General features: G+C 40.2%; 4 protein-coding genes across 9 annotated transcripts; 2 read left to right on the plus strand and 2 right to left on the minus strand.

Moving 5' to 3' along the window:
- Positions 1-25,914: 25,914 nt before the first annotated feature.
- Positions 25,915-42,944, plus strand: LOC138634707 (receptor-type tyrosine-protein phosphatase eta-like). Its single transcript, XM_069721794.1, has 33 exons — positions 25,915-25,923; positions 26,146-26,400; positions 26,807-27,067; positions 27,330-27,590; positions 27,898-28,170; positions 28,250-28,432; positions 28,595-28,846; positions 29,386-29,631; positions 30,049-30,321; positions 30,472-30,738; positions 30,875-31,138; positions 31,971-32,234; positions 32,327-32,578; positions 32,990-33,250; positions 33,459-33,719; positions 33,808-34,062; positions 34,617-34,895; positions 35,000-35,266; positions 35,692-35,952; positions 36,184-36,333; positions 36,529-36,730; positions 37,260-37,375; positions 37,495-37,582; positions 37,679-37,723; positions 37,810-37,818; positions 37,916-38,003; positions 38,527-38,617; positions 39,177-39,253; positions 39,468-39,602; positions 40,245-40,361; positions 40,793-40,953; positions 41,091-41,226; positions 41,315-42,944. Exons 2-33 carry the CDS (start codon positions 26,154-26,156, stop codon positions 41,468-41,470), a joined length of 6,198 nt encoding a protein of 2,065 aa, XP_069577895.1. The 5' UTR covers positions 25,915-25,923; positions 26,146-26,153; the 3' UTR covers positions 41,471-42,944.
- Positions 42,945-44,774: 1,830 nt separating this feature from the next.
- On the plus strand, positions 44,775-89,111 carry osbpl5 (oxysterol binding protein-like 5). Of its 3 annotated transcripts, XM_069721752.1 has the most exons (23): positions 44,775-44,971; positions 57,103-57,164; positions 70,509-70,664; positions 70,915-70,988; positions 72,185-72,265; positions 72,531-72,632; positions 72,961-73,164; positions 73,890-73,974; positions 74,096-74,258; positions 80,124-80,337; positions 80,504-80,688; positions 80,816-80,897; positions 82,007-82,105; positions 82,303-82,399; positions 82,664-82,762; positions 84,107-84,204; positions 84,313-84,402; positions 84,860-84,996; positions 85,298-85,477; positions 85,623-85,752; positions 85,988-86,102; positions 86,231-86,333; positions 87,271-89,111. In XM_069721752.1, the coding sequence occupies exons 3-23, from the start codon at positions 70,529-70,531 to the stop codon at positions 87,404-87,406; spliced, it is 2,610 nt and encodes an 869-aa protein (XP_069577853.1). In that variant the 5' UTR covers positions 44,775-44,971; positions 57,103-57,164; positions 70,509-70,528; the 3' UTR covers positions 87,407-89,111. The 3 variants fall into 3 exon arrangements, with proteins under 3 accessions (XP_069577853.1, XP_069577854.1, XP_069577855.1); XM_069721753.1 differs by lacking the exons at positions 44,775-44,971; positions 57,103-57,164 and adding an exon at positions 70,254-70,358; XM_069721754.1 differs by lacking the exons at positions 44,775-44,971; positions 57,103-57,164; positions 70,915-70,988 and having other exon boundaries at positions 70,536-70,664.
- A 20,188-nt stretch (positions 89,112-109,299) lies between these two features.
- phlda2 (pleckstrin homology-like domain, family A, member 2) lies at positions 109,300-111,228 on the minus strand. Its single transcript, XM_069721773.1, has 2 exons — positions 110,658-111,228; positions 109,300-110,505 (listed from the first exon to the last, which is right to left on the minus strand). The coding sequence occupies exon 1, from the start codon at positions 111,110-111,112 to the stop codon at positions 110,696-110,698; it is 417 nt and encodes a 138-aa protein (XP_069577874.1). The 5' UTR covers positions 111,113-111,228; the 3' UTR covers positions 109,300-110,505; positions 110,658-110,695.
- Positions 111,229-124,535: 13,307 nt separating this feature from the next.
- Positions 124,536-136,790, minus strand: nap1l4a (nucleosome assembly protein 1-like 4a). 4 transcript variants are annotated; one of them, XM_069721740.1, is made up of 14 exons: positions 136,726-136,790; positions 135,775-135,812; positions 135,096-135,168; positions 134,051-134,195; positions 133,385-133,471; positions 132,745-132,879; positions 132,590-132,661; positions 132,353-132,492; positions 131,940-132,085; positions 128,011-128,030; positions 127,779-127,898; positions 127,611-127,646; positions 127,399-127,452; positions 124,536-126,240 (listed from the first exon to the last, which is right to left on the minus strand). In XM_069721740.1, the coding sequence occupies exons 2-14, from the start codon at positions 135,788-135,790 to the stop codon at positions 126,202-126,204; spliced, it is 1,083 nt and encodes a 360-aa protein (XP_069577841.1). In that variant the 5' UTR covers positions 135,791-135,812; positions 136,726-136,790; the 3' UTR covers positions 124,536-126,201. The 4 variants fall into 4 exon arrangements, with proteins under 4 accessions (XP_069577841.1, XP_069577842.1, XP_069577843.1 ...); XM_069721741.1 differs by lacking the exon at positions 136,726-136,790 and adding an exon at positions 136,586-136,713; XM_069721742.1 differs by lacking the exon at positions 136,726-136,790 and adding an exon at positions 126,628-126,662 and having other exon boundaries at positions 135,775-136,573.
- Between the last annotated feature and the right edge of the window lie 7,389 nt (positions 136,791-144,179).

Genomic DNA, 144,179 nt, shown 5'->3' on the forward strand with positions numbered 1-144,179 from the left:
GCCACAGTCAGTTTTGTTTCCTGTAGACACTCAGTCATCTGTGGCCAAACACTATTTAACAAAATGTTTAAGCAAAATATGGTAAAATACTGTATAGCTACTATTACTCAAATCAAGCATCAAAGTTAAAGGAAAAATTGTAACTGGTACAATAGTGACACTAAGCAGTAAGTTACACAAATACCTCTGTATTTGCAAGCTTCAAAAAACAAATCAGGAGCGAAGTACAAAGAACCTTTGTTGATTATATTCAACACAGATCAGTTTACAGGTCTGGTCGTGGGAAGTACTACCAAGCCTGTGAAACAATAGTACAATCCAGTTGCACAGGAGGAGATCTCTGACACTGTAATCCCCAATGACTGTGAAGTTTGTGCCTGAAGGCAACACATTTGAACTGCAAAGCATGTGTTTAAAAATGGAGTTTGAAAACTTTTGACTTTTAGAGGGCAAGGGGGGTCTAAAAAACAGATACTCGTGGTTGTAGTGTGAAAAACTTAGTATTTTTGGTGCTTGATCAATATAGGACTAAAAGTCAAAACTATCCTAGCAGTTTTGAGTCCTATTTGAAATCTGTCTGATATGTATCCTCCAACTTCCACATTTAGTATTGTAGCTATTGTAGCAAGATGTCCTCCACTTTATGACAGCAATAATGATAAATAACAGTTCTGGTAATTAATTTCTGGTTAAAAATCAAAGTGTTCATGTAGATTCACAGTATTGACACATCTGCTTAAAAAATAACAGATTTTTCTACTGTATGTATGCCTTCAGAGTTATTCAGTAATTCTGGCCATTTGTTAGTGGTCGATTCCTGATTTTCTCCTCTATCATTTCTAAACCACTTCAGATTTTCTGTTAAAATGGTACCATTAGAAGGTAAATAACATTATTCTCGGGACTGAACCAGGAATAATTATTTTTTTGAGGCTCTTCCTTCTGTTCATGAGCTAAAATTACAGTAAGTTGTCAGTAACACCTCTTACCAGTTCCTGTGCCATTATGTAAAAGCCTTTGACACTTCGTTGTTGCCTGACCATAGATGTGAACATGACTGAGGCGATATAACATACCAACAGCATTATGCCGATGGTCATCATTTAGACTCTCTGAATCTGAGATGTGAAGGTAAGAAAGTACTGTATTGTATCATTTACAGCAAAATTATAAAAAAAAACAATGGCAGGTTGAAAAGAGAGGATTAATACAGGATCTAATTTCATCTTTGTTTATGTGATGTTCTATTGGAAATGACAACTACAGTATATGTTGACGTGTTAATGAAGGAGTGTGAACTTGTATGTTCTTGCTGGGTCAGTTTTGTACATAGGACATAAAATTTGCTATTTGTTTGTGACAGAGAAAGAAGAGTCTATCAGACACTAATATGAAAGGTAGAAAATACTGAGAAATCAAATGTCTATAATAGAGTTTTTAATGGAGTGTGGAGACATAATGTCTTTCCAGTGAATCTCCGCCCTCGCTGCAGGGCTCTGTCACAACAACCCTCGCCACAACCTCACCGCTCGGAGCCTCTTTTCAACATCGTAAGAGTTCAGATAGGACAGTTTCAAACGCTAGATTAGCAGTCCTTGTTTACTGCAGTGTTCAAATCTAAACAACAAGCTTTGACAGTGGAGATGTAACCCACATGTTCATGGGTGATAGCAGCAATTATGATCATTTACACAGCATAAACAAACAAATGAGACTCACGCAGATGGAGAGACAGAGAGCAGAGTTACATGCTTTGAATACACCAGTGTTCAGTCAAACAGAGGGTCTGTGACGCCTGCTTCTTTAATGTTTAAAGCATCTGTAGTTCTGTAGAATTAAGAATTTGAGGAAGTTTGTTAAGTTAGTTTAGATCGAGAAGGAGATAGAGCGAGAGGGAGTAAGACTATAGCGGTGAAAGCAAAGAAATAGGCCGACAGATATATCAGGAATGAGGTCACAGATGGGGCAGCACTGATGACTAATAGTAATGTTTACTAAAAGCAGCAAAACTGCCAATCAAGAAACTAGTTAAATTTGGTCAGATGGCAGGGAAATGTCATGGATATATTTCAGTTTCAGTGGCAATTCATACACAATGTGTCACTTACTACATGCAACAGAATTTAAGCATTTACAGTAAAATGCAGGGCTCGCAACATCCCGTTGCCTGGAGCAAATATGAATACCTTCCCGGAGTTATTTTTGGGGCCAAATTTGCACCAAAAATTGAAAAAGACCTCAGCTCCAGCTGTATCATCGAAGCCTGTCTCTGTATCCCAGCTAGTCATTAGCTGTTAGCCAGATTACATCATGCTGGTAGCTGTGTGAACATTCTCTTAACCTTCTAATGAAGTTGGCCGGCTTTAAAAAAAAAAAAAGGGCACAAAGAGAACCGAAACAGAATCAAACGATGTCAAAGCTTCAAAAGTCAAATTGCTCCCAATCAGAACTAAATGCAGGTAGAGTGAAGAGGCTCTATTAACATCAGCAAAACACATACTGGTGTCAAAGTCCGTGAACAACCTTACATATTATGAATAACAGTGTTGTTTGTCATCCCTAAAATGTGTAGAGCTTGCTGAATTTATTTAGCAATTAATTAATGAGATCATCCAACCTAACTGTCTCTTCTGAAGTCCAGACTTTGAGAAAATGGCCATTGATGAGCTGAATGCCATTATTCCCTGTATCTGTTTCAAATTAAAAGCCCTCGTTCCATACACTGTCTAGCCATATTATAGATTTTACGAGTATTGTTCCTCTAATAATTGAAATGGCTGTCCCATTGTTTAAATCAATTTATGCTGTGAACAATAGCAGTATCTTCTAGGATAGTTTATTCACTGTAGAAATTCAGAATGTAACAATTTGCTGATAATTTTAACATGTAGCTGTATGCTGCATCTGAATGACTCCAAAAATCTTTGTTCAAATAGTAGGCTACCAAAAACCTGTTGAATTATGTTAAAAAAAAACTTTTAAGTAATGTACTTAAGACTCGATTTCAGTCCCAGTTATGGGATATAATGCAACATTATTCAACACATTTTAAAAGGGTTCTACACAAAGCATTAGTCTTGGACATAGTAAATTCATTGGGTGTTTCTGTGGGTATATCCCATGAAACCAAAGAAAAACATCATCTAAGTTGGCAGGAAATTGTGTGGACAAACTTCAAACACTGGATCTGTTTGTTTTAAATTCTGGCAAGTTTTAGGGCACAAGACAGCGGTCATCCATATCAGAGAATTATCTTTTTTAGATAGCTGAGGAAAAGGTGAGGTTCACTTGGAGTGGAACAGTTTGATAGCATCCTTCTGGTTATTTCCAAACTGTGAGTGAAATAGTTGAGAGATTTGTATGTGTCCTCTTAAAACTCAGACAACCAGGAATCACTTCTATATATTAGATACACATTGTTCTGATTGTTTCTGATAAACACCTCCAGTCAGGTTTTATGGCTGACAGCCAAATATAACCATTTTGGCCTAATTAGGAAATTCCTCCATTGTCTTCATTATTTGGCCTGGAACTTGAAATGCTTTGGTTTCTTTCCTGCTTATAACTTCTTTCAAGTAGAGCAAACACTCAAAGGATCACCTTTTCAAACTGAACCTTGAACTTCATCCGAATCGCTTTGTGTCCGCTTGTGCGGTTCTTTGAAGCTCTTTCCAGCTACTCTGATAGTCAAATATACAGTCGAGCACCATATAGACACCATCTAATTCAAACAGGCTTGCTTTTGTTTTGTTTTCTTCCTGTTTCTTATTTGATTATTTATAATGCAGAATCTATCATTGCACAACGCCAACACGGACATAAACAGGTAATACGTCTGTTCGGACAAATGTAAACACCACCGACTCTTCCATGGAACGACTCTAATGTGAAGTAACCTGAAAACACAACTGATGTGAAAACTGAACCTTATCTCTTTGAAGAAATGTAATGATGCCTGATTTTTGTTATGTACTTATTCTATTACTGTAATTGGAGAGCAGTTTGTTGGTTCATGTGTTTATGTGTTCTACTATTCCTTCACTTCCCTCTAAACTTGCCCTGAGATGTTTCAAAGGGCCAACCTTTGCAGATATTTTTATTTGATGTTTTTAAAATTGATTTTAATGTTACATAAATACTCGGCTGTTTTACTTTTTACTTTTGTATCCTTTATTTTGCAAACCAGAAGTATTGTCTACTTTTTTCCTCATACCAATGGCCACGGTTACACAGCACATCTAACCTTTATTTGAATGTTTGCATCATGTCTAAAAAGAGACACAAAGCACTTTTGTCCCGCAGGACATTGACACAGTAGTGAATCTCTGGAGAATTCAGGACTTAAAATGTGCGTATGGCAAATAATTACTATGAAAATAATATATAAATATAACATTGTTTTAAGGGGAGGGGAACACCAGCAAAAGTGTCATGGGTCAGGGGAGATTCAAGGACAAAGGCTACAGCTCACAAAGAGCCTTTTGTTCTCTTTTGTTATTATTTGATGGTGCAGAGTTAGGCATGTTAAATATAGGAAAAAAAATTAACAACATTAATTTGCATTGGGTTTGCATTATAGGAGTAAATTGCACCTGTGTTGTGACTGTTGTACTTCTCATTGTGGGCTTATCAGCGAATGAATGACAAGTGTGCCAAACATTTCCAGCATTTCCAAATAAACAGCAGCTGTAAAACTTTATAGCTGTTTTACCTTACTGAAAGGTAAAAGGATGACGCAGCATTTACATTTATGTTTTTGCTTGCTAAGCGTTAAATGAGGGGAAGCGAGGCTGGTTTTCAGTGTTTGTGCTAAACTAAACTAATCATTAATTGTGGAATTTGTTAACTGTGACTGAATGAAAACTTCAACAATGATTTACACTGCAATGTCCAATACTATTATGCAATATTATGCACTCTAAAATTATATTTTGCATTCATCTGTTCTCCTGGTTAAATAAAGTTTTTAATAAGGTGAAAATATAATTGATTACCATAATGAGGTGACAAAAGAAAACAAGACAGAGAAAAATAATAGAGTGGCGAGGCATTTTAATGATAATAAAATGCGTCCCAGATGGGTGAAGTTCCTGTTGGGGATGAATGTTTTTGTCAAACACTTCCACACAAACTAATTCTACCATTCTAATAAATTACATATTTCGCTTGCAGCTGAGACAAAATAAGGAAGGCAGTGGTGCTTCCATGTTTCCATTACAAATGCACACGCCTCTGTAGCAGACACGCATTTTTGAGTGTAATCTTGAAAACCTTCTAGAACAGTGTGTGTTATCGACCAGGTTGGGTTGACTATTAAGTTTGTGGTCTGCACTATTTGACTTGATAATTGTAATCAGCAAAGAAAATAGGAAAAGATGCTGTGACACACATTGCTTACAGAATTATGAAGCATACTGAAGTGGTGGTGGTGATGCTGAGTAGCACTGTATGTCCACCACCCTGTAGCTTCACTTCACTCAGACCGGGATGTTTGGGTCAACAGCATAATGGATGTGTATGTGTTTATAAGTCCATGCAGATAACATAGCATTCCTTCTGTCCCTGTGTCTGAACATTATCAGGACCATCTCACACATAAACATACTTGACTCTGCATCACCCGACAGAGGATAGTGAGGAGATGGCAAGAAGCCAACATGACAGACAAAATACTTGAACTGTAAAGAGAGCCCTGCGGAAGAAAAAACAGCAAGCAGCAACAATCCCCAGGGGATTACATAACATTTCCTTGGGAATGGTGGGTCATAGTGACCTGTTTATATCTTTGCTATCTCCATTAGCCATCATCAGCTGGACACTTTTAACAGTCATTATGAAACTGTCTGTCACAAAGTGACGACAGCTTTGGCGTCCTGTGCACTATTTAAAGGTCAGAAAATAACCTACTCAACACAGCACATCTGTAGCAACACCTGTATGAAGAGTTTTTGTTGTTGTTTTGTTTGCATAACAGAGCAAATCAAAGCCATATAAGCTGTCCTGCTACTTTGAGGTTCTGGCAGTAATAATAATTTTCAGATTTTGTCCAACTTAAAGTAATATTGCACCCCAAACCCTGTATTTTGAGTATCAAATGCTCACCCTTTATGAGAAATTGTATAACGTGTTGCTTACATGTAGCATGGCTGAAGTCAGCTCGAGTCTATGATCAAGTTCACTTTAAATTTAAAAAAAAATTAAAAAGCAAAACAAAGTACAGCTAATCTCCTGTTCTTTTACATCTTTGAAACAAGCACAAGGCAGTTCACGTTTTAACTGTTAAGCAAGACCACCTTGTTCATATGAACACAGAGCAGTGTTGATCAGCTAGCATCAGCTATCCTGGCACTAAATCTCTGTGGTAGTGGATTAGCTCTCATGCCACTCATATATACAGAAAGAAAACACTGGACTCAAAGCAACTAGTTTTACCAACAGAATTCACTTCACAGGAACAGTTAAGGCCTGAAGGTTGTAGAGTAGTAGACTGGGGCAGGGGGAAAGGTGAAATAATGGAGTTTGGTGCACCTAACAGCCCTTTCCGATGACTGTAGGCTGTGTCCGACGTTTAAACGATCTAAAACTGAAAATCCAACATTCGCTTGCCAAGCAGCTAGGCTATTTTTTTGTTATTATTATTATTCATTGCATAACTACAGTATTTCCATCACTTTTTTTGTGTGTGCTTTTATCTAAATGGCTTTGGTGTCTGATGAATACGTGGGCCTCGTGTCATATCTAACATCTCTCAGAAACTATCCTTAAATGCTTTAATGGACGTTGTCAAACAAATTCAAATGAATGCAGTGCAATTATCAAAAGCACTTAAACAATATGATTAATGAATTGATGCGAATGATTTAAAAAAAAAATATATATATATAGCTATTCTACACCCAAACACACTAAACATGAAACTACAAATCAAAACACAGTTCATGTTTGAATAAACATGCTTGACACAAATTGTTGAAAAATGATTTGCAGTTTTACAATTACCTTAACACATATCATTTAATGAGAAATGCCATTTAAATGTTTCTAAGAAAGTTCATCTAAACAGTTTATTATCAAGTAGCTCTGCTCAAACTTTTGACTGGTAGAATAAAGTCCGTAACAGTCGTCTGTGTTGCACGTAACTTGTCCAGGTGATGTGGGCCAATATCTCATACTTTATACCAATGTTCCCTTCTGAAATAGATTAGATAGATAGAGCGATTTTATGCGAGGATATTCAGACTTTTCTTGAATCTAGCTTCTTCACGTTTGTCATTGTCAGTAATGACAAGCCTAACTTCAACACTGCTGATTGATTCTGTATGGAACGATAAAATCATCACCATTTTCACATACGATTTGAGTGCTGACTGGCTTAACTCAGCTGGCTGTGTTCATATCTCTAGGCAGCCCTGACATAGGGAGGTTTCTGTCACCCCAGAGGAGCAAAGAGACAGGAAACTAGTGTAAAGCAGTTCTTCTTAGTGCCCAAATTCAAACTTCTCCTTCGCTATTTGTTTCATGTTTATTTATAGAAAGTGCATCATCACACAGAGTTACTTTTACTAATCGTCCCTTTCAGCTACATTTCTATCATTTACAGTTCACCTACATGTTTTTACCATGTTAATCACCTCCTTGTTGTAGCACCTCAGGCATTGCAGGGATGGACTGGCAACACACCCAAGTATTAAATACACGTTTAAACTTAGCTGAAGGGTGTGTGTGTGTGTGTTGGTGTGAGCACATTTTCTACACTGACTCATAAAGTGAAACGAACAAACCAAAAGTTAATAAACAATGATATTGTGATGACTTAAGATTGTGAAAGCTATCAGGGCAAACAGGAATTAAGTATGAGAGTATTTTGTGCTGCAGTTACATATGAACTCCCTAAATGCACTAAAGTTTATTTTCAAACAATAACACAAAAATATTACTGCAGTTTGTTCTTTTTTTTTTTTATCCAATGGTGTGACAATGTGGATACCTGCTAGTTTTACAAGCAGCCATGTACAAGAGCAGACGTTTGCATATTATTTCCTATGAAGCTCTCTGTAACAAAGCTGATAAAACACGCTGTGAATAAACTTTACATAACGAGTGGTCCTTCTCACGTGCATCCAACATTTTTTTTTATTCCTCATTCTGTATTAAACAGAGAGGAAGTACAGAAATGTAGCAACAATTACAGTGATGGTTCTCTTTAGTCTTTTATCAGTCAATCGGCACTACTCTTCTGCGGTGGCATTTCAGTGGAAGTTCAGTTTTATTTTTACATTATATTCCTGCTGTTTATATTTTTTGTGGTTACTGTACTGGCAGAGTGAACATCTCAAAGGGCCTCAAATTTGATCTGTCCTCTTTCTTTGTATACTGCTAATTCATTAAACTCTCATCAGCCTACTCTTATTTTGATATAGATTTATTTTAGAATACATAAATCCACTGACACTGACCACTTTTTCATTTATTGCACCTTTTTAAACACTTTTTAGACACTTTTAAAATTCTAAAGATATAAACAATGTGGGCATGTTTTTTGAATACTGTGATCAGTTATTCATTGCATATACAATATACTCATTTAAAAATCAGTTAAATCACTTTACTTCTGTAATTGCTCCACAGCAAAAGTTACGCTGCATGCACCTGTCACATATTCGGTGTTTAACTAAAAAGGAGCCTCTGAGGTTTAAAAAGGTATCGGTCAGTGTTTTGGTTTTTACTGACCATCAGCAGCTAGATAACCATTAGTGACTGCATGAAGTACATCCATTCGTCCCTCTGACTGAAGTCCCCTCTAATGCTAAAGAGCCATCACTCTGCATGTGTAGCATTGGTAACAGAGAAACCACACCAGTAATTTATGGGAAGTTTCCAATAAACATTTTCTTTGACAGTTGGGCTTACTGTGGTGTTAGTCAGTCCTTGAAGTGGAAAAAAAAACAAGTGCCACTTCTCGAATATTCAGATGTTGGTGTGTGTAATTGGCCCGCTATCAGCAAATCAAGAATTACATTCTGAATTTCACAGTGAATAGATACTAGGATATTGCTGCAGTTCACAAGATAAATGTATTTAATCAAGGGGACAACCATTTCAGTTATTAGAGTAACAATGCTTGGTCAAAACCAAGGCTGTTTCAAATTGTGTACTTACACTCGCTATTATGAGTATCCCTGAGTTCATGCTGTCAAGTATGGAAACCTGCAATCCCGTGTGACCACCCGGATGGTGTCACAATGGTAAAAGGAAAATGAGAGTGGAACGCTGGACACGTTTCATCTTCAACTATCTCCGTCATGGCTACAAAGGGAGGACCAACGGTCTATTTTCTAACTTAGGGCCAAGGAAGCTGAAGCTGTTGGAGCCTCACCATACAAATACAAGTACAAGTACCATGTCCGCACAAAAGTGTTGAAACACTGGTGGACTTTAAATTTGAAAGGATGGCTTTTAATTTTAACAAAGGTCTATATAATTAATATCATTTGGCAACCAATGGTGAGTCACTCAGTCACGTGCCATTCTGCCAACAAATAGGGACTTTTCTCAGAAGAAGTTTGGAGCTGACAAGAAATGTTCCTTAAGTGGGTTGTATTGTCTGATTAAATGTTTGATAACAGCTTTTATACGCAAGAACCAACATTTTTTTTGGAAAGACAAACGCATAATGAGTAACATGTTGCATACTTGCAGCGATGGCACCAGTACTGTCCGGGGACTGAAGCTGCAGGTGTTTCTGCTCATGGTGGAGTTACATCAACAGGTTTTTCGCCGCTGGTAGTGTTGCTAACATGAGCTTGCTGCTACTGATCTGCCTTCACTACAGGTTCGGTAGGATTAAACTTCCGTGTTTTCTTTGAGCCCTTTTGCAGCCAGGTCAACACGACTGGAAGGTAAAATGTAACATTGCTCAGGCGAGCAGTAGCTGTCGACAGAGAAAAACATGCGGAACGGAAACAGATGAGTGCGCTAAATCGTGTCACCTGGGTCATACCGTTTATTTTCAGCCATTATTATAACATGATAGGGAAAGGGCAAACAACAACAACAACAACAACAAAAAGATACCGGTAAATAATTGTGGGCTGCGCACCAGTGACTACAGGCCTACTTCGAGGAAAAGGACCCCACGGATACATGCCTTCAGTCTGCATGGCCAAGTTATGAAAATAAAGTGAAATGACTCAAAGGATGGCAGCTCCTTCCTCCGACCCTGCAGACAGGGCTGCTGTGTGAAGCCGTGACTCATCGGTGGTGATACAGAAGTCGGGAGAATTGAAGTGATGTTGAGAGAGGAGCGGCAGACTTCACTAAACTTCCCCGAGTGACGCGCCTGGCCGCTGCTCCTCCCCGTTCACAGAGAGGAAAGAAAAAAGTTTCCCCTCCTCACTTTTAATCCTCCTGATGTAGCGGCGACTTGACTTGGCGCGTTAGGAGTGAGAAGTACAAGTCAAGGGGTTGTCTTTTCAAGGGAGAAAGAAGTCCGGACATGAAAGCAGTTATCGGGTAGAAAAGGCACTTGAATCTACTCTCCAAGCGTGCGGCATCATGACGCCGTTGCTGCGCTTCAGTGTCTCTCTGTGGATTCTTCTGGTCTTCAGTGCTCTCCTCAAGGTGAGAAAAATAAAAAACTGAAATACATTTTGCGCAAAATTAAACTGGGACGTTTTTTTTTTTTGTTGGTTTCCTTACACAAGACCACATGATGCTTTGTATCAATGATAAAAGTCCGTTTTTCTCCCGGTGGGACTGCACCTGTTGCGCAGGTAGCTTCTCTGCAGTTAGGAGTTGGTACAGCAGAACTCGCACTGATGAGAAAAGTTCACCCAACAAATATCTGCAATCAGAAAACAATTTCATCTGTCCACAAAGACAGCAGTGCTGCAAGATGAACAATGGTCCTTTGAGAGTTTTAATTGGATTGAAATTGATGTCAGCAGGTTATGTATGTCGGTATATACGTCGACCTTCAGCTGGAGACATTAAACAACAGTGAGCTGTTTGTTAGAAGGCACGAAGTGAATATGTTAGGTCCAATGATGTTTGACATGTTTATGGTAATAAATACGCGATTCATTCCTTTGTAATAATTAAGGCAAGTAAGAATGAGACTCTTTATATGTTAAATATCTGTCGTTGAATTATTTATTCAGGACTCCACAAGTGACCTGACCTGTAATGTGAAATGTGTGAAAAGGGCATTCTTCTGGATAGTAACTGGCATCCAGCAGGCACAATCCCACCTGTCCTTGCCCCACTGGTCTATCTGGTGGTAGAGGGAGAGAGAAAAAGGGCGAGAGGGGTTGAGAATGGCATGTGAGGATGTGTGTGGCCAACACAAAGGGGTCAGGAATGGAATGAGGTGCAGCTCAGTGTCCCTGTCACTCCTGCAGACACAAGTCCTCACATCAGGGACCGTTTGTAAAGTGCAACTAACTAGTCTTTCGTGTTGTGTAATGTAATGCATCAGGCTCTCTATCAGCTTCTGTTAAAATCGTCTTGCAAGTTGCAACTTTACAGAAAGGTTTTACTAAAACTTTAAACTTTAGTCCTTAATAATATAAAGAGATGTTCCTTCTGCAAATATCTTTTCTGGCTTTGCAAAACAGACTGCAAATTTAACTCAAGGGACTAATACCTCCATGCATTTAACTTATTTTAGTACAAGGAAATGTGAAGTCTTAACGTGGAACTGACTCCGCACTAATCAGAATTATATATTGACAAAGAGACTGTTTTTAAATGTGTATATGTCACCTTGTTGCACTATTTGAGATCAATCCTTTTTGTTGATAGTCTAGATAGACTTACGACTGGCATGGAAACTGCTCAGACTAGAAATAAAGAACACAACACTTTCATTTGCAGGTCAAATTCAGGCAACCTGACAGACAGAAGTGGCCTGATGGTTTTGTACCAAAAAGCCTCTAAATGAGGATGTGTGGGTGGTTGTATGCAAAAAGTGTGAAGTTAACACCACAGACAACAGCTCCTGTGACTTCTCCTAATGACAGTGACCTACGACTTTTTGAAACAATAACCACACTGTTTATTTACCACTCCTTAATCAGAACTTCAATGTAGCATCTGACCAGAAAACCCTGCTCATCATTAACTTGTTTTGTTTGCATTTAGTTATGAGGACATTTCTTGAGGTCATGAAAATCAGCTTGATCATTTATAAACAGTTTCTAACCAGGTACCACATTTTTTCCAACTAAATCCTGTTATTATCATTATATCATCTTAATTGCCCTAAAACTTAACTTGAAACTTCCTGTTTGCCATGGACACATTTTGTCGAGAAAAGCAGATTTGAGGCTCAGAGTTGACTTTAGATAAACTCCAAGTACAAAACCCGGCAAAATTTCAAATAGTCTCATATTGCTCCCACGATTGCGTAGAAGAATATTGATTGCGAGATAATGTTTTTTTTTCTTTCAATTGGCCCCTTTTTGTGTGGTCCTGCATAGGTTTGGTCTGTTATGGGTAAAATGAAACTCCACATACTATACTTTTAGATTATAAATCATCCCAATTGAAAGATTTAAATAGCTCTTCTTTATTTAGCATGAAAGACCACTTTTGACTTTGTATAATTTTTGTCTGACATAAATGATCATTATGACATACAATCAAAAGTTCCATCTTAGTCAAGTTTGCTGTTCTTTTCGTTTTTGAATGCAGGCCTTCATTGTCTACAAATATTCTGTCGCCGAATGGCACAATAACTGTATTGTTTTTAAAAGTGAAGTAAAAGTGCGATTGCGTGTTCATTTAGCCAACACCTATGAAGTGTACACCTGAACACAGGCCACATGGTACACATGCAACTGTAATCCAAAAACCAAGAGAAGCACAAATGTACAGACTTGAGTAAGGCTATAACAGTGTGCTTCAGTATTAAAGAGGATTTCTATTATGGTTTTAAATGTTTTTAGACATTTCAGTGATTGATTTTCAAATGTGTTGTGGTAAGGAAGAGAATATAATGTTGTTTCACTTGACATGTTAGGTTTTTGAGCCTCAAGTCGTAATTTGAAACAATTTCTCCTGAAGTTAAGAGAAAGGACTGTCAGGACTTTCTTGTTCGAAACATGCTGCACCTAAAATATCTGGCCTTGTTTTCAACTTTCTGACTTTTGAAATCAGCCCTCCAGTTCGGTGGGGCCTGTCTGTTTCAGGAAGTACATTTATATATCTTTTGTTAATTGTTAACATGCAGGTTTTTTGGTTGTGGGCCAGAGTTTGTGTCTTTTCGTTGTCTGATGTTATCGATGTTGAGGATGAGCAACACAAAAAAAAAAACAAGGTTCAGAGGGACAGATTGTTCCCTCTCCTAGTTAAAAAAAATGTCCCCTCGGGGATGAATAAAGTAAATACCTACCTACCTACCTATTGCCTTCTTCACTGCTGTTTTCTAGCGGTGTCATTGCAATTAGCTCAATCTTTAATCTTTTACCTCAGGGTTTGTAGCACATTGACAGGAAGTTTGATGTGGGACACTAGTGTCCAGTCCTTACTCGTCCCTCTTAGGTCATGAAAAAAAGGCAGAGGATAAAATCACAACTTAACACCAGACCAGTTTAGTCACAAAGATGTCTTTCTTCAAACATATTAGGCTGCATACTTTATGGATTATTCTCTATGGACTTCAGGATGCATCAGATGCTAACTGTAGTTAATACGTGATTTACATTTTTTTAATTTGGAAACTTAACCTAGCTAAAAGCACAAGGGGAGAAAAGTAGAAAAGGGGAAACATAATGCTTCCCTGAAGGGAAATGTTTTTGCATACTGATACTTTCCATTCATATAACTTTCGTATTTCCACCTAATTATTCTCTCAACTATGCGTCAGCCAGTCTAAAGCTAATATTTTGGATGTTTTGTTTTATTTAGTAAGCATCTTGGTTCGAATTTCAGTCCCTATTTAATAAATGCATTGACCTGATAACATATATTAGTAGTCTCGGCCCATGATGATTCTATGACAGGCTAACTGAACTGTATCAAGAAAAAAATACAGTTTCAAAGTCTACTTGATTATCTTGGGGAAAAAATATCAAAAATAATAAAGAACAGTTTGATGTTCTTTCTATGCTGCTTAACCCTTCAATAGAATATGACGTGTATGATTTTTGGGAATGAATTGAAAATATTGCTGATGATATAGTGAAACCATTTATGATTATAATGCATTGAATTTTATATTACAAAATGTTATATATATCAGGCATTACTATATACTTGTCCTTGTCCATAAATTAGTTGTATAAGATATCATCATTTGTTGTACAGAGTTAGCATTATTTCTATCATTCACTTTAAAAAAAAAAAAAAAAAGTATTATTAAGACAACATCATGAGCTAGTTTGGTTGCTTTAGTTGTTCTTTCTCCTCTATGACTCTACACAGCCAATCTATTATAGTTTTAAGATAGACACTTGTGTAACATCAGTGAACAAACAATTATTTATATTATATTCAATCAATCTCGTTTTTTTCCCTGCTTAATCTGTCAAGATTTGTTTCTCTGACAATCTGATGTCCTTAAATTTTGCGCTATAAGTGTTACTTATTACATTTACTAATTTGAAAACTGGTGCGATAACATTTTATGACATTATCCTTTTTAATTTGGTCATAAATCTGTCCTTTCTCTGACCCACACTTTTTGTCTACAATTACAAAGCTCCTCCGAATGAAATAATCCATTCAGTATTTAAAATGGTGTAGCTGAAATGTTTTTCTTGTATTCATTCAGCTGGTCATTTATCCGGGGATCTGTCATTACACAGGGAATTAGTAGAACATGGGATTCAAAACAGGCCTAAAAAATTAGAGAGTGATTTATTAAACGCAGTCCAGAGAAAGTGCGTGCCAAGTCACAGCTTGACTGTCACCCCCTGATGACCCAGGAAAAGTACAATACTTTGCATGAGTTTTATCATGGTACGGAGCCTTTCTCTGGTCCCATCCACTGCATTTGTTTCTCTCTCTTTCTCTGCCTCCTTGTAGAAATGAAATAATAGTGACATGGCTATCAGTGGGAAACATCTTGGAACAAGGAAATGTGATGTTTTCTAACAGTTAAAAGAACTGGCCCGTCTCTGGATATGGACACTGTGTGAAGAACAGTCTTTTTGGCGAGCTGCATCTCTAAAACTTTGCATGGGTATAAAAATAGATGACGCGTGGTGACGTCCAGTGATTTGATGACGTCTGATAAGTTTCTCTCTCTAAATCTATTCTTGCTTATCCAAATTTGAAAGCACAAGCCTTCTTGTGTCCTGCGTCCCATTATTGGTCTACAGTCCAAAAGTCACAAATCAAGTCCTCCTTTGTGGAATGCTGCTCCCTCCACCCACTCTCAACCCTCTTCAACTGCATCAAGACAGTTCAGTTTCAAATGAACGTCCCCAAACATGCTGCCTTGGAGCAGGGCTGCGACTGGAAGCTCAGCATGTACAAGATGAATTACAAAGAGTCACAGTTCCCCAGTCCATGTAAATGAGACGCAGGCTCCTCTCTCGGCCTGAAAGGCCGTATTGTCAGCAGATAGTTATCATTTTATCAGTGGCCTCTGAGCAAGTTATGGCCAGGCAAGGCTGTAGTGGGGATGAAAAATTATTATTTTTCTCTCGTGTCATTTGGGCTCTCGTCACTCAATCAGGATGTCTTTTCAGATTAAATGCTAGAATGCTTCAAAATTATTATTATTATTATTTTTTTAATATCATTTTTTCAAAATTACCTTTAAAGCGGGCAGTTAGTGCCAGTTTTTATTAGGGTTGTTCTCCAGCACCAGCGACAACCAGGTGATGTAAAGTCTGATTGTTATAAACTCGCATGACTAAACTGGAATTATACAGCGCATAAACTAAATTGGGTTTGTTTGCGCTTCTTTGTTTTACTATTTTGTTGACATCAGTGTTTTAATGTGGTTGTTCTTTGTGTTTGTAAAGTATATTGGGAGCATCGTCAGCGGTGTTTTTGCAATCGAAATTGAATTGAATTGAATTAAATGTCCTTTTTTCTGTAGCATGGCTCTGGGGATGGCCGTTGGTTAGCCTACCACTTTGGGCCTTTTTTCCAGATTAAAATATTTTAACTCAACGGTTGGATGGATTGGCATGAAATGTTCTGCAGACAGTTACTATATGGTGTCTCGAGGATGCATCCTGCTAGCCAATAGGGGGTGCTAGTGCAATACCCTCCCAGGCAGAGAGTGTGATTTATGTTTTTTTAATAAGCCATTCATTTGTATTTCATTTGAAACAGGTAACATTATTTAGATGGGATTATTTTATCGTCTCAAAGATAATCAAATAGCAGTAGTGTTGTGATGCTGATTGTTACTGATAGTGGCAAACACGGGCTCAGGACGTCGGCTACATTTTGAATTTTGGAGGAGAAACTATGAGTAAAAGAGCTTGACTTAGACCAAGCTGACATCATAATAGGACTGCAAGCCAGCGTAAAACTCAAACACGTGATAGATGTCTAGCAGAAAGGGTAGCTGGATACATTCATGCAAATTTCAAATTTTGCTTCCTGTCCTTACATTTTAAAGCAGCCGAGACAGATAAAACATGGACTGTTAGGACATGAAACATTTAAAATTCACATTTTAGCTTCAACAGATCACAAAGTACTGTAGAGCTACATTATTCTACCAGAAAAACTGGATATTCTTGAAACAGTACATTAACTTTTGATATATGTCTTTAGATGATATGTGTGCAGATAACGGTTTAATTGTTGATAAAAAATTTCCAACAAAACCTGAGGTCAAGCGAGATTTATTGAAAACATTTAACTGGTGTATATTTATTGATGTACCAGTATAATTTGTTAATTGTATTGTGGCTGCAGGAATTGATTACATTTGTTCCATTGTTGCTATCAAAATATTTATCAGATTATTAAAGTGCCCTTGACAGGTGGACTGCATTCGTTTGCATTTGTTTTTTACCTTGCGTTCCAGTTACCACTTGATGCATCCTGATGGCTTGGTTACCTTTGGTGAGCTCATAGTGGCTCTTCAACTTAGTCTTGTTTATGACATGGTCTTCTGTGCACTTTCAACTGATCAAAGATTGACGATGGTGCTATTTGCAAATACCAGCAATCACCCCATTTTACAAGGCATCTCGAGCCTTAAAAGGAAATGTCGTCGAATTGACAGCTATCCTTCCGTTGGGATTACTGGGAATGAGAATTTCGCATCTCCATGGTTGTTGGTTCAAATTGAATTATGTAATGCCTCTGTTAGAAAGGCAAAGATGGTGCACTGTAGCTGTGAAGAGAGTCAAAGTGAGGGTCAGACAGGGTAGGAGCTTCTATTGGTGCACATATTTTTTTTAAAGTCTTGATTTAGAGGAAAGACAGTCATACTCATAGTTCTTTTTATCATCTATAGAAAGTGTTAAATTCTGCAGAAAGAAGCCGGTTACTAAGAATACAAAACTAGCAGTATGCTTTAAATGTTCGATCACACATTACACCCCACTTTCACACTTTTCAAACATCACACTGATCACACCTCTATGCTCAGTGTAATGGCCTAGCCCTCTGTGTCCAGAACCCATGGCTGGGTGTATGTATGCATTCATTCACAGTTTCCTCTTGTCACAGGCCACCAGCATTAGGAGGAAGCTCTAATGGTAATGTGCATTGTACTCTGATGGGAATCTGCAGCCAGCAGGTCAGCAGTCTGCAGAGCTGCCTCAGTGCTCAGACAGTAAATACACCGTCACTCATTTCCATAGCTTCTGATGTGGTCCCTGATAGCAGCAGCAGCAGGACTGTGGTGTGGGAAGCTGATACCTGCAGACATACACAGCTACAGCGATCATGTGCAGGGAGTTTTTAGAGGCGGCAGATATTTTTAGACACTGCTTTTGGCATTGTTTAAGATTCATGTTTCTATCAAAAGAAGGATGCTTGTACTAAACTTCTCCAGTTGACTTATGTACCATTTGTTTTATTACATTCCAAAGCAATATAATATAATGAATACAAATGTATAAAAACTTACACCTCATTGTAATGTGTAAAAATAATAGAATCAACAGTATAATAGATGTGGTCCAAATAATGGGAAACCTCCATCAAACAAAATGAAAAACAAACCAGATTTGAATTTTTGGTCTTTTTTTTTTTTTTTTAAAGAAAAAGAGCTTTCTCTGGAATTTAAGGATGCTTGTAAAAAAGTATCTTAATTTTCCATTTAACAGAGTCAATATTTCGGCTGTCACTGTAGATGATTATGAGTTAATCTTAAGTGTCCAGATTTTCCCATAAAGTTTGTGCTAATGTAAATTAATCTGTTTTGTTTTCAGAAGTCTGTGATTACATTTGTGTGAAGATGTTTTCATCATTTGCGTACGAATTCTTGAGTTACAGCCACAAAGTTTTGAGATCACAGTGACCTTTGAGCTTTGATTTGACTCTTAAATTCCAATCAGTTCATTCTTGAGTCCAAGTGAACATTTGTGCCAAATTCAAAGAAATTCCAAAGAGGTGTTCATGAGATATCACATTCACGATTCACGCCCGGTTGTTTAATTTATTTATAATACTGTGTTGTCAAGACGTGTGTTGATCAGAAAAGGTAAATGACGAAGCAAACTTCTCTCTTCAGTCATTTTGGTAAACTGACCCTTTCGAGGTCAACTGCTTCTCATATTCCTTTGTGGTCTCAATTGCTCCAAGCAGAATAGCAAAAGAGAGGTAAAAAAATAATATGTTGCCTGCTGGTGGAAAACAAAGAGTCAAAACTACAGATTGATGTGAGACAATTACATATTTCCCATGACAAAGGAAGGAGCATGTCAGTCTGTCAAGTTATGTTTTGGCAGAGTGTTGCTCTATTAGTCAGTGTTGTGTGGCTCTTGTCTTCCTTCGTTTGACCTTAATGAGGTGGAGGTATGAAGCACAGCATAATGCTCAACTTAAATGTCCTTAATGTCGTCCAAATGTGTTATCGGGGGTCTTTGGGTGGATTCAGGAAGTGCCAGGAAGTTAATGTTAGAACAGAAACAATGAGAAGGTCGCTCATGAGAAACTAATGAGGCAATGCACTTTAAATAGAGAACAAGCTGCAGGTTCATTACCATCAGTGGAAGTGAGCTATTGGTGTAAAGGAGGATTTAAATCATATTATTTGGAAATTAATCACATCTCAATTTGTTCTGATGTGTTAACAGCTGCTGACTCACAAATTTAAATGCGTTGACTTATTGAATTACATTGCAAGTATCGAGTATTTACGGTGGTCATCCATATTGTTTGTCACACATGGGTAAGGAAAACACCGCCTGTGCTCCACGCACCCAGGACACCTGTTTCAGCTAACAGTGTGTTCACCCAGATGTTGTTTTAGTCACATTATTCATCCACACGACCACAATTTATTTAGGGCTAGGCACCAAAACTACTTGGTTAGGTTTAGTAAACGATTATGGTTTGGATTAAAATAAATAATTTTATGTAATTAAAGTTACATAAAGTTACGTATGTGATGTAAATTTAACCCTAACCGGTATTTAAATGTAAAACAAGATTGATGTATTAAACGAGCTAATTATTTCAAATGAACATGAAAGCTAAAGAAAACAAAAGAACATGTTTTGTGCCCCAAACATTTATCTAAATGTTTTTGGGAGAATTTTGTACAAAGTCAGTGCCCATGATTATAATTTAGTGTTACAGTTTAGTTACAGCTTTCAAACTTAAACATTATTTTTCCTAAGCTTTACTGTTATTTCCGTTGACGTAGTCTCTGTAGTTGTAGCTCTTTTCTAAGCATGACAAACAAAACCCACTAACGGTCGGTTCAGTAACTTGCCCAAGGCTGTCAAATATCAGTAGTGCTAATCAATACTCACTGATATACTGGTACTTGATCAACGCCCATCTAAGACATCAAAAGCTTCTCTCGTGCCATTATCTACATCAGCAAAATCAAGTTGAGGACAGAAGACGTCAACACACAAATGCAAGTTGCAATAGGAGAAAAAAAAATGAGAAACAAAAAATAAAACGAGGTGTCATTGACTTAATGGTATGAAGTAACAAAATAAACTGGAATAAAGCTGACAAAAGAGTGGAGAAGAAAAATCCAGATATTATTACCAATATTTTTTTTCCTCACAAACCACATCTTATTTTGTGTTGTTCCTCATTAACACACACTCGTACACACACACACACACACACACACACACACACACACACACACACACACACACACACACACACACACACACACACACACACACACACACACACACACACACATACATACACACATGCATTTTGGTTTGTGTCAGATAACATGATTTTGCAGAATTTACGGCTGGAGAGGAATCCACTTTCTCTGGTCAGCAAGTCAACAAGGGCACCAGCAAGACCTCAGTCATATTATTTTATTACGTTGCGTAATTCAAGGAGCAAAAACAAAGAATCGTGGGTTTTTTTTCCGGAAAGCTTTTGTTCCAGGTTATCAGATTATGAGGAGCAAATGTTAAATGGCTGATCCGTGAGCAAACAGCCTTTAAGGTGATTTTTTTTGGATTGTTTTTGGGTCCGAGTGTTCTTGTGCAGGAAGGAACTAGGGTGTTATCAGGAGTCCGACTGTTAGGAATCAGAAGGAATCAGAGGGTGGCAGGCTGCCTTTAGGGGTGATGTAATGTTTACATAGTGGTCAGTACAGCCATTTCCTCCTCCTCCCGCAGACAGGCCAGTCAAAGGGCACAGCTAGTATACAGGGCAATGGGGTCATTGGATGAGTCCCAGCAAAGTATGTTTCCCAATGAGCATTAGACATCGCTCCTCATGTGAAAGTCTAGGCAGTTACCAAGAACTGTCTATCCTTAAACTTGAGTTGTCTGCACTGGAAAAATCATTTTCAGCAGCGCATTTGTCCAACATTTATCAGATGGAAAGAACAAAAGATAATGACTTTAATGAACCGGCCGTTGATTGAAGTGATCCTATTAGGTCCTTTAAAGGCTTGAGATGGGTGGAGCTGAGTCACAGTGTAAACATAAGATAATGAAGCTCGATTTTTAGGATTTAGGATTTCGAGGCTAGAATTTCCCAAAAGGGACTTTGAGCTTCTGCTCTCTGAGTCAGTGCCAAGGCGCAATGGCTGGAGACATTGTTTTGTTTATTTAGACAGGAGAAAAGAAAGTGATTCTTCGGAAGAGCGCCAAGGGAAATAAAACTTTTGGTAGTCATAGTTTAGACAAGTCACATCCCCAGAGGTCAGTTTAACATGAATCTTTGTATGGAAACGTGAGATTGTCACAGTGTTGAGATGCAGATTTTATACACCGGTATGTGACCTTTACCGTATTCTTGAAAAGGTGGAAGTGGTCCAGTTTGTCACATTCAGTTCAGACACAGACAGCAGGGAGTTTCACATGTGTTTGTTAAATTTATTTACTGTAACACTAAATTTTAAACTTATTTCAACACACAAACTAGTTTTTAAATAGAAATCACTATGTTTAATACACTTACCACAAGGTCCTATTAGTAACTGTTTTGGTGGTTATCATGTTCACCAGCTGATGTGGTTTCCCTTTGTTATGAAATAGTAAATGTTCAGATTTCTTTTTTTTGAGAGATTTAAGAATTTCTGCTCCACATTTGCTTAAAAGCTGACATTCATAGGTAAAAGCGGTGTTGCGCAGTTAATTGCTTACCAATTAAAATAAAACGCCTGGATTGAAACATGAACTCACAATGTTTTAAAGTCAGATGGAGTCAATAACCTCAACTGCTTGTCAACACCATGACTATAAACTTAATCAGCCAATAACAATACAGATTTTAATTGAATTGAATTAAACAGACCATGTTAAAGTTAAACACAATTTATGTCAAGCCTCTTTTTGTAAAAATCGGAAAATGTATAAATTTGGGGACGCCCAGTGTTGGTATTAAAAAATAACCCCCAACATACTCTAAACCTAAACTGCATGAAAACATTTTGGTGATTTTAAGGTGTGGAAAGACACTGATATAAACTATCATGGCCTTCTATGGCATCTCAGCAGGTAGCATTGCAGGAAATGCAAAAGTGTAACAAATATAATACGGTATTATTTCCCACAGTAACAGTAAAATTTGGGCAAACTGTGCTTTTGAAAGAAACCACAGAATATAATAATATGATCTAAAATCTGTCAAATCCTTTAGGGAATCCATAGAGGATATTGAATGTATATATAATACATTCACTATAACACATGCACCATCATGTTTCTATAGTAGCCCAGAAACAACAAACCAAACTCTGGCTCTAGAGTTTGACGCTCAGAAGAGGAGACTGTTGGGAGGGGTGTCCAGCTGGTTGCAATCTACGATCCCACTAAATCCTACACACTGCTCCTCCAAACCTGAAGTGCCGACCTTTTGTCTCCATCTTCTGCCAATGAGAGTAATTACAAAAACAATGTTGACATGTGCTTACATCATAGGCTCCGCCGTATCTTACATTGTCGCTGCTGTTGCCACTGTAAAATGGTGGATAAATTGTCTTTAGTGCGACAGCTCCGCGCAGTAAGTCGTTTTACAATCATGATTTAATCCATTTGGTCTAATAACATTTGGAAAGTCATGAAGGACCACACAATACAATTATTTGATCAACATTTAAATTAACATAGGGCTAAACTGGAAGCTAGCTGGCTCAGCTGATGGAAGCCTCTGGTGTTCATGCTCTATATGCTTTCATCTGGCCTGCGCGGGAATGGCTCACCAGACATCAGATTTAAAAACTGTATACTCTGAAATGCAGACAGATTTTCCTGTCAGTGGTGAGCATAATCAGCATTGTGGGAACTCGTTTGGCAAGGGTTTGAATCTAATGGACATTCATTTATATGTAGAGGTCCTACAGTATAGGTTAAAGTATAGCGTGAGTGTAGTGCCACTGTCAAACTGTTTATTCAAACCCAACCCCAGACAGTAAGGATCATTACCGAAATGCTTTTTCTTGAAAACTCTCAATCTGGTGGGAAAGTAAAGTGTATCACTAAATGACTAACAGTCAGATTCAGACGCTGCTTCACTGGGCGTTAGTTCTGTTAGACACCCTACACCAACAGCACAAGAACAGTCACGCACATGTACAGCACTTCCTCATACTCGTTGTTCCTCCTGTTAAAGTGAAAAAAATACACCCACAGTGACAGGAGTTTTTCCAAATACCTGACAATTTTATGTAACAGTTAGTTTGTTAATCTTTGAGTCCTGGGTTTAAGAGAAAATTACAACCACTTTCAACATTAACATACTGACTTCTGTAAAACTTAAACTCCTCAGGCACCGCTGTGTGAAACCTTGGTTCTTCAGAAATAAGAATAATGTCCCAGAGGATAGGCAGGAAAAGCAGGTTCACTGTTGTGAATAGAAAAGGGAAAGCTAAAGGGAGGACACTGATCTGCATCTACGGGTGGGTACAAGGGGCAACATTTAGTGACTAATTTTCTTTCTTGGTTTCCTGGTCTGACAGCGTTTGAGTTGAAATCTGTTCTTTACTGTTGAATATGACATTTCTTACTCAAATCTGTTTCATTAGCATCAGTATAATTCAGTATTGCCAAAGCATGCACAACATGCGATACAATGCAAAAGATGGTTTACATTATACTATAATTAAGGACAAAAAAATGATAGAACAAAATATAAATAGACACTGAACTACCAATTTACGAGGCAGACAGAGATAAAAGTTTTTATAATAAATCCTACCATCATGATGCGAGTGGAAACTAATAGGTTGATTAATAAAAAAATAAATTAAAAAAAGATGCATAAATTGTAATTATTGAGCGCGTTAATTACGCAAAAATCTAGAATATTCTCTGGTTCAAGCTTCCAGAAATGTTTCTAATATTTACATTTAAGTACAAAACAATGCAATTCAATAGCATCTAGGCTTCCAAAATGATCAATGTTTTAATCAACATGTGAACAACAACTGAACATCATAGTTTTGATGTAAAGAAAGCTGTAAAATGTGTTCTGTCATTGTTAGACGTTAATGCTTTGCCCTGTCTGCGATCTTTTGTGGGGGAGAGAAAGATGCAGGTTTCAGCTATGATGCCATGTGTTTAATGTTTAGCTGAGCGAAAATCATTGTGAATGTTGGCTAATAATTAATGTCTAATCAGACCTGTGTGTTTGGTCCTGATACCAGGATACAGATGTTAGCCACAATAGACATACTGTACGTGATACGATGGTTCGTTGTGATCAGCATTGGTTTTGTCATTTTGCAGTTTGAGAAATGAGATATCAGATTTAATCACCAGCAGTTTCCCACTTTAACCATTACACATGCAGAAGGATTACAGATGGCAAGGTATTAACAAGGTCTACTTCCTTGTTTGTACCAACAGGCACACAAACATGATCTCATCCGTTACAGTGCCGCTTCATCCCACATAGCTGGATATCAATATTTGTGCTTATACAAAGCCTTCCCTTGGTACTAGTGGCATGTTTGACTTTTTTTTTTTATAAAGGAAATATATTAAACGTTGCAATGCATGAGTGCTCGAAATCTTTGCTGTCTTTGTCTAATCAAAGACAAACTAATCGAGCCCAAGAATGTGAGCAAGCATTTGATACAAACTTTTCACCCTTTATAAATAGTTCTGTTCATATATAACGGATCGCACAAGAAACTTTTATGTTTTTCCATTAAAACATCTGCAATTTCACATTATTTTTGACCATTATTATTATCCTAGCTGTGTAAAATGTGAAAAAGCCAGAACAGATAAATGATAAACAACACCCCAAACCCTCCAAGATAAATCTTGCTCAGAAGTTCAATGGGGAACTGCAACATACAACCATGAGATCAGGGAAAAATCATTTAGTTAGCTTTGATGCTCTCCACAATGATTTTACATGTATTCAGCTGAAGTGATGCCCAAACACGCTTTGGTTACGTCTTGTCGAAAAACGGTGAACAGAAAATCCAAGTAATTTTGTTGTGAGGGAGTCTGAATTCTTTTTAAAAACCTAGCCGTCTTCCTCACGTTTCACAACAGTTTCAGCTGCGATTCTTTCAAATGAGAATATGTAAAAGTTTTTTTTAGCCACCGTAAAGACAGGACGAGTTAACTCAAACTTTAGGATTCATCCTCCTTTAAAATGCATCGTATTTTGTTGAACTGAAAAGACTGTGGACCTCTGTGTGACTGTGTTACAAAAGGAAAGTCAGGAAACATCGTCTCAACAGTATTTCAAATGAGTAATTTAAATTCAACAGCGTTTTTCAGTCATTGCTGAATTCAGCGGTGTCCTGTGACATCGAACAGGTGGTTTGATGTCGAGCTGATGCTTTGAATTTGTTCAAAACTCAATGCTGACCTCTGCCGGTGCAAAATGATTTACTTTGCTTTTCTCTGTCTTTGTCTCTGCAGGATGCCCAAGCAGTATGTGACAGTAAGTATATGTTTACTGCTTCTTGTGCTACATGTCTGTTCGTCTCTATATAATTGAAGAAATAAAAGTCCTAACACTGAGCCATTTATGTTGGTATTTGTAAATTTGATCTTAAATGTAGGATTACGTCAATGCTGTCAACATGTCAGATCTGTAAAATGATTTTTAAAAGAAGTTCTTTCATTCTTAAATCTATTTGTGCTAATTTCCTACGGTTGGTCTTGTTTTTCTTGTTCGTCTTCCTGTTCTTTTAATTTTTAGACAATTGCACAACAGAAATATTAACAAATACAACAACTGTCAGTTTGGCATCTGATCCAAACTGCACCTTATCCACTGCGGGTATCTTTGGAAATGGTTCAATAACTAATCTGACTCCTGGAGCTGTCTATCAAATCTTCTTCAGTTGCTTCAACTGCTGCAAAGACGTCACAACGAGTAAGTGTGTTCACTTTGCTGAATCCCTTTTATTTACCAAGTATACAATAATGACTGACGTACTGACTACAGCGTTTCTACAGACAGTCAGCAAACAAAGTGCTCTCTGAATGAATAAACCACAGATACAGTTTTAAATACACAGATGAATATCTTGCGTTATGATGAGTAATGCGAATACAAAATGTTAATTGTTTTCCCAATGACCTCTCTCTAATTTAGAGCCTGAAATGGTCACCGACCTCAGGGTCATTAATTTCACAACATCCTCGGTGTATCTGAACTGGACCAAACCAAAGGGAAACAGCTCCTCCTATAAAGTACAGCGGACAGATGGAGATGTGGCGAATGATGTCAAGCCTGAAGAATATACGATTACAGGCCTAACTCCTGGTGTCCACTATCAAGTAAATGTTACTGCGGTGGCAGATGATAATTATACTGAAGGAGCAACTGCTACTGTGTCACAGTACACAAGTAAGTAAACATTTAAATTTTGTTTACATTGTAAGACGATCGACATGTGATGTGTGGTTTTCCTATGTAGAGTTATTCCTGAACATTACGATGTATAACCTAATTTTTCCTTTGTGTCCACCTCCCACAGAGCCTGAAGTAGTCAGTGTTTTGTGTTTTACTAGTTCATTTTTTAAATTTCATAGTTTATTTTATGTTGACACTAACTGAGGGTGAAATAATTACATCCAAAAAAATAATTGGCTGACTGTTTTTTTCCGGCTCATCCAAGTTAGGTGTTCCTGTTTTTACTGCCATGTCATCTCTCGTTCCACATTGTCCGGTCCTTCTCTCTTTTTCTTTTTGTTGGTGGGTCTCTATTTCTTCTTTTCTTATTCGCCCTCGTGTATTTGTCTTCCACTCACAGAGCCTGGAGTAGTCCGAAATCTCACTGTCACTGATTTCTCAACATCCTCTGTGTCTCTGACATGGATTGAACCTGTTGGAAACAGCTCTTTCTATACAGTGCAGTGGTCTGATGGAAATGTGAATCAGAATCGCAGTGTGAATAACACACACGTAACCATCTCTCAGCTGACTGCTGGATCTCAGTACAATTTTAGTGTCATTGCGGTGGCTGGAGAGAAGGAAACTTTCGGAGAGGCAGCAGCAGTTTCACTGTATACAAGTAAGATGTGCAGCTGTTCAGTCTCTGCATAAAGCTATATAAGGCGTCTTTCTATTACTGTCTGTGTTAACTGTCCCAAGTTAACTTAAAGAACTTTGTTGGTGTTGTAACCTTCTTACATTGTTCTACTCCTTCATTTCATTGTACATAACTTCCATTTATTGTCATCTTTTTACCTTTGCATCCACCTCTGGTACCCACAACCATATTGATCATTTGTCACTGTCCTCCAATCTGACCCATTGGTGTGTTTCTCTCATAGAGCCTGAAGTAGTCAGGAATCTGTCTGTCACTGATGTCACGACATCATCCATATGTCTTAAGTGGATTGACCCAGAGCGAACCAGCTCTTTCTATAGAGTGCAGTGGACAGATGGAACAACAAACTTGACTGACACTGTCACTGAAACTACACTGAATGTCACTAAGCTGACTCCTGGAGTGCGCTATCATTTTACAGTCATAGCAGTGGCCGGAGATAACTTTACAGAAAGTGAAAAGGCAGAGATTTATCGCTATACGAGTAAGATGATCAATATGATTATTACTGAGCAGGAAGATTATAACCTGTTTTTTGTTTTACTAGTTCATTTTATTTTAATTTCATAGTTTATTTTATGTTGACACTAACTGAGGGTGAAATAATTACATCCAAAAAAAGAATTGGCTGATTGTTTTTTTCCGGCTCATCCAAGTTAGGTGTTCCTGTTTTTACTGCCATGTCATCTCTCGTTCCACATTGTCCGGTCCTTCTCTCTTTTTCTTTTTGTTGGTGGGTCTCTATTTCTTCTTTTCTTATTCGCCCTCGTGTATTTGTCTTCCACTCACAGAGCCTGGAGTAGTCCGAAATCTCACTGTCACTGATTTCTCAACATCCTCTGTGTCTCTGACATGGATTGAACCTGTTGGAAACAGCTCTTTCTATACAGTGCAGTGGTCTGATGGAAATGTGAATCAGAATCGCAGTGTGAATAACACACACGTAACCATCTCTCAGCTGACTGCTGGATCTCAGTACAATTTTAGTGTCATTGCGGTGGCTGGAGAGAAGGAAACTTTCGGAGAGGCAGCAGCAGTTTCACTGTATACAAGTAAGATGTGCAGCTGTTCAGTCTCTGCATAAAGCTATATACAGCATCTTTCTATTACTGTCTGTGTTAACTGTCCCAAGTTAACTTAAAGAACTTTGTTGGTGTTGTAACCTTCTTACATTGTCCTACTCCTGCATTTCATTGTACATAACTTCCATTTATTGTCATCTTTTTACCTTTGCATCCACCTCTGGTACCCACAACCCACAAACCACTGCTGTTGCTGGTGACAATAAAACAGAGGGAACACCTTTCAACTTCACCTCAGTCACAAGTAAGCCCCACTTTTTTATTCACATCTCCTAATTAAAATCCACAACTGTGATGAAAGACACTAAACACTTTCCATTCACACATAGTGCTAGAAAATGTTACAAAGCTCACAACAAGACATTGATTGTGTTCTTGTCATCTCGTGTTTTTCCTGCATTTACAGAGCCTTCTCCGGTCAGGAATCTCACTCTCACTTCAGTCGAAACATGTGCTGTGTCTCTCAACTGGACTGAACCACAAGGCTATGCTGACTTCTACATAATTCAGTGGAACACAGGAAAGCTCTTTAATAGAACTGAAACCTCCTTTACCATCCAAGATTTGATCCCTGGTTCCCAGTACACCATTATAGTGACTGCTGTTGCTGTAGAGCCGTCGAATAAGGGGGAGGGAAGCTCAATAACCACCTTCACAAGTAGGTCCATACTTTGAGAATATTCCTTTTAAAGGTGTTTTTGGGATTTAATTTTATTCATTTAATTTAGGCAAGATTTAGTTTTTCAGCAAACAAGAAGTTACTGAGTTTTTCTGGTCACCTGACTGAGCTCAATCTGTCAAGTTAGTGATGTTTATAATACTTTACTTTATGCACCCGTGTATTGCAGTTCAGACTGTGTTCTTTCAACTGGGGAACTTCATAGTTCCCAGGCATTCACTGCAGCCATGTACATGATGTTGATGTAAAACTTCAAATTAAAGCTGAATTTGCACTAATTATCATTTGTTTTAAATTAAATTTACTGAAGCACATATAAAAATAAGTACAAATGTCCCAATACTTAGAGTCTGGACTGTGTAAGCCGTCTAAAAACATGTAACAGTGTAATTACCTTGCAACATAACTAAGATTTTTGTTTTTGTTTACTTACACATTTACAGCAATTGTTTAAGCTTTATTTTGAATGCTATTTCAAATCATGAATAAAATCCATCAATTACCTCTTTATTGTTTAGAGCCTGAAAAGCCCGGGAACATCACGGCTACACCACAAACCAACGCTTTGACCGTCAATTGGACTTTGCCTAAAGGAAGTGTCGATTATTATTTGGTGACCATCTCAAATCCAAATCTGACTTTGAAAGTCAATACCACAACAGCCAATTTTGATGATTTAAATCCTGGGAGAATCTTTGTCATCACAGTGACAGCTGTGGCTGGAAATTTCCGCAACACGTCCGACGAGTCTTTATTTGCCACTGGTATGTTCAACATCCAAGTCTGTTTTCATGAATTTTCATGATTCTTTCTTTTTTCATGAACTCCATACACAGACATGAATAACGCCACTAAACTGAAATGAATTAACATATTTACAAAGTCAGATTGTGTGAGTCAGTCAACCACTATCAGTTTCTCAAAAGTCTGATTTGCCATCCTTTGTATACTTCAAGAGCAAGGAGAACAATTTCATGTGTCAATTGTTTCACTATATCAGATTCATAAATATAGTATACAATATATATTAACATGTGTGTGTGTGTGTGTGTGTGTGTGTGTGTGTGTGTGTGTGTGTGTGTGTGTGTGTGTGTGTGTGTGTGTGTGTGTGTGTGTGTGTGTGTGTGTGTGTGTGTGTGTGTGTGTTTGTCTGTCTATCTGTCTGTGTGTGTCATTCCCAGTTCCCATGCCTCCCCCTTCCATCATCATCGGTCATAGGGACAACTCTTCACTCCAGCTGATGTGGACAACTCCCACCATGATGGAGAGTGCTCCAAACATCAACTACCACATCACCTACCAGACCAAGGAGGGTGCAAAAGAGAGCGTAGTTTCCACAGGCAATAACACAACACTAGATGAGCTCTTGTCAGGAACCTGCTACAACATAACTATAAAAACTGTCGGACCCCTAAATTTAAGCAGCATTGTTGTCCATAATTCTACTTTCACATGTAAGTACAACAGAGAGAAACCATCTATTTTTAATTCATGGCTATCACCTGAGAATAACATTTATTAAGAGTGTGCTATATGGGATGGAAATCTCCTTTTATTTCGATACTTTTTAACAATTGTTTCCTGGTTGTTTGTTTTTCTTTTAGATCCAAACCCGGTGATGATGGTTGAAGCTAGCCCTAAATCCACCACATCTATAACAGTGACATGGTCAGACCCATTGGGAGTCCAACCGTATTACAAATACATAGTTGAAATCGTCAACGCCACAGGAGCGTCTTCATTTCAAACAGTCAGCAACAACGTGACTGATGTAACTAATCTGGAGCCAGGATCGAGGTACGATATCAATGTCACAACACAGGCTGCACCAGGAAGTGAATCCAACGCGGAACAGACATTCGCTTATACAAGTAAGAACAAGGTCAAAATGCTGAAGCAGTAATGGGCCTATACTCAAAACAATCAAGGATATCACAAATTTGAAATACCATTTATTTTCTATTTTCATTTTTGGTTTTACATAACCCTCTGCTGTATTTGCTACAGTGCCCAACGCTGTGACAAATCTCACAGTGGAGTTTATGAACACAACAGCCATCCAGCTGACGTGGTTCAAACAAAATGATCATAAGCCTTCTTACTCGTACCTGGTGACGGCGCTCAAGGACGGAAAAATGGTGTGCAATGGTTCAACAAAGACTGAGACTTACACCTTCTACAATCTGGACCCTGGAACGCTGTACATGTTTAACGTTGTCACAGATGTCCAAGGGGTGAAGTCCATAGCGGAGAACATATCGAATTACACAAGTACGTGTGAAAAGTGTCTGAATTGTGTTTCTAAAGAGAAATATTAAATCAATAGTGCCTTCCAAAGGACTGCCAATACTCAGTCATGCTTTGTGATTACTTTAAAGTGTTGCTTCTGCGATTTAGTATTGCAGTTTAATAAAGTTGGGGTAATTGTAGAAGACAGAAAAAAAGGTTGAAATCTAAGTGCCAGACATTACAAGTCCTGTATGGGTAAATTTTAAAAGATGCTGAAGCCTACAATTTCCATAATAAGGTTTTCCTGCCTGTTAAAAGCCCACACATTGCAAACTCTGCACATCCTCAGTTTGAAACACAGGCTTTGTATTGAAAAGCCTCAAGCCTAAAGTGATAAATAACCGCGATAATATCATTATGGTTATTTTTCTTTCTGTAGAAAGCTCCCTCCAGAGATACAGAAGGCATCGTTCAACTGTTTTCACAAAGTGATACTCAGTATCACTCCCTGTGATGAGTAAACTGAATAACTTAGTGTACGAAATCGCTGGAGTGAACCCTTAAAAATAACAACACTATTTAGGTGTGAAGTTGTTGCACAACAAAAAATACAAATTAAGAAAATATATTTCATTATTTTTCCTTGATGTTACATGAACCCACAAAGCTAAACCTGTAAACCTTTTTCCGGTCAGAATACATTTAAAAAAATAAATTATAATTAGAAGAAAATACTGTGTCACAGTTATTTGATGACTTTTCAATCCTGTATATTTGTTCAAGTTCAGATAATGAGTGTTCATTAGCTCATGCAGAGCCAACTAAAGATTTTCTAAATGTATATCACATTGAATTTAAATCGTTTTATTTCCAGAGCCGGGGGTACCTTGTCACATCACAGTCACAGGAACCACAACGAACCTGTCAGTGAGCTGGATGCCGGCGCCTGGGCAGGTGTCCTCCTATTCTGTCCTGGTGTATAGAGAGATGCAGTTGGTGGACAACATCACAGATCTAAGCAACGTGACTGTAAACGCACTGTTTCAGAGCTTGAAACCAGCAGTTCATTACTGTGTGATGGTGACCAGCAAAAGTGGACCTTTTGAGAGTAACAGTTCATGGGTTTGCAACGCAACTTGTGAGTTACATTGATATTTGAACTTATACTTTAGGAATGCCTGTGGTGTTTTAATTGATGACTAATAAAACAGTATTGCTTCTTCTGGTCAGTTCCCAACCCTCCTGGTCCCATCACAGTGGTGTCTCAGACTGTTCACTCCATCAACTTTACCTGGTCCCTTCCAGAGGACATGGACCCTAATCAGTACAACTTTACTGTGAACAGCACGGAGAGCTTACTTCCGGCTATAAACTGGATCCTGCTGGACAATCTGCAGTCTGGAAGCCCCTACAATATCTCTGTTGTAACTGTCGGTGTGTTGGGCTATAAGAGCACAGAAGTGACAGCAGAAAACTACACCAGTGAGTAGACACATAATGTACATCTGATCACTAGCTATATCTCATATTTTTCTGAAATCTTTTTTTTAATTTTTTTTTATTTCAGTCTGTTTTCTTTTGGGTTTATTTATTCCACTATTTAGAAATACAGTGTTTGACTTGTATTATTTGTTTACAACTATACTTTAAATTTTTTCATTTAAAATATTATTATTGTTGTGATGTAGTAACAGAGTCAGGTTCTAAAGACATATTTTTTTTTTTTTTTTTTTTTTTAATCTTTGCTGCGTAGTTACATCCATATGCTTATTTGTAAAAGTGGCTCACCCTTTATGGTAAACCACAGAGACTGTTTATACTGTTTTCCCCAGGTGTGATAACATGTAAAAACACTCACCTCTTCTGCTTATCTCCTCTGTCTCATTTTCTCAGGACCGTTTGCTGTAACCAACCTGAGACAGACAGAAATCACCACAAATGCAGTCACCTTAGTGTGGGAACAACCGGAGAGCAAACTGACCTACTCTTATGAAGTGCTGGTCACCAACAACTCATTTCCTAATTTATTTCAAGAAAATATGACTACGATAACAATCACTGAACTTGTCTCTGGAAGCAACTTCAGCTTCACTGTCACTACACGGGCAGCAGATGGCACTCGGGCAGGTCCTGTGACAGTGTCCTATTTCACACGTATGTACACTTTATCCTGTTTCTCTACACCTGTAAATTTACAATATTAACCCCAAACTGACAAAGCAAAAAAAATTTAAAAGCAATTGAAAATAAACTGAACTAGTTTCTCGTTATTCCACACAGTTTCTGCTGTCTCTGTGACATCTGTACTGAGTGAAGTGCTGCTCTTGATGTTGTAAAGTTACACTTTCTGCTGTGTTTCTAGGGCCGAATGGTGTTGAAGGGTTGGAGGCTGAAACCTTAAACACAACAGCTATACTCCTGCGTTGGATGAAACCACTTGAGTACAGGAATGAATACACATATTGGGTTAAGACGACAGGGTGCGCTTCCCAAAACAAAACCCTGACAGGAGAAATGGCAGAGATTTTAGAGCTCACCGCTGGGACCGACTGCACCTTCTGTGTTTCTGTCATTGGCGCCGATGGCATCAAAGGGAAAGAGAACTGCATCTCTCAGTACACCAGTAAGACTCTTCCTTAAAACTTCTGTTTTTCTTTCTCAAATTGTCAGTGCTAACTTTTGTTAATCCTTCCTCCTCTGCATTTTAACAGAACCAGAGAAAGTTCAACCAAGTATCTCCAGTCAAGGCTCCAATAGTTCAGTCCTGGTGTCATGGACCAAACCTCCTGGAAATGTGGAGTGGTATAAGGTTCATCTCCAACCCAATCATAGGGAAGTGAAGCTGAACTCCACCAGTACCTTCTTCCTGTGCGAGGGCCTGTCAGCAGGAAGGCTTTACAGTGCTGTGGTAATAACATGTAGTGGACCCTTCAATGCATCATCTGAAACCATTACTAATGCAACATGTGAGTATTATAAAATTGTTAGATTTTGAAGTTTTCAGGTGTGTCATATTAAGTATAATTTACATCATGTTGAGGTTGCTGTGGAAAGGTTTTTTGACACTATTGAACTTTACTCGACTTGAAAGTTATAAAAGTGAAAAATGATTTGCTTTTATTCTTTTATGATAAGTTTACATGCATTCATCATTACCAGAAAATGACTGCTTCTCATTTTACAATGGCTAAAACACATAAGTTAGCTGTGTTTGAATTGCCTTAGACATTCTGTGACTATAAGAAAAATTTTTAAATGTCATCAGTTGAAGACAGAACTACACGACTGCCGACAAACTGTGATGTACAAAAATCAATCGAACAAGCAGGAAAACATGGATAATGTGGCTTCATGGTTATTTCAATTCTTAAATCTCAGATGTTTTATTATTTAAAAGCTCAATTCTTTATCATTCAGTATGGCTCTTTTAAGCATGCATATTTTATTTAGAATTTAAAGGACCTTTTGAATAATGACTCTCAGTTTGTTGATGGTAACGGGCTGCAACCCTTCTTTCCAGTCCCAAACCCTCCCGGGTTGATTGAGATCGTGACGAAGACAACCAGTTCCATTGAATTTAAATGGATGGAGCCTCCTCTGATGACCGGAGCATCATTCTCCTACCTTCTGACAAAAATTCTGTCCTTTGGAGGCGAAAACATCCAGACCAACACTGCCAACAACACCAATTATACATTTTCCTCCCTGCTTCCTGGGACTTCCTTCAACATCTCCGTGGCAACCCTGGGGCTTATGGGTTTTGAGAGTGGGAGGGTTTACAAATACATTGTCACCACAAGTAAGGGTTTTATGTTTGTACCCAGTCATTGTGCAACCACTTCAATTTCACTTTTACTGTCTGTATTAACAGTTATGTCTTTCAAATGTCTTTCAACCAATCAGGACCTCTGAACGTGTCGTCTATCACAACCGATCCAAAAGAAATGAACATTATGGTCATTTGGAACAAGCCTGACGAGTACAAGGAAAGCTATTCCTACATCTTGACCTGGCAGCGCTCAGATAACCCCGTCAGTAACAGTACCATCCTGAAAAACACGATGCATAATATCGGTGACCTGGATCCCGGTAGCAGCTATAACATTAGTGTGACCATAGAGACCTTTGATGGAACACAGAGTGCTCCAAGATGGACTTCCGACTGCACAAGTATTGATTCATTTCATATACATTTATATTCATCAAACATTTTCACTTGAGTTTTTCTTTTATCTATGCTTAAAAAAAGTGAGAAGCAACCTTAATGTAGAATTTTTTTTTTAAAGTTTAACTTTCTGATTTCCAGACGTTATCTCAAGATGTATTCAATCTTTGTTAATTTTCGTCAATATTTTTTTTTTTTATTAATCGTGAATTAAATCCTCCATACTTTACTAGTTAGGTAATTAGTGTATGTTGCTGTCATTCGGGCACAATTCTCCAAGTAAAGGAAAAGATAGTTGATTGAACAATAGTTTTGGTCAATATTCCCAAATTTCAGAAAAAAATATATACTTTAATATATATGACTGTGTTATTCATGGCTTCAGGGATGTTCATTTTGTTCTGACAGTCACTTCTCTCTGATGCTGCAGATGCGAGCCCTGTGAAAGACTTATCATGTGACGGTCCAAACAAAACAAACGCAGAAATCATCCTGTCCTGGACCAAACCAAGGGGCCAAAACTCTGGCTTCCAGGTCATTGTAAACGAGATTATCCACTCAAGCAACACCTGTTGCAGTCATACAGTTTCCAACCTTCGTCACCACACTAAGTACAATCTGACTGTGAAGACTAAAAGCTGCGGATATCACAGCACTCCTCTGTCTGTAAACTGCTTGACGGGCATCACGTGTAAGACATTATGCTTTTCTGACTTTATTATGACATAAATGTTCAAATTTATTCCTCAAACATATTTCAGTAAAAGGCGGATTTAAATTTATTCACTTGTTTGTAGTTTTTTCTTGACTGATCTGTAGTTGGCAATATGCCCCATTACAAGCAGAACTATGATACAGAAGCTTCTGTGTTTTCTTCACTCGTTTCTCATCAAATCCTTTCTCTTTCCCTTTTTGTTCAAAGCCCCACCCATTCCAGACAACCAAAACACACTATCGAGTGTGGTTCAAACGAAATACAACTCGTTCTCCCTCCAGGTTGACTCCAGCCTGCAAAACAACTCTAATGGGCCAATCACACATGTTGGGGTGCTGGTGGCGAATAGCGTCCACGGTGGGTTTCTCCTTCAAGGAGTGTTGTAATTAGGTTATGCTATGATAATCCATCTGTTCTGAATTAACCGTTTGTCAATGAGCTCAGTTACTTGTGGTTTTATTTTACTGTATTTGTTTTATATGAATAAATCATTAGACTCCTGACAAGAGCCTTCCTGTAACAAGCCAACAACTGATTTTGATGTCCTTCCAGGTGAAACTAAGAATTTGAGTCAGTACTTGGGGAACACTTATGATGAGTGGAAAGCAGGGAATACTCCAGTGTACCTGGCAATGGTCACAGACAACATCGTCCAGCCGCAGCGGAGTCAGGACCATTTAATCATATACATAGGAAATGGATCCGAATGGAATGGCTACACGAACGGTGCTCTGGAACCCAAAGGAAAATACCAGTAAGAACACACAATAATAATACACAATAATACAAAATTAGGGTGTGTTGCACAATTTGTAAAAATATTTCTATAAATTTGTAATTGTTATTACACTTTCAGCTGTGGCGTGTGTTTAATAATAATTTTACTTTGATAATTTTTTTCTACAACAGTAGATACAGGAACAGCCTTTTTTCAAATTGTTGATACATTAGAATGACACTGTCATTTGTACTTTGACCATTATAGCAATTATTTTCAGCATTAGTTAACCAGGTACTGAGAATTTGAACAAAATAACCCACAATCTAGGGTTTTAAAGAGAGTTTAGGTGCTGTGGTAGGTGGTGGGAAGTTCTTTTACCAAAAACTATGGATTTTCACATACTTTTTGATTATAATTATTACAATATTTATTTAAGAATGCACTCTCTTTTTTTTTCTTTTTTTTTTTACAGAGATTATAAATAAAGTCTGTTGTTACTGTAAGATGTATTAGTATGTAAACAAGAATGTAAAAAATCTTAACTGCTTGTTTAATTCTGCAGATATGCCATTGCGATATTCACCAGCCTGAAGCTAAAACAAGGCCGAGTTGACTTTCCAATGTCACTCGTCTCAATAACCAACTTCTATTTCGTCGTTGAACTCCCACAAAACACAAGTACGTTTTCAGATCCAAAGGGTTTTGTTGTTGATGCTATGAAGTGCTCCTCCAATGTGAGCAAATACTAATTGTCATCTTTCTTTGTCTTTCTTCAATAATCTTTGTAAACATTTTAGATGTCATTGGTATTGCTATCGGAGTGACATTTGGCATTTTTTCCATTCTCGCCATCATCCTCATTGGGTTTATTATCTACTGGAAAAGGTTTGTTATTGTCGTCATTAATTAAAAAAATAATATTAAATCAGAATGTGCAGAAGGAACTAATTGTAAATTCACTGTTTATTTACTGTTCTGTAGGTTATCCAATAAGGAATCACCAGACATCCAGATTCATTCCATGAGGTGAGGTTTTCATTCTTCACCATGTTATGTTTAAATTAAATGGACAACAATTGTTTCTGTAACTTTTCTTCTCTTTATTTTTGCAGAGCCAAAGTGTAAGTATAAATTCTTTTAAATGTTTATGCATGATCAGATGTTTCAAATGTTAAAAATGTGTTTTTATGAAAAAACTCCTCACTTTTGTCTGAGCAGTAGTGTCGCTGTGAGGGTGGAGGAGTATGAGGCTTACTACAAAAAGCAGAAAGCAGATTCCAACTGCGGCTTTGCAGAAGAATTTGAGGTGAAATATCAACTTAATATTCAAGGGCTCCTGATTTCTACATTCATTCATTTATATAATATATAATATAGTTCTTAGTAAAAAAAAAATTAACTATTGATATTATTACATAATAATGACAATATAATGTGTAGATGTGACAACTACATCACATGGAGGGTGCAATCGTGTTTCTATTTTTATTATGGAGAAAATGTTTTTTTTTTTTTCTATTGAAGCAACACAGACTTAAACTTTTATAGGGCTTGTAAGAATTGCAACAAAATGATAAAAAACTATTTTTTTAAGCTCATACAGTATCCTTCGGATATGTCAGACATTAAACAGTGTAATGTTTAGAAATGAAACAATACTGGAACCAAGATAAATTGTGGAATTCCAGAAAATGAAAAATTAATATGAAATGACCATGAATGTTACATATGACTGCAAATAGAAAATCACTGGTCATCCTGAAGTTTCATCCTGCACGCAACCATTCAATCATCCATAAAGTTTTTTTTCCTTCTTTTGTTATTTAAAGGACCTGAAGCTTGTTGGCACGGCTCAGTCAAAAATACATGCACTGAATATGGAGAACAAGCCGAAGAACCGCTACAACAACGTACTTCCCTGTGAGTCACCTTGACAAATCCAACTCTGCTGATTTCAACAATAACACCCGTCACTCTTTTAAACTGTATCATTACTGTCACACAGTATTATTGGGATGCATGATGTTGTTTTTGCCGATATTTTCCAACGCTTTTTAACAATTTCCAATACTGATATATAAATATATATATTTATCTGTTTCAGACACTTTAAATAAAAACTCTATGCGACAAACATATCGTCTTTCAAACTCATCAGAGACACAAGCAGGAACATGCTGAGCATTTAGGCGTGATTAAAGCATTATTTTATTGGTCTATGTTTGCCTATGCCAATATTTCATTTGAAATCCATTATTAATACCTCTGATTTACTAATAGTATCATGCATTTCTAGTAACTACTACCATTTTTCCATTTTCGCTTGGGCATTAAATCAAAAGTATCATACATCTTTCAGAGAAAAAGACGATGTCTAAAAATCCACTGCAACAAGTCGGTTATTGTGAATTATTTCTCATTTGTAGAGAAGTACCATTGCAGTCATAACATTTCATCTACCCTCTTGTTCGCCTTCTAGATGACTCTTCTAGGGTGAAACTCTCTATTACCCATGGAAGTCCATATGATGACTACATCAATGCTAACTACATGCCGGTGCGTACTGACACTCTTTGAAGCAGCTCTCTGCCTCAGTCATTGCTTCAGTATCAGTAAACATCCTGCTAAACAACATAACTGCTCATTCCTTTGCTTAATGGCATGCGATTTGAACTCTTCTGCCTTCATCCTCATTAAACATTGGAGACTCTCCTATAAAACTGAACTGGATGGCGGTTTTCTGTGTCTGGACTGATGTTTTATTTGGCAGGGTTACATCTCCAGGAAGGAGTTTATTGCAGCTCAGGGTCCTTTGCCCACCACAGTCGACGAGTTCTGGAGGATGATCTGGGAGAAGAATGTGCAGACTCTGGTCATGCTGACACGCTGTAATGAGCAGGGACGAGTGAGTACAAAAACTAAGGCCATGACTACCAGCAACATGCATGCTGGCACACAAACACACACTGGAGTGTAAGCTAGAAAATGATATTAAACATATGATAATTGTCCCCATTTCAAACAATATACTGTATTCTTAAACATTTTATGGGCTGCAACACAAAAGCAAAATATTGCACAGCCAGATTTTACCATCTGATTTTTACAAAATTATTCCAATATGAATCTTTCAAGTAAAAACTAAACAAACAGTACCTATTCCTGGTTGACATTACAATATTTTACATATATACCCATATAAAATTATTCCCATTAGATGATCTATATTTAAGATAAGTGTCTGGTCCGAAGGCACCTAACTCTCCTAAGTGTGTGGCCCACCCTTAAATGTATTTATACACTGTCATTTGTGTTCGTGTTAATGTATTTATTAAACTCCTGCTGCACTCAATGATTATTTGATGCTCACTTGAAGGAACTGTGGTCTCACTGTTTTCTAAATAGATCGCATAATTCAAAATTAGGAAGTGTTCCAAAAGTATTGAGCATTTTCACAATTTGTTATTTAAGTGTGTACTGTATACTTTAAATTCTAGTGTTTCTTAATGTAATGTTGCCTAAACAAAGATCATTGCTACCTTTCCAGGTAAAATGTGAGCAGTACTGGGGTTCTGGTACCAAGCACTTTGACGAAATCACTGTGACAACAACCTCTGAAATACCACTTGAAGACTGGACCATCAGGGACTTTGGCATTAAAAATGTAAGTGTCAAGATGTTACATTAAAAAGAGAGGCTGATTTAGGACGGTAAAACACTGTGTGATTAAAGGTTGTCACCCATCACTGCTTATTTTATACAATCAGTTTCAAATATGTGTCCTGCAGCCAGAACACGCTGTTCAGCACTTAACCAAAAATCAAATGAATGTGCAGTAATAAAACAGCGCTACAAATACTTTGCACTTTACTTGTGGACTGATAAGCTCAGAGTGACAAGTCTAATCTAATATATCAGGCAGTCTGATGATATAGTACTTTGAATTAAAATATAAATCCTTGCAACCAATAATTGAGTATATTAAAGAGCTGTGCTCCAGTTACCTTTTGAACTAAGAACTGTAATCGGTCTTGTCTTGAGTGTTCATGCAAGTGCTCACTCCTAATTTGAGTTTGTGCGCTGTTTGTCCTTCAGGTGAAAACAGCAGAGACCCGCTCAGTCCGTCACTTCCACTTCACAGCCTGGCCGGATCACAGGGTACCAGAAACCACAGAGCTCCTCATCAGCTTCAGACACCTGGTCAGAGAGCACATGAACCAGTACTCCAGACACTCCCCTACTGTGGTCCACTGCAGGTCTGACAGAGCACACTTAAATACACAGTTCTGTACTCAGTTCAATATGACTGTTTCAGAAATTACAGAGGTAATGCATCTGATATCGTCTCCCACTTCTCCCTCTCTTGTCTCTTGTCTGTGTTGTCTACACTCAGTGCTGGTGTGGGGCGCACGGGTACCTTCATCGCCATCGACCGTCTGATCTTCCAGATTGAGAGGGAAAATATTGTGGACGTGTACGGCATCGTTCACGATCTGCGCATGCACCGGACCCTCATGGTGCAGACCGAGGTAGGAAGCAGTCACCTTCACTGCGGTTGTTGTGAAATGATGAGCGTGCTGCAGCTCACTGAACGTTTTGTATTTCATATGGCTACAGGACCAGTACGTGTTCTTAAACCAGTGTGCCTTGGACATCATTCGGTCGAGAACAGGGACCAACGTGGATCTGATCTACCAAAACGCCGCTGCACTCTCTATTTATGAGAACGTGGAACCAAAAAAAGGTCCCAAAGGCAGATTCCACAATGCATAGACACAGGAAGTCAACCCGTTCTTCCATCGCTCTCTTTACTTTTAGCAAGAAACTGAGCAGACATTTGTAAAGGGAAGGATTTTAACAGATTGGGCTGTATTTATTTTTAAAACTGGTCACGCTATTGCCAAGAATCCCCAAGCTTTCTGGTCCTTCATCCACTATTTTGTGGTATTTATTTGTTTAAAATGCTGAATGCTTGATAACAGACCGAACTGTATATGGAGATTTTACAGTGAACATAATCACTGACCAAAAATATGTGGATTATATGTAAATTTCTGTCTTGGATTCTTTCTTATAATGGCCTATTATTTTTCTTTGCTCAGTTGTTTTATCATTTCTGCTTACTTTGTACTGCATATGACTTACTGATGATTACATGTTTTGCTCAGGTAGTATGTTGGATGCTGTATAGATATCTTTACAGACACTTTTAATGAAAATGTTTTTAATGTAAAGTAATTAATTGAACCTTTGGAATTGTCTTGTACAAAATATGCAGGTCTAAATACAATGTGCCTTGTAATAACCTTTAATACCAGTAGGTGGCACTCTTGTAAACTTAAGAAATAAATAGGGACTACTGTATTGTTTTGTTACTGGAACCTTAAAATTCTTAAACCAATATGAACTGTGCAATGTATTTTAATGAAGGAATTTTGTTGTTTGTTGCCGAGTCTTTTGTATTTGTATGCACTGGTTGCATTTGTCCTCTCTACTGTCCACTTTTCTAAACTATAGACATGTTTTTGTATATTTCTTTTTGATATGTTTTGGAGAATGCTTTGGATTGGATTTGGATTATTTTGATATTCACCCTACGTTTGATTGTTATATTTTTTTTCTCTTCTCTGAAAGAGATTTAAACAGTAGCTCAGGAACTTGATGAAAGCTGAACATTTTACTGGCAGGTATGTTATTATAAAATCCATTTGGCACCAGTGTGTACTTTGAAGATTTTAGAGGCCACATGCATTTTGTTTTGTTTATGTCCCTCTTTTCTACATTGTGCATTTCTCAAAGGAACTGTAATGTCATGTTACATATTTGATCCATCTGTGGATAGATCTTCTGATGGTAAAATCACCAGAGAAGCACAAGTTTTATTTTCAGCTTTGAAAGAGCAGAATTTTCCATGAGGCAGGTACTTTGTTTTTAAGTTAATGATGAATGTGGTTAGCTTGTAGATATTTTTAAGCCCATGTTTTATATTTGTATTACTTAACACAATTGTAAGCACTTGTGTTTTTTATTGAAAAAAGGAATAGTGAATAATCATAAAGTTTTAGAATGTTTTTTAAATGCTTTATAAGATGCTTGCTGGTACAATGTGAATATATAAAAGACGCAAGAATTTAAAACTTGTATAGCTTTCAATCTTTCGAATGAAATGGGATTAAAGATGTTGCTTCATTGTGGCATCAATCTCCAACGGCGTCAATATGATTAAAGCTTTAAACTCTCACTGCAATGTTGTCTGTGCACAATCTTGAGTTTTTAATCATGTTACAAAGATAGTCCGAATATTAAAGTTTTTGTGTTGTGCAACATTTTACAAACTGATAACGGTAAAAAAAAAAAAAAAAAAACATAACTTGCACAAAACACATGACAGATACACCAGACACTGCACTGCTGGTAAATTCATTATGTAAATGTTTTTTTTAAATTGTTTGAGTCAAAGGGAAAGATTAAAAGGACCAAAGCAATGCAATGCTGAATGCTACAGAGGAAGATTGAGCTGGTATTTCAATGCATTATTTAACTTTGGGGTTGCAAGTAGCTATAGTAAGTGCACCCTCAAAGGATGAATAAATAATGCCATTTCTGTTTTTTGCTTCGTATGGAAAAAGCTTTTTTTTTTACACAGACACTTCAAATATTTTTCAGCTCACATCAGACCTACAATTGGGGGATTTTGTACAATACACAGGTGTTTTTAGGGACAGTCATTTTCCCCCGGTATTTGCACTCCTGGTACGGTGGTAATATAAGGTTTTGCCAGCATGTCGGCTTCAATATAAGTGAAATTTCTCAAGCCTTGTACGGTACGTCCCCCTTCTTCTCTTTCTCCGTCTCTCCCCTCCACTCCTCCACGTCATTCTTGTTTATGTCTCACATCCACAAGTTGGATTTAAAAATAGATTTGGCATTTGAATGCCTCTTTCTAGTTTACAATGCTGTGAGTTGCAATAAAAAAGTATACAAAGAGCTATAGCCATTATGACAACAATTCAACCTGCAAATACAAAATTAAAACAGGACAAAAACATAACAGGATGATCCAAATTCAATGATGAGCTCAGTGCGTACGTGCCATTAAATCCACGATAATGGATTACAGTTTTCGCTTTAAAAAAAAAAAAAAATTATCTGAAAAATATACACATACACACATGAAGATTTGAGCCACACAACTATTAGGAGATGTTGCCTAAACTTTCTTTAAATTAAAACCTGACTTCTGACTGAGTGTATTTGATATTAAAATGCTTATGTAATTTTGCAACTCTCACGTGGCTGAGCATCACTTTTTTAGATCAGTAAAGCTATAATGAACATTCAGTTTGCAGAAAGAAAGGTGGCCTATATATTATTTGTACATCATACGTTGTATGTGTATTATGAAGTCGTGACAGTTAATATCCAAAAGGTCAAAGGTAAACTTCACTGTGATATCAAAATGTTCTGCAAAACTGTCCATTATTTTACGCCATAACTCAGGAGCAGGGGGGAAGATTATGAACACATTTCACATTTAAAACTGAAGGTTTGATTGTGACTACTTAACTTTTGGTTCTGATACTGAATTCGTGGCTCTAATCTTGGGTGTCAACCTTGGGTGGAGCTCTTCTGTGCTGTTGAGTTGAAAATGTGTGATACATCCACCTTTTAGAATCTGTAGCTTCTTACAGCCATACCTTTCAAAGTCTTCACTGCATACACTAAAGACACGGATGTAGACTGCGATTTGAAGGGTTGACGGTGGCAAACATCCACGAGATGGTATTTTCAGATGCAGTTTGAGGGTCTTAAATTTGTCACGTGCTGTTAATAATTTATGAAATACATTTTTTTTTTCAATTCAACTGAAGAATAGGGATTTAAATACGTAATATGTGAAAGTGAAAACGTGCAGTATTGTTTTTTCTCTTGGAGCGCTACACAGCTCGGTCGATCTCCACGGCTAAGACGTTACAGCAGGTGTAGTACGCTGCCGCGACCACAGGTGTCGCCAGAGCTCCCTCTGTCTGTGTGTGCGCGTGTATATGTGTGTGTGTGTGTGTGCGCTCGTCGAACCGCAGCAGGAGGATCCAGTCTCCCCACTCCGCACTCTCCATGTTGAAACGGAGCAACTTCTCCTCCAGCCGTCCGCCTCAGCCCGCCTGCTGCTGTCCCCTCGACCCAGCTGTCTCACCCAGACCCGTGCTATGACGCTGGACCGGGGGAGGAAGCTGTGAAACAACTGTATGAGCGCTGCCCTTGGTCGACAAAAGAGTGAGTATAACTGCTCTCTTACCACACTATACGCCAACACAAGCGAGAAGAATAACCTGCTATTTTTAGCAAGCGTTACTTGTAATTACTCAACTAACATATATATTTATATATATATTATTATTTTTTTTTATGTGCTAACTTATGCTAACTAGCGGGGCTCCAGTAGCAGGAGGTTTTTTTTTTCTTTTTCACGGGATCTACACGGTATATATATATATATATATATATTTTTTTGAGGTATCCTAGCGTCGCTATATTTGGATGAATCTCGGCCGGTGGTGGCAGAAACGTTATCCGAGTGTGTTTGGTCTGGCTGGGCAGCGGCTAACGTGACTTAGCTTGCCACCTGAAGTAAAAGCCCCCATCTCCACGTTAGCGGACCGGACCGTGCCGTGCCCCCCCCCCCCCCCCCCATGCGGCTGCTGCGGCGGCGGCGGCTTTGCTGTCAGTCGTTTGCATAGCAACCGGGAGCCTCGCTCGATGCCCCCCCGGTGGGGTGTGTGTGTGGGTGGGGGGTGCCCGTGACGAGCAAGGGCAAGTAACCTCTGTTTGATTATCCCGTATCCGCTAAATTGGACCGATCTAAAAAAAAAAAAAAATTTAAATTTGTTTTTTTATTATTATTATTATTATTTTTAAAAGCGATAACGTTTCCCTGCACCGTTTCAGCATGTGGCAGAGCAAGAGATCTTGGTAATAATAACCGAATGAATTGTACTTCCGAAACAACCTCCGTAGATCCGAGGAAACGTAAAAGGCATATATGCACGGTGTTGCGTTTAGTTCAATGCCCTGGCAGGCATTTAAATGTCAAATGAATGCGGTGCCAGGGTCAAGAAATCCTCAGCATGGTTCAGCTCTTCTGCTGCTAGTGCAATGCCAAACCTGTAACCTTTGTCATGTGTTCACCAGCAGCACATTGGGATTGCCAGCAGGCTTCCCTGCAGAGACCTCTTTTTTTTTTTTTACAGAGCAAGCACCGGTGGAGTTTTTTTTGTTTGTTTTTGTTTTTGTTTTTGTTTGTTTTCTTTAATTATACAACCTGTTTATGTCCTTGCAATGACACAACTTGACTGCTTTCGGTTAAAAATGAAATACGGGGCTTGTGATAGTACAAAATCTAATATCACAGTATTTATGACCAAATACCCCGATATCCATATTGGAACGATATTGCAAGGATGCAGGCTGGTGTTTCCGCAAAATATTAACATTTACATCACTGTTGTGTACTGCAGTCTTTCAAACCAGGGAAAGACAGCATTTATGCCAAGGTTTCCCCTCCCATTATAATAGGTGCACCATCCACGTGGTTTGTTTTTTCAGAGCACCTATAGCTTCACTATAAACCTTGCTTTACCAATGTTGGGAAAACCCTGCTAATGTCATATCACCTTTTTCTGATCTTCAAAATCTAAGATGATATTATATTACTGTATGATGTAATATTGATACATTCCTCAGCCCTACTTCTGATTGAAACTAGATCACTATATTTTTCAATATTTAGGGGTGGGAATTACCAGAGGCCCCATGATATTTAAGTAACAATAGGATATTATTGTGATTTTCAACATTTTACATAATGCTGCTACAACATATATCCTGATATATGACCTCTTTTCACCTGCAAATTATGTCGTCAAGCAAATATGTTGTCATGTGGGATTATCAAACAGGCACGACTTACTAGCATGGTCATAAAAACCTCTAAGAAATTTTGCACACATCTGTCATAGTGATATCTTACGTGCATGTATATCAATTCATTACTGCCCAACAATATTGATACTCTGCTGTATCCCCCCCCACACACACCTCAACTGTCATAGTCAATATTGGCATATTTTAGATATATTGGAAGCACTTTACATCAGCCAATAAATCTGAAGAACCGCCAAAATATAGTAGGTTTGAAGTCATGTGGAAGGAGAGTCTTCATTACATAGTTTGTATATTAGAAGGTTATTTTTATACAGCAAAATGTCTAAGTATCTTAAGTCACAACTAAAAAACAAATTAAACCTGATCAGTCTGTTTGCATTCATTGAAAACAAAAGGTGAACAATGTTATCATCAGTTGTTTTTTTTTCAAAACTCCTAATCGGTGTCTGAGTGTGGCTCGGGGGTATACTGTAGAGACTATTCAGTGGCACTTCGCCTCATCCATCTCTATTTCCAGTCTGGACGAAGATAGAAAAGTTTGTCATCTTTAATTGTCTGGTATTATGTACAGTTGGGCTTCGCTTGAGACGAGAATAACACTGAAGTGCACTTTAGTTAATGCTTAAAAGCGTTACCGGAATGTGTCACTCAAAACGGCGGAGAAGAAAATCCCGAGAGAAGGCAGGCGCAGGAGGAAATGATTACCAGAGAGCCAGAAGTGAAATGTTAGGTGATGTCTGGGAAATTGCAGCGGAGCGAGAAATGACAGTTAGTTCCTTGCCCCCCCTACTTTCTCTGTTTGTCAAAGATCTGCAAATTCTGTATTTGCTTTGTCGCCTGAATCTTTCGCCGATCTGTCTGCATCTTTTAGAGCGGGTTACATTGAACGATAGAGGTCTGATATGCAGCATTAGGATTCTCTGTCAGGCTCGCGTTGGACAAAAATTGATCTGACTGCAAATGGTGTCAATAGCAGAGATAGTGACCTAGCAAGAATTTGAAGGTCATTAATATTGCATGGTGATTGGAAGTGGGTCATGGAATCATTGACGACAGACAACGCTCCTATGTGCTTATCTGATTTTGTTGCTTTAAATAGTATCTTTCTAATGCCCCTCATCAGACTGAATTAATTAATTAATTATTGCTCTATAGCTAAGTAAAAAAAACACTTATTCCATTTTTGCTTTAATAATGATGTGAGGTTTTCTGTCCTAATCTGCTAACATACAAAGTCCTGCCATGTGACAGTCTACCTTGCCCTAATCAGATGGGGATATTTAATGGTGTTGGGCCCTAAGCCTATCAACTAGAACTGTGGCTTTGCTGTGCTGTGAATGACAAACAGAGAGAGTGGTAGTGAATGGAGGGAAGAGGAAAAAAGGGTGGTGAGAACGTGAAGAGCTGTTTGAGTCACTTTCTGTGGGTGGATAGTGATGGTGAGGTTTTTTTGGGGGGCGTTTTTTTTTTTTTAATCGCTGCTTTTTCTAGCAGGAAGACACAGCAACAGATGTCCCAACTTCCATACTGTGCTGTGACGGATACTCAGAAACTGCAGAAGCCACCCAGGGGTATCCTGGTGGTTGGATATGCTGGCTGCGGACCTTTGTTGCATGTCATCCCTCCTCTCTAATCACTAATATACATTACAAATGCAGGCAAAGAGGCCCCAAACTGGAACAATGAGGTCATTCTTTTTTTTTTTTTTTTTTTTTTTTTTTTAAATGACATTTTTGGCTGCTCCTGGTTGCCTTTAAAGGGTGAAGATTGTTTCCCAGTAATTTTCCAAAAGATACCCGTTAGTTTGAATCTGACCGCTCTTCACAATGGAAGCACCCTCCTCCACGGATGATAAGTGGCTCAGCTTCGTTCCATTTCCCCTGAGATGTAAATGCTTTCCCCGACATCTAGTGGGGGAATCTAGGCTAATACTGCTCCACATTGAATCCGTCTCTCTGCCCCCAGAGAGCAAATGCACTTTTAGCAGCCTCTATTGTGCCAAGCTTCCCTTCCCCTTCTGTGTCCTGCACAATTTATTTTTCCAAAGTTACTTTACAGCTCAAAACTTGGTCTTTATGTCCAAAAATGGATCCTTTGTCATAAAATATCACCTTTTTTTTTCCCCCAAGAGAAAACTCTTCCATGTGAACACAGTACAACAGCAGTGACATTTTGAAGGGTGTTTTATGACCTAATGATTAAACTGGAAGGATAGAGCTGCATGAGCCCAAGCATGAAGTAAGAATGTTAAAGCTATTAACCAATCTATATTGTTTGTCTAGCTATCATACTATAAAAGCCACATTCCTTTCATTGTTACACCTGCCTATGAAATGCAAATTCCCCTCTGGTCCAATTTCATCTACTGTTCTTTATATTAACACTGGGATTATAACACCATGTAATGTCTGTAAACAGCAGTCTTCTGTGTCCGTACCTCATTAACCTGGGGAAGCAGCTTTCCCTTTTCTCATTACCGAAGTGAGACAGAGACAAACATTTGGTTCTTTAAGACTTCTGAAACTATATTTATGTCTGAGTCGAGACATTTTACAATATAACTGGAAACTGGATTTCTCTCTTGTGAGAGTGCTGGTAATTTTACAAGCATTGTGTGTCTTATAATCTCTTCTGTTTTCTTATTGTTTCCTTTACCAAAAACCCAAAGGACAGACGGCCCTTTCAACCAGCGTACTGTAAACTTAACGGCCTTTCATCAGTCTTCTGCCATGTGGTTGTCTCCTGTTTGTTCACCCGTTCAACTTGTGACAACCTGTGCTAACCTATTTATTGCAAAACATAGTTTAGGATTTGACTGCAGTTGAAAATGAAGCCATATAAATTGTCTTTCTCCCTGATACTTCCTTATTTTTCACAGACTTACCGGTTACAACAATTTTGTGTTTCTTTTCTTTAAACTCCAAAAATATGTACCTCACAGTTCCTTTTTCTTTGTCTCTTTCTTACCATATATCTCTCTCTCACACACACACACACACACACACACACACACACACACACACACACACACACACACACACACACACACACACACACACACACACACACACACTAACACTAACTTAGGGTGTGCAGCGGACCTCCTGACCCCTGGCCTTTGACTTTATTCCTGTGTTGCTGCTGTCTGTATTTATAGAGCAGGTTTAACACCATACAGCCACCGCTCTGCTTTTTACAAGCTGCCGTGAGAACTCTCACGGCAGCCAGCGCCTCTGCAATCAATATCCACCCCTCGCACATCTTTAGCTTACCGAATGGGGTTCCTGCTTGTGTAAATGCTGCCAGCTTAGCTGTCGGTTTTCCTGTGTGGAAATTATAGGTACAGTTGTAAAGCTGAGGACAAGTTTTATTGAAGATTTGAGTCTCTGTGATGCAGTAATGTTTTGTGTACGTGGAATAAATAAAGCACTGTGCGTAATTGTGTTAATAAACAGCCATGTGATTTTACTCAGAGGTATTCAAACTGAGGGTTGAAGCTTCCTGCCTTTGTAATGAAGGGGTGTGCCATATAGAATCGTTCACAATGATAATGGTATAATTATTAAGAAGAATTAAAAGAATTTATATCGTGATAGTGGCAATGTTCTGACTTGTTGACGTAATGACATCATACTGTTATGCAGTGTAAAAGACAATTAATGTTAGTTTTTACTGAATATTTGAATGCAAACGGTTACATTTATGCTGACATTTAAAACTGTTTGTTGCAGTTATATGTTCTTAAAATTGATAATAAGAAATTTTTCAATATTTCAAAGACATTTCTATTGCAGAAATACCCTTTAATACTGTGATATTATTTTAGACCCATATCGCCAATCCATTTTTATAATGTCTGTGTTTGGTTTTTTTCAACTCCATCGCAGTGATAAACACTTTTGCTAATTATCTACGGTCAAGTATGAGGCAATAGCATTCCACATTGTCACAGTCTACGATTTAAAGCTGTTTCTGAGTGGCAGGACTTGGACGGAGATTTTGTCCAGTCCCTGAAAATGATTGGCACTGTGCACACCCCATGTCAAATGCCGATAATCTGCAGTTTAAAGGGATTAACCGCAGCATTTGTGTTAAATTTACAGCCAGGCTGTTTTAGGTTTGTGACATACTTTGAAAACAGTGTTTTATTATAAGAGGTCTTGCTGAATGGCTCTATTACGTCATCAGTCCATTAAAACCCTCTTTGGGGGGTTCATCATGATGCTGTGCGCAGACTGCGTCAGATTGGCTCAGATTTTTGGCATGTGGCTGCTGATGTTTTCCTGCCATGGCATTTCATTGGCTATAGAGACAAAAAATCAGTTGATACCGGGTAATGTAATGTTACAGCTTTGTTGCTTTCGGAAAGGAATGGTGTCAGGAATGTATTTATGAGACCGTAGTATCTGTTTTCGTAATGAAGTAGTCCGTGGGGGCGGGTTTCCATGACCTAGGACCATCATACAGTCTTAAAGGGATCATCCACCCAAAATCACATCTTTGGACTCAGGCTATCACAATCATGAAATGTTTTATTGACGATTTATTGCTATAAAAAATAAATAAATTAGTGATTTAATTGTTTTTTTCCTGTTCATTTCATGTCAATATCATAGTATAGACCTTATCATAGTATAACAATGTACCTTATGAAGAAGATATTTTTTATTGGCGTTGAACATTGGGACATATAAAAGCCTTTTAGGCTTTGTAAACCAAAACTGCACATGTTCAGATACGACACAAATATGAACTTCAATATATGAAGTTTATTACTGAAATTTAAGGATTCACTGACAACGACAGGTACCATTAGTCAATTAATAAACATTGTGCTATGGTGGCGCTAATTCTCCACCTATAGCAGAAGAGGGGGGCTCAATGGGATGAAGTAATTAAAGACCATCACTCAAACTTCAAATGGTAGAAAACAACCTGGAAATAGTTTCATCCAGCTGTTTTTATACGGATGAATGGAAACGATGCATGATGATTGCAATCATCTTGAATAATTGCGAGCAGGGGATGATGTAATAGCTGTGACGGGCCTACTTTGGTCTATTGTACACTCATCATTTGTAAATGGAAGGTGGCTGTGACTTTTACCAGATAGTGGCCATGGACAGTATGAATTTTGTGGTGACAGTGGTTTCCAACAGTGACCGGGTGTCACGTGGGACAAGATATTTATTCAGAGTTCTAAAATCAGCGCTGCAGCATTCATTACTGCAGTCTTTCCCCTCCAGTGTTTGCGCCTCTCTGCTTCTAGCATTCCCCCCTGCTTCCACTCTTTTGAACTTAGGTAAACACGTCTTGGTCTGATCTTTTTACTGAAGGCAAAGAGATGAAATTGATATCGATCTTCGTGTTTACCGCCCAGCATGGCAGCAAACAAGTGTATTTTCTTTCTAAAATGACAAAGAATTCCTTTAGTGCCAGATTATATGGTGTTTTTTGCACTGAGTAGATTTTGCTGCTGGTTTTGACATTGAAGCCTCATTTAGTGATTGATCAGTGTCCTCTTCCAATCGTGCCAATAATTTCCAGAGCAGCGCTGGTACCATAGCCAGCACAGTTATCTGTTGTTTATTTTCTGCTTCATTAACCATTGTGTAAACTGGGGACATGACAAGTGATGGTGCCCCTCGTTCTCCATGTTTGACATTTACTTTCAAGCAGACATTCAAATGTTAAGAAGGTGCAAAGAAATATCAATATGTTAAACATATTAACTGTGGCTAACTTGCAGTGTACATAACACACATATTTCTGTGTTTACCATTGGGAAATTGCTAGGCAGTGGGAAGCACAGTGAAAAAAGGAAACTCTGTTTACAGTGTACAAATCGAGATATTGAAGTGGACTGGTGGGCAATCTGATTGGGCGCATAGATTTTATCATGTCCTGGGTTGATTGACACCGCAAGGCTTTGCTAAACAGAGGTCTAAGTCAGCGGGGGGAATTTTATTTAATCAAACTGATGTTTACATTTTACTTTACTGTCTTCTAGGGGAGAGAGAAAGGTGGGAAAGCATGAGAGAGCAAGAGAAAGGAGCTAACTGACACTAAAATTGATGTGGTACTTGTGTAAGGATTAATAAAACCATGCAATACGTATGTCTCCTGTATAAAAGAGGTATTCAGACACCCTGTCCTCCCTCTTCTGCTTTGCAATTGTGTTTCATGTCTGTAACAATAAAGAACAACCTGGTGTTCCCAGCCCCATTTAAAACCCTGGCCTCCCACAGAGTCAGTTCTATTATGAAGATAAATTGCCATTCACAGGTTATTATTTTGGTAGTTATAATGCAGAATGATGGGCTCTATGAGGAGTACAACACAAAGTCTTTAAAATGTAATAATTGGGCTTTGTCAGAGCAATACTTGCCAGTGTGACACGGTTACAGACACATTATACATTTATTAGACGTGTTTGAAGAGGAGTTTCACTGCTGGAAAGTCACTTGAAATGGAAAGTTTGAAGTTTTGTCAGTCCCTACCACTCTACAATCCTATGACAACCAGAATGCTTTGCAATCTGTTCCTTCCAAAGCTGCTGCCCAGGCTGCTGATATCGGATAGGTTTGACCCTGGCTTCTCTGGAGGTGAGCCCACCAAAAACAGGGAAGTAGAGTCTGGCAGATGAAGAGGGAGAACTCGGCGTAGGCAGCATGTAGGGAAGTGAGATATACTTCCGATTTTGTAATGATTAAGAGCTTATAAAAGTTGCAAAAGTTGCCCTTTACGCAGGACAAACACATCTACCGAAGCTCCTTTACAGCTGAGTTTTCTTCTTTGCGCTACAGTATTTTTTTCTTCCACAGTGAAATTTACAAATTGGACCAAATAAACATTGTTTTTCATAATTTGTTTATTGATTACAAGAGCATAATCACTCCCCAGATGCATATTGAGATGATGGCCATTTTGCTGGATAGAACAAGTTGCTTACCAGTTTTATTGTGCCAACCTAATAGCACAAACAAAAGGCCCCAGGGTGGGAGGGCATGTGATGAGCAATAATTAGTCTGTAAGCCATTTGAGTGCTCTTACTGTTAAGTGCCCCTAAACCTGGTGCCATTCTTGTGAAGTCTAATCTGCTGCCATTACGAGCAGTGAGTGCTCACGTTGTGTCCCCGTGTCTCAGCGGTCTGATTTTTCTGTTGTGAGGCTGGAAGTTTATGGTCTGTTTGTCTGGGTTATCTAGTCTTTACTGGACAAACAGTTCCTGTGTACAGAAAGGAAATATTTAAACACCACCCTTCATTATCCAGTTGGATTAGAGTCTCAGATACAGGAGCAAATCAAGGACTCGGTCTAGCGATCAATTCATTTAAAAGACTTTCTCCCTAAACAGACAGACTTTATATTTGGCTGTTGACTTCTGTCGACCTTTGCAGCAGAGCCACGTGTGACCTGCTGCAGCTTCAAAGTACATTAGGCTAAGTGGTCATGCATGGGTGGAGACGACGGTGGATAAAGGTGGCTGCTAAAAAGATGCCCTTTAGAAGGCGAATATTCGAAGAAAAGTCTTAATAGTGCAGAGCGAATTTCGAATAGGAGTTTTGCTTGATATTCCCATCCCTAATCTACACTATGAGTATCGGGGTCGTGTACTCCTACTGGTCGAAAAGTTGAGTGTGAAATGCTGGGCACTTCAACGGTCACCATCTTGGCGACATAACGGAAAGAGAGGAACTGCTGAAATCGGCCGCCGAAGAAGCTGCAGCTGTTGCAGTGAAGACGGCACCATACAAATGCAAGTTGTACACGTTGTTGTCCCCTAAAAGTCATCAGTACGTTTACTGTGTGTGAAACAGGGGATGCGAAAACATGTTTTAGTAAAATAAATAAACAAACCTGTAGATATTTTCACGGGTGATGAATTCAAATATTACCATCGTCATTTCTGGTTAATACGCAACACCGCCCAATCGACATTTCCGCACTACTTAAGTAAGTGCACTAACTTGTTGTGCACTATCAGAACAAGTATCCAAAATGAGACACAGAGAGAGTCTTCTGCTGGGAGAGGAATAATCAACAACCAGTTAACAGACCTGGAGTCTATATGGTGCATTAATGCAAGGTTATCTTTTTTTGCTTTCGCAAACTACTTGAAAGCAAAAGACCTGTTAAAGTTTGTGACAAGACGGACAGGTAAACATAGACACAATTAAGATTTCGATTCTCGGAGGAGGTGAAGAATCTATATCTGTAAAACCACAGTCTGAATAGTTGTGTGCAGAATTTCAAACACTGTAGATATAGATGTGAATACACGTGTACCAGTCTCTAGCCACTACTATATTCTGAGTTAGAGTACCTACTTCCAGCCCCAGGTTGTTATTCACACCCTTCCTATTGTTTCATTAAATTGAGCCAGAGACACAACTATAAATCGGTGGGCAGGATCTGGCCGGGACCCCTCCTGTGAGTCAGTCTTGGCTCTCTGCTGCGGAAGTTGGCGAACTGACAGTGCTCTTATGTAAATGTTACTTAGTTGTATGCTTGGAGAGAAGCATGCAGAATGTTGGTTATACAATATGCATGTGGCAGTGCTTCAGCCATCCATAACCATATAGTTTTCAATTTGTAGGGCTGGTGTGGCTGATTGTTCCCTTGCTGAATTTGATCTGGCCCAGTTATATGAATAGCATATTCATATGGAGAAAGTGAAAGTTCATGAGGAGAAAGTAAACGCGTTGACAACCTCGAGTCTAAACAGGAAGAGACGGTGATTATCGCCTGTTAAAAGTGTTGAGCCAGATTTTTTTCACTTTTTACCAAATCTTTGATCACATGCTAAATGCAGTCTCCCAATGTCATTATGTAGATTAATTTACAGCGCCGTGAAACGGTCCTGAGGACAGATACTTAAAACATCTGGTCCGAATGAGGAAATGTGGGTCAGGTCGAAGTGTGTAGGGCCTGTTTAGCTCTGGAGTCCTTCCATCCAAACCATGCCACTTTCTAGGTCATAGTGTCTTCCCTCACTTCTCGTTTGCACACTTTGTACATTTGATCATTCTTGTGTCTTTTTTGTGCGGGACAAAACAAAACAGCTGTTCTGAGTATGCGATTTCCCTCTGAGACGATCCTAAGTTGCCCCTTCCTTCCACCTTCTCCACGTCTCTCTGTTTTTCCTCTCTTTGCTTTCTGTGTTTAGCCCCATCTCCTCTGTGCCACCTCCCGTCTTTGTCTTTGCCTCTTGAGCGCTGTCAGCGCGGGGATTCTCTTTCAGTTCACTTCTTATTTAGGTTAGACTTACTCGAGTTGTTATGGCTTCCTCCTTTGCTCGGCGATAGGATTTAAAGGCACAGATTCCGACAGCGCTGCCCAGCCCATTTTACACTTGTTGGTTCGCTGTTAGATTATTAACTGGAGTTATCAGCAGTGATCCACGCTGGCAGAGTGGGAATTTGTGATTTCTCTTTTAATTGGTGAACTTCTCCTACCCTTTGAAATGGTAATGATCCAGCAAAAATATAAATTATTTCCTTTAACCATGACCGTTGCAGTACTGAAATTGATGAGTTGATTGATTGCAGTATTTGTGAATCTGTTCATCATATTAATGTGTTTGTTTTATATTAGAGGTGTGTGTGTGTGTGTGTGTGTGTGTGTGTGTGTGTGTGTGTGTGTGTGTGTGTGTGTGTGTGTGTGTGTGTGTGTGTGTGTGTGTGTGTGTGTGTGTGTGTGCATGTTGCCTTGTGAATCGATGTGTCTGTGTGTGTTTAGGTTTGGTTTTTGGATTTGTGGCTTATCACACATCCCAGCTGTTCGAGAATGCATTGTTCGCTCCACAAGCAGGATTATAAGGCTTTTCGAGTTAGGCCAGAACGGGTAGTGAAAAACACATTTTTAGCTGTAAACATTACAATATACGTCAAGTACAACCCTTAATATACGACAAATACAAGTAGGTGTGTTTTGTAATGGACATTGTTCTGTTCACAGCCATCAGATTCCTGCTTTTCCCGCTCCCAATTTTCCTGGATTCACATCCTAGTAGGGTGTGTATTTGTATAGTGTAACAGTGGTAGAACTGCATGAATATGTCCACGTGTGTTTGAGTAGTGGTTGGCCGTGTTTCTGTTGACTTAGTAAAACAGAAGCTTTTCATGAAAAAGCATCGAGAGTGCTTTCATTGAATCTTTTCATTTTAATTATCTTTCCTGGGAAATTTAATTCACGATGCGCTGCTCAAATAGTCTAAAGCCTGAGACCGGTCTCAAGCTACTGAACCGTTGGTAAGTGACTAACTAGTTGTGTGTGTGCAGGTGTAAAACAGAGAGATGTTAACAGCTCCTTCAGGGACTGGGACCGAGTGGGGCGGGGCCTTAGCACAGTGGTGTGACCAGGAGGAGCATGGGAAGGCGAGACACTGGTGGTGAGGCAGTTTTGTGTGTTTGCACTGTGAGATAAAGTGAAACCTTATTCCAACTTTTGTATCTCTGCAGGTGAGACAGGCTGCTCCAACAAAGGCCTCTGGATGCTGTGTCTCCTGCGGCCCAGGTGAAAGGTAAGCTGAGCTCTCACCTGCCGGGCCCGCTCTTTAATTTCTTAATAATGCATACGCTCTGTTAAATTGGCTGCCTGTCTGAATTAGCTTGAGTTAACCAAGTGGTTTGCATGTTCCATTTCCATGTTGCAGTCCAAGGTTCTGACTGCTTAGAGTACTTTAGATGTGCTTGTTTAATTTTTGTGAACTGATTTCCTCCTTGGCATCAGTCTACTTTCAAAATTTGACACAAATGCAAGCACATTTTTACCCAGTGTTGCCAGGAGGGATAACTCACTTTCTGAACAGGACAGAGAATTAGAGCATGTCTCTTAAGGTGTAAAGTAGACTGTCTGTTTAGACGGGTTTTTATTATATTTAAAGCGTGCTATCTTTCTGCACCTATTTCATCACCGTGCCATTCTGTGCAGTGAAGCTTACGTTTGTGCTTCTTTTTTTTTTCCGTTGACCTTTTCATGTGAGCAACTGTGTGTCAGAGTTGCATAGTTGGTGCCCAGTGCAGCTTTGGATGGAAAGAAAGTTTGACTGAACGGAGATCAGCAGCTTTAAGGGTGTGTCATATTCATTTGGGTTTGAAGGGAGTTAATGTATGAGGTTTGCACAAAGACAGTTACGTTTATAGAATGATACTTCAGAGGGATACGCAAAGTTGTAAAACAGGCAGTTTGCCTGGAGTACATGTTGATATTTCATACAGTGGCAAGGAGAGTGTAATAACTAGTTACTGTTTATTTTTTCGGCCTCCCGTAATACACTGCGTATTTTGGTCTCTCCTGGAAGGATAAGGGTACCCGTGTCTTTATCCCTGTTAGTTGCGAAAACTGTACTAGGGGTGCTCAGCTGTTTGGCACTTCTGCCATTGAGTGTTCAAATGGAAATGATGTATTTTTATTTTCAACAGACAATTACTTGAATTCGCCTTCTATTTGTAAAACAGTTAATTTGGTGTTGTGGGATAGTAACACATTTTTCTGCTTTTGATGTCCAGAAATTGTTTCTTGGTCATGTCAGATAAAGATTCCGCTTCGTTATGCTGCTCAGCCCTAAGATGGTAGCAGACTGTACAGTGGTTGTTGTGAGAAAAGGCAACACTTGCCTGCTCAATTTAGTCAGGTGTTTGGATTCAGCAATGCCCACGCTGTTTATCTTGGCATGTGTTTGCAGCATGAAGACATATGAGATTTAACAGCAAATTACACATTAACCAGACAGACTGTCTCTACCTGTCCTGGACCTGAAAGCTCACAGCCAGGCTCCTGTTCTCTCCTTCTTGTTTGCTTTAAAAGACACACATATTTAGACTCTGTGGTTCAATACGATGTTAGGAGAATAGTTATGGATACTTCACGGTTAATGTTTCTTTCAGCTGACTGACTGGTTACATAGTAATCTTATCTGTTCTGCGTTCCTTCAGTAAAGTTGAGTCTTGTGCACACGTTTCCATGTCCATGTACTCTACATGTACTGGGAGTAAACAGATGGAGAATGTCTTATAATTCTTCTCAACACGTCCACTCTATACCATCAGCAGTGTATCAACCTGGCTTTGTTTGTTTCGGTCGCTCCACACCAACAGTTTCAAGTTAGTGCAGTGGTCTGAGTTGTTTCACTCAAATGGAAACAGCAAAGCAGAAAACTGTAATATTCTATATCCACTGTATTTACCTACTCAACTTTAAACTTAACTGTGCTTGGTTGAATAAAAGATGCAAAGCTAGGGAAACACTGGAATACCAAATAGCACATGTATGTTAGCTTGGTGATACCAGACTATTGCTCCCAGCTTCAGTTTTTTTCACTGTGTGTGGAAACCCTGCTCACATTAAGGTTTGCATAGCCACTCTGCAGGGCGGACAAATCAGCAACCTGTTGGCAATGACACTGAAGTTGAGCAATATTTTCTGCATGCAGTTGTGGGAAGAATGGAAGAGTTTTGGCGCATAATGTGGTCAATGTCGATTGGTATTTACAAGATATGGATATAAATATGGATATTCTTTTCTAACAAACAAATTACTTGATGTAGCATTATATAACATTGTTGATTGTTGATGAAGTGCAGGGAGAGGACCAGGATGGGCCAATGAGATGTATGGGTCTTATTCTAAGTTAGCATAGGCCTACATGTTTTTACCCAATGTTAGCCTTTATTAAAGATTAGTCATACATTCAAGGCCTGACCTTGCAATGAGTAAAGAAAAAGTCGATCCGAATTTGATGTCAGGCAGAATAAATTAAGAGGAGTGCTATTAATGCTAAATGGCATCTGGGCATTGGGTGTTGTAGGACAGAAAATAGAGTACTCAGCCATCTTGATCAGCAAAGCAAGATGTAATTTAATGAGATCAGCACTGAAGGAGCCACAGATGGATTTTATATTTATTTATTTATTGTGTTGAAGAATGGCTGTATCCATCTTTGTGTGTGATCTAAGACACATTCTGTGTATTTGTGTCATCAGAACTGCCTGTTCTTTATGAAACGGCACAATGAGAGCAAAGATAACACATCACTATGTAGCGTTCATCTGTTCCCCTATTCAAAAATATTTAACTTTTGGCTTTAGCCCTTTTTTCCCATTTGTAATGCCAATAGTTGGTTCCTGTCTGTCACTGCGCATTGTTTTAATTCTTGCAGTTATAGTTGACAGACAGACTCTAATGTCATTTTCCAGGGCCAGGCTAATACTGGATGTTTGTCAGTAGATGGTACCTGGTCATGTGATTTCGGAGATGTTGGTGTGGACAGACATTCTTTTTTATTTTAAAATAAAAATATATAATATATATTAATAATTGATATTGATATATTATGGAAAAAGCCATATATCCTCGGTTTTCTGAGGATAATTCAAACTAATGTATTTACAAGTATGGGTTAATTTAAACTGTCAGCTCTTATGCTGTATTGACTTCCTGAGAGGCTGTGACATCAGAAAGTTGAGTTATAATAAGCATTATACTTTTTGCTGGATGATAAAACCTGGATTTTTGTAATATTGGCTGTTAACTTTATGGTATTAGTCAGGTGCAAGTGTAATCAAGATATTTTGCCTGAAGAAGTTACAGAGAATTGTACAAGACATCACAGTAGGTTTAAAGTTGTGTTCAGACTGAACAAGGTGTCTAATTTTTTTTTTTTTGCACAAATTGTACTTTTTGCACTAATTTATTATTTCAGTATATTTTCTGCCCACATTTTCTATAAACTGAGAAAGAACTGACAATATAGATATTAGTAGCGTGCTAAAAGCGCCTGTGTAGGTGTGTGATAGCTCAGGCTCTGACTCATTTCAAAGCCTAGCAGGAATTTCAGTCGCTTGCTTATTTTCCTGAGAATATTAAGAATCATTTTATTATCTGTCACAAAGCAACAGTCTTAAATTTATCTTTGATGAAGCTCAACAATACCGTTGCCTTTTCTCCAGTTTGTTCATTGAGAAAGATTTAGAACAGGCCAGGCTTTTTGCTGAAGTATAATACTTACAGGAATTGGACTACACTTTAGCTGGCAAAGCTCCTTTTTGCTTGCAGTAAAGTATTTTAATTTAGTTTAATTGTGTCTAGCCTTTTGGCCAGAACCCAGCTCCAAAGCTGACACTTAGCAGCAGGTTTGTGTTTTGAGGCAGAGAGATGATTGTATAAGTCATGTAATGTCAAGTAATGTATGTTATTTTAAAGCATATTTAAACCATAGTTTGGTCATTGGTTGACTTAGATATCATTTTCAGAGGAGTCTGTAATGGGCTCCTACCCTCTACCCCCCACTGGGTCTCTCTTTTCTTTAGCATCATTAATTCAAGTCATTTATTCGACACTTTGTCATCCCCTTGACTGCTGTCCACTCAAGACAGGCCGCATCCACGTCTCTGTTGGCAGGCATCTTCCTCACTGCCCCTCACACCTCCTGTGTCTCCAGCAGGCAGACAGAGGAGCCCCTGACCTCAGCACACAGCCTCCCCTGAGGACAACATTTGGCCCAGAACGTAACCTGCACTTGCTTAATCACACAGATACAGGCTCATTTTCTGCTCCTTTTTTTTTTTTTTTTTTTTGGCTATATTGCTCTTCCTGTGCAATCTCCACAGCTTATTATTACCTTTTGTGCCACTGAGGCCCCTCAGCTCTATAAAAAGGCCGTGTCATAATGTAACAGGGCATTTAAATCATTGCAGCAACCTGAAGTAGAGCAAAAGAAAGACTAATTTGCATAGCCCTAATATATAATTCAAGGTTCAGTGAGATACGAAAATTGGATACATTGGCTTTACTATTTCGCTTCGGTTAAGGGAAGATATGACGCTAGGGTGCATTCGCACAATTGCATTATAATATTATAATGTAGAGTATTTTCATAAATAATCTTCTCTTGATATATGACCACAATCACATGATACCAAGTCATGTATTCTACATGTATCGTTATTTAACCATGTCAATTTTTTTCAATGCCTGTTCTCTTTTTGTAACATCCTGCTGCTCTCAAACAGGTACACAATGAAAACTGGGTTTGGCTTTATAAAAACCTCATCAAGTGAATTGCTGTTGACTTCTTCTTACCCAGTACAGTCTGGCTTTAAAGCCTTGTTGAAGGACACCTTGTTAGAAATTAAATGAGACCGAGAGAATGTCCGTCCAGTACCTCCCCCTGTGAGTTAGGACATTCAGATCATCAGCTTTGATGTTACTGTGCACTTTCCTTCATTAGTCATCCTGCTTTGAGCTATTATTTTCAAGGCTTCTTTTCCAGCATCGTCTGCACAATCCAATTACTTTTGGTTTTATCTCAATAGTGATATGAAGAGAATGTAAAATAGCTGAGGCAGGCCAACAGACAGTATGTGACGAGTGAAAGTGTAAATGTGTTACACTAAAATACATAAGTGCTGACTAGGTGTTTACAGAAATTATAAAACTAAATGGCAGATGTTTCAAAAGGGAATAGAAAAAGTAAGATTTGTATATAAAACACTGATGTGGTCTTTTAAGAAGTTGTAAAGTATACTTTTGTTGCTTGAAGAATGCTATAATGATATTTGTATCACTTATAATAATGAGACATGTTTTGTATCATGACAATTTCTCATTTAATAAAGATCAGGTCTACTTCAATTAACCCTAAATTATTATTTTATTCATTAACAGTTATCAGAATATCAGAGTGCTTATTGTAATTGATGGCCCAAACCTGTTTGTTGAGAAGAAAATCCACAGTGAATCTTTCATCTTTGCTCATGGCTGTGTGTGTTTGAGTTGCTAGAGGTCTGTGTTAAGTGTGTGTGTGTGTGTGTGTGTGTGTGTGTGTGTGTGTGTGTGTGTGTGTGTGTGTGTGTGTGTGTGTGTGTGTGTGTGTGTGTGTGTGTGTGTGTGTGTGTGTGTGTGTGTGTGTGTGTGTGCGCACACGTGCGTGTCTGGGTACATGGTGGTGTATGATGTACTAAAGCTGGGAATCAGTGTGCAGGTGCTTGATTTCATGTAGCAGGTACTGCCAGTTCTGTCAGGTTCAATCTACTGACACTGAGAGGGTCATTAATGGTGTTAAAGCAGCACTGTACATGTATTTTTGATGTTCCGTGAGAAACAACACCAAGACAGCGATGGCAAGGGAGAATGTGTCAGAACAAGTCAAAGTCATGGCTGCAGAACGTCACAGTACATTATTGAGGTGCTGTGATACTTTAAATGGTCAGGTAGAGTCCCTGTTTGTATATCTGTGCATGTGAACGTATGAGGGACTGTGCACTTGTCTGTTCTGTCATTTTAATGTACACAAAGGGACCGTGCCTGGCACCACAGCAGGACCCTCTTCCATCAGCTCAGTCTGGCTTGGCTTTGGGTTCAGGCTAAGACTGGTTCTCACACACAGCAACCCCTGGCCTGGTTCCAACCGTATACACAGCCAGCTGGCTCGGTCTGTCCACCAGGTCAAACGTGGCTCCAGTGTGTCTTGGGATCTGCTCTCTTATTCAGATTCTTTCTTTGAAAGCAACAGTGAACAAATCATGTATTCAATGTTTAATGCCAGTATGAAGTCTTTCAAATGAAATTGAATCTCGATAGTGTTTCTGCTGTTATTTAGTTTGTTGTTTACGGAACAATTTAAAATAAAGCAGTCGCATGTATCATAATGAATCAGAAGGAAGAGGCCACTTTGAGAGTGGTTGCTGTCTGGCTGACTGTCTCTGACTTTTAAGTAGTGCCATGTGTGCGTCACTGACATTATTAGTAGCTCCGTGGTACAATACAAAAATGATGTAGATGCATGTAGAAATGAACCTAAAATGCACAGTGCGGTTGGTGGTACCTCTGGTGTACTTTGTCGTAACAATGTATATTTTGCATGCTGCAGTTTTGATTCAAATGTTACTCTGTGTGGATGGCAAAGTTCGACATTTTGTGCGGTGAGATAGCACACAGAGACACACAAACACTGCAGGCCACTTCACTACAGGAGTGAGATAGTGGAAGATGTCCTCTATGAGACACAGAGTTTGTTTTGGATCTGTGGTGGTGTTTGGATGTAGACATATCACAGGCTCAGTTTTCAAACACATATCGGTTCATCTTCGCTCCCTCTGCCTGAAACAGACTCTGTGCTCTTTTCCCACCCCCTTGTAGGGAATCCTAGTCTCATTTACCGGCTGCGATCACCTTGCTGTTTGCCATCTCCCTAACAGAAGCCTCTGTTCTCAAAATTCGACTGTGTGTACCGAGGGAGGTTGGGACTGCTGCCAGTCTAACCTGAAGCACAAGAAACAGGGGAGGCTCTTTGACTAACACATCCCCTGCCCCTGTGCTCAGGTCACAGATGGGCAAGAACTTGTATAACCTCTGAAAACTTTCCGGGACTCTCAATAAAAGTCATATATGCACCTATAATAGCAACTTTAGGTGTTTAGGTTGTTGACATTACTGCAGCATCAGGGAGGGATATACTGGGTAGAACAGGGCCAGGCCACAGTCTGTGGTTGCAAAGGTGTAGAGAAGGTTTTACAAGGTTATGGACCACCGCAGTCCCTCCAGATGTAAAGGGCTTTCCTATTTTAAGTAAGATCAAATGGGAAGTCTGGCTGGAAGGCATTTTCTTCATGTGAGTTCCTTAAACTATGCCTGCACCCCCTCAAGACTGAGAATAGAACAACTACACCACACATCCTCCCACAGAGTGTCACAAAATTAGACCATATGTCTCCATTTCTTAACAGTCGACCTAGTTTTACCTTATTTATGTTCTAACTCAATAGTTACAGTTGTTCATTTTCCATTTGTTTTTGTTTAGCTGGAGATTTTTAGATGTTTTGAATGTCACAAAATGTCAGTGGAAATTGCAATGTGGAAATCTGGTGGAGCTGTGACCATCACTCAACATGTAATCATTATAATGTTTAAGTTTGGTCAAGCCAGATGGATGTATTTGCTCGAATTGACAAGAGGCAGTATTATAAAGTTTATATTAAGAGTTGGGCAAATGAACGCATGTGTTACAAGGTGGTTTGGTCAGCGTCATGATCTCATTTCTGAATTCTTTTAGCAATACTGTACATGAAGCTAAAAACATCAGGCTCAACTTGTATGTAAGGGCGGGAATTAAATACATTTTGCCATTAATTCTGCACATTTTTAACATGGTTTTTGCAACATTCAAGGAGAGTGTTTTTGCACCTTTCCTTCTCACTTCAATCGATGATAATGTGTTCATTTGAAAAGATCATAGTCATCATCTACCGCTCCATCTTTTCGGATTGTGTTTCTAAGCAGTAGTTTGCTTTTTTTTTTTTTTTTTTTACAGGATATGGCAGTGGATGAGAATTTATTCTTTTGAGGGAATAATTTAGGAGATTGAACAATATCTTGAGCAGTCCTGCAGCATCAGTAGAAGACACAGTGGTTGTGATGCACTACTCATCAGCAAAGGAAGAACAAATGGTCTGCACATCTTGCTCATGTGTGCACGTTGCCACTCCCCCCCCCCCCCCCATTGCGCCGTGTTTTTTTTTAATACTCTGCCTGTCTGCTACAGTATGCTGCGGTGTTCATTGTTGATGCACATACTGTACATGCCGATATGCTATTGGTGTATATGTAGGTCAAACGGCCATCCATTAGTCCTGTCGTTACTGCAGATGGGGGGGTTAACATGGTTGGGGGCTCAGATGGGATGGAGTGATGGAAAGATGAGGGAGCGTCTCGACTTAATCTGTGCCATCATATTAGGAACAGCTGGCTGGATGCTGGTTGTCAGTACTGCAAGGCTCTCGCACTCCCATACACAAGCTGAGGACGGGCTGCAGTGCTCACATATAGACACATACAGTCGAGGTTTTTAGTCAGGGCCACATTTGTGCTTGGCTGTTGCTTACTATATTTGTCAGAAGTGTATTTTTGTGTGGCGGTAGCATTGTGTACTTTCTCTCAATATTGTCCCCCTTTTAAACTGAGAATCTACTAGTTAGACTACTACTACTACTTTGGAATATCATGAAAAAAGTCGACGTTAGACATGGAGATTTGATCGTTTTTTTCAGCCAAGTTATTGAACATCATGGAATTTTCTTTGCAGCTTGTTTGAACATTAGTAGCCATTTATCAAAATGTAATATTTACCATGAAGCATTTTTTTCTATATCGTAGTTAACTTGATGGTTTTATCCTCTTCTCGCTCATCAACAATCACTTAAGGTATGCTTTTTCCTGTAGGTGCTAACGGAGGCAAACATGCCAGGAAGAGTTTTAGCTACGAAACAATGACTTCAACAATTGGTTGTGTAGAATATAAAAAAGCCAGATGTAAAGTTTATAAAACTGCTATTGATGTATTAATATATGGGAGAGAAGCCCTTCACAGCCACACCAGCAGTAAAAAGCATGCTGCCCCCCATCACTGCCCAGTGGAGGAGCTGGGGCAGCCCGAGAATTGTTTTTAATTTTGTTCCCTTTTATTAAGAAATATTTTGCTCAGTTTATTGTTTAAGCAGTTAAAACAAAATTGGCTTTGCCCTGAAAATGTATGTGCACTTGTAAATAACTAGTATACCTTTCAAATTGCTGAGAATAAAATAATGTGGCTGGATTTTGTCTGATAAGCGCAAAGGCAGACTGTTTTTCTATTCATTAGAGGTCATGGAAATTCAATTTTTTTTTTTTAGTCAGGGAAAGTTAGGGAATTTGACATTTGACTTGGAGTGTAAACCCTGTGAATATTTCTCATTAATCAAAACATATTTTACGTACACACTTTATTTTATTTTCAGAGTGTGATGTGCTGAAAAGTGCTTAATCAGGAAACCTAAACTCCGTAGGAAATTTTCCACCTTATATTGCACCCAACCTTGAGATGATTTCACATTGAATATTGTGAATATAGTGCAATTGTTCACTAGGAAATGCCTTTCTATTAAACCTGAATCTTCAGAACATTGTACAAACTATTACATTTTGTTCTCAGTGTAACCCAGGTTACAATCAGCCTCAACATTTGCAGCCCAAACTTGTGTGTCTCTAACAAAGCCTGAGAATTATGCTAGCATGATCAGTCAAGCATATTAACACTATACAGGTTAGAACATGTCAACTCCCTCCTGCCTTCCCAGTTGAGGTAATAATTACTAAAAACAAGCAGGCTCCACGTGACAGCGAGTCACAAGTGCTTTCACCTCCACAAGGTAACTGTGGGTCAGACACTTTTTTGTTTTTTGTTTTCTTGAATCTGTCCTTCTCACAACAGTTTAAGGTTAATGTATGACACAGGAATGTGCATTATTGACTGGCCTGCTGCTGTTAGCTTATTGTTATCTTTTCCACAAAATGTTCATATCACTGGGTAAATATTAGCCCGGCACCCGTGTAGCACGGTTGAGGCGAATGAAGTTGATGTGAGCATAGCCTGGTAAACTTTGCACACTGTGTTATGTTTGAGTGTTAGTGGAATGTCGGTCAAAAACGTTGCTTGAATTCCTTTTTAAATTCTCGATGGATCGGTTCCTCTCACGTTTTCACCTTTGTCCCCGGTGAATACAGATATTGATATTTAGATATGAATGTATCTAAATTTTCCTTGTTTTTTTTAAAGTTATGTTTTCCCTCAGAGTAGCACGTTTGCTGGTACAGACACTTGGTCCTCTCGTCCTCCTGTGAAGTTCAATACATCACTCTTTAACTTGAGAGGAAGTAGCCAAATCTTTGTAATATATATTTGTACATGAAAACACCTCAGTGTGTTGTAAATATAGTTTTAAATATACTATAGTATTTTAATGCATATCAGGATTGTAATACAGCAATCAATATTGGTCATAGATTGAAATTATGAAATTGGAAGTTTCAAAAGAGCCAACCTGCACACACCTTTCCAATGTTGGGTGGTGAGTGTCTGTTACAGCCTTTATCTGTAACTTAAATGACAATCTACTACTCACACCCTCTTAATGCTGGGATTGGCCAGTTGTGTGGAGGTGAGTGTGGGGCCGGGCTTTGTTCTTTTCCCTCCAGCTCTTCTTTTTCACTTCACCATTTTGTGTGCCCGCTCAGAACGACTATAAACACTTTTGGTTCCATCGTACGCATTTTAACCAGTTCTGAGCGATAATAATCTGACTTTAACTGGATCGTCCCAGTGACTGTTATAATCTGTTATCTCTTGGGAGTGATAAAACCCTTTTAATGTTGAAAGCACAGTCTTGTTATTTGGGTCATTGTTATTAATGTAACAGGGATATGTGTGCCATAATGGTGATGATGGTATATGTGTGTCGTTATAAATGTGGAGATACATAGACATTGTAGTAATGATATACCATCTTTGATGCTTTGGCAATATTGTTAACCAGACATTAATGCCAAAAAGTGAATTGAACTGAAAAGACTGAAGGAACACTCAATGTTTTGGTTTGCTGTAGTATTTCTGTGGCTGCTCACCTGCACGTTGTAAAAATTTACACACACAAGTGACTGCACCTGATTTTTTTTACTCTCACGCATCGTATATTCCTTCACACCTCTGATGTAGTGAGAATGTAACTCGAGTATTTGTGTGTGTTTGTGAGTAATGCGCAGTGCTTCACCACTGGTCCTGGGATTGGCTAGTTGTAGGAGGAGCATTTTATCTCTCCTTTGGCGCTACACCATGTGCATGTGTAATCCTCCCTTCAGTCTGCAGCAGCAAGGCAGGCACACACACACCGTCACGTATGCATATCCACACACTTTCTTTTTTTTTTTTTTTTTTTTTTTTTTAACACTTACGTCATGCAGCACTCAAACACTACTGGAATGTCCTGCATAATATGCTCCACTGACAGCCCCACACAAAATACACACACATTAGGCATGCAAGGATGCCACACCCATACTTAGTCTGGTCTGCGTAATGTGTTCAGACTCAGTCTTTTTCCCAACTAATCCGACCCTGCAGCTGTGGAGCCAGCTGTGATTAGTTTGTCCTGTCAGTCTGCACGTCTGCCCACATCTTCACCCAACTTAAAGCCTGCACTGTAAGTGATATTAATTCAGTCTATGTCTGTCCCCGCACAACTTGGCAGCGCATTGTGTTTACCGTTGTGTAATGCTAAATCTTCCAGCTCTCTTCCATGGAGCCTGTACCCCACTCAGGGGTTCAGCACTGTACAACACATGCACGCATGCACTGCAGCAATAGAATGCTATTTATAGATATGCCCCGCGAGGACGAATAAGGCTCCTATTTTAAATGTATCGTTCCTCTCTCACATATTGGTCGTTCATTGCCGCCTCTTTTGAAAGGGAAAAAAAAAAAGCAAGTGGGCAGGATGAAAAAAGAAGAGATCTGAAATAAGGGAGTCTGGAGGTTGAGAGAATGAGTCACAGAGGCAGAGTAGACAACGGAGAGAAGCAGGGAGTGGTGTGACGAGTACGCGGATGTGAGTGTGCCTTTGTACTTTTAATATGTACACGAATGCACTTGTAGAAGGAGGGGACACTTTGTGGACGGCCGAAATCCCTGCAGCGCTACATATGGTTTCCTATTTCAAGCTTGAGCCAATTTACCCACAGGTTTTAGAGAACTCTGTCACCAGTAGCAGAAAGTACACTTTGACTTACTGCACTTGCCTCCGTGTGATCACAGTGGAAGAATGTGGGAGAGGTAAAAGATGAATCAGTCTGTGACCATGAATGCATTTCATGTAACACTCTGTTCTTGGATGTGGTAATTGAGGACTTGTAGGCGAGACTGCTCTGTAGGCTGGGAGTCAGAGGGTCTCGTCTGCTGTATGTGTTTGTCCACTGAGAGAAAATGAATGGGATTATATTGATCTGAGTGGAGCACAGTGTGACCGTCCAGACAGATCCAGGTGGTAACAGCCACGCTCCATTAAACTCAGTGGTTTACCATCAGCTCTGATTTGCTCTGATCAGCTCAACGGCCATTTGAACGAGCTTAATGATCTGTCTGGAAACGTCCGTGACCCTCAGCAGTTGTTATTAACATTGCAATGAATAGTTTGCAACTCATCAATAGTTGCAGAGATCAGTAGAGGAGAAAACAGACTTGCAATGCAGTGTGTTTACACCCGTAGGATTTTGTGTGTGCGCTTGTTTTTGTCACCTTTATGCGGGAATGGTGGCCGAAAAATATGACTCATCCACTCACTGCTGTAAATTAACAACAGCACAATAACAACATGAAGCTGCATAGCCACAGCTCGGTTTTGTACACATCTGCAACAGCTGCATCTGTCCACTTCTGTGTCCTGAAATGTGCTCGTAATTAACAGATGGGGTATGGGGAATGACCGAAGAAACTGTTTGTTTTTTTGTTGTTGAAGGCGGTAAAGCAAAACAGACAGTGGAGGTGGAGGTGGTGGTGGTGGTGGTTGTGGTTGTGGTTGGAGTCACTTTGGACAGTGGATCTCTGTGGACACACTAATGGAGCTTGTTGGGGCCTCTGTCTGTCATATACTCTGACAATGTGCAGTCTGAACTGCTTGTCACTGCCATGCACAGTGCCATTATGTGGAAAGGCTGACATGTCCTCGTACAGTAGGTCTTTGTTGTTGTCGGAGAGGAGTGAAAGGGTGGGGGCTCAGACGTAGATATACACAGAGAGAAGGAGCGAGTATGGCGTTTGAGAGCTCAATCAGTCAGACACCGAGACAACAAGACAGATTAAATTCAAAAGAAGAGGAGCTACAAAGACGAAGATGAATCACTTGAACTCTTTGTAAATTCTAATAACAAATTCTAACGCATGAAGGCACTAATCTTTAATATAACATTTTGTTCTTATCAGATTTTTCTTTCTTCTCTTTCCTCCTTTCTTTCTACACCTCCTGTCCCTCCTTTCTTCTCCCTGTGCTTTCCCCCCTGACAGAGGTCGAGCAGGTTGTCAGGATGAAGGAGGAGAATTTGTTCCATCGGAGGTTTTCTCTGTGCCCCAGCGCCACCTCCCCTCCCAAAATTGACCCACGCACCCTCACCCGGAACCTGTCTTATGGAGGAGACAACGACCTCTACAACCTCAGTCCAGGTAAAAAAGAGTCAGAGAGGTCAAAGATGGCAAACGGAAAGTGAACATAACAAAGAGTGATATTTCAGTGACGTGTGCCAGTGTCTGTGAAAATATGGCGTACTGTGCTGTAATGTACTTCCATACAAATCAACAAACCTGAGCTGCTGCTTATTAGCTGCTTTGGCGGCCGCCATGCTTTAATTGTCTGTCAGCAGGTTTATTCACTGAGTTCATTTGTATGTGACTGTGTGTTGTGGGTTCCCACCAGGCAGTGAGACAGACAGGAACGGTCTCTCCATGCTGAGTAATGAACTTAGTCCTGCCCAATCACCAGGCAGCAAGGTAAGAACACAGTTCCGGATTGGGCAGCTCCTCAGCAGCTCACTTTAAATGACTCAATAGGTGAGCACACCGTTGCTTTTGCATTCTGTGATGATTTTTTTTTTTCCTTCTAATTGTTCTAATCTTACAATTATTGAGGCTTCATTTTTTTTTAGAGTAAGTCAAGTATTTATTTTACAAATGGGTCACTAAACAATGTGAAATGGAAACCAAATGGATTACATTATTGTTAAACAGCACCAACCAACCATAAATATATAACATTTTTAAGTCATGACTGCACCAGTGAATTGAATTCACATCAAAGCTGTGGGATTTTGTATGTCAGCGCCGTGGTGGGAACTGCATCTTTAGGACCACACGCCATTTGTTTGGAAACATAGATCTACTTTGTCTTGGTGCTGTTTCTGTTGTTTTAGTCCTAACAATCTGTCTCCATTCTTTAATAATACTAATTAGGAATGGTCAATGAATGTTTCTAGCGGCAGCCGGGTAATCATCTTGTCTCGTCTTCTCCCCTCATGTCGCTTTGCCTCACCTCGTCTCCAGATATTGCCCATTTATCTGTGGAATAATTCACATGAGCAGCTGCAGCTCTGGCCTTTGGCCCTTTCTTCCATCCTGAAAGCCTGTATGGGACAATTGGAGACCGAGCACAGCCTTTACTCCTGCATGTTGTCATTTATACCGCATTGCAGTTGTGTACTATGCTTTTTTTGACATAAATAGATGTCTTTAAATGTCTGTGTGGGTTCACTTACTATTGATTTAGTGCGTACAGAAGAAGTTGCAGGTTTTTAGACATTACAGTAAAATAACAGGATAACTTACCACTACGATTCTAATCTTTATCTACTGATCAGTGAAAACTTTGTGCCCATTGCTGTCTAACGGAGGAAGTTAGTGGTTTGTGTTTTCCCTGCTGATTGTAAATGCCACCCACCTGTTTCAAACAAAGGTGTGAAAACAATGACATGTTGTGCTGCCCATAATTCAAGTGAATCGAGCTGTTTAACTCTTATGGCGGTACAACAGTCACAAATGTTTCTGTATTTTTTTAGATTTGGATGAAAATAAACTTTTACAATATTTTGAAATCATTCATTTCTGTAAATTAAAATCCCTGCAGAAAATGTAACCGTGTCTGTCTGTAGTTTAAATCTCTCTTTTCTCTTCACCCTCACTCCCACCTCCAGTCTGAGTCCAGGATGTTTAATGGTCTTGAGAAGGAGTGCCCCTCCCCCACAGAAAAGCTGGCACGAAAGGAGTCTCTCAAGGTACAAGGCACTTACTCACTTGAGACAACTCTGCTACAAATATTGACTTTTTGATGCAAATTTCCTCAATTATAAAGTGAGTGAATTCAGCTCTTCATTATTTCTGTCATCAGTCTGAGCTCAGTGGGTTGAATGAACACATTTGGGAACCCTTTCAATTGTGTTTTAGATGAGTTTGTTTGACTCTGCTCCCACCTAGTGTTGGCACTTTTCAGATCAATCCTCTTGACTATTAAGTATGATGACTCAGTTGTGTGTGTTACAGGTCCAAAAGCAGAATTACAGGCAGGAGAAGAAACGGGCAGCTAAAGAACTGTTCAGTGCGCTCAAGGACCCCAGTGTTGTCATCATGTCCAACTGGCTGAAGGTGTGAGAATGTTGTCTGTTTCACAGAGATGTTATATTGAGATCCACAATAATGATATCTTTGCTGTCACACCTACAACAGCTATCATTTACACACTCTATAAAATACAAATAATCCACAACACTGGAACAATTCTACAGTCTGGGAGATGTTCCTGTTTATTTCCTGGTTTCGAAACACAAAATTAGCATTTTTTTTTCCCCCTCACATTTTAATCCTGTACTGTTTTATAAGACGCCGTTGTGAATTAACAACATCATATTCCTTGTGTGTCTTATATTTTGTGGTATTAAAATTACCCCTCCTCTCATCCCTTGTCCTTCTTCAGATCCGTGGCTCTTTAAAGAGTTGGACCAAGCTGTGGTGTGCCCTAAAGCCTGGAGTTCTTTTGATCTATAAGACCCCCAAAACGGATCACTGGGTGGGCACTATTCTGCTCAGTGCATGCAAGCTGATTGAGAGACCCTCTAAGAAGGACGGCTTCTGCTTCAAGCTGTACCACCCACTGGACAAATCAATCTGGGCTGTCAAGGTCAGTCACGTTTGTGGGCTCACTGACAATATATGATCAAAAAGACCCTCATGGTCTTATAGACACAGACTTAATAATATGATGATTTTAAATTGTATATATTTACATGTTACAATCAATTAGGTCTGATTCAGTTTTTTAATTTAATTTTTTATTTTTGAAGCAAGCTAGACAGGTCTTGTTTATCCACACACTCATAATTTCCTGTCTAGAATTGGAAATCATCTGACATGAGTGACTCCTAGTGGTAGTATCAAGAAACAACACTGCAGCTAATAGGAACGCACATTAACATTAATGTATGGATTTTAAACTAATAACCATACGTGGAGCTATAAACAAAATGGAAAAGTTTGTGGTCATTAAGACTGATCTATATAGCATGTTTATATACATCGTATGTTGACCAAATTGCTGCATAACATCAAACAGAATGAAAACTAACAATTGAGCCACATGAAACTATTGAGCTATAAACATGCTCTACAAGAAAAGAAAAAAACGTGTCTGTGATTACATTTCATTTCAGTGAGTTTAGTGCTGCATTTTAATGCTCAGTTTTGCCAGTGCTTTAATTTTTTTATGAATAGTTTTAATTTGAAGTGCCAATTATACTGTTTATTGCTGCATTATGCTAATGGCCCTCTCGAGAGACATTTGTTTCTGTTGGTACAACATGAATACACAACATGAAGTGTGAGTCACTGTTTGATCCATATGCTCAGGGTCCCAAAGGAGAGAACGTCGGCTCCATCACGCAGCCTCTACCCAGCAACTACCTGATCTTCAGAGCTGCATCTGAGTCTGACGGTGAGGCTTATGTGCGAGAGTTTCAGATGGAGGTGTACCTTTTTGCACGTCTGATGAATTATTTTTTACAATCAGACTTTATGGAAAGCACTCCTGTCTCTGAAATGTGTTTGTTCTGTAGGTCGGTGCTGGATGGATGCCCTGGAGCTGGCTCTCAGCTGCTCCAGTCTCTACAAGCTGACAGCCAAAGCTGGGAGAGAAGGAGATATCAGCACGTCTCCAGAGTCCTCCCATATACTCCACCTGCTGCAGTCTACAGCACTTACTGATGCAGAACTGCTACAGTGAGTAACACATTCTCTCTGCATCCAAGAAAAACCTCAGAGATCAAATTTATTTCCACCTTACCTTTACTACTCTTAGTTAGGAGACGATCTGGATTTCCTATAATCATGTTCCAAGTTGTTGCACTTCCCAGTTCACACACAGGACTGTTGGCATGTCTATCAAACACGTGCACCAGTCCGAAATTCCCAGATGGTAGGTCTAAAATATAGTCTGTGTGCTTTCCGTTGGTCGGCTCAGAGTAGCAGCAGAAGACACCTGGATATTTTTGCCAAATGCAAAACATAAGTCCTTAAAGCAGCAGAGAAGGTTTCCTGTGTTTGCTATATAGTGTCCACCATGCTGTAAAAGTTTTCATTTCTTCGTTAAACAATTCATCATGTGTGAACAGGCGTCATACAGTGCTGTAAAATTCTGCTTGTGTGCATTTGGAAGGGAGCATATCACTTTACTGTATATAGATTATATGCTTCCATTGTATTCTGGGTCTAATTTGTAGCATCTTGAAACATAAATGAAGATATCGACAGAGAGTTACTTGCAACAATTTTAAGAAATGTGTCGTGCAGACATGGCTGTTTCTTAAAAAGATTTATGAGGTGATTGTCTCCCTTTTTTTCATCCAAAACGCCACCATTTTGATCAGCTGACAGTTTGTAACAGATGTGACCAGCTGCCTTTGCTATGTGCTGATTGGCTATTAAAAGAGGTGATCTGCCTTACGTTCTAAAACTGCCCACTGGCAACATGACGAGCTGAGTCGCAGGTGACATCATCCGCTTCAGACTGGCCAGTTCACACTGCTGCAGCTTTTTTTGGCAACGCTCTGAAACAGTTTTGTCTTGTTGCGACTCTTTGATCTGAACTGGGCAGAATAAACAGACTGAAATACACCAGACTCCACACAACAGACCTCAAAAAGAAAATCACTGCATCTGATCTTCCAGTTTTGTAGGATTCTTTTAGGACTATATTTAGTCTGCTTATGTTAAAATTACTCTGATACTTTTTCCTTTAGTTTCATTATTGAAGCTAAGCCACGTGTCACTGATGATATGTGTTGGTCTACTTGTGTGTGTATATACATGTGTATGTGCGTGCATGTGTTGTTTTTTTTCTCAATGAAAAGTGGTGTATAAAAGACATTTTTCACAGCAGATATTTTGACATGACGCAGTAGGAAAATGACCAGTTAAACAGTGAACTAAAGTGCACAATTGTAGGACATCCCCTGAATAGCATGCAGCTATCATTAATATCCTGTGCTCATCCTGCTCATGTCAAAGGTCTGCTGAGAATAGGTTTATAACTGAGGAGCACTATAACTCTCCTGTTCTGGAACAATGTGACCACAGCCTGACGTTGTTCTAGTTTGTAACTCTCATTCAATCACCTTTCTAAGACTTTGGATCCAGTAAACCTCTGGAACTCATCTTTGCTTTGTTCAGTAAATAAAGAGGCACCCTCCGGAGGTTGTTTAAAAAATTATATTTCACTGCGTTCTGGGCAGAATAGTTATAATAGCAGGATGGTTTGCAAACAGTGATTTATGATGTCAAAGAAAATGCAGGGTTTGTAAAGCCTTTTAATATTTGGCAGGACCTGATATTGTGCTGACAAGTACTGTTGCACAATGATGTTCAAAATGTATATGTACATTACATTTAGCTGCCGCTTTTATCCAGACCAACTTACAACACACCGATGGTACACCACCGGGAACAATTTTAGGGTTCAGTGTCTTGCTCAAGGACACTTAGGCATGTGGACAGGAGGAGCTGGGGATTGGACCACCAACCTTCTGATTAGTGTGCAACCCACTCTACCGACTGAGCTACAGCCTCCCTGTATTGTATTGTATTATATTTAATGTATACCCTCCATTTATTACCATAAGTTTGTGTTTAAATGTAGATTCTGACACTTTAATAGTGAAAGTACTGTCCTGGGAAGTGAAGTGTAAATAGGTGTTACTCAGTAACTGCTTAAGAAACGCATCTCACACCCAGAAGGTTGTGAACAGTGGAATACTGTGTCTGTATCGAACTGAATGTGGAACCAAATTTATAGTTACGTTCAGACAGCAGGTAAAATAAGGTCATAATAATGTAAACAGCATGTGGAATCTGATCTTTTCCACTCAGATTTTAGCCACTTTCGTATGTAGACCTAAAACAGATTCAGGTCAGATTTCTGGCAATGCGTCCTCAGCGTGAACAGTCATTTTACAGACTTCTGCGTCACTCTCAGCCACAAAGTCATGGAGATGGGTCGCCTGAACTAAGTGTCTTGCTGTGAGTCCTGTGGAGACAGATTTACAGTAGCCTGAGACTTCCTGAAATGTTGGTTGAAATCTGTTTCTGTGAAGCTATTCTCATCACCATCATCCCACCACTCCTGACTCCGCCTCCACATTCACACACACGTCCACACAGCTCCACAAAAAGCCATAGTTAAAAAATGTCACTCTTTTTCTCATCCTCCTTTTCCTCCTCGTTTTCATCTGGACATAGATTTGCTGGTTTCCACTGCGATTCAGCTTACAAAAGAAACCATAAATGCTGCCGTCAGTTTCCTCCATGTTTACTTCTTTACGCAGCGTGCTGTTTGTGACGTCTTTGTTATTTTTCTGTTGTGAATCAGTCCAGCTCGGCCACAACAAATTTTTTGATTCGCCCACGGTGTCTATGTAGTTTCTATTACTAGCTGTAATCATAAGAAATGTGATCCTGTTTGCTTTTGAAATCATGGTTGCATGATATTAAGGAATATTTGCTCCTATGCCTGCTCTTCTATGTATGTATTTGCAGACTCTGTCATGCTTATCTGTTTATGTACTGTTTACATTCTACATGAGACATCCCTTTCCACTTCACACCCCCCCCCCCAACCCCCCTGTCCATGGCTGAACCCTCCCTCTGGTCATGCATCCCAGCTATCCCTCCTCTCCTGCTCCTCTCCCAGCCAATTACAGCAGCCCATACAATCACATGACTGACAGGGGAGCAGGAAGATAGAGCACAATGTGAGCCATACACCACCCAGAAAGAGACGGTAGCAACGCAGCCATTGCGAGCCTACACACACACACACACACACTGGCACACAGACAGAATTATTCACACATTCAGGAAGCAGGTGTGCCGGAGTCGGAGAAACAAAACTGCACCTTTTTGTCAGCAGATCAAAAACATTTACACACACGCAGGAGAGGAGAAGAGATAAGGATGGGCTGCATCTGTTTTTGAATTTGCTGGTACCATCACGGGTGGTGTTTTAATTCCTGAGGAAGAGTTTGTCTATACGCTGTATGTCTTTGAGGTAAGGAAAGCCTGTTCTGGGGCGTGTTTGGATTAATAAATAACATTGTGGGTCGGTCGGTGATTCACAGAGTGTGCTGGAATGTGATTGTTCAGGTCTTTTAAGCCCTCGGGCATTTTGAAAATTTAACTCTGTTCTATTTTTGTCTGGGTGAATGAGCTGTTTTTCTGTTTTCTGTGACCACAATCACATCTGTGAATGTGGTTATGAGAGCATATGACACACTGCAATTGTAGTCCACCGTCCTAATGTTTTTCAGTATTTGTTAGGGAGTGTGGAGGATTTGTGAAATATCTGACATCGAGTGTGGCTAAGACCTGCTTAATTTCTGGGTCTTTCTTTGCCCTCAGACTGGGTTTGGACGTGTGCACCGTCACCGTGCGCAGACCTCCACTGTCCTACATGTAAAATGGCTGTAGGATCTTCCTCTTTAGCTACTGCCCCCCTCACAGCTCCCTCTAAATCTCTTCTTACCTCTTTCACTCTCACTTCTCTTTTTTTTGATCATTTACAAGCTTATGCATGAATTTCTTCACTGTCCTCCCCCCCCCCCCGTGTGTTCTGGTTTCGTGCTGACATCTGAGTTCTGGGTTTGATTTGTTTCAGACTGTAAAATTCCACATCCTGAAACAGAGAATTCAGCATCGGATGCAGTTATAATTTGTTGTTCCTTAACTTTGCGTGTTAGTATGCATTTGTGCACACTCACATGTTTCTGACAGAAGTGTGTACATGTATTGTACAGTGCAGACTATGTGTATTGGGACAGTAACCCATTTTTGTTCTCCAGCTACTGTGCTTCAGCAAATTCAACGTTTGCTACACAGAACCATCGGTGAAGTCGTCCTTGGAAACTGTTTTTGAATAACAGCAGGCACTTTCAGAAAGTACTTGGCAGGTGATTGGATGAACCATCTGTCCATCACTGTCAAACTTCAACCAATCAGAACAACAAACCACACGATGAAGTAAGAGAGCTCCAAAGAGGAAACTCAACTGCAGTCAGAGGATAGTTAGTTCATATGTCTGTTGACAATTCTTGCTGTTTTTATAAGGAACATTTGCTGATAAAGCTGATACCATAGCAACATCTCCGCTTGCGTCTCCAGCCGCTGTTGTTGTTTTTGAGCAAACAGTCACTTCTCAATGTAGTAACACCTGAACCACACCCGTAACTGCCAGTAGTTCCTCACTGCAGGCTGATTGGTCCGAAGCACCCTGGGTTTCTGGTTTGGCTCTATTTGCATAACTTGAAGCCTGACCAGATGGATTCTCGTGAATCCAGCTGCCGCACAAAGTAAAATCTGAATGCCGAATGTCAGCTTTAATTTAAGTAGTTTGCATCAATGTAAAAAGACCTGTGTGGGAGATGTCGTCCTTTTAAAATACTGTCCAAAGTCTTGTGGTTGAGAAAAAAGGAAATACCTTTTATTGGATATTTTGTGAAAAACATTTCCAATGACTGCCTGAAGTCTTTGACCCAAACACATCAACAGACACTGGTGATTCTCTCCCGGCCCATCACTGCTGCCACCTTTTATCTTTCGCTTCTCTGCCTTTTTTTTTTGGTGTTCGTCAAGTGAAATTAAGGTCAGTCAGATTAAGATTAAGTTTGATGCACCTGACTGAATCTGAACACACACAATTCTCCTTTATACCTCTGCACTCATGCTGCTGCTTCTCTCAGCAGTGAAACCATCAGTCAATGCCAGTGTGCCTGTTCCACTGCCAGCCGTCAAGCCATGACAGCTGGCGTAATCTGCTTTGGGTCATGAGGGTTTTCTTTTCTAAACAGCTCATTCTGTTATTTTGATAACAGCTGGTTATTGTTTCATTAGTCAAATATTTATAGTATGTGTATATATATATTATGTTTGTATATAAAGTACATACATATTCATACCTTACCCTGTTTTTGTACCCCCTTTGTAGCCAGTTACACCTAAACTAGGTGGTTATGGGATGGGAAATCAGGGAGGATTACAATGAGATGGTGTGGTCTTGTTGTCCTGGCAACCAGACAAGTTTACTAAATACATTCAGACCCTCCAGGTTGTTTTATTTTAGTGTATAGTCTCTTAGGCAGCAGGCTTACTCATTATAACTGTGAGAAGGAGGATGCAAGAGAACCATCAGTCCAACACACATTTAAAGCTCTTTCAGAGCTGTACACTTTTCCTGTTTGTAGATTACCGGCGAGGCTGTCGGCAAAGCTTTGGTAGACCTTTGTAATGTCATGTGACGTTCACCTTTAATGTATATTCATGCTAAATTAAACTTGCTCAAGCTTCCGCACTCAATTATCCTTGGTGAAGAAATTACAAGATCGACATAACAGTTTAAATCAATTATCAAACAGCCATAAGTCAAAGATCAGCACCCATAAAATGATTAAATCCTGTGTATATTCTTTATATGTAATTTATAATCTCTTTTCCTGCACAGGTTTGTCTTGAGCTGAATCAGCAGCAGCAATAAAATGGTTGATTTTCTGGGTGGTTTGATACAGTTCTCACCTCAGTGTTCATGTCTGTTTTTGTTAGGCTGAATGACACAATGCTGCTGGGCAATCACCACATGGAGCATGACGGCTTTTCAGACAGATCAGAGCGCGAGGCTCACGACGACTGGGACACTACGGCCAATGAGAACGGCGGAAGGCTGACGGAAGAGAGCGACATGGACCAATCAGACGAGCTCTCCCCCGGGCCACAGGCCACAACATATGTGGAGCAGAGCACAGAGGAGATGGCTGAGGTGAGGCACTGAGTTCGCAGTTAGTTATGTCGAGGGCTCTGTCACATCCTCCGGCCCAGCTTTGATTTGAAACATCATTTCTGGTATTTAAGAAGTGATTGATTGCTCGGCCACTCTGCTATCCTCACTTGTGTCCCCCTGCCTCTGTCTGCATGCGTTCCTTTAGGCTGGGGAGGCGTCCCAAGTGGAGACCGTATCAGAGGAGAACAAGGGTCTGATCTGGAGCCTGCTGAAGCAGCTGCGGCCGGGCATGGACCTGTCTAAGGTGGTGCTGCCGACCTTCATCCTGGAGCCGCGCTCCTTCCTGGACAAGCTGTCTGACTACTACTACCACGCTGATCTGCTCTCACAGTCAGTAACTTATTGTTACTTTACTGAGTGTGTCCATAAGAATGTACACATTTTAGTATTTTCCATTATTGTAGATGCTTTCCTCTTCTCATAATTTTGTCTGACTTTGTCTGCTCCTTCACTACAGAGCTGCACTGGAGGAGAGTGCATACGGTCGGATGAAGCAGGTGTTGAGATGGTACTTGTCTGGTTTCTACAAGAAGCCCAAGGTAAGATGCGTTAACTCCTAGAGGGCTTGCTATCATCCCATTGTCTGTACTATAAAACAACCCTGATTTATAAAATGCAACACTTCTTTTGGATGAAGATCATAAACATTTTGGATTAAATAATGAAGCAGCTGCACGATATTTAAGTGTAGTATTAAAGTACATTTCAGTGAATACACAGTACATTAATAGTCACAAATTATGGACAATAATGTAGTAATCTCTTTCAATTACGTTTATTACCACTATTAATTAACATGCAGTACTTACTTGACTTCCTGGAACTCAGTGATTGCTGAAATTCATACAGTTTTTACTGTCTAAACAAGTACGAGAGATTTTACTTCCTCAAACAGAATCAGTAACAACTATTCAGCTGTTTGATGTTTGCTGAACTTGAACGTGCGTTCCTTCCTCAGTCCTGTATTTAGGTCACACACTGACCTGTCCACCTCCTGCAAGTGGCTGTTTTCATAGCACTGGAAGATTTTTTTTTTTTGACTGTTGGCGTGTTTTATTTTTGTTGTCTTTTTTTTTTCTCAGCATCCTCCAAACATGACATTCAGTGACAATTTAGGTCTTGGCTTCTCTCTTCAGGCTCTGTTTCTGCAGTGAAAATGTCAGGAGACACTTTCCTAATCGCTCACTGGTTAGGAATTTATTTCCTCTGTGGCAGCAGAGCTACTAAAAAACAGCCAATATGAGCCAGCAGATGATGCCTGGAGATTAATCTGGAGTTACCCAACACTTTTTGCTTTGACTGCCTTTAGGAGAGTCTCTGAAGATGGAATGACAGACTATTCTATAACTTCTCATTATTAAGAGTAGAAACAAAAGCTTTACTCCAGAACTGGAGTAATTAGATGTAATTAATGTGTTACATAATTATGTTTATTATCTGGGATTTATCTCATAAATTTCAGTGGTGAGGGCCCATTTGGTCCCGTGATCATCTGCAGTGTAATTGGTTCTCAGCACTGGTTACTGCTGAAGTGTCAAGAAACTGTGATCTGACTCAACCACACTGACTTTATATTTGATTTGACAGAAGTTTGTCAGAAAATGCTTCAATTGATACTAACAATTCTGTTCGTGTTTGCATTTTCCAGGGTCTGAAAAAGCCTTACAACCCGATCCTGGGCGAGACGTTTCGCTGCTGCTGGCTCCATACTCAGACCGACAGCTGCACTTTCTACATAGCTGAGCAGGTTAAGCCAGATTCACAGCTTAAAAGCGTTCAGGGCATGATTTATCCGTTGTGTGAAATATCTTGCACGATTCTTGAAACTCATAGAGAACACACCTGTGAAATGCAGCAAGTGTTAAATGAATAAGTGCCAGAGGGTAGCTGACACCTCTTTTTCTCACTCTGCTCCTCTCTCTCTTTCTCTCTTCCCTCCCCCAGGTGTCTCACCATCCGCCCATCTCTGCCTTTTATGTCTGCAATAGAAAGGATGGTTTTTCTATCAGTGGAAGCATCCTGGCCAAGTCCAAGTTCTACGGTACACTGCCTACTCCAATATGTAATCTGCTTGTTTTAGCTGAAAGACCTGTATAGACATGTGCATGAAAGCAATTATATGAAGACATCCAGGGAAACAGCAATGTCGTCACAAGTTTGATGCCCTTTTCAATCCCTTTGTTTGTGCCTGCTGAGATAAATTTATACCCTTGCTTTAGAGGCTCGACTGTCAGCGTGACGTTCACAAAAAGGGATCTGCAAAAAACATCCAATCATGTGCTTCTCTGTCCTCCTGCTCTTGTAGGTAACTCTCTGTCAGCTATTCTGGATGGCAAAGCCAGGCTTTTGTTCCTGAGCAGAGATGAGGAGTATGTCATCACAATGCCCTACGCTCACTGCAAAGGTAATAGATCCACAATGAATATTAATTAGCATCTGTACTAATTGAATCTGTCTTTGTTGCTATGTTCACATGGGCATTATCTTTTTAATACTGCCTCTTCTCTTTGGACAAAACTGTTGTGCACAAGTCTTGCCCTGCATTGTCCAGACACTCTACAGAAGTGTCTCTCTACTGGTTTTGCCTGCAGACCCTTTATTTACTGTTTGAGCTATTCACATCTATTTCTTAAAAGATACTGCAGTAAAAACATAACAATAAACAAAAGGCCTAAAACCTAATGAAATAAAAAGGCAGACTTACCTTGACGGCAGGTATATGTGCTTTTTGAACAAATTCAAACTAGTGATGTCAAAAACTTACTTTGAATGAAATATGAAATAAAAAGGCAGACATATCTAATTATAACCTGTTTACGAATGTTCAAATTAGAACTTCTTTTTCCTTCAACTTTTTTTCCCCCCACACACACTAGTGAAATGCTGTTGTGCGGGTAACAATCACATTTTGTTCTTTCAAAACAGTCACCTTCACAGCCCCATTAAATACTGTTGGATTCATTTGCCAGCTAATTACATGGTTACAATATGCTAACTAGTGTCGATTAATGCATTATAATTTTAAGAAACTACATACACACTGCCATAGATGTTAAGTACATTGTATTTTACAGAAAGGGTAGGCGTGATTGGATTATCTTAAGTTTTTCGAGGAACTCAACATCATCCAGTGGTCAGATAAAATGTTGTGAGTGTGTGAACATGAGGTTCTTTTTGGATCTTTGAGGTGCCGTGCATCTACAAAGTCGAGTTTTACACGTGGATTACAAGCAGTCAGTCTACACTGTATAAGGAAGACCTTGTGGCCTACTCCTACCCTTTAACGAGCAGAGCAGTGAACACCACAGGTTCACATACAAACTCATCGCCAATGTTTACAATGAAATCTGTCTACTCTGACAGATCATGTGTGGGCAGTAACTTTTGCAGCCATCTGCTGTAGCCAGTATGGCCCGAGCTACTGGCAATCAAACGACGCCTCGCTCTGCTCTGAACCTGAACTCTCACGTGGCACACGGCCAAAATTAGAGATGGATGATGGGTGTAATCTAAGTCAGATCAAGTTTCTGTTTGTTCTCCGGGTGAACTTTGGGATGTTGTAAATTACTGTCTTCATCTTGTCTCACGGTGCAGTCACTGCAACTGTCCGGATAATAAATTATAATAATGACTGTGCAGTAACAAAGGGAATGGTTTGATTTATTTGCGCCCCTTCCAACAGGAATGTTTACATTCTGATAAGTGAGGTGCTGTTGATCTGATGCTGTAATACTGCGTCTCCTTGTAGGTATCCTGTATGGAACTATGACACTCGAGCTGGGAGGGAAAGTTACCATTGAGTGTGAGAAAACAAAATGTTTCACAGAGCTGGAGTTCAAACTGAAGGTATATTTTTGAACAAGTTAACATTTTTGTTTTTTTTCCCTTAAGCTGTAATTTTGAGACACCAGCTGTTTATGTAAAGGTGACATACTTTGATTTTCTCCACTGCAGCCTTTCCTCGGAGGCTCCTGCTCTGTGAATCAGATCACTGGGAAGATCTGTGTAGGAGAGGAGCTCCTGGCCTCCGTTGATGGACACTGGGTAAGAGCTGTTTTCCCTCTGATCCTGTCTGCTGCCTCAATCTTCCCTCTGGCTTTATTTTACCCTTCAGCATCCCTCTCTGACACTTACTCACAGCTGTTTAGTAGTCAGTAATTCTCTGTAGTAATTAGAGACAGAATTGGTAATTATAGGTTTAGGAGCAGAAGGGAGACACCGCAAGCAGAGGACCTCATTTTGAGGGCTCTCACAGGGCCGGAGTGTCGGATAAATGAAAGGTTTGAGACGGAATTTTTGAGACTGAACTAAATACTAATTTTCTTGGAGAACTTTAGAAATCATTTTCCAGCTTGACCTCTCAGTGAAAAAGAAGAGCAGTTTTCCCTGAAAGGATGACATCATGAATTGCTTCACAGTGTTCTCAGGTGGTTAATAAACATTGAAGAACACTGATTTGTTTGACAGGACTGAACATTTTCTTGCCTTTGTTCAAAATCAGGACAGCGAGGTGTTGATTCACGAGAAGCGCTCAGGCCAGCAGGAGACGCTGTGGAACCCGAGTCCAGACATTCGCAGCGGTCGCCTCAAGAGACAAGTGGTCCAGTTGGACCAGCAGGGAGAGTTTGAGTGTGAAAGGTAAACCGAACGTCTTGAATTTGAGTAAAGAAGTACAAAAACAGACATTTTTTACTAACATTAATGGTGGCTTCCATTGAGGTGCGTGAGCAAGCCAGCAATGCACAACACCAGCCTGGGGAACCCACTTAATTTAATACAGACGTTAGTAATGTTATGAGCTACATAACCAGTCTGGGTTGTGGTAATTTGTTTTTCTAGTATCTTTACGTAACACGAAGACAAATACAAAACTACTGCTGACTCCAGTGACGCTAAAGAGTCCCATACGTTGCGTCTGATTTGAATGCGCTCTGGACAGGCTGTGGCAGCATGTGAGAAGTGCCATCATGGATCGGGACCAACTGCGGGCCACCCAGGAGAAGTTCGTGCTGGAGGAAGCTCAGCGGAGAGAAGCCAGAGAGAGAGGAGACAAACCCTGGATCCCACGACTTTTCCACCAGGACCCCGTGACCTCCGAGTGGACCTACAGGCACATGGAGTACGAAGACACTCGCACACGCAAGCGCATAAAACACAGGAGATGGCACTCACTGTTGCCTTTGTAGTTTTTAGTTCAGTGCAGCAACCTGCAGCAATCTGTGGATTAAATAGTAGAATGATAATAATGGCATCCTTTTTTGCAGCATGCGGCCGTGGGACCCTGAGCTCTGCCTCGTACAGTTTGAGAAAGACGGCGTGATTCAGACGCACGAGAAAAGCCAGAGGCAACACAACGGACTGTCCTACAGCCACAGCTGGGCCAGCCAACAGAAGGTTAACACTAAAAACTAGTTTTTACTGACAGTATATCCAAATAAAAGCTCTGCTGCCTCCTGTCATATCAGATTGAGTCTGATACGTCAGAGTCTCTTTTCTTTCTCACTTGATATTCACTGCAGTGATTCCCGGATGACGAATCTTTTCTTTATTCAGCTCTTAGCATGTTGCATCAGCTTGCAGTTTGCTCTCAGTTTTCTCAGCTTTAAAAACTCCTCTGCCTCCTCTTCAGGCGGCGGTCAATGGAAAGCACAGGAAGACCAGCAGCCAGCCGTCCAGCTGCAGCCAGAACACCGAGAGCAGCAGCACCACACCAGAACCCACACACGAGTCCTCGGACAATGAAGGTGAGGCGTTCACACGCGCACACACACACACACACACACACACACACACACACACACACACAGAGAAACAAACCAAATCTTAAATTGCTCTGTCTTCGTCTTCCGCTCTTGTCTGTTGTCGTGTCCAGGCTTTTCAAACCAGTGTGCCCGGTGCAGTAAAGAGGTGAAGGACATCGCCCTGATAGAGGCCTCCATCACATCTATACAGAAGACACAGCAGGATATCCAGAGGTAAAGATAACTCATTTAAACTTTGGTGAAGAGAGCAACGTAATGTAAAGGCTGGAGCAGTCATTTATGCATTAAGGGGATAAAACGGTGAACTTGTTTTGTAGGACAGTGACTGACAGCATGTAGTAGTGACTCACGGCACATTTGCACATGAAAAGCAGTTGAAATGCAGTTGATGGCTGTAAAGCTACCGATGGTAGTTTCAGTAGTCTGTTTTTACTATTCAAATGTATTTATTAGTTTTGGCACATTTGGACATGCATGTGATTCTACAACATAATATTGCTCAAAATTTTGAATTTTGGGTTTACAAAAAGTTGTTACGGAAAATATTGAATTTTGTGCTTTTATTTTCATCGTTGTCCAAAAGTGTTTAGACTTCAGGTCATTTGTGACTGTTGAAGATTATACTGTATGTTCTTGGACTTAGTATGAACGTAGTAGTTCAACCTCTTTAGTGGTTAACTGACTTCATGGATTTCCTTAACTGGAAAAGGGATCCCAACCTGACGCGATGGATGGATACTTGCCAGGTGATTGAATAAACCATCAGACTCATCATTTATCACGGGCAGACTTCAACCAATCAGGTCTTTGTTTTCAAACGCTTCTCACAACCACGCTTGCAGCTGCCGGTAGATCCTCAGAGGTGACTGATCGGTCCGAATCACCGCACGTTCGGACACAAACACATCATATGAAACCGGGCATTCTGTATTCAAGCTTGATCTTGCGAATCCAGCTGCCTCACAAAATAGAACGTATCCAAAACTAAACCAAAAGTCAGAGAAGAGGCAGAAAAACTAAACTCTCCTAAAATATCTTATCCCTTCAGTCATGTCGGGGCTCCTGAGGAACGCGCAGTGTGGTAATCCCAGCCGGGTGTTCCTGCTTATCGGTTTCAAACACTTGCTCACCCCGACCTTTCTCTCTGCAGGAACCTGGTGGCTCTGAGTCGTCAGCTGGCGCGTCAGAGGGCGACAGACGACACTGTGTCGTTAACAGGCCGTCACTGTCTCACCCTCTGTGTTCTACTCCTCTCCCAGCTCCTCCTCAACTACGTCTTCACCTGAGCCAGCTCCTCGGGGAGGAGTTTCCCTCCGGCACTGATCTGGCACTAGAGCCCTCCAAAAAAAAAAAAAAAAGCACAGACTTGATTCAGCAGCGGGGAACAGAGATGTGAGATCAGTGTTAGGAGTGCAACTTTGTCCCTTAGTTTCCTCTGAGAGGGGAGGAGCACGGACATTATAGCAATAAACACAGCCACAGCCACCGCCTGTCAGTCATCTGCAGTGAGGAACGGCACCCCCTAGTGTAGCCAGACTGAAACTGCACCGGCACCCACGCACTTTGGAGAAGAGAGGAAGGAGGGACAAGAGACGAGCATGGCTAAAAAGATTTTAAATAAAAGTTGAAATGGATGATGAAGATGAGGAATGATTTTACAAAAAAGGAATGACAGATAGGATGTTTCACCATTCCTTAGTGTCTTTTTATATTGCCCTGCAATACTGTCTATCTGTGAGTGTGCCTGTATGTTTGTTGTCCGTACCTACAGTAGGCCCTACGGGCAGCAGGCAGATCACCGCTTGGACTTCCACTACTCCCCTTCCACTCCAGATTTTTGGGCCTTAACGCTGAAGCCAAAAAGAAGAAGAAGAAAAAAACACAAACGAAGAAGGAAAATCTTCTAACAGTGCAATTGCGTGTTTTGTATCGATGTGGGCTCAAATACACTCTTGTCTCGTCTTTTAATGATGATGATTTCACCAAAACAGTATTTATAATCCGAAAGGACAAAGAGTACTTGTTTACAGGGAGCACTGCATGTGTTTGTAGAGAAGGAGAAACGGGAAGGAGGCAGGGCAGAAAGCCAAACAGAGTGTCTTTGTATTTGTGTGCCTGTAGTGCTGTAACTGAAGGGATAACAGGATAGCACTGCTTCGGTCGCGACCACGACACTCGTGTGTACAATCAGTTACATGAAGAAGCGTGTGGAGGAAAGGACGGAGGGAATGACGAGTGAAAAAACAAGAAAAAGATTTGAATACGTGGGCCTAGTCGAGGGGGTTCGTTTGTGCATCTTGGTCGACACCATTTTCAAGTGACTGTTTTAGATGTAAACACTTAGTAATGAGTTGTTTGTTTTCTTTTAATCAATTTGTATATATCTGTCTGGCAGCCTGTTTCAAAAAGAGATTTCAGAATGTATTTATTAAGTGATTAACCTTGACTCTCCTAATCTAAATCAGCTCGGAGGACAGAGACCAGGGGTGACAATCGCTCCTCCCAGGGCTTGTGTGGGTTTGTCATTTTTGTGGAAGCGTGTGTGTGTGTGTGTGTGTGTGTGTGTGTGTGTGTGTGTGTGTGTGTGTGTGTGCGCGTGTGCGTGTGCGTGTGTGTGTGTGTGATGGAGCACATGTATGCGAGTAAAGCCATTATGGTCGTGCTAAACAAAGCCAGGTCTGTGATCTTGTTTTTTTTTTACTGTTCTTTTTTATTTTAAAACATTGAACTTCAGAACTAATCTACCCAACCGGAGAGAATCGGAGAGCACAAACACAGGAAGTCGACTCTTTGAATGCTTTTATTTACACCTTAATTTGTTTATTCTTTTCATTCTTACCTTGTTTTTTACTCTGCTGCCATGTTGTGGGGATTCTACACGCCAGATTTTTTTGTCATATTGAACAAAACTACAGAGAACACGACGACGCCCGATGTTTTCATTCATACCTGTTGCATACTGTAGCACTACAGTAAAACGTTTTAACCCTGCTACTGACTTTGGACCTTATTGTTGTCTTATAAATAGAACATTGTAGTGTCCAAAACAATGACATATTTTACTGTGGAGACGGCAGTTGTTGTTTCTGTAACCCTCCACTAGAGGGAGATGTTGATGCAGGTAAACTCAGGTCTAACTGGGACTGTAAGGAACTTCACTTTACATAACTAGACTGCAGCAGTCAATCTGATACATTTTCCAAAAGAATATATAAATAACCAACAAAACTAAAGGACCACTTTTTGATAATTCTTCCCTAAATACAACAACGATTCTTACAGGGTTTGTAGAAATGACAGATGTGGCCAAAAGTGTTGAAACAATGCTCCGTTCTTCCTGCAACGCTTTGAAATCAAAAGGTGTTCTGTCGTGCTTACCTGCATACCTTTGGTGTGACGTCAAGCAGACAAAGCCGTGAAAAGAGCTGAACTCTTGCTTATAAAGATCTTCTCAAATATCCTGGACTATACTACTGATACACCTTCAGAAGTGGTGATAAGTGGAATGTAAAGATAAGTCAAGCAGATTGTTGTGTACAATTAGTTTCACAGAAGTCGGCTGGTTGGGGGAAAAAAATACTCGTGTTCCCCACACTGAACAAGGATAAAAGAAAGAAAAGAAAAATAATTGTATTAGGATATATAAGGGAGGAAATAATAGCTCCAACATCGTCTCCTGTGACCACAATTGCAAATGTTAGTTCTGCTTGAGCTAACCTCTCTGGATGTTGGCGCCAGAGGATAACTGACCCCTGAATGAACAGAAAAAACACCTCAAATAGCAGAAAAAGAACCAAGAAAACTTCAAAAAAGGATACAGTCTGACCTCCAGGATCAAGATCATCTGGTCTCACCAACTGAATTATTTATGAAAGCGGTCTCCTTGGAAGAAGACCTGAGAAAGCTCCACTTTTGAAAGACAAACATAAACAACCCCAAAGTCCTTTCGACACATGAAACAAAATTAGAGCCTTTTTGTTGCCTTGACAGATGGAGCTTTCAAAGAAAAAGGACTCCATCCCCTCAGTGAAACATGGAGACTCAGCCTCGTAATGGAGCGGCTTACCGTCTGATGCCATTTCCATTTGTTCTTTCCTTTCAAATTTCACACCATAAATCAAAAGCAAAGTGCCAGTTTGATTGAATAAGGAATTTAAAGTTTTGGATGATGATTTCTTTTTTTTGAGTTTCAACTTTCAAAGAAAATTTTCTTTTTTTTCTTTTTTTTACGTGGAAGGTTGGTCACCGATAATTTTGACCACGTCTCTATACGAGTTCTGGGGTGAGTGTTTGGCAGAGACGTTAACTGTGCAGAGCCCTGAGCACAGGCCTCAGATTTGAACCTGAGCAGGTGAAAATCTCATGCTAGACACCACATGGATTAACATCTCTGCCACACACATTGCTCTAAGCCCCTGTGAGGGGAGCTGGATTCTGTTTAGGAGCCTTGCTGCAATGCAGGAGGTATCAGTGACTGATGTTTAATAATGCATATTAGCTCAATATACTATATGTTTTAAATATGTAAAATATTAGTCTAAGGCATAACCAGTTTCTAAAACTGTCAAATAATTAGAGGGGATGACATGTAATATTTGCCAATTAAATCTAGTGGAGTATGAGTATAAAGTAAGTATGTTAACTTTATTTATAAAGTGCCTTTCAAAACTAGAGTTACAAGGTCCTCTAAAAGAAAGTAAAAAAAAAAAAAAAAGTAAAATTTAAAACTGCAAGCAGTGATATGCATACTGCACGTCGGGGATCCAGCTGGTCGGAGCCGCCGGTGCCCCGAAGAGCAGCACGCGAGGGTTCGCATATTCCCCCGGCAGTTTAAAAAAAAAAAAAATTCCCCTTTTTTTTTCATATTTCAAACAATATGACTTTCTTTTCATATTTTTAACAAAATGAAATTTGTTTGACATGCTTGTCTCTAGAGGGAATCAAACCAAAGACCTTCTCACTGAGAGGCACCAGTACTAACCACTGCACCATCGTGCTGTGATACTGTGACTTTCTTTTGTGCTTTTGAGGACATGCTATAGCGTGACTTTTTTGTTGTATTTTGGATGACATGCTATAATGTGATATTTTTTGTTTTTTTGGACGACACGCTATAGTGTGACTTTTTTTCATATTTTGGACGGCATGCTATAGTATGACTTTTTTTTTTTCATATTTTGGACGGCATTTTAATAATACTACATCCCATAGTACAACTTTTATCAACATTTTAAAACGATGTTAATACTCACAAAACACATCAGATGTATCGTCTCACCACGCCAGATGTATGTGCTTCGTTTCATGAGGTTTCAAGCATCCTTTGACCTTAAAACATGAACTTCCTTTGTCACGGAAAATCCTCAGATTTTGCCGCATCGCCACGGCGACGCTCTTGGACAAAGTCAAAATAATTTCTCAATATATCATCAACCACATGTTTAGGCTATTCTGACCTGACTTTAGGTTCATGTGATCAACCAGCTCGACATAGCATGTGAAAGTATGAAAAGTGTCATTTCCAGTTGCCACCAGGGGGCGCTATGAATATGAGCGAATATTACCATCCAGGTGTCTTCGGGGCGGGACTGTTATCATACATGTAACGTTTGGAGAAGGTCGGTCCATGTACCTAAGATTTACAGCTACTTGTAGTTTCATAGCGAGATGCTCAAAATGGCCACCATGCCACGGGCACACCCATCAACGAAAACAAATTCTCTTGATAACTGTTAAGAGTGAACTGACACAATTTCAAGTCGGTCCGACAAAATCTCTAGGATACGAAATTTTTCGCCGGGAGAGATGTGTGTACCAACTTTCATAAGTTTTTAAATATGATAAAGCCTCCAAAACGGCAATTCATTTGTATGAAGGATAAGGAATGAGAAAAATAATTCCTTGGATAACAATAGGGCTTTTGCACAGTCGGTGCTCGGGCCCTAATAATAATTCCTTGAAGAACAATAGGGCTTTTTGTACCAAAACAACAACCAGTTTTAAAATAATATATAAAAACGGCAAGCCTTAATTGGGCGATAAAGTGCTTAGGTATAATCTGTAGTACAGGCTACATTCATTCACGTTCATTGTCCTTCTGGTCAGAAGCTCCAGATAAAGTCAGTTCAGTGGCCCTTGAAGCGAAGACTGCCTCCTCATGAAGCTTTAACTTTTCCCATTTTTAATTTCCAAGCCAACACTGATGAGATGCCCTAAAGAGCTTAGAGTACTGGAAATTTGAAACATCTGTGGTACCATGGTGACAATGCTGAAGGTCATGTGTTTTGGTAAACAGCACTAGAACCTTAGCTGGATGTTGTTGTGTAAAAGTTTAAAAAGAGTTATCAAAATATAGCACAAGTACTTTTAAAGACTCTTCGTCAGACTCAGACAGCTGTTCAAAGTAACTGAGAGGGAGGATTTCCCCCAACATCACAGGACTACTGTTAAAATCGAGATCTCAGCAGAGATTTGCTGGATTACTTAGGAGTTAGCTGGGCATCATCTGATGTCATGCAGTAAAAGATAGTCGACACATTAATGTGCCGCCTCAGGGAGCCCCAGACTGCCAGACTCCCTCCCCTCCGCCTCCTCTGGAAAGCAAGACAAGACAAGTTCAGACAAGTTCTCTGCCTCCCTCCTGCCTTTCAGCGTGGTTCATGCCTATTCGGGACGGGCCTGAACTGAGACAGAATGGCAACCCACAGAGCAAACATCCAACCTGCTGCCCTTTGGCCAAAACAAGCAGAACACACCTCAGTGCAGCTGGCCTCTCACTCACTTACCTGGGGAGAAAATTCAGAGGCGGAGAGGGTGGGGAGGACATGGATCACAGGGAGACAATAAAAGTATTATGTTTGTCTATGTATGGCTCAGTGATGCTAAAAGGTAGGGGGACAAAAGCACACAAAAAAACAACCAAAAAACAAGATGTCCACTTAAAATGATTGCACAAAAACAGTCTATTAATATTGTTACTGCGCATCTTCATATTTTGTATCACTGTACATTATACGACAAAATACTTCCTGTGATCCCTGATAATTTGACTCGTTGTTCCGGATGGGATTTTAAACTTCATTTACAGGATGTGGTCTGTAATAGACACGCTCATTCATCAGGGCAACATGTCTGTGTGGGATACTGTATTTGATCAGACCAGACAGCAGTTTACACTCGTCATTCATCCAGTGCCAGGAGAAGTAAACGCACAGCGAAGAGGCTGTAACTAACACACACACACACACACACACACACACTGCAAGTTAACCTCCTTTGTAGTACTTACTGCCTGGAAAATAAACACAAATACACACACACTCCAAAGGCCTAATTTGGACTGTCACTCCTTCCGCCTGCCCCACACATTGAGTTTTACAACACAATGGGCCGGTGTACACCCACTCAGTCATCCTGCTAACTGTGGAGAATAGAAACAAGGCAGGGGAAGGAGACTGGCCCTTGATCTTTACTCTGGTACCAATCTGCCCTTTGCTACTTCAGCCCCAATCCTCAACACCACAAACGTCCTGTTTTTAGACTGAAAACAAAACATAGCCCGTCAAGGTTTGGGTAAGTGAATGTAAAAACATGGATTTACTGGTTTAGATGGCACAGTGACGTGTGGGGACAAATCCTTTGTTTCAGAATGTATCTTTACTTCCAAAGTGTCTATGAGCAAGATGCTGAATCCTCATCCGATCCATGTGTGTATTGTTCTGGTGCTGAGTCGGGCCTCTGACTTCACCAGCAAAGTGGACAAATCGATCAATTATACAGTATCTGCAGAGTCACAGCCTAAATGGAAACCTTCACTTATCAATTTGTTTCCACTGTGGCTTTACAACAGCACAGTGCGGCATTGCTGCAGGCTGCATTCATAACATTAACATTATATCAAATTATTAGTCAAACAAGGTTAAATGAAAGAAAGGAAGTTTAGATCAGGTTGAGCGGCGTCAAAAGCTCCCGGTAGCCATAGGGCACTAAACACAGACGCATTCCACTTGTGCAGATTAATTTGTGTGTGGATAGACTTGACACATTGATATGCCAGGTATCCACCGAGTACCACTTCAAAGGCATCCTCCGTAAAGTGGATGGGAACCAGACTAGAGGGCTGTCACTCATAATCACACGCAGAAGCAAGAGGAAGTGAAGTTAAAGGTCGTGGACTATGTGACATGGGAAATGTGACTTGAGAGTCTTTATACCGACATTTAAAGTTAAAAAAAAAATAATAATAATAATAATAAACACTTTACAAAGCACAAATCGGATCCAAACAAGTCTGGTTTTGCTAATATTAAAGCTTTTAATACAGTCTTTGGTTTAAACTGAAACACATACATATGTTGATGTATGTCACCATGCAAATTCATTTGTCATTGCTTCTGATTGAAAAGACAGAGGGAAGAACTCTGCACTTTTATACTGTGAGCACATTTTAGCTTAAAATGTGACGCCTCCACTTTTACTCCTTGGACTTTAGCAAAATGAGACATGAGCACTGCCACGTGCAAAGAAGGAAATTATGTTAGGGTACATCTATTATACCTCTGATAATGTGCTTTTGTTGATTTTGTTTTGTAAGCTGCTTGTGATTCGTGTGGTTCGGGCCCATGAGTAAAATGTACTGCCAAACAGTTTAGGTAATTGCACTTGTTAAGACACATCTGGATAAACTTGACTAATCAGAGATCATTGATCTTTGTAATTTTCATTTCTTTTTTTTTCTGAATCTAGTTGTAATTATGTTACTGTTTACTTAAAACTAACTTTTAGTAACTCTGAGTACTTTCTTTTACATTTACTCAAAGCTAATTCCTTCACTTCTGCTTAAAAAAAGTAAAATAAAATCTTGTATGTCAATAGTGTTCAAATAGTGCTGACGGAATAAACGCCTTAAATTGTGCGATTAATTTGAAATATTTACCGTGTTTAAAAAAAAAAAAAAAAGGTACAGCTGCAGTTTGTTTACTTGTGTCTGCTGCTTACCAATGAACAATGATCTATGACGACATATTCGGCCAAGTTTCCCGGTTAGCGAAAGATGGATACAAACAGGAATTTGTTTTAGGCGGAATGTTTAGAAAGTGGCCCGATGGATGTTTGGAGAAAACATTTTTTGCACAGTTTGCGGAGCCGAAGTTAATTAATCGGACGTGATTAATCGGATGTTAAAAAGACGCTGTTAAACAACGATATTTATCTTTCCTTTGTGTTGATTCTGTAGTAACTTCATTTAGCATTTAAATATAAATTGTTCCAGGCCTCTTAATCCAGATTGATTACAGAAAATGGTGCGATTAATTACTTATTTAAATGATTGTTACGCATGCAGGCACAGTACACAAACTCACACAAAAACACACTCCGTAGGAATAAATATGAAAGAGAATAAAGATAGCAAAATATTACACACAATATATCTAACGTTATAAAACAAGTTGTCACGTGTAAAATAAATGATGATTCATGTCTCTGAATGCTTTCAGAGCAGGTCCTATTAATGCTTGAAGGCTAAATATTAAAATATCCTGGGTGTGTACTCAAACTACTGCTTCCACGTGTTGTGGTTTCATCTCTCTGCATTATATTGTGGCTCTGTTGCTGTGTGTGTGTGTGTGTGAAATGGTGAATGAGAGGCATGTTGTCAAGAATTAGGGTCAAAGCTTATATAAATTCAGTCCATTTACAACTTTAGTGTGAAATATGGAGGTTTTTGGAGTCTCAGTGTTGTTGTCATTTTAGTACTTTTAGCTCAAAGTAATTTCATAATTTGTGATTTTGATGTTTTTAAGTCTCTGCAGTCATTTGTCTTGTCTAAACTGGTGGTGTTGGCGTGTCTGAATCAGGATAAAGACCTTAGGTTTATGATTTAATTTCATTTAGTTGATGTATTTTGATCTAATAGTTACTGTGTTGTGAATTCGGTTACAAGTAGCAGCATTTATCTGTATTTATTTTATCTGTCCAACTTTCTGTAGTATTTACTGAACTCAACCACCTCTGTTGCCTTAAAGAGAAAATAAAACCAACCTCAAACTTTTTGTTTCCAACGAATGGACTCATTAAATGTGGCTTTTGATGATTCAAATGATGAATCACCAAGTCTTGGCTATAAAAGCAAAACTTTTCAAGGTGAGTACCGATTTTCTGGTGTGGCTCTGTGTAGCAATTCCCTGCCTGTCTGTTGCCATGCCAACCACCCACATCATGTGATGTAATTGCGAGGAAAAGGATGCTGGGTGGGCTTCTTGTGCAGACAGGTAGATATGACCCGATTAAAACACAAGCAGGGGAGGATCTTCTTTGCTTTTACCATCAAGGAAAAAACAATTTCACCCACAGTTGAGGCGAGAAATGTCAAAAGCAATGAGGTGCGAAATATAAATGTCTCTCACGAAGTTGAAATGCGGGTAAAAAAAACAACAACTCGCCAGCCATTACATAACTCTAGTTAGTACTAGTTGACTTGTTGCCTGCCTGTGGGATTTCTGCCTGTGGGATTTCTGCCTGTGGGATTCCCACTTTAAGCTGCTGCTCTTGTCGAGTCTTGTCCCGGCCCGCTCAGCCCGTCCCTTAGTTTAACGAGACAAACAGGCCGTCGTACAAATCACGGCACGCCTATCACCACTTCCACAACTTCAACTTCTAAAATAGTGTTCGGCCGCTCACATAAAAAGAGAGGGAAACACATCATTTTTATTACATCTTAAGCTTTTAGGAATTGCCAGAGGAGCGACCTTTGACCTTTACAAAACGCTAGGCAACCCTCCAGCCATGTGAGGATGTATAGTGTCTAAATATAGCCGAGGCAGCTATGTATGGAGAGTCAAGATTAGGTGTGTATTTGTTCCTGCGCCTCAGCAGGTCCTGATTACAGTGAAAACGCTACATTGACTGATCTCTGCTTCTTGGCTGGGACTCATTGTTTTGTCTTTTTGGCAGTTTGTCAGCATAAATCTGATGGTGCTGCTAAACCAGCTTGTTTTTTCCTTCCTCCTTCCTCCTTCCTCCTTCCTCCTTCCTCCTTCCTTTTCACCTGCCCACTCCTCTCCTCTCCTCTCCTCTCCTCTCCTCTCCTCTCCTCTCCTCTCCTCTCCTCTCCTCTCCTCTCCTCTCCTCTCCTCTCCTCTCATCACTCAAACAGTTGTTCATGATCTAATAAACAGGAGAGTGAAAGCTGTGACATGAGGGCACAGCTGGTGTGTGTGTGTGTGTGTGTGTGTGTGTGTGTGTGTGTGTGTGTGTGTGTGTGTGTGTGTGTGTGTGTGTGTGTGTGTGTGTGTGTGTGTGTGTGTGTGTGTGTGTGTGTGTGTGTGTGTGTGTGTGTGTGAAATCCTATACAGACCTCACACTTCCTACCAGCACTGTTGGCGTTAACACAGATGTGACATTAGGACGTTTGTTGGCAGCAGTTTGTTGTTTTTGTTTTGAACAAACACGCTCCTGTCTTCGGGGCCGAATTTGCACATCAAAAGACGGCACATGGATATCGTTCAAAGACGTTCGACACTTGTACCGATTCCTTGACTTCAATACATTTTTGATCTTGATTTAATAAAATTTATTTTATTAAAAAAGAAAATTACAGTACAAATCTTTAGTTTTCATGAAGTTCATAGGAGAAGAGTATAATCCAGGTTATTTTCTGTAGATACAAGTACCAGATGTCCCTTAAACGCTTGCTAGATGCTACGATTTACACTTTTAGGGGTGGCTGTGGCTTCGATGGGAGAGCAGGTTGCCCGCTATTCGTGAGGTCAATCCCCTGGTCCTCCTGTCCACATGCTGACGTGTCAATGGGCAAGACACTGAACTTCTGAAGTTCAAAAAAAGCTTTTTTTTTTTTTTTTTTATTATAGTAGATGGTACCAAAGTTCAGTCGGTAGCATAAAAGTATCAAAGTTTGCAGCCCAGCCTTATGCACGCAGGTACAGGAAGAACTTGAACCGAGCCAAAGAAAATTATGTCAAAAGTAAGAGCTTAAAAAGAAAATTCTCCATCAAGTGTCTCGCTCGACTAACCACAGTTTGTTTACAAGTTTACAGAAATCTGAATCTATGTTCTGCTACACAACCACACACACATGCATAGTTTCACCAGCTTACAATGGAAAGATAATAAATTGCATTGCGCCTGCATAAAATACAGACAACCGCACACTGTACATGCACCCTTCATATTTTCTTCTGTAGATGCCTTTGTTACAGAGGCCACGTCCTCTGCGGCGAGATCCTGACCCTAGTTAGAGGGAGATTAAGTGTGTGTATGTGTGTGAAACAAGTGTGTGTGCGTACCCATGCCGTCCATGTGTATCCACACTGTACTGTATGTGGGCTGCCCACTCAGCTCTTCCATCCATAGGCCCAGATTCCAGTGGACCTCCCTGCTCGGGTGTCGGAGGGGGAGTTTGGGGCTGGAGAGCAGCTTTGAAGGAGGCTCCAGTGACTCATTACCCAACAATCTCCTCCACCCTTCATGTCCTCTACACCCACCGAACATCTCCATCCTCGCCCCAGCCCCCTGCTTCTTGTCCTCTGGCTCAGACAGCGGACACAAAGCGCACAACACGCACGCACACGCACACACACACACACACACACACACACACACACACACACACACACACACACACACACACACACACACACACACACACACACACACACACACACACACACACACACACACACACACACACCCGTCGATTGTCAATAGAAGAAAAGAGATTCTGTTTCAGGGATTGTGTGGACCAAACCGTTGTGAAAGACTCCTCTGTGTGTGTGTGTGTGTGTGTGTGTGTGTGTGTGTGTGTGTGTGTGTGTGTGTGTGTGTGTGTGTGTGTGTGTGTGTGTGTGTGTGTGTGTGTGTGTGTGTGTGTGTGTGTGTGTGTGTATTCGTGTACGTTGTCATGCCGTGTGTACGGCCTCTACAGAAGACCCTCTAATATTTCAACAACATTTGGAAGAAATTTAATCAGAGGGGATCTCATCTTTCATATTTAATGTTTAATGTGTAAACCTGAAATCCTATAATCTCTGGCTCCATCTGTCCTGCCGCAGTCATTTCTTCATGTTTCCTTGGGGGTTGTGTAAACCTACACCACAAACTCCTGTTCCCACAGCTCCCACAAGTCAAACCCCCACCTTTGACTGGTGTGAGCACAGATCAGTGCACCTCGCAGGGATAAAACCAAACCATGTTTTAGCAATTGGTTCAGGAGATGTGTATGTTTTTAACATACTGCTGCGCGCCTCTATACAGTGGCTTCATTAAAGATGACATCCAGAGGAGATGACATCATGGGACTTCCTGTGTGGAGCACAAGGGGAAAAAATTACATTCTCAAGCATATTCTGATTCACCAACCATCAGAGTAATTTGTCTCTGCATTCATGGGAAAATGTTCCACTGAACTTGAATGCAAAAGCTTCCAGTCGGTGCCCAGTTTTCAGACTCTATGAAATGTTCAGCAGGGTGGAGAAGAGAAGGAGTCAGAGAGGCTGCTGGCACAGAAAACTACATTACAGGAGAGCACAACGTCAACGAGCACAATGTGTGTGGAAAAGGTGAAAAGTACACACAGAGATTTTAGAATGCAACTCGCGCTTATCGAGGCACTTTATTGCTGATTTTAGAAACGTAATCACTGCTGTCGACATGAACGTAGTGACACATATGTCACACCCTGGTTACCCACAAGGCCATTGTCCGAAAGGGGAAGGCTCGGCCGGTAGCAAACGTTTCTGTAGTTATTTAGAGCATCTGTAACAAGTTCCAGTTTGAGTTTTTTTTTTAAAAAATTTTTTATTGTCTTGCGACTTGAAAACTTGGCTGACTACGATTTTTTTCCCGTTGACTAATGCTCGGCAATGATTTAAGGGGGACCCTAATGAAAAAAAACCAGCTCTGTTCAACTTTTAAATCCTCTTATTCTTACAACATATACATTATACAACTGTGTAATGCAAATAAGAAAATGTTTTTCAAAAAAGCCGAAACCTTGTAGGTGAGGTCCTATTTTACTTTAGGTAAGTCAGTTTCTTTAAGTAAGTCAGGTTGCTGTACTCTGTATAAATGCCTGTTTACATTGCTGAAGTGTGCTTGCACTGCATTTTAAGTGCGCTGTCTAATTTGATTTATGCCGACCCCCAAAACAACCGTAGCCTATTTGGCAAAAGGTTGCCCCTGCGCTCGGCCTCGGGGTGGCGTGCAGACAGAGAAGCCCATTGTGAGCTCCTCTGTTCCTTGGGAAAGACCCTTGAGCCTTGAAAAACAGGACTTCCTCTTATTTCATGCTTTAGTCTTCCCATTTCCTCCCTCTGTAGGGGATTTATAAAGCAGCCACTTACAGCTCTGTTCTACCACATACATTCAGCACTTAGCGTTCAGTTTTATGAGGCCATGTTATCACTTGTGTGTGACCAGTTTGAGTTTTTTTTTTTATCAAAAAGTCTATCAGCCCTTCTGGTTTGTAAACATAGAACTTGTGATGGGATGAAAAGCACAGGTGCAATTAATGACTTCAACAATGTTTCACCTAGATGCTCCAGTTTAAAGGCACCGAACACGCTGCCTTGATTGAGCAAACATTAAGATAATTCGTTCCAGCTGTTTCTTTCCTGCTTTGACCCATCCACAATGCCTGAAAAATAAAATGTTTACTCTTAATTTAAACTTTTCAATGTTATTGCCTTAAATAATCATCTGATTACCAACTGGATTTCTTAATTCAGTTCACATTGATCAATAGTGTCAGTTTAAAAGAATTACAACAGTTACAACGGTAACCACACCCCACTGTGTTAACAGTGAAGCTTTTAGCTGCTAAATAGCCAGATGTTTCCCTCCGGAATGTGCTGAGACCAAAAACAGAGTGAAATTGAATTTATTCCAATGTTGCTCTGTATCTGCTGGAATTATGCGGATGTCAGCTTTGTGTTTTCAGCTTGTTGTATTGCCTCAGAATGAGAAACAAATCCCTATACAGCTTTAACGTTGAGTTAGAAAAGACCACAGATGCATACTATTGCAATTACTACTGACAGCGCTTCACACCGCTGTGCTCTGCAGGCCTGCTTGTGTTTCTGAGAGTTGGCAGGACTAGGTTAGGTTAGGTTAGGTAGTTACTTTAATAATCCCCAAGGGGAAATTTGGACTCAAATTGGAGGCAGGGCCTTCAGTTATCAGGCTCCTCTTGAACCAGCACCCGGCCTGTGTTAATCTTCAAGATTAAGCTTAAAACGTATCTGTTTAACAAAAAAGGCTGAAAGGACCTTGGGCCCTTTCTTTTTTGTGTTTGTTTGCACATTTCTCTTCCAATTTCCCTGACACTGATATTTGAGGGCAGTTGTTTTTTGTGTGCTTGTAAAGTGTATTGGGACCATGCAACACTCTTGCACTCTAAATAAAAATCAAAGTGAATTAAGTAGGCCTATTACCATTGCCACAACTGCTGTTGTTAAAACAACTGCACCCAGTAGAACTACTTTTGCTAGTACGACACAAAAACTGCAGTTTGTCACAGATTGTGTTTTATATTTGTAACTTCACCCATCATTTCTATCTACTATTTTAGTGTTGTGTTTAAAAGCACAAACTGCACGATCTTTGTTTCCCCTTTGAACTCATTTCTGGGAGTGTTGCTTTATTTTGAGCTTTCAGTGTCTTCTTTAGTGAGTACAATATTATCACAACTGATATGTGTGGAGCTATAAAAATAAAACCAAAGCCAAAATACATCATAGTTTTCCCTCTAGTAAGACAAAAAGGATTAAGAGACATAAAACTTGATGTTGTTTCTTTCTGTCAGTTTCCTCTGGTTCAAGCTTCCTGTCTCTCGTCGATCCATTCATAAATCAACCCACACAGGCATCCCATCGCCACAGCGAAGGTATGCACACTTGGAAACACAAGCCTACACCCTGATCCTCAGCAATTAAACACCCTCTGCAGTGTCTTCAAACAATAAACCTCTGTTGTGTCGTGCTTTGGTTGATGGAGACATTTGTTGGTAGGTCAATACCACACTGCTGAAGTGATCAGGGAACTGGAGCCGTGCAGCGAAACAATATGGAGGATCTGGGACTGCAGGAATGTATTGTGTGAGAACCTGTACTCTTATAATGGGACTTTCCAGGTTCCCCTGCTGGATCCTCCTGCTGCCGCCACGCTGAGAAAGATGTTTGCAGACAAATGGCCTCAATTTTCCTGTTTCATTACTAAATACCAAGCAAAATGCGAAATACAACTTTTCTCAAATGTTTCCCACAAAATGATGGGCGTTCTTCTTCAAACAGTTGGAAAGGGGATAGAATATTTTATTGTTTTAATGCTAATTGTAAAAAGACAAATACAATGCTATCATTCAGTGCTGACAAAATGTTGAAGGCAAGAAATATATGAAAACAAAGATTAACGTTTGTGGTTTCTTCTAAAGCAAATAAAAACTCACTGCACTATTAATTTATACTCCTTTATACACAAAATGCCAAACTGCCAAACCTACCATGCAGGAAGTGTGACTAGGGCTGGGTATTGTTCAAAAACTTTTCTCTACCAGTACCAATAGCTTGAGTTTTATTTCTGGAATGTCACATTTTTTTGACACCTATTTTATAAAATCCATTTTAAGAAAAATAAATTTGCATATTGTCCCATATTATGGTCCAAATCTTTAGCTTTCATGTTGGGGGAATGCCGTGGCCTTTTCCTGTTAACAGGTGTCCCCTAAACGCCTAACATGGAAGCTAATGATAGATTCTACAATTTACGGATATATCCTGAATACCTCACAAGCTATCAGCATGGTTTACCTTCGGTTTCTGGGGAGTTTAGGGGCTCAGTGATCACAGTGGGCGGGGGGGTTGGTGGGAGTATTTAAAAACTGCATATTCACATAATTATGGACTATTAGCATTACAGTATGAAATATATGTTTTAAAACAAATTGTGCCATAAAAATAATCACAAAACGTAAATAAAACAACAACGGAGTAAATGAATTTGACCTAAAAGTTTTTCTCATCCTCCCATAGTCAGTCCTCGGAATAGTTTTTTTCTGGTCATTTGGTTTGGTCCTGTGAAAAAACACTTGGGTGTGGTGCATAAATGTTTTAATGGTAGGAAAAACCTTGGGTATTGGTAGACTTTAAGTAGCCAGCTGTGCACAAGAAGGCCTTCAGACAGTTATGTGGCCAAAGATTTGTTTGAAAAGAGTAAGATAAGATGTTGTAATGTGATATTTACCCTGTTGAAACTGCGTGATTTGAGCAGGCTGCTCAAGAAGAGACATGGTTAATACTGTGGCTCACAGATACTGATGAGATTTACCTGTGCATTAACATTGAAATAGTTGTGCGTTTTACACCTAAAACATATTAGTGTCGATTGAGTGTAAGTATCAATATTGGTACCGATTGACAATCCTCTTGTCAGTAGTAGATAGTTTCCCATTCGGTGCCAATTCAGTACTCAGCCCCGAGTTTAACTCTGACTCAACATTTAATGACTGGAAGAGAAAACAATTCTTCAACAAATTATCTTTACTCAATGTTACACTATAGAATGGAAAATGTTTTATATACGGCATCAATCATGTTGTTTGGTCCCACATTTACTGTAAAAGCTGCTTTCAGAGTGGTTTGACTTTTTTCATTATGGGTGTTGTAAAGACATGTTAGAAGATGGATTGAAAATAATTTGTCTGATTGTTTGTGAAGGGTGCAGTATCCCTGATGAGTTGATTAGATCGTTCCTGCTGTGGTATTGGCTTTGGTGTGGCGCAGGGGAGTTCCTGCATCCATATTTTTTTTCCCTCTCTAAGCAAACTCTTCTTCTGCTTCTTGTAATATTCTCAGTGCGGGAATTTTCCCTCACTCCTTTTTATGTGCTCATTTATCTTTCTATCTCTTTCACTTGCTTTCCTCTTGAGTAATATCTGCGGTGAACTCATTTCCTCTTGCCCTCGTAATACCGGCTCTGGACCCGGGGTCATCGTTACAGGTTATTACAGCCATTCGTTTCACATTCAGTTTCGTGTCGGGGCCAAGTTGATCGTGTTGCTGCACCAACTGTCTGATGTAACGCACAGTAACTCAGTATGTGTGGCAATCAGCTGATGTGGAGTTAAGTGGAAAAATCACATGACTATCTCACTGTGTCACTTTGCCCTCAGTGTGTCTCTTGTATTTTCTTTGTCCGTGCTTCTGCCACTGCAGTTATTACTTTATGTGATGAATATAAAGTCTGGGCAAAGTCATGAGAAGAGCTTAAACTGAATAAACACAAAAAAAACCCTCCCATGCAGTGATTTGGACTCAGCTTCTCACCAGACGTTGCAGTAATGTCTTACATTAGTCCCAACTGGGAAATGTAATGCTATTGTAATCTGTTCTTGGTCATCTCTTCACACGCCCACTCAGACAGGTGCTGGTAACTAAACCTCCCCTCAGGAGCCCCGTTAGACTGTGATTAGACTCTGACAGTAAAGAGCAGCTCCTGGCCTGAACCCCAGCTGCTCTGCTGCACCGCTCGCAGGCCCGGCATCCAACATGTTAACGGAACAGTCCATATAAATTAAACACCTACCAGTGATGGTAAGATCTCTTCCTCCACACACGGAAAACAACAGATGTTAGTTTGATTTCATCTGGTCGGCTCACTTGAAAAATGACATTTAAATTCCAGAAGCAACATTTCTGTTTACTCTGGATCATCCTGCAAACACTTGATGAACTTATTTGGAAGAACATCTTGAAAATGATCTGCGGATAATCTTTGCATTTTTAGTAAGAAATGTCACTGTTGAGTTCTTTTCCACAAACATTCATGGTCTGCAGAGATTGAATTCTACCGTCTTTGGTGATCCCCGACTTTTCCTCTGGTGCCATTAGCAGGTCAAATATTTCACTAATTGTCTAAAGCGGAGATTCTCAAACTTTTCAGATCATGTACCACTGTTTACCAAACCAAATTTCCCTGAGAACCACTTCTGAAGATCAGACTCAGCTGACGCATTGCTGACTAATAATATAATTGCTTTTTTTTTTGCCCTCAATAGACCGAGGTTTCTTGATCTGCCAGTATTCGGTCTTTTTTTTATGTTTGCCACAACCATGCACCTGTCAGTTTTCAAGATTTAGAGCTGTGTGCGCTGCCATTTTCCTCTTTATCGTAAGTACATCTTCCCACTGCATGATACCAGCAGGGTTGTTTTTTTTATGATATACAATTCACTGATTTAAATATGCAATAGCATGTTCATAAAGAATAAATAGCAATAACTTTAGGCTCGTGTTTCAATATCAAACAATACATTTACATCTCTTAAACCAGGTCCATCTGACCGCTCATGTTCAGTGTTGTCATTTGTCTCTCCACTGTTGTTGGACCTTGCAGTCATTTCAAGATTCTGCTCAGCATGCTTGTTAAAATTAATAAATAGAGTCCAAATCCGACTGCGTTAAGCTAACGTTAGTGTTATGCTGGATGTGATTTCTCCCTTATTGCTGATACAATTGAATAATTAACAACTATTTGTGACATCATCATAATGCCGTGTATATAAAGTCACTACTGTCTGTTATAAATGAAATGAAATGTCAATTTTCTGGACTTGGGCCAGTTTGAGTGCAGTTGTTAGGCCTTTCAGCAAGGCTCTTGCGTACCACCAGTGGTATGCAGACCGCAGTTTGGGAATCACTGCGGTAAAGTATTTCACCATCGACCAAATGAACGCCGAATGTCTGTGCAGACGATGAATCTCATTGACTTTTGCGAACCTGATCTTCTTCTATGGAGCCTCAGCGAGGTTGACATTCATAGTTTTGTGTGAAAAGTCTCAACAACTATTGGATGGACATTCACCTCAGATACCCCCCCCCCTCCATCTCCCTCCATAACTTAACGTTGATAACTCTAGGGATCCTTTGATTTTCATCCAGCACCATCGTCCGTATAAAATATTTTTTTTATTTTGTCTGCTAATTTGTTAGTATGTTAGCAGTCAATTATTAAAGCTCTTGTATTATGGGGGCAAGTTGTTAGCAGGTAATGCCGAGTCCTATGGGCTCATACATCAGCCTGTCAACATTGCTGTTGCCTAAAATAATCACAGCAGCCACTTCCATGTTGTAGCCAAGTGCTTTCAGTTAATTTAATAAATCAAAGCTAGAGACTTGAATGCTTTTGCGTTCAAGTGGAAGACAAAGCTGAAGTCTCCCTTTGTTGTTGAGTCCAAGTCTAAAGTTTGGAGCATGCACTATCCCATACTGATCTTTGTGTTGCCTGCTTCCTCAGGCCACTGAAAGCATGTGGAGCTCGCCTTCTCGGCCTTCCGCCCCCTCACTGCCTCGTAGACATTCCTGACAGCGTCTCCTCTCTCTGTCTGAAGCTCCTCTCCTGACAGCTGGGTCTTAGGCAACATGATCCCCTGCTCAGCAGTGCAGCCCCTGCCAACCCTTTGTATGTATATATGCAGCATATGTGTGTGTGGTGGTGTATATGAAATGCACATGCATGACTTAGATATAAGAGGTGCTACATTCATAAGATTCTCTTTAAAAAACAGGACTAAAAAGAGACAAACTGTTTATGTGGGAAAATATCACCCTTAATTTGACATCGAGTATGTTGAGTTTGCTTGTTGTTGTCGGCTCTTTTCATTTTTATTTACACAGGAGCAGATGTACCCCGCTATTTGGTTGTAATAACCCTGGATGAGAAATCATATTTCTTGTGAATCTCCTTGATTTTTTATCTCCATTCAGTCTTGTGGTCCAGCCTCTGTGGTTATTGGAGTTGCTGGGGTTTGTGAGGTTTGGGATAGTGAGAGTGGTGCTGATAGAGCTGTGGATGCAGATCTGGGGAGTTTGCTCCCCTGTGACTCAGCAGACAGAAATGGATAAAAAACAAACAAACACAGTTGTCATGGCTGCAGACGATTTGGAGAATGATGGCTTTGTGGATAAGATGAGGGTGGGGGGCTGAGTCGCCCATTTTATCCACAAGACCAGATCTGGGAATCAGATGACCTTTATTTGGGCGAAGGAATGGGCAACAGCAACAAACCGTAGAGAGCTGGACTTTGGTCAAACACTCCGATGAATATTTTTATCCCTTGCAGCCCAGTTTGAACTTTCAAACAAATTCACTTTTCAGCCATCACCTGAGGGTGTGTGTGTCAAAGCATGTGCTCAGGTATGTGCTCACCTAAGTCATGCAATACAAAGCGAAATACCTCCAGAGGTTCTTTCCGGTAAAACAAGCCTATGAATAGCATTTCTCTGAGATAATCCCGCCCCCGTGGTTTAAAGAAGCAGATGACGTGTTTCGCCTTTTCACCTGGCTGCACTGCTTTAGAGAACAATAACTGTTTGGTAACAAAGATCCAAAATTACCAGACACTATTAGATTGACACAGATCTTGGAGGTTGTAAGTAATCAAACCGCCTCCTGCGGCCTTGCCTAACATCCTCTGCTGTTTGGGTTTAGGAGGTCTTTATTTACAAGAAGCACTAATGTTGTGTCCTGCTGGCGTCAGATTAGATTCTGACGGGAAGGAGCGTCCTAATGTAAGATTGACCTCAGTTGAAACTGAGCTGATCAAGCAGAGTCTATGTGTGGGGAACGCTGTACTGGCAGTATCAAAGTTCTCGGTACTCAGACCTTGTTTCAACTGTAGCTGAAGCCCTGCATTTGAATAAAGGAACAGTTCACACTAAGATGACAAATGTGTTTACTCATGTTTTGATGTTTATTCCAACTTACTTTGTTCTCAATGAAAAATTCGATCACATCTTCTCATATTTCACTTCATTTTCATCCCATTTATATTTTTCTACCTGACAATAGACCAGCCCAAACACTGTTGCCTCTTGTTGAGACTCACTGCTTCTTTAAGAGTGGTATTGGTGTGTAATATGCATGCAAATACAAATGTATGAGTTACGAGATGTGAGAGGAGTTTGTGTTGGAGTGCTGTTAAGTTTAAGTGGTGTGAGGCGTGTTTCATTTTGCCAACAACCTTCACTTGACAACACCCTGCACCGTCTCGTCAGCCCTGCTTCTTGTGTTTACAGTAAATGCCTCTGAAGCACTTACTTTGTCCTGAGTATTTGAAGAAATCATGACCTCACGCAAACTTGTCTCACATCCTTTCCGTTTATTAAATTGATGTTTTTCATAAGAACGTAACAAGGCAGTGAGTGTTGCGCAGCCGTGCTCCATTCACATAATGACGCCAGGCCTGAGTGTGTGTGCCAGCGCTGCCTCAGAGGATGTTTATACAACCTGAGAACAGAGGAGAAAACATGTGTGAGTTCCTATGGTTGGTGCTGTGTGGACAGATGTAGAGTAGATTGTGATGTCTCCTATCAGCTTCTTAAACCGCTGCTGAGAGTCATGCGCAGTATTTCAGGAGGTGGCTCAAATACAATATGTTTAGAAAAGGCTACAGCTACATGTTCTTGTCTAAAAAAAACAGCTTGCGTCGTAGGTCAACCCCTTTGTGGCCCTCGGCTCGGAGGCCCAAAGATGTGGATGTATGTGTGAGATTAACGTGGTGCCAATTTGCGAAGCAGTATTTTTAGGAAGAAGGCCCGTCCGCTCGCGTAATACTCCACAGATCAACCCTTTGATACGTTCATTGTAGCATGATCCTACTTCAAAGCTGCTCACATGGACGGGATGGGACAGGGGAGGGGTGTCACTCTACGATACACTTCGTTATTCCCGACCAGCGATTCAGCTTTCGGTCACCTCTGACCTTTGACCATTTGTGCTCATAACACATTTCCACTCCACAAGATCTTCAATCGGAGGTATTTATGTGCAGGGTGGGGGGGGGGGGCTTCAGGGCAGGGAGTCCTTTTAGTTTCATCTCCAGAACTAGAACAAACTTCCCATCCGCTGAGTCTCTTTAAGACCAGTCTGTTTAATCTTACTCTAAATTTCTGTCCTGTGGTTTTGTGTTTTCATTTTTTTCGTTTGGTTTTATGTATCTGAGTTTGACCATTTTCCTGAAATGCTTTTAAAATGTTGTGATATTATAGTTTGCTTATTTTGAAAGGTGCTATAGAAATAAGGTATGCTTACATTTTACTTTTCTTAGCTGCATATTTTTAAGGGGCTTTTAACAAAGTAATAACAATCATTAATAAACAAAACTGTGTGACTGTCACAACTGAATTTAATTTGTTAAGCGTTATTTTTTTCTTCATAGACTTTGCATCAATGCATAAACATAACCAATCCAAGTTTATACGTGAGTCAACTGCAAATATACTTAAAAAAAAACATGCCTAAAAACATGAGAAATATTGTATTTACGTGCAAAGTATTTGACTTATTAAATGTGCCACGGGGCTGGCCTCAAAATTTAAAATAATTGCCTCAAGTTTCATAACATTTTTTCACCAGCATTTCATTCTTTGTAGGTCGTCTAAAAATCATCGAATGTCACAGCCCTTCTTAATGTGTTTATAATGGTAATTAATTAGGTGTGTACCTGGTATCAGATTATATCCTTTGAAATAGCCTTTGTTTCACAATAACAGGTCAGAAAAGATGATGTGTCCTCTCTGCCTTAAAGAACAGAGGCGTCTGATAAGGAGGAATATGTCATCTTTTAGATATCATTATCTAAACCCACCACACCTCAGAAGCAGGTGTGTTCAAAGGCACCACCGAGTCTTTTAAGTGTCCCGTGCTGCTGACTGAATGAGTCTGCTCTGCTTATCAGTGATGACTCAAGCCTGAAACCCTTCCGGTGACAATAAAGAGTCACATTCCACCTGACAGCAGAGAGGAAAGGGACTTTCCTGTCCTCCACTCCCTTTTTACGGTTGCATGTCTGGCATTTACTTAGAAATGCTGCTGGTGAAAAGAGTCCCTGAGTGTCAAATATACTGTTACTGACTCTATAATGCAGCAAAGAGATACTTACAGACATTAACCACAAGTAGAAAAATACTTTCAGTTAAAAAAATTTTTTTAAAAAAAATAAAAGCAGATGAGAGCATGAAGTTATGTCAAAAACGCATGGATATTTATTCAAATAAATACACACTTATAACACATGTTGAAATAATTTAACATAAGCTGTTTGCCAGTAAAGTAACAACATGTCCTGGAAACAAATAAATTAACGTCATGGTTTTTTAGGAGTCATTCCTCTTAGGAGAGCAAACATGAAATAGTTTTGACAGTTCAAGGGTTCAGTCCAGTGTGGAGCTTCTGAAAAGTCTCTGTCTGTCGGTTTAGATCAGTTGTCGCATCTCTCCGATAGCTCAGTCCCGAACAATCCTTCATCTCCGGACCGGATGACCTCGTCTTCCTTTTGGTCCGCGTATTTTTTTCTGTATGGTCCACATTGACACTGCAAGAGAGAAAACCAGAGTTTCGAGTTAGGAAACACTTTAACTGATTGATGGAACAGTTGGCACCGGTTGTGACACTTATTTTGACACTATTTTACTCATATTTATATTCACATACTATGTCAGCCATATTTCCTGGTCTGTCTCTCACCACATTAGGAGTAGTTAACCGGTAGTCCCCACAGCGGCTCAGGGCGCCCTCGCCATGCGCCTTTCCTGCTGACCGGGCGACGCGCTCTCATTGTCCTGCCGCGTTTTAAAGTCCTGGATGGCCTTTCTGTTCTGGTAATCAATCAGGGCCATGGTGATCACTGCGTTCCAGCAGTTTTCTTCCCCAGAGCACCGGAAATCGATCTCCTTATTGTCTGTGGTTACGATGGTGAAATAGACGAACTTGCCGGTGCGCTCCACGCAGTCCACCTTCTTGATGGACTGCAGCTTCAGCTCCTTGCCCTTGGAGCGCTTCTGCGTGTCGGCGTAAATGTTGAGGCTGTCCGTGGTCAGGACGCACGTTTTCCTCTTCCAGAACTGGAGCAGGTTGTCGCTCCTCTTCTCCAGCTCTCCCTCCTTGAGGACCTGGCAGATCTCCGCCGCTGACATTTTCATTGTTTATGTCGCGCAGGCTCGTGGACGTCCTGCTTTCCTGTTGCGTTGTCCGAGGAGCCCGAAGAAGGAGCTTCGCTACGGAGGCTTTGGTAATCCAGAGTGTGGTTGTGAATGAACCGAGGTACCACATGAGCTTTATAGTCTACTCTGGCCTGGGCCCTTCCCTCTTGACGTCAGATGGTTTGGGAATGCATCAACAGTTGCCAGTGGAGTAATTCAAGGCTGCGTGTGGGCGGAAGCTGCGACGCAGGGAGGGGAAGATGGTGGAGCAGAGGAAGTCCTAACGTGGACCTAATTACACTGGCAACATGTTAATTAGTAATCCACATCCTACTGGAGAGATTAGTCTTCTCCGAATATTTGCTCACTCTGTTGTAAGCGATTCAGTCTAATGACCTTTGGTTAATTACCAGATGTGTACGCATAGAGTGAGTGGGGGCATAAAAGTCCTTCTGACCTGTAATATCAATACTAATTTCCGTTTTTTTCTTCTTTAATTTCCAGTTAGTTTATAAACCATGCTGTTTCCATGACAGGCTGGTAATTCATTCCCTTTATAACCATCAACTGTGCCAAAGAGGTACTGAACCACCCTGCACTCTTTACCTAGACTAAACATGTTTCAGCTCAGCGGTGTTTTACATAAACTCTCCGGTGTATCAACCCTCTGAAAGGCACCTAAATAGCCACAAAGCCCGGTGTTCCATCAGAGAGCAGAAGATTGAGCAGACTGCACGTCAGCAGCTAAACAGAGATTAAAGGTTAAGAAAGCACAGGTAGTCACACCTCAGCAGTCACAGAGACAAAAACGAACACAGGACGCAAGAAAAAGTGTTTGATTCACTTTTAAAAAATTTAAGGAGGTTTAACATAAAATAAAACTTTTGTCGAATGTGAGTTCACTAAATTAAACTTGATTATTTAGTTCAAAATCGTCTCATGAGGTTTTACTATTTACATTTTCTCAGTTGGAGGAGTCAGTTCATTTGACATTATGAGCCAAGAACCTTGTAGTCCTGCCACAGCAGTATTAATATTGTATGAAGGTTAGGGACTGAATTGATTGTTTAACCTTCATCATGATTCACCTCATTTTCATGTTAAAAACAAGCATTTTTAAGGACAAACAAACTACAAGAATTCAAGTCTCCTGATATGTTTTATACTCTCAAACAACGCATGCCAGTAAGCCTGCTAATATGCTGATTATTTTTATTTAAAAACTTAATTTATGGAGTTTATTAAACTCTCAGCAGTACATTATTCAACTCATTTCAAGTCTATGAAGTCAAGTTTATAAGATCTGTAGTGGTTTGAAAACAAAACCTTGAAATGTTAATATGAATGACTACAGAAGAGTACATTGCGTGTTGAAAAAAGGAAGTAGAGCGATGTAGAAACAAATGTCAGCTATAATTATGTCCTGGTTTTACAATTTTCTCGTGATTTTTATCCTGCAGTGACCAAAAATGAAAGCTACATCCAACGACATCATGCCCTTTGATATCCCTGCTCAGGCGTGTCCGCTCTGTTATCATCCTCACATCTGCCGCTCCCCCGCTGAGCTCCTGGCACTGACCCCAGTGTCACCTGACGCACTCGGTCCTGGCTCTTCATGTCAGACACGGGATGTGTGTCACTGAGCTCCTGGAGCCGGTGTGAATCAGCAGGAAGAGGTGGTAAGAAGGCAGATGTCATCGACTCTTCCCCTGCTGCCTGTCCTGTCCCGCTGGGAGTTCAGCCAAACACAACCCTGACCTCAGTGTTCAGTTCAGATAAACACGTGTGTGTGTGTGTGTGTGTGTGTGTGTGTGTGTGTGTGTGTGTGTGTGTGTGTGTGTGTGTGTGTGTGTGTGTGTGTGTGTGTGTGTGTGTGTGTGTGTGTGTGTGTGTGTGTGTGTGTGTGTGTGTGTGTGTGGACAGTGGTAAAGATGCTTCAATCACCCACTTCAGGCTCTCTTCTCTGCTTCTCTATCAGTCTCCCCCACAGACGTTTTGGAAATATATCCCCTCAGGAAGTGAAATGTCATCGTAGAATCATCAGTACCCCTCATGACCACACACACGCACCAGTTCTCCCCTGTTCTGAAGCAATTATCCAAATAGCTGGGTGACCACATGGGTACAAAACAACTCTTTGTGCTTGTGATGGAGAGCCCCTTCCTAAAAGGCTTTACACATCAACACCACCATGATCATATACAGACATACAGATCTGACAGCGCCAGAGAAGTAACCACGTTGAATCATTTTAAACAGCTCGACACCCACTCTGCCATATAACCCCTGCATGAATATAGAGTCAGGAGCGGGATGTGGTGGTCAGTTTAGTTCTCTGACCACAAAGAAAACAACACCACATGTTTGTAGTGCGTCCCACAGCCTGCCGGCTCCTGTTGAGTGAAGACATTCACTACCGCCTCTCTACCTCCCCCCCGCCCCCCCCCCCCTTTTTTGTTGTTGTTGTTTCAGTAACCTTTCTCTTTGTTGTCTGGCAGTATGTGTCTGCAGTGCACGTGTGTGTCTTCGTAAGTTTTTGTGTGAAGGAGTATTGTGGTAGAGACTCGCAGGCATGCCTAGGAAGTGACTCAGTGCTGTGCTGGACCGCTGTACTTTGGAGGAGTTTGCTTGCCAAAGGAGAGCCAGGGGTTAGTGTATTGGAGTGTGTGCACTGGATAAATATGATGTGTCAATCTGTGTGTGTGTGTGTGTAAGGATCATTATTTATTTTACTTGCTAACAGGGTTGGGATGTCGTGTTTTATTTCTGAGGACAGAGGTGCAGAAGAGAGCTTAATGAGGCAGTCATGGTGAATTTATGAATGTATGTTTGCAGAGCCATTTACAAAGTCCCGATACATCATACTCTGTACACAGTGATTAATGAACTCTAAACATCGCTCTCGACATAGTTTGACTGCTGAGTTACAGCAGCAATAAAACTTGAATGTGTCACTGTTTTCCGTGTTTCTCAGGCTTGTGGGAAAGTACAACTATTTCTGGAGGGAATTGGTTCTGTGTGAAGGATCCCTGGAGGTGTGTTGTGACAACTTTGTGTTCAAAACAGTGCACTCAGGTTCTCTCTGTCTCTGCATAGACACAACACATCCCCCGTTGACTTCCACACAGAGGAAGTCAGATAATGTCTCAACTGCAACAACTGAGGAGAGCTTCTTTTTTTTTTTGTATCACAAAATGAAGGTCAATGCTGTAAGAACATTGTGTTGATTTTTCTTTTTTACCTTGTTTACTTCAGTGTGATGTAGCCTTGCAGCTGTGGGCACATGGGTGTGACAAGACAGCAGGTGGAAGGACCAGAAAGGCCCGGAGTTTGGTAGTCGTGTCGGGACACGAAGCTGCTGAGTGTTTACTGGGAATCCCAACACACAAAACTTACTGAACCCTGCTGAAATTAATTTAGGTTGTAAATAAGTCCGTGTATGTTATAAATTCGCAGCTATGTTACAGTGTGGAGTGTTAGTGTACTTTTACTGCCAGTGAATAATGACAAAACACTCTTGACACGTGCTTACATTATCAGCTCCTAAATGGTGGAATGAGCTCCCCAATGACATCAGGACTGCAGAAAGTCTGTACATCTTCCGCCGCAAACTAAAAACACACCTCTTCTGACTTTACCTTGAACAGTAGAACTTTAGTAGCACTTAAAATGTCACTTACTGATAGCACTTTGTAGTTTGGCTTTCTTGAAGAAATTGTATTTTCTTGATTCTTGTTGTTCTGGGTTTTGTACCCTCATGGTTGTAATGCACTTATTGTAAGTCGCTTTGGATAAAAGAGTCAGATAAATGTAATCAGCTTTGCTGCTGCTGCTGTAAAAAGGTGGGTAAATTGTAGATGAATTCAATAAAAGGTATCAAAACCCCTGTGAAATGATTCATTTCACGATCAAAGTTTGATCCATTCGGTCCAATATGTTTTGGAAAAACCGTAGAAGAACCACATGATTGAATTATTCCCATTGTAAGTTAGCATTGGACTAAAGCAGAAGTTAGCTGGCTCAGTCAGTGGCAGTTTCTACTGCTCCGCTGTGACCTGCTGCATCGCTGCTGTGGCAATTGTAAACTGATGGATAAATGGTGGCTAAGTAAAATGAAAGGCATCCCCACCCCTGCAAAATAACTCGTGTCACGATCAGAATTTGATCTATTCAGTCTAGAAGTGCTTCAAAAAATTGTTTTTAATCATCATTTAAGTTAGCATTGGGCTAAAGCGAGCAGAGCAAAGCATGGTCTGGTGTGCATGCCCTGCCCATAGAGCATGCCCAGTTTGCATTAATCCAGCCAGTGTGGAAATGTCTCACCAGACACCAGATTTAAAAACTCTGTATCCTCTTAGATATAGAGAGATTTACCTGGCGTTGATATGCTAATCAGCATTATTTGTAATCGTTTGGTAAGGCTTGAATTTAACGCACGTCAATTCATATGTAAAAGTCCTGCAAATTACTGACTGCAGAACTCCAGTTAGAAATATATTAAATCCTATCTGACACTGCCACTGAAAACTAGGAGTTAAACAGATTGTACAATAATGAATGAGTAATTATTTGATTATTGAAACAGGAAACATTTTTATTCCTTTCATTTTATTTAATCTTTAAAATGCTGTAATTAAGTTTTTAAAAAAACCACAAAACAAAGAACTGGCTTGGACATCAGACAAGTTCCATTTAAAGGTGTGTATCCTTTAGAGAGGCACACCCAGCAGTTATACTAATATTAAACTGAATTCAGGGATCGTAGGATCTAGGGCGCAAACATTTGTCATCATTTAATGTTGCAACAAATAAATTAGTACAAAAAGATATTTGTAAGCTCAATGAGTGAATGTTGAAATGCGGTCCATGCAAACAAGAGCAAAGCTGGGGCACTCAGACTTGTCTGTAGGCGTCGAGGGAGCCTCGGAGAAAAGCTAAAATTACAAAATATGTACTGTTGAGAATGAAGATTCAGGTTCAGATAAGCTTTAACATTAAAAAAAATAGGCAAAATATGAATTAGGTTTTCTAATATTAAACTAAAGGTATTTTATTTTAGAAGTTATGCAGTTATTGATTTTACTGATCAGCAGAATCATTTTAACCTCACAGAAGGTTTTAAAAAAAAAATATGTTCTCAGCCTGGCCATTTATATTTCTACATATCTCTACATATCATTCCAGGTAAATGAATGTGATATTGAGTGTTCGCGTATTGACCGTGTTTATGCCCACTGTGTTAGCTGGTGGAAACCTCCCTCAGACAGTAATCTATACATAGTCGGCCTAACAATGGGTGGCAGTATGGATGAGCTGGCTGTGATGGGCCGCTGACAAATAAAGCAGAGCCCGCAGGTAACAGCTGCATACTGTGACACGTTGACAACTTTGGCCTGCCGCACACACAAACACACACGCCGCACACACAACACACACACACACACACGCACACACATCCTCTTCTGCTCTTTGGTGGCATGCCCTTGTGATGAGACTCCGGAGCTATTTGAGGCATTGTTCTGATAAGCCCCGCGTGTGCGTGTCTGTGGCCGCGCTGGCTTTCAGCAGCGTGGGAAAAAGAACAAATGGCTGATGAGGGCAGCGTGCAGTCAAACACAATGCTGCAGGAGGAGCCATTGGAGGACAATGAAAACAGACATGGCTGCTGTCATAAAAATCTGTACTATCCCCTGAGTTTCTGCATGGTGGCCGAGATAAAGATGGCGAAGAGGCTAAAATCGACATCCTATTCTTCATCATCAACCAGACAGTTCTCTCATGATGTTACAGCTAAAACAAATCTCTGTAATATACTGCAAGGTATATTAAAGTACATTGAGATGACACGTGATTTGCTTCTTTATAGATCAAATTAAATTGTCTTATTACCTTAGATTAAACAATTAAACAATTTCATGAATGCCATGCGCCAATAAACATTCTAATTGTCATGTGCCTCTATAATTCCACACATTTCAACACAAATGTGTGAACCATGCAGCCCATGACTGCCACATTTCCTTCCCACACACATATCACCTGAGCCCAGATTTCGGTGACAGTTATGAGATGTGATCTAGCGAGTCGCTCGGAGAGTCCAGCACCTCGTTCGTGCCAATTTGGCTCTGCAAAAGAATGGCAGGTATGCAGGTTTGCAATCCTTCGCCCTGCCAGGAATGTACCATTCACTTTGCCGTCTGCTTAGCTTCATCGCAGCTTATGTGATAAACCTCGAGTCTTTCCATAGAACTGAAACTAATCTGCGGTGGGTGCAGGGGGACGTGGACGGGACTTTTAGACCGGACAGTTAAACCTTTGTTTACGTCGTTCAGTCTTTCTGGCCTTGTGCTGTTCAACTATGTCACACAACTTCCATTTGTTTTACCGGTGGTTTGTGCATGCTGTTGTGCAGAAACAATGTGGACTGGTGCTAAAACACCTGAAAGTCCAAACCAAGGGTTCGGCTCAATCTGATGTTACCTGGTTAGTTTTGCACTGTAGTGTTGCAAGCGCACTACAGAACCTTGCATGACACACATACGTCCTGTCATCATCACCTCCGTGGTCTGCGTCTGCCTACACTCGACACTGGTTAGTTTGTAGACGGCTGACGTCAGCGTGTTGTCAGTTCGGTCTGTTGCCTTTTCTGTTTCAATGGAGAAAAAAATAAAGAACAGATTCATTTCGTTGCCCGTATACTAATATTATTATGACATTACTACCAGCACTTATTTTTTACTCAGGAAATAAGTTGTGTTTCTGCATTTTTATTCTTTCAATTTTGGATTTTTTTTTTCGTCACTTAAATAGGTAATCTCCTCCTCTCCCTCCTGTGTTACCAGATTTTCCCTTTTACCTCTTTTCCTATTCTTTTTCTTCTTCTGTTGATTGATTCGCGACGACAGCTTGCCTCAACTATCTGTAATTGCTCCAAACCATCTAAAAACTGCAAACTAATCGAACCAGTTCAGTTTGATCCAGGTTAACTGTACTGTACCTATTTGGGTCGGCGTGGTACCGCACTCAAAAGTCTGGAGATCCAGACTAAGCAAGCGAGGTGTGAAAGACAGTGAGTAATTTTGAGAAAATGTGAATGAGTCAGGAAATTCTCCTGAATATCATTTATGTAGTAGTAACTGGACTCAAACTGAATGTGACTGAATTTCATCAAGCACAATTAAGTCTGTAGATTCCTCATGATGACCTTGAATGACCTTGTTTTCTCTGGATTTTCAAGACTTCACCATAAATACATGATGCAATACTTTGGGAACGCCAAAGTATAAAGTCTCTATCGTAATAACACACACCGATGTTACCTCGGAACAAAGCTGAGCATTGGTGCAGCATTCAACATTTACATATATTTAAAGCAGCCTTGCCTCAGTTTTTTTCTGTTCTGCACTTGAATGTAACTTGACACCTAATCACGTGACCCAGGTCTGACTGACGGCTTTACCTGTGCTCGGAAGTTAAGGAGAATGATTCAGGTTAAACGTGCCACACCTAGTTCCCCGTCCATTCATAAATCCGCACAGAGGTGTGCGGCCCTGTTCCTCTGCTGTGTGTGAAGCTCGCTTTCCCAGACATACCAGGCAGAGAGGTAACCGGTAATAATGCAGTAAAGCCAATAAGCTTAACCTGGTTATAATTGCCATTGTTTACATGGGAGAGGAAAGTTTGTCATTGTTCGTAAAAGATTGTGCAGAGCTTTCTGTTAACTCTGGTAGATTTAATTTTCTACATATTGCAAAATGAATCTGGCCCTGTGCACCTTTTAATTATATTTATTTTTTTATTTTGATACAACTGATCTTTGTTTGTTTGATCAAATGTAGTTTTACTGAGACGATGATTCAGCGCTGAGCTCGGGTTTGATTCCTTGCCCAAGCCTTTTATTTCTGGATTTCTCCTCCCACAGTCTACAGAGACATGCCAGTCAGGTAGGCCTGACATGCCCAATGCATTCCGGGACAGACTCCAGTCCATAGTAGGGAAAAAAAAAGAAAGAAAAAGATTGTGTTTTGGCCAACAGCTGTCAAAATCCCTCCGTATTTCCATCACCGGACGCCCACATACAACGTTCACACACAAAGGTTTATTGTGAAACTCCGGCTGACGTGTTAGTCATGGCCATGTTTGGTCTCGCTCCTGGAGGAGATCGTGCCCCTCTTACCCCCTTAAGGATTCTGGCCTGCCTGAACAGAGTTTCCCATGAGTGGGGCAGGTTTGGATTATAAATTGCAAGTGTTGTCGGAGCAGATTGTGGTAACAGTTGAGCTGGCTGTTTGCATGTTTAGTGCTGTTGACCTCTGGTTTGAACTAGGGATGGACATTTTAAGTAGAAACACCATTCGATATGTGCAGGGAACTATTTGACTATTATTAAAATCCCCTCCCCTCCCCTCCTCTCCCCGACACACACACACACACACACACACACACACACACACACACACACACACACACACACACACACACACACACACACACACACACACACACACACACACACACACATACACCTTTGTGCTGTAAACTCGGGCTCAACAAGTGCCATCAAACTTCGAAAACCTCCACCTTTCACAAATCTGATGAGAAGCATGTCTTTATCTATATTTTAGATGAGGGTCGTTGTTTGCGCTGCACGTTTTAACATCATCGTTGTGTCAAAGCTAGCCATTGGTTGTTGATCTCTGGAGATCTGCTCGATTGCTTTGCCCTCTGATGACGGCGAATAGTTATGGTAGATGTACGACATGCTTGCTTCGCCTGCAGAGTTTGCGCAGCGCCTCATTCTCGTTTACCCTTTGAAGGATTTGGAGAGAACTTTTTGACGGTTGTTGTCGTCTTTTGTTTCTGCTGTTGGAACCGAAACATTGAATCTCAGATCGTCGCACATGTTGGAGTTACTTTTTTCTTTTGTTGCCTGGTAGCGTTTGTCAAACAGTTTTTAGTTGCATCACTGCTACGATGCTATGTGTGTTACCGATGGCAGTAACACACGACAAGACGCCAGTAAAATATCATTTTTAAGACAATAATCGCATAAACGATTCAATTTCTTTATGATTTAATGACTGTTTTAAAATCATGACCAATCCCTAATGTGAACTATAAACTTAAGTGCCCCTCATGGTTTGTCAACTCTCAAAAATAAAAGCCCTACTGAAGTCTGGAGGATCACAAAACGTACCCCAGAGTAGCGCTTTTCGTTGAGCCCTCGATCTCATGTCTTTTTACTAATACGATTGTTTGCTATTGTTAAGTACCACAAACATCAAAGAGCAGCAGACTGTAGAGACAAACAAAGAAATTGGACAAAATAATACAATGATTGCAAAATGCAGATCATCCTGAGGTTGGGCATTAAATATGTGTATCAAATTAAATGGAAATCTGTCCAATAGTTGTTGAGCCATTTCACTTAAAACAACAAACCTCAACTTCATACTGGAGCTAGAGGAAAAAAAATGAACAAAGTCTTTACGGTTCTGCTTTTTAGGACGACGAATGCCCGTACAAAATGTTATGGAAATGTATCCGGTAGCTGTTGAGATATTTCAGTCTGGACCAGAGTGGTGGGCCAACGTAGCCATCCATAGAGCCGCTCTCAATTTTTGCAACTTCAGCTTTGTGCGTCATGTATCTTCTGAGAAACTAAAAGGGAGATTGAAATGTATCAAATGAGATAGTCTGTAGTCTGTATGTGCAGCCCTACCACTAACATTATCAGATCTGAGAGGTAATGGGCTCTTTATCAGGCTGTCGGTTCAGCTCATTCAGCTCACCAACCCGGCGTCGGCAGCATAAAACGCTCCTCTGTTCCCTTCTTTCTCTCTGGATCTCAGTCTGGCTCGCATCACTTCCGACCGGGAGGGGACGACACAGAAGAACCCCACACAGACGACCTTGTTCACACACACACACACACACACACACACACACACACACACACACACACACACACACACACACACACACACACACACACACACACACACACACACACACACACACACACACACACACACACACTCGTATGTGTGCTCGCGTGGGACCGCTGCCAGAAGCACCTTTAGGCCGAGAGTGGGACGACGGGTGCAGCTGTGAGCTCGTAGCAAGGTTAGGAGAAGACTGCACCCTTAACGCTTCTGCTGGATGAAGATGAGACGATGGCAGACGGCGTCACTCAGGAATAATCCCAGCCGTCTGAATACCCTTCTTTGTTCCACCCCTCTCCTTTGTTCTGCTGCTGTGAACATGTGCACTACATCGAGATCATCTCCTCTACAGTCCAGCAGACTGATTTCTTATTTATTTGCTGTTGAAATGTTAAATGTCCTCTCTGTCCACCCATCAGACAGCTGAGGATGCCAAAGGGCTTCTCTTCTCTTTCTCAAAGAGCCCTGAAGATAAAGCCTCACTGTAGTTCTCTTTTCTTTTTCATTCCCTCTTCTTTCACCAGGATCAAATGAAGTTGTTGAATGAATGGCCTCCTCTGTTCCCGAGACTCATCTCGTTATCTGGACTTCACCTTTCCAGCAACAAAACTGGACTGCTACACCTGCCTTTCATTCTGTCGGTGTGGCTGCTCACGACATTCAGTCAGCATTTTCCTTCAAGCCCGTGGAAGACTTGAGCGCGTGTGTTTGGTGGGCGGTTCGAGGAGCCCTCCCCCTAGAAAATGTGACTTTTTTTTTTCATTAGAAATATGCAATTATTACCATATCTGTGTCAAATTTTCCCAAATTTAGAAAAGCTAGAGCAAGTAGCAAATAAACAACACCCCCAAAAAAGCTTAAAGACAAAACATTTGTGAAAATGTTTTTCACTGTGATTTCATGTTTAATCAGATTCTAGGTGGTTCCCAAAACAGCTTGGGTGCTCCACCGACGCCTTACAGTGACAGGAAGAGCCCTGCATTCAGTCATTTAATGTGTCCATTTGACAGTCAAGACTGTTGTAGTGATGTAAATACAGGCGGCTGTGGGTATCCAGCCGATAAGACTGAAAAAGCAGTTTACTGCTCTGTGGATAACTAAAGCTTTTAAACAAATCTACAGTTTTAGAGCCTCACTGAAACATTGTGTTACATGTTTGTTAACCACATTTTAGGAATCATGATAAAAAAAAAAAAATGTGTTTATTAACACTGGTATTTGCAGTAAATATAAAAAGAATATCGGCTGATGAATTGAGAACAGAATCTTTTTTTTTTCTCTCTCTAATATTGGTTTTGGCATTGGCAACAAAAAGCTGGTATCTGTTGTGCTCTACATATTTTATTATTTCCTTAGGAGACATTCATCTTGAAGCTGAAGCTTCAGTACGAACGAATTGCTTTTTAGATTAAAATTAAATGAACACAACTCTGTGTGGCTACCATATTTTGTCAGATTGAAAAGTATCATTTGTTAGTCAAGTTATTTGTGTATTGCGTTGCCCACCAGTTTACAGTTCAAAGTACAAGTGCATCAATATAACACCAGTGTGCAGTTTCATCTCTCTGGCCTTGTTTCTGAAAATGCAGATATGAGTTCAGAGGCACAATCGGGCTCCTTGTTACAGTGAGGCGAACCCTAACCCCCCACACAGCAGCCGCAGCATGAATAGTGTCTTGTTCACAGGTCTTCAGAGCAAAAGCCTAAAAAAAAAAATTACAGTAAGACACTGGAGAGGAATCACAATTCACAGCTGCCCACTCATTCCCTCCATCACATGAAACCGTCCCAGTTTTCTAAACATTAAAAGAGATCGTTTGAAAAGTGACCGAGTCTTTGTCACAATCTTGATCTAATCCAAACGTCTGTTTTCTCACTGTCTCACGTTGTCACCCGTGTTCCCACGAAGACAGGAGCACAAACACACATGGTGTTGCTGGATGAGACGACAGGAAAAGAAAGCACCTGTCTGCCGGCACCTTGCAGAAAACCTGGGTTGCAAGGACAGTGTCGCCGTCTTCCTGGAGAAACTTCAGAGCGCTCAGCCATGATCTCCCACAATGCATCACAAGGGTCCCTTAGAGGAGCGTGCGTGCTTCCCCTATCTGCAAGACCGAATTCCACACATTCTGGTTTCCTTGCTTGAGGTTTGACAGGCCGTAAACAAATTCCTCCAGGCGGGACACTGCCCTGCTCTTACAACGTCACCATGCTGTCTGTGATGCAGAGAAGGCTCAGTTCATCTGCTCCTTGGTCAGCACGTTGAGACTGTGACTGCATGCGGCAAGCTCTTGCCAATCATTTGCAAACCGTCACCTGATGTCTAACAGTAAAGTCAGTGTCCGGTCACATTGTGCTGTCAACAGCATGTGCATTCACCCGAAGAAACGTATCTGAGCACACAGGAAAAAAAAGAAAAAAAAAAACTTGACCGGTCTGCTACTGGCCATGAAAGCAGCTCCACTGGAGCTGCAGGCGACCGAGTGCCCTGCTTAACATTACGCCTTACCGTGTTTTCCATTTGAACTGAGAAGTCAGTATTTCCTAACCCAACGTCACTGCATGTGTGTTTGGGATTGTTTCCAGTCATTGTATCCGATTAGGGCGTAGACCTTGCGGTAATTTTGAGACTATTGGAGCAGCCTTTAATCAATCGGCATTGACCACCACATAATGTATGTTGCGTGCCGAAACTCGGCCAGCTATGAATAACAAGAGGCCTTCCCGCAATGTCAGCAGAGTGCAACGCCATGTTGGTAAATGACAATTGCAGACTTCAAAAAATAAAAAAATCTTGACGTTCTTGCTTCAGCTTCCAATTCTTCCATATTTACTGCTGTTAAGTTACTTGTTAAGTCACATCGCTTCATCTAGCGATACCATCAACGCATTTCCAAACTACATTTCAACACAAATACCCTCACTGGTCGCTGATTGGTCCGCCCCTCAAGAGCGGCTGAGCCACCTGATATGCGAACAGGGTTTCCAGAGTATAATCACAGATTGTGGATGGCGGTCGACTCGGGTGACATCATTTTCCAATTCCACCACCGATATCCTTGAATATGTCCATGTCCAGCTATTTCAGTCTGCACATTCGGCCACTTCCTCCAAGTTCGTGTAGTTTCTCCTTCTGAAGAGACGCAATTTGAGGCACAATCTCTTCAAAGTCCTAAAACCGTGTTTATGTGCTGAAAGAGACAATTTCCCTCTCACTTAAAAACTATTCTGTAGAACAACTGCATGAGTTCAAGGGATCTTTTATCAGATCTGCAAAGAAAGTTTGGATTATTCTCAAATTATGAATACAAAAAAAAAAAGCCGTCCTCCTCTTATTTGTCCTCTTGTGGCCCTAATAATCTGTTATATGAAAGTATTCTGGATACAAATATGTAAACCTGTGCCGAGTGTTTTTTCGCCTGTTCTGTCGGCTAATGTGGGACAAACACACAGAAAGGACAGAGGACACTAAAAACACATTTCCATGTCGCACAACTTTAATAGAATATCTTAACTAACTCTGTACAAATTGAAAAGAAATATTGCGCAAGTAACAAATTGTGAATAAGAACCAGTTAAGGCCATTGCTAGCACACGGTCCGATGTGGTAGATTTGAAGATGTCGACCGTGGCTCTGAGAGATCTGTCCAACGAGATCTACAATCGTTCTTTTTAAAAAGAGAGAAGGGGTGGGTATTAGTTTGCTGTCACTGCTATCGATGACCAGTCACCAGGCAAAGGTGTCCAACCAAACGGCCAAAATCCAAGTGCAGTATATAAAATACATTGGCACCCTCTTCCGTTTTGTTTTCCACAGACATTCTACTGAATCATTAGACAATAACAGAAATATTTATATATTCTTTAACAACTTTAAATGCTGAATAAGATTACATCGTGTTAATGACAATTGGCAAACAATTGAAATTTAATAAAAGAGGACGGCGTGTCTTTCCTTTTGGCTTCGTGGCAACAGAATTTACATTTGATCAAGCTTCCTGCACTCTGTCCCATCACTGACTCTCAATGACATTTGTTAAGAACTAGATACATACCAGAAGTGGTATCTTAAAAACAACCAGAGAAGTTGAACGGTCAGCAACTGGTGTAAATCTGTCATCCGAGGGGAATTTTCAACAGACTGGATGTGATGCTGTGAAATCAGCATATGTGGAGAGAGATATTTGTTCTTTGTTTAGTACGTCAGGAAGGAGCGATATCTGACCGTTCCGAGGTACGACCACGTGCCTGTCTCAACATTGTAATTAGCTGTTGTGTGTCCACGCAAGTGCTCAGTTTAAATGCTTGTATAGCCCAATACACCCGGGCAGAAGTGAGCAGAGTTAATGCAGAACACAAATATTCAGTCTTTGAATATGTTTTGATTAAAAAGGGTAAGAAACAAAACAAAAACAACAAAAAAAAACACTTGGCAGTATTCACGTTTTGTTGACCTGCTAAAAGCCCAATACGATTTCAACCAATGAAAATGAGCCTATAAACACGGCTGGACCTTAAAGCATTCCCCAAAATGCACCACTTCATACAGCTGCATGACACTATAATAAATAGTCCTTTGACATGACAATGAACATTTAAAAAAGTAAATTAAATTCAAAATGATACATTGTATGTCTCTTAAAAAACACCATAACAAAAGAGAAACACAACCCCAGTGAAAGATTAAGTCAAAACTTTGTTCAGCAGTTTCCTGGTAAACTCGCACGTCTCTTGTTGGCATTTAAAAAACCCTGAGTAACTGACTTATTTCCATGAAGACTAAAGTTGGGATCCATTCCTTTCTATCTTTTTTTTTTTTTTTTTCCTAACAATGATGTTCCGAGTTTGGCAGCAGTAACCTACTTCACCTTTCCAGGGAAGAAGACTATGTGATGCCATGGTAATTTAATTAGACAAGTCAATTCCTGCTTTGAGTTTGAATGAAGCCAAATAAAAGGAGTGAGATGGGCGCAAGACAAAAGAAAAAGAAAGTCATGCACATAGTAAAAACGCTGTTTGGTTTGCGTTCTATTGCGTTCAGATGAGAGTTCGTAAAAGGGCGGAGCCTGCAAGAGTAGGACTTGCTGATTGGTTAAGAACTGGTTTGACGGACAGCAGGTCTCCCACGTCCCCTGATCACCACGGTTACTGCTGTTGGCATTCGGCGGGCTGGGGCTGTTCTTTCTGCGGACGACACAAGAGGAAATCCAGATTAGACAACAACAGGACAGACAGCTAAAGAAGCCACTGGGCACTAGTGAGCAACTAGAAGAGGTTAACAAGAAAGCAGATGCAAGAGAATGAAAACACCTGGGCTGGTGCAGCAAAGGGAACAGTGTTAGAAACCTGGGACGGGACTACAGCAGAAAATAGATCGGAAACTAAAGACAGGCTAAGGAAAATAGAGCCCGAATCTACCCAAGTTATGAGTTGGGGATCATAAAGACCTTGGGACTACAGGGAGAATCAAGGATGTAGTGATTAAAGAAAGACAGCAAGAATAAACCAAAGCCACTTGACGAGACAGTGTGTGTAGTGTAGGTGGGGCGCCATCCTTATTTTCTCCCTTACCTAGAAATGCATGGGATGAGAATGTTTGATTATGCCTGCAATGGAGGGGGAATCCGGGGGGGGAGGGAGAGACAACAGCACGAACAAGTTTAATCATCACATTCAGACATGACAGTGAAACACAGCTGAGGTTGGTCAATAGGCACCCCGAGCTCCTGAAGCGAATCAATAACGAGGGGCTGACGCCGGGGAAAAAGTCGACAACAGGCTGCTGAAGACGCTCGCTCGCAGACAAAGCAGCGTTGTTGGTCACTACCAAAAAAAAAATAATACTCACAAGGCACATAATCCTTTACTCACAGCTAGACTGGAATAGCTCACAAATGGAGCCGAGTCATCTCAACTAATCCGCAAAATAAATGCCTCTTTCAGTGGCTGTTCTTACGTAATCACTTTTAGCCAACAGTCTGAGAAAGTGAGTGCGGAAAAAGCAAACAGGAAAACTCTTAGGGAGTCTGACACAAAGCGCCGAATGCCCGAGAGTTGGTGATGGAAATCAGTGATACTGTTAAAGAACTGACATCCATAGGTGAAGCAGAATATCCACATGCTCGTCTCGTTGATCTAAAGTGGAATAGATATTTAAAATGGTAAGTTTAGCTGGAATTGAATCTGGAGCTTAAGCCGAACACGACACAACTGTTCTGTAACGAACAGGCGCCTGACAATCAGGTAACTGGAAAGAAAATGTCTTGACATTTAAATATGAAAAAAATAAATAAAAATCACATTGAGAATAGTAGAAGGAAAACGTGCAGGATGCAAACTGACCTTGGGGTCAAAGTCTCCCTCATCGTCATCTTCATCACACTCCTCATCTTGTTCCTGAGTCGCAAAAACACGAAAGCCACCGTTATTGAAGAACACGTTGCCGAAGGACTGGTCATAATGTGAAGGTTCGGCACAGACGCACACCAACCAGCTGACTGGCGCTTCAGTTGAAATGACAGTGTTTGCGAGTAGCAGTAGTAACATGAACTAACCTCTTCATCGCCCTCTTCCAGCTCCTCCTCTTCAAACTGCAACACAAACCATAAAGTCGCGTGTGAAAACACACCCAGCCGTATGTTTAGCTTCTACATCCTCAAAAAAAAACGGTCCGTCTGCAAGCAGCTCATCTCGTGGCTTTTCTGCGCTTTCGCAACACTCACACTCTCGTCATCCTCCAGGGCCTCTCCGGTGAAGTACAGCACTGCTCTGGGAACTATTCTTTCGCGGAAGAAATGACCGATCTCGAAGTCTGTGGCGAGAGTGAACTCCGAATCTTCATCCTGCGAAACGAGAACGCGACGACGGTTTCAACACGGCAAAGAACCCGACGGATTGAACGGAGTGAAAGAGGCGATGTTGATTTCTATGAAGAATAAGATCCATTTTACTCACCATTTCTCCATCTGGTGAAGCTGTAAAGTAAAACACATACATAAGTTAAACTCCTCATACTCACACGGTTGTACAATGATTGGAGAAGGCTTTTAAAAAGCTAGAAGTGGATTTTTTTTTTTTTTTTTTAAATCCGATTTTAAAAGGCACATTCATTTTTAATGGTCGCATATTTCACTTTTCTTATGTTTGGTTTTCTATCTTGATATCCGTAAGATATTTTTGTGGGTTAACTGCAAAAAAAAGCACCTCAGATTTATGGTAATCCAAATAACTGAATGTGAACACTTTTCCATGGACAAGGCATTTTGACACTTTCACAGTATTTATGTAGCATCTAAACCGGCTTTATAACTAAAAAAAAAAAAAAAAAAATAGAAAAGGAAATCTGAATTTATTCAATGTGGGTCCTTTAAAATGACAAGTTAAACCATATATCACGGGCAGACGTTACATTTGTTTTAGAATAGCTTTTTCGGGACAGCTTTGGGATTAGCTGTAATTCAACCAACATGTGAACGCCCATGTAAGGAAACTGCTACGGTGAACAGAAATCACAATGCAAGTCATCATACATAGGAAGTGACAGGTCATTAGCAAACAGCTGTGCTCCACACCTGACAAATGATGACATCATCTGACCTTTTCCTCTTCCTCTTCCGTTCAACAACACTGCATTAGAGGAAGCTGCTTTTACACTTCCGAGGCTGCGTAGACACGCTGCAGTGCGTGAGGCGGGATTTTACGTCTGTCAAACAGGCTTGATGGTATTCATTCTTTACGAATACTAATACCGGATTTTTGAAACTGATATTAATGTGTTGAGGAAGACATTCGGGAGATAGAAAAATAAAATGTCAATAATCTCTTGTAGACTCAGTTAAAGGAGACACAATTTCCACAATACTTCAAACATATCTCGTTTCTATAGGAACATTTCTTGTTTGCCAACAAATGCACCAATATCAATATATCTGTATTGAGCCAATATTTGCCCAGTTTAGCTCTAGTAGTAATGCAAAATTCAAATTAATTTGTGAAATAAAAGAATTACTGTCAAATTTAAGGGCTAGCCAAAAAACCTTTTAGTATATACAGTGGGTATGGAAAGTATTCAGACCCCTTTACATTTTTCACTCTTTGTTTCATTGCAGCCATTTGCTAAAATCAAAAAAGTTCATTTTATTTCTCATTAATGTACACTCAGCACCCCATCTTGACAGAGAAAAACAGAAATGTAGAAATTTGTGCAAATTTATTAAAAAAGAAAAACTGAAATATCACATGGTCATAAGTATTCAGACCCTTTGCTCAGTATTGAGTAGAAGCACCCTTTTGAGCTCGTACAGCCATGAGTCTTCTTGGGAATGATGCAACAAGCTTTTCACACCTGGATTTGGGGATCCTCTGCAATTCTTCCTTGCAGATCCTCTCCAGTTCCGTCAGGTTGGATGGTGAACGTTGGTGGACAGCCATTTTCAGGTCTCTCCAGAGATGCTCCATTGGGTTTAGGTCAGGGCTCTGGCTGGGCCAGTCAAGAATGGTCACAGAGTTGTTCCGAAGCCACTTCTTTGTTATTTTAGCTGTGTGCTTCGGGTCATTGTCTTGTTGGAAGGTGAACCTTCGGCCCAGTCTGAGGTCCAGAGCACTCTGGAAGAGGTTTTCTTCCAGGATATCTCTGTACTTGGCCGCATTCATCTTTCCTTGAATTGCAACCGGTCGTCCTGTCCCTGCAGCTGAAAAACACCCCCATAGGATGATGCTGCCGCCACCATGTTTCACTGTTGGGATTGTATTGGGCAGGTGATGAGCAGTGCCTGGTTTTCTCCACACATACCGCTTAGAATTAACGCCAAAAAGTTCAATCTTGGTCTCATCAGACCAGAGAATCTTATTTCTCATAGTCTGGGAGTCCTTCATGTGTTTTTTGGCAAACTCTATGCGGGCTTTCATATGTCTTGCACTGAGGAGAGGCTTCCGTCGGGCCACTCTGCCATAAAGCCCCGACTGGCGGAGGGCTGCAGTGATAGTTGACTTTGTGGAACTTTCTCCCATCTCCCTACTGCATCTCTGGAGCTCAGCCACAGTGATCTTTGGGTTCTTCTTTACCTCTCTCACCAAGGCTCTTCTCCCACGATTGCTCAGTTTGGCTGGACGGCCAGGTCTAGGAAGAGTTCTGGTCGTCCCAAACTTCTTCCATTTAAGGATTATGGAGGCCACTGTGCTCTTAGGAACCTTGAGTGCTGCAGAAATTATTTTGTAACCTTGGCCAGATCTGTGCCTTGCCACAATTCTGTCTCTGAGCTCCTTGGACAGTTCCTTCGACCTCATGATTATCACTTGCTCTGACATGCACTGTGAGCTGTAAGGTCTTATATAGACAGGTGTGTGCCTTTCCTAATCAAGTCCAATCAGTTTAATTAAACACAGCTGGACTCCAATGAAGGAGTAGAACCATCTCAAGGAGGATCAGAAGAAATGGACAGCATGTGAGTTAAATATGAGTGTCACAGCAAAGGATCTGAATACTTATGACCATGTGATATTTCAGTTTTTCTTTTTTAATAAATTTGCACAAATTTCTACATTTCTGTTTTTTTCTGTCAAGATGGGGTGCTGAGTGTACATTAATGAGAAATAAAATGAACTTTTTTGATTTTAGCAAATGGCTGCAATGAAACAAAGAGTGAAACATTTAAAGGGGTCTGAATACTTTCCGTACCCACTGTATACACGTACGTACCTTTGAATATCGTCTCTGGCATCCTGATAGAATAGATAATAACTGATGACATGAATTCATTTCCCCTCAGGGCGGGTGTAGATATTAAAATGAATATTAAAGATGCATTTCTGTCATATGGATGGCTCTGCAGCGGTGAAAAAAAAGTGCCAAGACACAATAAAAATGTTTTAAAAAAAAATCCTGTATTTTCTGTGGCATCAACTTTCTAATCCAAATTGTTTTTGTTTTTTTTAAAGTCTGCCCAACAATGAATTATACAATAAATCCTCACAATCTTCACCGCACTTGAGTCATATGCACTCTTTGTGCGTGTTCACATGACCGGTGAGTGATGCACATTCCAGACACAGAGCTGCACACCTCAACTCACTTAATAAGAAGGTTTTTATATTTGCCAGTCATCCAGCGAGACAATGAACCAGTTAGTCCAACATTTGCTCAGCCAATGGACGACCAGGTCTTAAAAGTCAGAATAAGTCCAGGCCTGTCTGACAGGTTAAGTTGACTGTACGGGAAAGACGATACAGTCGTTGAATTAAGGCGTATCAATAATCTCTTAAAAGATATACTAAAAATAAATGTTCAGAACATACAACGGTGATTTGCTAAATGTTTTAGGTAGTGGCTAGATACTTCTTTTTTCACTGGTCTCTGTGCCTCGCATTCTAGCTTCAGTCATGAAATGACTAGTTAGCGCCATAAACACGCCCTCGTCACTGGAAAATGATGGTAAAACCAAAGTTGACTTCATGTACAAGTCCGGCTTCGGTGAGCAACAGGCGTGCCAACAGCTCCCCCTCCACACAGCAGCATGTGGACAAAATGTGACAGCAAGAGTCTGCTGCCACCTGCTGTTCAAATTAGTTCAATGCCAACAGAAAACTGGTATGTTACCGTGTTGCTACACTACCTGCATATAAACATAGATACAGTGTACAGTCCAACAGCAGGCGTACGTGTGTCTTTCTTTCTTACAGCTTTGAGTGAATCAGGATTTCTGCGTGGAGTTTGCGTATGGGTGCACAGTTAACGGCAAAGCTTTGAATTTCAGTGTTTACTGCTATGCGAGATAAATACAGAGGTTGTTGAAAAGAAGTAGGAGTAGGCTGCTTTGAATGGTACATTTAGACCTCCAGAGAAGTCCAATACTTTGTGGGTGTCTTATTTTTGTGTGAGCTCTCACCTTTGACTGGGTTAAAGAAGTTGAAGAAAGAGTCATTAGGGACCTGTTTGGTAACAGTGCGAACAGTGCCACGGCCTTTATGCTTCTGCTTCTTCTTAATAGTTTTCACTGTCACATCCTTCCCCTTGTGCCAATCTATCTGACAGCTAGAGAGAGGAATTGTGCAAAAAGGAAAGAAGTGAGAGGCAGCAGAAAGCACGTACGCAAAAAAAGGTAAAAGTTGGAGGAAGTGCCAACAGGAGGCTGATATGTGGGATGATATGTGAGATTAATATAGCAAGAGTGGACAGAAATGTTTTACGAACCACACAACATCTATCCGTTTTTTTTTAGTTTTTTTTTTTTACTTAAATCTCAAACTCGTGTATCAAAACCACAGTTGAACAAACGTGTTTGTGCACTCTGGCTCTCACCCTTCGCAGTCAATGATCTCTGGCCCCTCAAATGAGAAAGGATCTGCAGCATCTGGCTCTGACTTCATCTTGTAGACTTTAGTGAGGACTGCATTGTTGAAGTAGCCGTTGGGCTCAAAGTGGAACTCTAATGCGAAACTCTGAGAGACGGATCAAAAAGATAATTTCGTTTTTAGTGTATTTAGTTTCTATAAGTGACGTGATATTGCTGCATTACTACCCCATGTGGATACTGACCATTGGCTGTCCTGGCTCAGAAAACTTGACTTGAATATCTTTCAGGTGCTTTAGGATGGGCTCATCATGTTCCTAATAGGAGATCAACAATCACGTCAGAAGCTCGAGACACTGTTCAGAAATGTGTTGAGACTGCATGAAGAACTGAAATGTACCTGCAGCATGTCACTGAGCATGTCCACACTCTTGAATATAGTGAGCCAGAACTCAGGGATGCCCTTTGGATCTTCTTCTGGCGTGGCTTCCTCTTTCTTTGCATCCTCAATAGCAGCTTTTTCTTTTACCTCCTCCTGTAGGCAGAATTTATTTTTTATTTTTTTAAAGTCACTGTTTACAAAGATCCAAACAATTTAATTGATTAAGTTTTCACAAATGAAATCAAATTGTAATAATCCATTCCCAAAAATAATCTCCAAGAAATTAGATAAGCATAAGATCACAGCAACACTAGTCAGCCATACAAAAAAGCTGTCACCAGTTTGTGAGCGCTTGAGTCTGGGATTAAAACCACATTTCCCAAAACCCCTTATTTGCACCCTCTTTTTTATTTTATATTATTTTAGAAAACAGTGCCACCGGACAAAATTCTGTCAGTCTCTCGTTATTACAGTGTTGGGTAATGACATATTAATCGTTTGATAACATGGTCTAAATCTATCACTCCAGACTTTACTCCACAGTAAAGTTAATTTCAGCGCTCTCCTGGTATCATTTATGAGATTCACATGTGGTTGCAAGAAAAATCTTTTTTCATTCTCTGTTGAAAACCAGAAGAAAAATGAAAGCTGCACTTACAGCTAGCTCCTCCTCTTCCTCTCGGTCACTGTGCCACTCGCACTCCTCGTCCGTGGGTTCCGCCGTTCCTGTGACGATATCTCTTCTCTGTGACACACACACACACACACACACACACAATTGCAAAGTTCACTATTTCAGAGTGGGAATAAGGTTTATTACTGTGAAATATCTGCATATGGACGAACATTCATTTGGTAAGGCTGAAGTATTTTAAGCTAGCACACTGACATCAACACCATTTGAGGCCGAGACTGACACACACATGATATGCACACAGTACAGACAGGTGCAGCAGGATTACAGCTGCCACTCTTCAGTGTGATTAAGAATGGCAGAGTTCTTGTCACTATCTCTGGAAATAGCCTTGACTGACAAAAGGACAGCCGACTACTCGTTGTGGCAGTTTTCAATTTAGCACCAAGGTTGCGCCCTTCCTGACCTCGGGTCGGACCAGAGGCATAATTTGACAACCCTTCGTGCAGTGAACAACACAATTGATTCTTAAATATTTAAGACATCTTGTTTGTGGACAGGCCGTTTTTTGGTCATCATTTACAGTGCGCGCGAAATAACACGGCATAAAATGTGCAGAGGAAATTCGATATGTAGAGTGTTATAGCCAAGTAAGGAAAAGTTTTGTCCCAAAAACCTAATTTACTGTACCTTGTCAAACAGTGGCTGATAGAGGGCAGCATACTTCCTCTCTAACTCGTGGACCTCCTCGTAGAATTTAGCCTCGATGTTAGCACACTGCACCTGTAGCCTTTTCAATGCATGCACTCGCCTCTTCACCGCTTTTGGAAGCATGCTAGAAGAGAAGAGAAACATTCGGGGTTGAGGTGAAGTTTCATCTTTTATAGTGAAACTAAATTTGGAACGATGTTTTTAGATGTAATCCTGAACCAAATGCGGTGTCTCTCAACTTCAAGGATTGGGGACCACCGAAGGATGTTTTATGAACTTGAAAGGTGATTTTTGTTTGTGTTCAGGTGTGGTAGGACGGCAGGTGTCTAAAGTGATACTATATTGTCTACCTGCAATAACTTCATTTCATTTATCAGCTTCCTCGGCTGATTAGATCAATATCATGTTGTGTATAGCAATACAACAGTTCTCTGTACTAAACCCTCATTGCATCATTTCATGGGGCTGTACACACATTCACTTTAGCATTTAAGTTTAATATTTTAAACAATGTAAAACAAAAACAACACATCTGAAAATGCCCCTGTCACAAATCTGAGCATTTACTTTTACAATTATACAAGTACAACTCACCATCTTAGGTCACACACTACCATGTTTACATGATGGGTACATAACTAAAATTACCATCTTTTAGCAGCTATGTGTCAATTATTTCAGAATGTAACTGGAAATTTTCACGTTTTTGCATAACCAATATATCTGACCTGTAGTAAATAATTATAAAGTGGCCAAGGAACATGGAAACCTCAATGCTCTGGGTGACCAAAGGTTATGTGAAGATGGTAAATTCTTCTCTAAAGTTAGAGTTAGATAAGAGAAGATATTTGGAAAATTCCACAAAAGATTAGAGGCAAAAGAAGTTATCCTTTTCTCCCTCTGCGGTCTTAAGTAGTCCAGACATTGATGAGAACAACAACAAGTTATAACCTTGACAATCTTTCCACTTTTACCTGGTATCTTAATATATAGCAGAGACATGGTGTAGAACATCTGCACTGACCTTTCCAGGAAGTGAAAGCTGACAGGTCTGTCCATCTGCCCACCTGGATTTTGCATACTTTGATCCCCTTTACCTACCGAAACAACAAAGAGTAGTCATGCAGGTGTACGTCTCACACTGTCATGAAAGAAAGTACTGACTGAGATAACGCTGTGGGCTATGCTATTCCTTTCATGATTAGGGTAACTGTACATTTAATTCCAGCACACAAAGTAATGTCCAACACAATGTTCTCCACCTTAATACATAAAGCAGTTTTGAGATGCAACGTTTTTTGTTTAGCTGATTATTTTTACTCTGTAGTATTTCATATTTCCAGTTACCTTTACACTATTCTCTTTAATACCAGCGTGTAAAAATTGACATGTAACAGTTAACAAGGTTAGGTTAGGTTAGGTTAGGTAGTTACTTTATTAATCCCTGAGGGAAATGTTTTCGCTACAGCAGCATACAGGAAGCAATAAGATAATAATAAAAAAGCAATAAAATAGCAGTAAAAAATAATAAATATAAAATGCACAGTATATACAGTACAGTATATATCTATATATATTATATACAAACAACCAAGAAACACAGTCAACAGTGTTATTGTTGCGTGAAGTATCGAGTTGAAGCAAGTAAATCAAAGTATTGGATATCCATTTCAAGGTGGCAAACAAAAATATGAGTTCTTTACCTTTATTGGCATCCATGACCAAGTATCAGCTCCTTCCTCTGTTTAGAAGCAGATCATTAATAGCAGCCGTAACAATCAACATGAGCAACGACAGGGATTGAGTAACTTATTATTACAGTTTATCAGCGTTAAAGCCTCAAAATACACAAGCGATGATTGAAAGTGTCGGCGTGAAGAAAAAAAATCATGAGTGACAGGCAGACCAGCTGATCTCACTTCGTCCGATCTCAGTGTTGAGCAAGCGCAGGCCGATGACGCACTACTGACGTGCTAACGGGAGTTGAGCTACCAACCTAAGTAAGCATCTCTCCATTTAAAACAACAACAACAACAACAACAACAACAAAAAAAAGTAAAATGACGACCTCTGCTTTATGACAGTCGCAGAGGACCCGTCGACGATGACAGATGAACACACACGATGACGTCAGCTTAACATCAATAATCGCTCGGCTGGTTATGGGCGGGGCCAAGTAACTGACAGCCGCTATCCGGGCTAGTTAGCTTAGCACGAAACTACGAGCCAACGTGCTATGAACAATGCTTTAGCGAACAGCGAGCGCGAAGGTTAACTCTTAACATTACAACAACAACAGAATCTAAGCTATGAGTATTTTGGGTAAAGCGGCTGAGCGACAAATCCTTTTTTTTTACACGTCTATTACGCAGGTCGATAAAACTGGTCGCTAACTGGTGCAGCTATTAGCCAACTCCCGGCCGCACTCAGAAGCTATGACCAGCTAACAACCGTTAGCTCGCTAGTCAATAAAAAAAAAAAAGAAAAAAAAAGAAACAAAAAAAAAGAAATCACCACGAGTCGGAGCAAAGTGTTGCGAAGACAGTTAACCTGCTGTCTGTCAAATTAGTCAAAGACTTAAGTTTCCCGAGGCGGCGGCGAAATGCTCGCGTCGATTAAATATGAGCGCTCGCGAGCTGTTTCGGCAGTCTTACCTCTTCACGAGCGGAATCCTCGCCAGTCGCTTCGCTCACGCGTCTCCGCTTCGAGCCCCACGCGCTGTCGACACACGCGCAGCAGCATCCTGGATTCTGATTGGACAGCCGGAGAAGAAGCGCTTTTGGTGCTGCGTTCACGTCCTGCGTTGCAAAAAAAAAAAAAAATTCCCAATCTCGGGGAACACCTACAGGGGGACTACTACTCACTCACCTCTGCTTTCGCAAATGAACAGACAGAGGATAAACAAGGAGTATTTACAATAAGAATAATATCAAATTCTAATCTCAGACTTTGTCTAAACTCTGTAAAATATCAGAACTATGCAAAACGATTATATTGTGTTTTTATTGAAGATAGCTAATACATTTATATATAATTCATTTTCAATTAATTTTAACAACTTTTACATTGACTGTGCTTATATTTGTGTGCATATGAAGACAAAGTGAAGTCAGTTCTGTTTCTGTAACCATATAAAACAACAGAAGTGGGAGAAGAAGAGTGCTGTCACAATCCCACTGGTTAGACAAAAGGGCCATTAGATAGTCTTAGTTATCAACGGTCTAATATCTGCTTTAATATCTCAACACAGGTCAATTGAAGTGCCACAAAGTGCCAGTGTGGTTTGCCCAAGTGGTCTGCTCTGCTGAAGTGCCCTTTTTGGACATTTAGGACTATTTACAACACGGATAAAAACAAAGAATTGTGCACAGTTAAAGAGGTTTTAGATTGTACCCATTGCCCCTTCAAGCTCTTGTACAGTTTACCACTGTGACTCTGAGTTTCAAACAGTAACGGCCTCATATAATCTCTATTTGATTTCAGGTGATCCATGTTGGGCAGGAACCTTTGGTGGTGAGTCATAGCCCATACCGCATCTTAAATCTCTATAAGCTAACTGTATATTGTGAGAGCTTCTCATGTTTAGACCACAAGAGGGCTTCATACACCCGTAAGAGATAGTGCATCTATTGGTGTGTGCACGCTGAGAGGCTCTCACGTTGTATACATGTATTAATAAGTTGTTTTCCAACTGCCCCAGCATATGTGAAAGGCTTCAACTCAGACAATGTATGACAAGCATCGGAGGCCTATTTTAGAAAGTCTGCCAAATTTGGAATATAAAACATATCAAACAGGAACAAATAAAATAAGGTATTGTCATGGCTTTCAGAGATGTGCTGGAATGAGTAAAATTAAAAAACAAACATAGAAAATGAAGGTTCAGTTTAATTGTTCTGTAAAAGTGATCAAATTAAAACCCTTATGAGTTCTTCTGCAGAGAGGGTGGTGTTTCTGCTCATCTGAGGGAATGTGTGTCTGTATGAAGTGAAGCTGATGATGATTATTGTAGATGACAGACATGCTACATATAATTACCGTTCTGTATTATGAAACAACATATCATTGTGAAACAAAATGCCATATTAAAGAAAAGAAAAGACAAGACATCAGAGTTATCATTTAACTGCTTTGTCAGAGAGCATCATTATTTCTATTAGATACACGAGCTGACATCAGTGGAGATTTTAAATGTGTGGCAGGGAAGTTTTGAACTGGAAAGTGTTAATAGCTTTGAGACATTTTCTGTCACCATCCACAAATTGACAAATCAATTTTCCTTTTCTTCTCTCGTCGTTAGAAAATGCATCTCAAATGAGAAAATCCACAGCCTTTTCACATCATATTTATTTAGAAATGAGGTGCTCAATTGAAAATGTTCTGCCTCAAGAGCACTGAATATGCCTCAATACAAAATCATTATTAACCATATGAGCATGTACAATATCCGAATGTTCCACCAGTTAGTAATTTTTTTCTTTTGGAAATGTGCTTTTTGCTGAAATAGTCCACTGGGTAACAGAACATAAAACCACTAAAATCCAGCCTTCCTTCTGTTTGCTATCAACCACTGCATAGTCTACACACTTGAGAGGAAGTGACAGCACTGGGCCCCTCAGGGTAGAATTGTTGTGACCAGGCTTTGTGCCTGTCACAGTGTGACATTTACCAGCAGGGTCTGTACTCACAGAAGAAATCAAATGTGATTGTGTAGCATTTGGGATGAGGCAGGGATCTAGAAACAAGTGTATAGTAATGGAGAATTTACTGTAAAAATGTACAGACGAGTACATTGTGCACTACTACCAGAGCATATTGTGGATCTTTGAGTCAAATATATCAAAGAAAAATTGACTTTAAATCAGAGGCTTTTGATAGTTTTGTGACCCTCTGCAGGTCTTTGTTGTGGTGATATTTTTAAGACAATAGTAACACCGGCAGCTCTCGCACAAAGCTGTACTTTACAGCGTCAGCCCATCAACAAGTCCCCGACTCCCAGATTACACCCCCTCTCGGTCTGTTCTGTTCTCCTGTTGAGTGGGCAGAGGCACACACACCTGGCTGTTCAAATGTTATGTGATATCTCTGTTTGTAACGGTTCTTGCCCAGCTGTGCGTGCCCACATTTCAATGTATTATAATGCAAATGTTTGCTCTGCACATTTTAAATGATGCAAGGTAAACTCTTGGAATTACTGAAGAGGCATTACTGAATGGATGTCACAAAGTAAAATTCACTGATCCATGTTCTCATCATACATCAATCACTCTTTGTCTGGAATAGCGGATTTTCAAAGGCTGGAGGAATCAAAAACATCACAAACATTTATCACAATCTGTCACTAACAATCAACTTTCTGCCCTCACATTTTTCCGTTTCTTTTTGCTGTTTTTGCAACTAAGACACAGTACAAAATACTCCAACAATGTGCATGGAAGCTGTAACATAGCCTGTTAATATTTACTTATATGCTACTGTATGTATACATATGTCTTCATTGTATGGCAAATATGTCATGTCTGTCGGGAAAAATGGGTCCCACCCCACAGTTTCTTGTGGAGCTTTTCCTTATCCAGTTCAAGGCACTCAGGATAAAGGTTGACATATGTTGTCCACATGATAGAAATCCTCTGAAACCCTCTTTTTTTTCTTTCAAATATTAATATCATTATTCAATATTTTCTATTGATATATTTGAATATACATTCATCTGAAAAAATACGTAGTCTATAACCCATGGAAACGGTTGAAGTCTTCATCTTGTCTGAAGAAGCAAACACTTTATCCTAAAAGAGTGCCTACAAATATCGGAGACATACTTTAACACATTTATTTGTCAATTGAGACTTTGTAGCCATTTTCAGAATTTGTATTTAAAAAACAAACAAACAGATCAGTCACATTGAAAAAGTATATCTCTTTGGGTCCTTGCTCACCAAGCAGCAGGGGGGCTGTCCAATAGATTATTGTAAAAACAAATTTTCCTTGTGGTCTTGTTCAAGTATACCACCTTTATGTGTAGACACTGCTTCAAAGAGGATAAAGGGTCAACCAGGGGTTGTAATTTTCACATGACAAAATTGGATCAACATGACTTCTCCTCAGTTTACCAATTTTAACTCAAACTTTTATTTTTCTCAATCATTATTAGACGCTGATTTTAGTGTATATAAAACAATGATGAAATAGTTCATTTAGTTAGAGACTCAAAAGAGAAAATCCTTGACAGTTGTGAGTGTGAAAGTGTTTGTTGGATTTGGTGTTCGAAATAAAACCAATTGGTGACATGATGACAAAGGTGTCTTTTTACATGCCGCCAGATTACATGCTTGCAAAGGCTCGGCCCCCTTGACAATGAATAGAGATAAGTGGGTAAAAACAGAAAATGAATAATTGAACATGTACATGTCATCACATTTTCATGCACTGATGAGTCGATTCCTCTGCATTGATCGGTTGAACATGAACATGTATTGTACAGACAGATCTGCAGAATGATGTGTTTATTATTTAAAAGCTCTCTAATCAATATTTTTACCAATAGAAAGAGAGGCATGTTTTGTTGCTTTTATTGGTCACAGCCGAGGTGGTCTATTCAATGCCCCTGTTGTTCACCTGCACAAACACATACACATGAAACAAAGAGAAGACAAGAATTGACACCCTCAAAGTGGATGTCATGATAGCCCTTGTCTTTTTGCCTTGATTGAACAGTGCCTACGTTGGCCCATCTCATCCCACTGGGGTATTGGTTTTGTGAATGAAGTGGCCAAACTCCCAGATGGCAGTATTGATATGGCCGGGGGGATTTATGAGCCACCCTGCCCCTGCATCCTCTGTCGTCCATTAAGCCCCTCTCCTCGTAACGCACGGGTAATGGCCTATCTGTACACCATAATCAGACAGACACACACACACACACACACACAGTGACTGTAAAAAGCCATCAAAATAAGACACACAAACAGGCGCACACACGACTAGCGGCTACATTGACACAGCTGCAGTCATTATTCACAGGAGGTAGTCTTGGGTGGGTGAGGTTGGTGGGGAGTGGGGGGGGGGGGGTGTGTGTCGAGGGATGAAAAATGGCAGGCAGAACTACTATATCTCCAATGAGGTGGCTGCCTCAGAGGGACCTCAATGCGTAACAAATTCAGCAAAGCCATCGATCCAATTTATGGCAGGCTGAGTCCTCGGCTCACGCTTTCCACACTTTGAGTGCAATTTAGTTTCATCTGCACCGATAAGCAATTTCAATCATGACATCGTGTTTGTTTGTTTCTTGGTGTGTGTTGTCCTCTGCCGTCTCCATCATTCTGATTCTGCAACAACAGCTAAACCTTTTAGTTACCAACAAAAACAGCCCATAACACCTTCTGTCTCATGCACAGACACCCAATGACAGATTTTGTGTGTTTTTTCCCCTATAATTTAAGCATCAAAAATGTGACGACAAAACAAAGTTTATTCCAATTGTGACAGTTAAGGATTTTCTGTGAAGGGCATGGTTACTTTCATCATTTTCATTATTTGTAGCTTCATTTGGTTTTGTGTCCAAAATCACAGTCAGAGTCACTCAAGTGTAAGTGCTTTAAGTTAAGGTTTCATTTCAGCTAAATTAATACAACAGTTGTAACTCAGTGTTTTACAATGCCCTTCAAGTCCTGAAAGATTTTTCCCAAGCACAAGTCGTTGTTTTGTGAGGACAAAATATTTGACAATAGATGAATATGTTTCACTGCCCTGCAGTTTACCCGCAACAGATCCACGCACTCAGAATGGAGAGTTAATTCAATTCGATTCAATTCAGTTTCATTTAGATCACGCCTATTAACAACACATGTTATTTCAGGGCACTTGACATTGTAAAGTTCTTACAACAGAACCCTATATACAAAGCACAGAAACTATATTATACAAAGGAACCCAACAATTCAACAATACCCAGCTGGGAGGAAAAAACTCTCTTTTAACAGGAAGATGGGCGCCCATTTGCATGCATGCCAATGGTTTAAAGAAGCAGATCAGATAGTTATAGTTTTAACACTACAGGTGAGGTTCATCTGAAGCTTCAGCTGCTTGATTTTCATCATGAGCTGCAGTAGTTTGTCCCTTTAGGCTGCTAGATGACAGCGGACCATTAGGGAAAGGTAAATGTAATTAGGAGTCTCTTTAGCCACAAAGCTCCGTGCCACTGCTGGAGGGGAAATGGGTTATGTAACAACATCATCGTGTCGCCTCTGTGACCGTGGCACCACCCGGTGTCCACGCTCTTAGCTAAGCAGATATATGTTTCTGGACACTTCGGGAGGCCTGAGATGAGAAGTGTTGAGTTGTAAGAGAGGCTTATCTGGACGTGTGGTAGCTTTAAGAAAATACACTTCAAGTCCATGTCATCAAACCAATCAAACTCTTTGCCTATACTGAATGTCTATAGAGTGCAGAGCAATATTAACATCCGGGCACAGACATTTGGATATTTCCATCGTTTGTTGCAGCCCGTAAGCAAAAAATTCACTTAATTGTGCAATTTGTGACCAGCGAATTCTCAGACCCCTTAAAAGCTTGATGGAAATCATTGTTGAATGACTTTGAACTCCTTGTGGATTTTTATCCTGCTGGGCATATCCAACATGATAAAAACAGTCGATATGTGGATGCATCCGGACCACAATCAGACTTATCGGATATGACATTTAGATAAGCACAGGCTGCTCGAGAAAGAAAGGCGAGTGGGAGGTGCAACATGTGTGGCCTTAAGCGCTGATAATGTGTGGCAGACAATCATCAACGAACAGTTTAAAAGGTAAAAGAAAAGACGCTGCTTCCCTTTAACTGATCTCGAAATGAAAAAGTGGGAAATTTCTAATATATCATCTTCTTTTAGTTAGGAGGCTCAGCTGTCCTTCTACTTTCCCCTTCATCATTGTAACCTGCTGTTCCTAATCTAAATGGGCCAATGCGCAACAGTCGACAAGAAGGATTTGTTTTCCTCGAGTGGAAACGAAGATCAGTTTAGTCTTTGCGCTTGATTTAGAAATCTTCAATCAACATGCTCCTTTCAGTCATAATGGGATCAAATTAAATTACATCTTCACATCATGTGAATGTTTGTACCTTTGTGAGAACAAACTAAAGCTGAGGCCACTGGTCCTGGGAACCCATATGTTTTAAATGTTGCCCTGCTAAACATGATTAAGATAAATGGGTCTCCATCAGGCCGTGCAGAAGAACTAGCCCGTATTGACAAACAATGGCTTATGCTGCCGTCAAGTGAGGTTATGTTCACAAAGAGTTCACGTGAACACCCACCTCTTGTGGTATTCACAAACTTGGACCTCAGATTTTTCTGAAATGTATTTGTCAACATTTTCAGGAACGGCAGAAGGACATAAAAAATATATTTTTTTAAATTTTGTGTGTGTGTGTGTGTGTGTGTGTGTGTGTGTGTGTGTGTGTGTGTGTGTGTGTGTGTGTGTGTGTGTGTGTGTGTGTGTGTGTGTGTGTGTGTGTGTGTGTAAATTAACAATACAATGTTCTTAACGGTGTAAACTTTTTTCCTGTCATTATACCTTTGCATTTCCTGCATTACATTACCCACCAGCTAGCTTGCTAAACTGTTAGCCTCTGTGGCCTCCAAGTGGCAACCAACAGGGACGTGACCCATTGCTTTGTGAACTGCTGTTATGAAGCCTCCAGTTCAGATTTTGGCCGTCACCATCTTGCTATGCTGGAGCCAGAAGTGGCCATGGTTGAACGAACTGGGGAGGAGCGCACGGTGAATCTGACTTGATCTGATTGGGAACCCAAGGACACTACACCCCGCTCACCAATAACGGAAACCTGACTGCACCACAGGCCTGTCAATAAAGCAGACTAGCACCCAAAAATACCGCTTTTTGAGACCTAATATTGAATTAATGATGGGAATATTTTCAGATGGAGGGACAGAAAACTAATAATAAGGAGTGACTTATAGCAAACGACACCAAATTGACTTGTGAGAAAAATTTGTTGACTTTGTATTTCATGAGAGAAGTTGAATGGGGGTCTAAGGAGTCTGAGCGTTTTTGGAGCGGACCCCTAGCAGCTCTAGGTGGTATTG

This window comes from Brachyistius frenatus, unplaced genomic scaffold, assembly GCF_029030835.1.
Source record: "Brachyistius frenatus isolate BFR_SWC_R1_liver_20210118 unplaced genomic scaffold, ASM2903083v1 Contig_272, whole genome shotgun sequence".
NCBI classification, from domain to species: Eukaryota; Metazoa; Chordata; class Actinopteri; family Embiotocidae; genus Brachyistius; species Brachyistius frenatus.

What these genes read in the sequence shown, in the direction of transcription:
- nap1l4a (XM_069721740.1), bottom strand. An exon ending in TGCTCAGTGACATGCTGCAG is followed by an intron (nt 132,662 to 132,744) that starts GTACATTTCAGT and finishes ATCTCCTATTAG; the next exon opens with GAACATGATGAGCCCATCCT. An exon ending in CTGAGCCAGGACAGCCAATG is followed by an intron (nt 132,493 to 132,589) that starts GTCAGTATCCAC and finishes TCCGTCTCTCAG; the next exon opens with AGTTTCGCATTAGAGTTCCA.
- phlda2 (XM_069721773.1), bottom strand. Translation starts at nt 111,112, where the DNA reads ATGAAAATGTCAGCGGCGGAGATCTGCCAGGTCCTCAAGGAGGGAGAG.
- osbpl5 (XM_069721752.1), top strand. Translation starts at nt 70,529, where the DNA reads ATGAAGGAGGAGAATTTGTTCCATCGGAGGTTTTCTCTGTGCCCCAGC. An exon ending in TGGACCTACAGGCACATGGA is followed by an intron (nt 85,478 to 85,622) that starts GTACGAAGACAC and finishes CCTTTTTTGCAG; the next exon opens with CATGCGGCCGTGGGACCCTG. An exon ending in GCTGGGCCAGCCAACAGAAG is followed by an intron (nt 85,753 to 85,987) that starts GTTAACACTAAA and finishes CCTCCTCTTCAG; the next exon opens with GCGGCGGTCAATGGAAAGCA.
- LOC138634707 (XM_069721794.1), top strand. Translation starts at nt 26,154, where the DNA reads ATGGTCACCGACCTCAGGGTCATTAATTTCACAACATCCTCGGTGTAT. An exon ending in GACAGCAGAAAACTACACCA is followed by an intron (nt 32,579 to 32,989) that starts GTGAGTAGACAC and finishes TCATTTTCTCAG; the next exon opens with GACCGTTTGCTGTAACCAAC. An exon ending in CTGCTTGACGGGCATCACGT is followed by an intron (nt 35,953 to 36,183) that starts GTAAGACATTAT and finishes TTTTGTTCAAAG; the next exon opens with CCCCACCCATTCCAGACAAC.